General features: G+C 38.1%; 8 protein-coding genes across 18 annotated transcripts; 4 read left to right on the forward strand and 4 right to left on the reverse strand.

The window, feature by feature from the left end:
- The first annotated feature begins 12,516 nt into the window (after positions 1 to 12,516).
- Positions 12,517 to 17,617, forward strand: LOC144703133 (alpha/beta-Hydrolases superfamily protein). Its single transcript, XM_078575226.1, has 8 exons — positions 12,517 to 12,895; positions 13,371 to 13,415; positions 13,554 to 13,677; positions 13,850 to 13,916; positions 14,708 to 14,756; positions 16,161 to 16,258; positions 16,754 to 16,892; positions 17,353 to 17,617. Exons 1-8 carry the CDS (start codon positions 12,551 to 12,553, stop codon positions 17,503 to 17,505), a joined length of 1,020 nt encoding a protein of 339 aa, XP_078431352.1. The 5' UTR covers positions 12,517 to 12,550; the 3' UTR covers positions 17,506 to 17,617.
- Positions 17,618 to 19,411: 1,794 nt separating this feature from the next.
- LOC144703037 (zinc transporter) lies at positions 19,412 to 28,825 on the reverse strand. Of its 2 annotated transcripts, XM_078575111.1 has the most exons (10): positions 28,685 to 28,825; positions 25,711 to 25,903; positions 25,514 to 25,599; positions 24,467 to 24,551; positions 24,215 to 24,293; positions 23,915 to 24,042; positions 23,653 to 23,739; positions 21,302 to 21,411; positions 20,482 to 20,612; positions 19,412 to 19,654 (listed from the first exon to the last, which is right to left on the reverse strand). In XM_078575111.1, exons 1-10 carry the CDS (start codon positions 28,741 to 28,743, stop codon positions 19,545 to 19,547), a joined length of 1,068 nt encoding a protein of 355 aa, XP_078431237.1. In that variant the 5' UTR covers positions 28,744 to 28,825; the 3' UTR covers positions 19,412 to 19,544. The 2 variants fall into 2 exon arrangements, with proteins under 2 accessions (XP_078431237.1, XP_078431239.1); XM_078575113.1 differs by lacking the exon at positions 23,653 to 23,739.
- Positions 28,826 to 32,024: 3,199 nt separating this feature from the next.
- LOC144703038 (transcription factor BEE 1-like) lies at positions 32,025 to 37,219 on the reverse strand. Its single transcript, XM_078575114.1, has 5 exons — positions 35,187 to 37,219; positions 34,879 to 35,013; positions 33,902 to 33,967; positions 32,425 to 32,493; positions 32,025 to 32,337 (listed from the first exon to the last, which is right to left on the reverse strand). The coding sequence occupies exons 1-5, from the start codon at positions 35,370 to 35,372 to the stop codon at positions 32,125 to 32,127; spliced, it is 669 nt and encodes a 222-aa protein (XP_078431240.1). The 5' UTR covers positions 35,373 to 37,219; the 3' UTR covers positions 32,025 to 32,124.
- A 10,997-nt stretch (positions 37,220 to 48,216) lies between these two features.
- SRD2 (snRNA activating complex family protein) lies at positions 48,217 to 56,455 on the forward strand. 3 transcript variants are annotated; one of them, XM_078575834.1, is made up of 11 exons: positions 48,217 to 48,382; positions 48,457 to 48,506; positions 49,636 to 49,699; positions 49,780 to 49,835; positions 50,324 to 50,486; positions 52,037 to 52,125; positions 52,395 to 52,488; positions 52,663 to 52,758; positions 54,686 to 54,811; positions 54,907 to 55,164; positions 56,088 to 56,455. In XM_078575834.1, the coding sequence occupies exons 1-11, from the start codon at positions 48,230 to 48,232 to the stop codon at positions 56,400 to 56,402; spliced, it is 1,464 nt and encodes a 487-aa protein (XP_078431960.1). In that variant the 5' UTR covers positions 48,217 to 48,229; the 3' UTR covers positions 56,403 to 56,455. The 3 variants fall into 3 exon arrangements, with proteins under 3 accessions (XP_078431960.1, XP_078431961.1, XP_078431962.1); XM_078575835.1 differs by having other exon boundaries at positions 56,099 to 56,273; XM_078575836.1 differs by having other exon boundaries at positions 56,021 to 56,155.
- Positions 56,456 to 59,293: 2,838 nt separating this feature from the next.
- LOC144702992 (uncharacterized) lies at positions 59,294 to 71,589 on the reverse strand. 7 transcript variants are annotated; one of them, XR_013581445.1, is made up of 11 exons: positions 70,996 to 71,589; positions 69,401 to 69,635; positions 66,489 to 66,658; positions 64,608 to 64,750; positions 64,219 to 64,396; positions 63,564 to 64,128; positions 63,029 to 63,141; positions 62,119 to 62,359; positions 60,108 to 60,196; positions 59,909 to 60,020; positions 59,542 to 59,681 (listed from the first exon to the last, which is right to left on the reverse strand). XR_013581445.1 is itself a non-coding variant. In XM_078575042.1 (9 exons), exons 1-9 carry the CDS (start codon positions 71,217 to 71,219, stop codon positions 59,454 to 59,456), a joined length of 2,091 nt encoding a protein of 696 aa, XP_078431168.1. In that variant the 5' UTR covers positions 71,220 to 71,589; the 3' UTR covers positions 59,294 to 59,453. The 7 variants fall into 7 exon arrangements, 4 of the variants coding, with proteins under 4 accessions (XP_078431168.1, XP_078431167.1, XP_078431169.1 ...); XR_013581447.1 differs by having other exon boundaries at positions 60,108 to 60,208; XR_013581446.1 differs by lacking the exon at positions 60,108 to 60,196.
- A 5,180-nt stretch (positions 71,590 to 76,769) lies between these two features.
- Positions 76,770 to 83,721, forward strand: LOC144702864 (uncharacterized). Its single transcript, XM_078574855.1, has 10 exons — positions 76,770 to 77,338; positions 77,926 to 78,063; positions 79,305 to 79,493; positions 80,056 to 80,193; positions 80,266 to 80,387; positions 80,942 to 81,074; positions 81,146 to 81,275; positions 81,476 to 81,555; positions 82,256 to 82,393; positions 83,215 to 83,721. Exons 1-10 carry the CDS (start codon positions 76,856 to 76,858, stop codon positions 83,455 to 83,457), a joined length of 1,794 nt encoding a protein of 597 aa, XP_078430981.1. The 5' UTR covers positions 76,770 to 76,855; the 3' UTR covers positions 83,458 to 83,721.
- A 7,692-nt stretch (positions 83,722 to 91,413) lies between these two features.
- On the forward strand, positions 91,414 to 100,918 carry FAS4 (RNA helicase family protein). 2 transcript variants are annotated; one of them, XM_078574961.1, is made up of 13 exons: positions 91,414 to 91,585; positions 91,730 to 91,865; positions 92,370 to 92,428; positions 93,447 to 93,519; positions 93,612 to 93,680; positions 93,760 to 93,809; positions 93,993 to 94,053; positions 94,125 to 94,460; positions 95,894 to 96,121; positions 96,967 to 97,182; positions 97,771 to 97,884; positions 98,018 to 99,082; positions 99,245 to 100,918. In XM_078574961.1, exons 3-13 carry the CDS (start codon positions 92,379 to 92,381, stop codon positions 100,691 to 100,693), a joined length of 3,711 nt encoding a protein of 1,236 aa, XP_078431087.1. In that variant the 5' UTR covers positions 91,414 to 91,585; positions 91,730 to 91,865; positions 92,370 to 92,378; the 3' UTR covers positions 100,694 to 100,918. The 2 variants fall into 2 exon arrangements, with proteins under 2 accessions (XP_078431087.1, XP_078431086.1); XM_078574960.1 differs by lacking the exon at positions 91,730 to 91,865.
- A 5,945-nt stretch (positions 100,919 to 106,863) lies between these two features.
- On the reverse strand, positions 106,864 to 121,292 carry LOC144703535 (delta(7)-sterol-C5(6)-desaturase-like). Its single transcript, XM_078575719.1, has 3 exons — positions 121,026 to 121,292; positions 119,318 to 119,623; positions 106,864 to 107,267 (listed from the first exon to the last, which is right to left on the reverse strand). The coding sequence occupies exons 1-3, from the start codon at positions 121,255 to 121,257 to the stop codon at positions 106,975 to 106,977; spliced, it is 831 nt and encodes a 276-aa protein (XP_078431845.1). The 5' UTR covers positions 121,258 to 121,292; the 3' UTR covers positions 106,864 to 106,974.
- Positions 121,293 to 127,456: the final 6,164 nt, after the last annotated feature.

Raw genomic sequence — 127,456 nt, forward strand, 5'->3', positions numbered from 1 at the left:
AATATTATTTACTAAATATGTATTTCTTATTATCTTATCTCTTTTCTCATCTCGATTTGTCATCACCTCTTCACGTCTTCCTCCATTCTATTATCTTGTTTTCACTCACTTCATTCATGATCCACTATCTACTACTCATGTCACTCTCGTGTTAATCTTTTGAAATAGTTATTATTCCAATATCTGATTACCATTTGCATCCTATCACTGCCTTTTATGATTTATGGATCCCTTCTCATCCTCTTAAATTCACCATATGGAGAAAATTACTTTCCTAGGATCCATTCCTTGTGGAGATGATCCTTGATCATCACTCAATAGTCAAATTATTTTCTTAATAAAGCTTCATAAATTTTATTTATTAAACTCAAATCCACAAAAAGGAAATTAATGAATAGATTTTAAAAAGGATTTATGGACAAGAAGTAAAGAAAGGGAAAAGGGAGAACAGAGAGAGAGACACACAAGAAAGATAATTAGGATCGTTATTGTTTCTCAATGAAAAAATATTGCATTGATTCAAATTTATTGGATGCTTTACTGTTGTTAAAAAAAAACTTAGTACTATATTTAATCATAGAAGTTATAAGGCACTACCTACAGTTAATCCCAACAAACACATTACTTGATCCTACGTTTCATCCTATCCAATATTATTTAATTGAGTACATGGTTAGATGTTCAATTATGCATATTGGCTAAAGTTTTTTGATGTGGCCAAGCCTCTAAACAGAAATCCGTTGCAATAAAAACTAGTTAACTATAGTTTACTTAACAATGTGATATTTTTTTTGTTCTCTTATAAGTGTAAACTATGGTTATGCTAGGGTATTCAAGGAAGTAGTTGGAACATGAAATATGACATGGTATCAGAGTTGTTCTCAAAGTGATGTTGGATGCATGCTGCTCCCCTACAACATCTGTTGGAATATCTACGAGCTATCTTTGTCTCCTTCTATTATGTCAGTGTCTTGGCAGATTACGGTGCTTGGAATTTTAGGCATCAATTGACGTGATCTGAATGTGATTACATTGTCAAATATGAAAAAAGATGGATCTGAAAACCAAAAACATCATAATTTCATGGATAAAATACGATTTCTTGGTTCCTTAACGGAACATCTTCAAGTCATTTAGATGTCTCGCCTATAAACCAATCAAGCCAATCTCCAAAATTCTAGATCTCTTTTTTTCCACAAACTGAGCTAACAGAAATCTAATCTATCCTCCATCTAGCCTCCACTAGAAACATCACTCAAGTAAGAAGAGAGAAGAAAGATGGAGACACTAAAACTGACTTGCGTGGGTATTAAATGAAGGTACCCATCTAATTATAATAATTGTGAAATTTTGATAGAAGCCCCTAGGAAAGTTTCACAAAAGTTCTAATCCTTGGAATAATTTATATAAACCCTTGAGCTTAGAATATATCCATCAATGTCCAAAACATTATGCACGTGATTCCTAGGCCCGTGTATCAGTCTTGTTAATAGCTTCAATGGCCTAATAACCTTTATTTGAAAAATATCATTAATTAAATATATCACACATAAATTAATTAATCAAGGAGAAATTTAACACAATTGATTATTTGAGTTGTCAGTTCGCAGGGTATCAAGATACACCTCATACCCTAGAAGATATAATGGACTTTAAACTCTCTCATCAACCTTTACCCTCTTTGGATATAATGTACAAATCATCCCTCATATGTGTGAGACTCTCTAACAACTTAGGGTATGGTTAACCTTCAAACCTAACCGGTCATTCTGATTAGTATTGATGCATGGAAAAATCATCAAATAATACATTCTCTAATATTTCCATTGCCTCTGATAGGTATTTTAATGACATAAGCTTCCTTGAGTAAATTTCCTCTAATATTGAGGGCATACAATCCCATATTGACCATACAATCACCATCGTGGACTTGTTGTTGCACCTGAGCTTGGACAGTTTGGAGTCCCCTATGTAGAGACTCATAGGCCATTGTTAAAATACAAATGTACGTCCACAAGGCCTCTTTAGTGTCTCAAGTCTAAGGAACACTTCCAAAACCATGAACTGAAACAACTTGATTGATGCTAGGTATAATACTATTTAGTGATTCGTGCGGATCAATTTAGTGAACTCCTTCTCCAAGGCATCCACCATTGTCCTTAATGTCCACTAATGGCTATAAGATAAGCCATATCATATGATTGATACAATGCAATGTTACTATTTTAGGATATTTTTATGTCGTTCTCAAGTATCCTTTGAATAAACATATTTAGAACACATGTTCAAAGCCTAGTAATTATCGTATTATGATATAATCATAATTCCCTTTGTCATTTTGCATATTCATGGAATTCAATTGTAAGCATTACGTGTGCATTATAATAAATATGTTGTACCAATGGATATCACATGAGATGTGGAATGTGTGATTGACTTGCACACCACAAATTATTTCACGCATAGGGTATACCATAGGGAATAGTGCAAGACCAACATGTAAATATCTCATGGATGACTAAGAAATTTGAGTCAAAACTAGGAGTACTCAGAAGACGAAAAGAAACCAAGAACATCTTCAATAATATGATTGGTTAACTTGATTGATGCTAGGTATAATACTATTCAGGCATTCATATAGATCATTCTAATATATATATATATATATATATATATATATATATATATATATATGTATAAGTATATTTAACTTGTCATGGAAGGCATTTGACCACTCTAAAAACAGAAATGTCACTCTGTATTTCAAGAACAGGGTGCATCATCCAAAAATGGGAAGATTTACTGATCTATTTTTGGATCTAATGAAGCATGATCAGGGATGAATTCAAAATTTTCCTTCCCCTGAAGACAACAGTTTTTTATGGGATGATGCTAGATAACATGATAACTGCATGTATATTTTCATTTTTTAGATTTTAGATATTTTTGGTATTATTAATTTAGAGTTTTTCATGTTATCACTATAATTAACTAAATATTTATGTACTAGCTATAAATTCTAATTTTTGCACATTATGATTATTTTTTTCTAAAATCCTTGCCTTCTTTGAAGTCAGGAAATTGTAGTACTGTAGAGTATCATATCATTTCACATGTGCAGAAAGATACAGGAATGAGAAGATGGTAACTCTTAAAGGGGTGAATTTGTGTGAGCTTAGTGATTCTACAAAGAGGCTTGAAAGGATCAAGTGGAGTTGTGGACCTTCAAAAGAGAAATTTGAGGAATACGGGCCACTACCTAACCTTTCTATTGGGCTCTCAAAAGCTTATAAAGAAAGAAGCTAAAGATTACAAGGGGAAGCTTCCAACCAATGGAGAAAAAAGGGCAAAATGACAAGAAAAGATAATAAAAAAATGCCCAAAGGGTATTTTAGTAATTATACCAATGTATACATAGAATTTTTCTCCCTCAATTCCCCTCATTTTAGACGTGCTCTAGCAAGTGGCTGGCTAGCAGGACAAGGCATTCTGGATGTGCTCTAGCAACCTGCTTAATGTAAGTTTATTGAAGTTTTCTCTTAATCCCGTCTCTTGTTTGCATTGAAAAATGCCTGATCCTGGAAAAATATAAGGATCCATAATTGAGAGGAAGCATTGAGGGCTCATTGAACTTGAATTTAGGCTTTAGGATCTTAGATTTCTACTTTCTCCATCATTTCCCATCCATTTACCCTTAAAATCCATCACTTTCCCACTCTTAACACTCATTTTCTTTACTTTCTCTCTCTAGAATGGGCTTTCTTTCTCTATAAACCTTTATCTATATCCCTAGTTACTCCCCTAAATTTTCAGAAAACACTCCATTTAGACCTTCGAATTCCCTCTCAAACTCTCTCTACATTATCTCTTCATTTTCTCTCTCTATCTCCTCATTTTGGTATTTTATCTCTCTAGAATTGTTTATTTATCTCTCTAGACCTTCACGTATCCACAGTTTATCCCCTAAATTTTTCATTAAAAACTCCTTCACTTACACCTTCGAATTCCCTCTCAAACTCTCTCTACATCATCTCTTCATTTTCTCTCTCTATCCTCTCATTTAGACCTTTTCTCTCTCTAAAAATGTTTATTTATCCCTCTGAAATATCTCCCTATCTCTCTCCAGATCCTCAACCACTCCCTACTTCGAATCCCAAAAAAAGTTGTAGTTAAATATCACTTTTTATCATCTCAAAATTCAAAATTTCCCTCTTCTAGGCGCCACCATGCGCTGCCGTGTAGTGCTTGTGCAGCAGGGACAGCCCTCTGCCCTCCATTCCATGCGTGACTTGAACGCAGGGCACAAGGTAGCCCTGTGCAGGACTTAACCTAATCGGCTAAGTCTTGACCATTGGGTTAAGCCCAATAAGGTTTAAGCCCATTTGGCGAAGTCTTTACTTAACCAAATTGGGCTGAACCTTCGTGGGCTGACCCACTAAGGCCAGCCCTACACGGGCCACACCAGGCCCGCCGGCCCATCTGGTCTGCCGCCGTTGCTGCCGCCACCGCCGCCACTCACCGCTGCCCGTTGCCGCCAACGATCGCTGGAGTATGTAAATTGCATATTTTTAGTATTTAAAAAATTATTACAAAATCAATAAAAATCAGAAAAAAGAAAACAAATTATTTTCTGCATTTAAAAATTCCAAAAAAATTAGGAAAAACTCAGGAAGTTCATATCTGTCTCTCGTTTATAATATTTCTAGTGGTTTTTCATGTAAATTGAATTCCAGATAATTCTAAAAATATTTATTTTCAATTAGTTTTGTTAAGAAAAATTAGGAAAATTAGTGTAAAAATATTTTTGTGTTTTTCTTTGTATTTTGGCTTTAACTTAAATCATATGAAATTATAGAAACTACTAAAAATATAGAAAAATACCAGAAATTATATTTCTCACTTTTAAAATCATTGTCTTCACTCCAATATTGAGAAAAAATTCTGAAATTAAATTTGTGCCTCTCTATGGATCGACCCCTTACTTTCCCTATATTAATTATATAGTATTTAAGTGGAAAATTTTCATAAATATTATTGGTTAAGTATGAATCAAAACAACGATATAAAAACCCTTAATTTGGACTTATCAATTCCCATAAGGATATACAATGGAGAATTTACCACTTTGAAACTAGGGCGATTGACATGGTCCAAGGTGAGAAGACTACGCCATCGTATATCAATGGGTTGCAATCAATATGGAGAGTGAACGATCACGATCACCCTATACAAGTCGAAACTCTTTGGAGTGGGTGCATTCTTATTGTAAAAGTTCAAAGGCAATATTCATAAAATTTCTTGTGGGTCTGAATTTGGAGTATGATGCCTTCAAGAACCATATTATAATAGGGAGAAATTCCTTGATCTAACAGAACAAAGATACTAAAAATAAAATTTATCTTTCATAAACATCAACTACCTCTCATCTCTTTGAAAGAATAATACTAATAACAGAAGATGAAATTCTGTAATAACACTCCGCGCCTTCTGAATCTGAATCTGACTTCGTAACATGAAGATGAATTGACTTCGTAACCTAAGGAACCTGATAAGCTATGACCCTCTTTGGATCGTTCTGTAATATTCATGTGGTTGCCGCAAGGAATGACGTCATAGCTCCTGCAAAAGTTATAGCAATCAAAGCTGTAGGTGGGTATTCAAATAAAGGGGAGCACCTTCCTTCAACTTGAGGATCAAGAAATTACAAAATCACAAATCGAGTTTTCCTTGCTGTTGCTTAACCCCAAGCTCGAGAACTTCTGCCTAAGGGTCAAGCTACAACCCTGAGATTCTTATTTGATAAGCACTGGAAGAAATCTAAAAGCCAACATTTTGTTCATTTCTTTACTTCTGATAAATGATTTACTTTACTTTTCATCGTTGATTTCTTTTTTTCTACAATTAATTTCTCTTATTATCCATATTATCATTTTATTTTCCCATTCTTAACTCAAGCATTAGATCTATCTATATGTACCTGTACCTATGGAGACAACCTCACCTACCACATACCTGAATTTGTTTAAACATGTATGAAATTTATTTGACCATAGAAAATTTAATTTACAATGACAAAAAATATACACCTATTTGGCCTCCTTCCATCTCCACATGTCTAGACTTAGTGGTTGCAGCTAGAGAAACTGATCACATCACTCAAAGTCCACATATGTTCTCTTATTATTACTTATGTCATACAATGAGGAAGATGATAATTGATCAAATCAATTTTTGCTATTTAATTGTTTATGGTATTTGAGTAAATCAATAAAAAAATTACAAAACATTGGCACATGAAATAATTTAGCTAGTGACTAATGAGAAATGGTCGCCTTCACAGAAGTGTATGATATTAAATACCTTTTATGGTAATTAAAAGGTGCGAGGAGATACGTATGATATAAAAAATGATGAGATGAGGAAGATGACAAGGTAATATAATACTATATGGAATAAGGTAGATATGTGTAAAATGATGATGGATGGATAGAGATGGATCAGTGAATGAAGATGGATGGACATGAATCGATAAATAATGAATGGATGGATGGATGTTGAGAAGATGACAACGATGTAAGCGCAAGGACACTTACCTCTCCTTTGACTGGGCTTAAGCCCTTTTTGCGATTCGGATTGGGCCTGCTCCATGATGGGCTTCATTGTGCCTTAGGTCCCTCTCTTCTCCACTATTAATATTCTAATTACCTAAGCCCTTTTACAAATGAAGCTCCAAGGAAATCATGAGGGAAAAAACCACTTGATTCAAGGGAATAAAGTGGGGTTAGTTCATAAATTGTTATACCCTATTAGTAGGGAAGGTCCAAATGTGCGACCGAATATTTTTTGTGCGTTTGTGCGGTGCGGTGCAAATTTTGCACGCCGTAGCGCACAACATATTTGCACACGGCACCGCACACAGCACACCGCACAGAGGTCTGTGCGGTGCGAAAATGTGCGAGTGTGCAGTTTTTTTGAAGCCTCCGCCCTCTCTCCATCTCGCTGACTCGTTCTGCTTTCTGCTCGTCTTCCTCTCTCTGTTCTGCTTTCCCTCTTGTCTTCCTCTCCCCTCTTCCTGTCTCTCTTGCTCTTTGTCTTTCCCTCCCTTTGAAGAAGACACAGTACTGTGCATTTGTGTGGTGTCTACCGATTACTCTCATTTGAAGAAGATGCTGCCAAGTATAAAGGCAAAGGTAATTAGCGATACACATTGTTTATTGATAAATGGAACTTTTCTCTCTAACATCATTGATTGATAAATGTGAGATATTCATCAGTGAAATCTTCTTTTTATTCTTTGTCTCCTTCCTCTATTTCTTCTTTTTCTTCTTCTCCGTTTGCCTGATACTTGACTATGAATGCAGTTCTATCATAATTTGAATTCGTTTGAAATGTTCGATCGCTTTTATCTCAGTTTTTTTTCCTCTCTGTTATTCTTGATTACGTGATTATTTATTTCAACTACGTCTACTCATCCCTTTTCTCATCTTAGGGTTACATTATGGGAGCTAATTGGGGGATTTGTGATCTTGCGAGTTTTGTTTCCAGGTCAGGCTCATCATCACTGATGGGTTACTTCATTTAAATGTAGAATTTTGCTAACCCTAGTCAGAAAAATAATGATCAAATCAATGGAATTTTTTAGCTCAAATTTTTCTTCCCTTCTAGATGTAGGCAAAGTTTTTCAACTGCCATAGTTTGTTCCACTTCTTTTCTGCTTCTTCTTCTTTGTTTTCTTCTTTTTCATCATCATAATCATCATCTCCTTCTTCTTCTTCTTCTTCCTCTTCTTCTTATTCTTCTTCCTCTTCTTTGGATGCATCCGTCGCATGGGCCCTGTTCTCCACTGCTGATCTTATATTTAAAAGTTTTAACTTACAACAATTTAAAATCCTTTTAAAAATTTTGACAAATAGTTTTAACTTAGGAAGATTATACATACCATACAGGGTGAATCAAAGTATGACAGTAATATATATTATACGACTATACTATACATGGTTCAATAAATATAATTTATACAGATATAGGTTACACAAATTAGAAAGGTTATATATAGATTTTAACTCATTCTCACTCGACAAAATTGGTGGGTGCATCAAATTATGACAGTAAATATAGATTATACAAATTATACAAGGTTTAATAAATATAGGATATACAGATATATATCATACATATTAGAAACATTATATATAGATTTTAAACTATCAGAGCTCATTCTCACTAGCCAAAATGGGTGGGTGCATCAGATTATGACAGTAAACATAGATTATACATATTATACAGGTTTTACTTAATATAGTATATTTACATTCCATTTATTATTCCAAGTGAATGCCTGATTTTTCACTATTTCATGTTAATTCACCTATTACATGATGTTATTTGACCCTGGAATAACTATGTTTAGAAGAAATGGGCAGGTTTAAATACTTAATTTAATAATAATAATTAATATGGAGATGAAGTTAAGAATTTTCTGGAATTTTATCAATTTTTTTGGAATTTATCGGAGGAAGAAATGATTTTTTAAGTAGAAAAATAAAATAAAACGGTAAAATATAAGTAAAATAGGATTTTCACGCCATTTCAAAATTCAGAGTGACATTTATTAAAATTTCCTCACATATATTCCCTAAAAAAGCTATCGTCAGGCGTTGCAGCGGTAAAAATGCAATAAGAAATTCTCTAGGGCATTGAAGGCTTATTTCCAAAATTTTGTGAATTCATGTGACGTGTGGTGCAAATTTCTGCACGAATTTGCACCACACATCGCACGGATCTTTTTGTGAGATCAAAAATTTGCACGGTCAGTGCAAATTTTTGCTCCGCACCACACGCCCTTCCCTACCTATTAGTTAGGACCAATTACAAAGCTTAGTGTTCATTTATTTTTCAACATGAATAAAGGTTCATTTTTGTGCATATTATTGATATAAATAGAAATATAATTCATGAAACACATATTTGATGCCAGGCACCAATAAAACTTGATGGATCTAAAAATCACTTCTTTCACTTCATTTACTAAAAAAAAAGAGCAATTCTAATATTATTTTTCATGAATCAAAGAGTCTATGTAAAGATCCAACCTAATAAATTAGAGTGCTTTTGTTATGATAACGAAGATGAAACTGGATGTGAGATTTGGATATCAGTTACAGTTTTGTTCCGCTATCGTTCATAATTGGCGAATCCACTATCATTATCTATTATGCATTATCATCACTCATAATGGATAACAGTAAGATTCCATATGGTATTCATAATCAGATTGCTTATTCGTTAGTGTCCCATGATTTATATTAAAATTCATGTTTTAATATCCAATATCAGAAAATTATATCGAATAATGATTATAGTACCATCTTTTAAAGTATTTAGTATTTGGATCATCCCAAGAGCTTGAGAACGAGTGAGAGACAAGAGATATAGAGAGGGAGAATGAGCAAGAAATAAAAAAGAGAGAGGAGAGAGAGAGGAAGAGAGCGGGAAAGGATGTGAGAGCAAGCAAGAGAGATAGCCATAGAGGGAGGGAAGGGATAGTGAGAGAGAGAAATGAGGGGAAGAGATAATGAGAGAGAGAGAGAGAGAAATAAAGAGTGAAAGGCAAAATAAAAAATAAAGACAGAGAGAGGGAGACACATGCTGAGAGATTGAGGGAGATGAAGTGTGTGTGTGTGAGAGAGAGAGAGGGACAAACAGATAGAGTGGAGAGAAAATGAGAGAGATCAGGGGAGAGTGGGACAACGGGTGAGAGAGAGATTGAGCAAGCGAGTGAGAGAGCAGATAGGGTCGGACATTTAGGACCAACGACCGATAGGACCAGACCAAAATGGGACCATAGGTCAAACATTTTTAAGGAAAGACTGGTTGGTTGGTTAGGATTAGTTCTAGAGGTCAAAATAGAGTGGGACTGGAAGTAAATTATGAAATATTTTATTATATATTTCTAGTAAATCTCTAAAAGTCATCCCAGCTTACACTTCCCAGCTTACTCTAGCTTCCATCCTGCACTCAATGGTTCCCCTTCCCTTTATGTTTTTCCCCCCATTGGCCACTCTAGCCCCCTGATCCCTTTCAAAACTCCAGTTTCCCATCCTGCTTAGCTTCTCTATATCCCCACTCCCCATGCCCACAAGAGGATCCAACTTGGTGTTGCTCGTGCCAAAGGTATCTCAGGACTTGAAGAGCTAGAATGCATGGTCAAAGTTTTATGGTCTAGTTACAGTGGAGCATCAACCAATCTGGCTGGATAACAGAAGTGCGATCGGTTTGGGCTGGACATCGGTGGTGAGCGGATTATTGGGGGGTAGGTGCAATGAAGATGTTGTTACTGGTCTTGTAGGTTGCACCATGAATCGCTAGACAGGCTCATCAAGCTTATTATAGCTGGAACAAATTTTATCATTGACGGGCACCAGTTTAATGAAGAATAACTCTTTAAAGGTGGGTTGTGAGAACCCATCACAAGCTCTTCCCCTCGAGGATGTCTCTTCCTACTCTAATCACCCCAATGGTTCTCCATGACGAAAAAGATGTGTGGAGGGAAAAGACCTACAGAGATAGATAGAAAGAGAGGGGGAAAGGAAGGCACATTCGTTACCATCAGTTTTAAAGCTAGGCATGTTGATAGTCAACATAACCATCAACATGAATTTTCACATTGACTAGTAAAGCTGACTGGACCAGGACCAAAAAAGACCGAATAGTAAAACGACTGAACTCCAGGTAAGGTTTAGGTTTTTGCCAAAAACCAGGGCCATATCATTGTTTAGTTATGTGGCTATAGTTTTAATGAATGAAAACTCATTTTTACCCTCGAAAGCATTAGATCATTTCATAAATGATCTATAAAACATTAATAGAACAATTACCTTGTGGGTAACTTTTCCACCATTGACTTTCTTCCAGAGAAAGTTTCTTCAAGCCAATCAATTGCTCGGCCTTCTGCAGTATCCACACAACTAGGGGGTTGTTGGAACTCCTCTCCTTTTTCACCACTCCTTCCTAATGATTTTTTGATTCTTCTCATCATCAAAGATGCTTGAGGAATGAGCGGAAAAAATAGAGAAAGAAGAATTGGGGCAAATCCAGCTTGCCTAGGCACCTAAAAATAGGTGCCCCTTTATTTATACTTATTTAAGATTTTTCATAAAAACCCTTGAAAATAAAGTATATCTTCCAACATCCTTTTTAGTCTTATGTGTGTGACCTTCGAGGGCCATGTATCATTATAGTAAATAACTTTATTTGCCCAATAATAAAAATTATTGACCAATCTTATCAATTAACGATATCAACATATATATTAATTAACTAAGAATTAATTTAACCCAATCGTTAAGTTAAGTTTCCAGCCCATGGGATGCCAAGCTACAACTCGTGCTATAGAAGATATTAAGTAACCATTTAACTCTCTTATGTAACCTTGTCTATCATTGGTTATTGTATCTGTATAATCCATCATCCACGTGAGACTCTAGAATGAATTAGGGTATGGTTGATCGTTAAACCCTAATTCATCATTTGATTAGTACTGATGTGTAACAGAGATCATTAAAGAATGCCCTCTCCAATATCCTCACTACCCTGGCCATGGATTTGTTGCATTGTCTTCATTGAATCAATCCCCTCTTGACTGCTCAATCATCTCTGTGAGCTTCTTGCTATATTCGAGCTAAACTTATTTGAATCCCATGATTAGAGGCTCATAAGTCGTACTCAAAATGTAGTTGTCCATACACGAGATGTCTTTGGTGTCTCAGGTCAGTGGATCATTTATACAACCGTGACATGAATCAACTATATTGAGGTTTAGGTATAATACCATTCAGGGATTCATATGGATCAATTCAATGAACTATTTCTCTAAAGAGCACCAACTATCTGTCCTTAGTGTCGCCACACTAATAGCCACAAGATAAGCTATACCTATTGTATAACTAGGCTCAGTTAGTGATATTCTATCCAGATAATTCGATATCCATCTCGACTATCCATAGGATAGGAATATTTAGAATACATGTTTAAAGACTAGTGATCTATGTATAATGATCTCATCATTATTTAACTATGTCATTGCACGTATTCATGAACTTCATTATAAACATCACACTGGAATAATAATGAACGTAATATTGTTTTCAACAAACTTAAAATAAACTTGGTGGTGTGATTTGGCTTGACGGGCACATAATATCCATCCTACGAATCATAAAACATAGTTTCTTTCTGGTGCATTAGTGACCAAAAACCAGATCAATTGAAGGATGATCTTACCATTATTTGGAAACATCAACAAAATACCAAATTCAGTATTATACCTAGTTACCAATGACCTGACCAATTAAGGGATGATCAAACCTTCATTATTGGTTGGTACCCAACATTTTAATGCTTCATGTTTATCAATGTTAGATGTTAAAAACATCAACCCAAGTCAAGAAGGATTTCCCAGAAAGTGTTATCAACTGGATAAGCGTAATTTCTTGGTGGGTATATAACCCTGTTGACCCAGAAGGATTTCCCAGTCGAAGAAGGAGAAAGGATGGCCATGGCCATGGCCATGCTCCAATCTCCTCGTCTTTGGCCTTCCAAGCCGCCCAAGAGAGGCCAAATTCGAGCAATGGCGGCTTTGGATCAAGCCCGAGAGCTTCGTCTTGGCTACGATCTCAAGAAGGGGCAGACCCGTTTCTTCCACGATCTTCCTTCAGGATTGGGCATGGAGGTTATCACCCAGAAGGCTGATCTGGTTGCATCTAGAGAGAGAAACAATCCTCCATTGGTGTTCGTTCATGGAAGCTTCCACGCTGCCTGGTGCTGGGCAGAGCAATGGATGCCCTTCTTCTCAGAGGCTAGCTATGATTGCTATGCCGTTAGTCTTCTGGGTCAGGTCGGTTTTCAAATGGGTTTTTCGTTTGCTTTCTTCTGCTCTGCTGAATTGTTTCCATTCTTCTTCTCTTTGTATCTATCATTGAAGTTTGAACATTGCGGTGACTTTTTAATCCTCCGCCATTTTTGGTTTAAATTGAACGTTAGAGTTTATGTAGAGGATCATCGTCTGTTATTTCATAGCTGTATTGTCTTTTGAGATGTTAGATCCGATTTCCTCAGAGCAGCAGTTATTCAGTCTTGACTCGGTATTTCTTTTTTTAAAAATTTTGTTCATGAAAAATCTCATATTGAACCCATAAAGTTTTTGGTGTTTTTATTTAGAATTAAATCATTAGATCTTCCAATTGAATCATCTGACCAGAGTATTTTTTAGATTATTTCTTAATTTTATGTTCTACAGGCATCCATAGATAGATATCAAGAAAAATGTAAAACTCGTTTCCGGGTTAATTTATTGCTTTTTATATGCGCAGGGTGAGAGTGATTCTCCAGAGGGTAAAGTTGCTGGGACTCTTCAGGTATTCCTGTCAAGAGGGTTCCTCAGACCTTATACATGGAGGAAATTACGAATTTTGAATTTCTCTGTAATTTTTTTTAAGAAAGAATTTCTCTGTTATTTTATAAGCATTTTAATGAAATCTTGCATCTTGTAGTAGACCCATACAAGCGACTTGGCTGATTTCATCAGGAACGAACTCGAGTCGCCGCCTGTGCTGATTGGTCATTCCTTTGGAGGGCTAATTGCCCAGTCTTACATATCAAATGCCCAATCTAGCAGTCGTAAGTCAACATTGGTTTTGTGCAGAGCTTCTGGAATCTTCTCGTAAATTGGAAAAAGAATGACATGATTGATGAGAGATTCTTGTTAATCCTCACCATTTATTTTTATTTTTCTCTCAATGCCTGGTAAATATTTACATATTTTAATAATGTATATAAATTATTTATGCAGCTGGGAAAGATTCACTACCCATTGCTGGAGCTGTGCTTCTGTGCTCTGTGCCTCCTGCAGGAAACAGGTGAATGATTGAAATAAGGGTTCGCAGACGATGACGAATTTATCATCTCATTTATTTCCAGTGCCAGAAAATGAGTAGACAAAAATGAGATTATTATTTCTTATGAAAATTCATCATTATCATCACAGTTCTGAATTCATCATCATCTCGTATAGTCCAAAAAAAAAAAAACATCATCTTGTCATCATCTGTGTCCAGCATAAGGCTTATGATGAAACATTGGGAAGACAATGATGGGATGATTCAAGTGAATGTCAGTGATGATGATGATTCATCATTGTCCTGAATTTTTCACCATCATCTGTTTCCTGTAAGAAACCGATGACGAGAGGAGATGATGATGAGGTGATTTTTATGGATGACGAGAGGAGATGATAAAGAAGATTCATCATCATTGTGCGTCATTATCTTCTTAAATCTGTTATTTGCATATTTCTCCAATTATTCAAAAAAAATTGACATCTGTCTCAAGTATGAAACGAATATGAGATGAGGATGAGACGATGGTGAGATGATTATCATGGATGACAATGATGATGAGAATGCGTGAGACTTGTGATGAGATGAGGCAGAAATGATGACGAGACAATGATAAAATGATCCATTCAAATAAGATCACCCTCATTGCCATCTTCATGGTCCTCATCATCATCATTGCCCTTGACAAATCTAACCCTCATTGAAATTACCACTTTGGCCCCGTCACGAGGAATACTTTTTTCTTCGAAGTTAGGCCTGAACAACTTTTTTTGATTCAAGTTAAGTCTGAGTCAAATATCTCCTTCTTGTAGCGGTCTAGTCTTGCGGTATCTGTTGAAGAAGCCAATGGCAGCCATTAAGGTACACAAAACATCCTTCCCTTTGATAATTTTTTTTTGAATTAATCCTTCCCTTTGATATTTGTAATTCTTGAGAGAGATGAGGAAATGATGAGATGAAGAGGAGGATGGACAGAGAGGAACACCAGAAAATAGGGCACAAAAGGTTGGAATTTTCCATTACTAATCCTTTGCCCTTTTATACAAATATGCACTGAGGAGAGAGAGAAAAACAGTCCCTCCAATGGTCATATTTTTGAAAAATATGACCGTTGGGACCTATCACATCCAGCTGCCCTTTTTTGCAACTGGATGTCCAACGACTAGTTTTCTAGCCGTTGGAGTCTGGACCTGATGTAAATCAGGCCCCGTATATATTAGGTCCTTAATGGACCTAATATATGGCCCTGATGGGCCCTTAATGGGCCCTTAGTGGGCTCTTAATGGGCCCTTAACGGGCCCTTATTTAGATTGATTTTAGTTAGGTTTTTTATTCATTTTCCTAGGGTTATTCTATTACATGTACATGGCCTTTGGCCCATAAGTCAGTCCAATCTGCCCTAAATGGGCCTTGATGATCTAACAATATTGATAGGAACCCCTACCCCTATCTGGGTATTTGTGTCATTTCAGGCCTCCAGGGGCATTTTAGTCCCTTAGAACTTTAATTGGGTACCCCTTCAATCTGTTGTCATGACAAGGGAATGAATGTGGTGCAGTGGAGAGAGATATATATGGTTGGGGAGGGGGATGTAGGGAGATAGAAAGAGATAATGAACACTAGAACACAACACGAACAGAACGTGATAATGCAACGAACATTCGAGAGTAGGCCTATACTACCGAACAGACCATGATAGGATAGACGACTATGAGTCTGACTTGTTGGTTGGGAAGTTTCTCTTAAAACATATGTAGTCCTATACTTTAAAAGAAAAGATATATGTAGTCTTTCCCAATGAACGTGATAAGGAGGGGGGGGAAAGAAGTTGTAGACACTTAGCCGATTCAGCAAAGGAGATCTTCCCCACAAAGTACCGACGCCGATCGGGCCAATGAACTACTGTTTCTTACTGTCTTCTGCATACCTCTAATCTTGATCAAACACCTTCTCTTTCTGTGTCCCTTCCTCTCCCCCTTTCTCTTTGAAAATTCCCTGTTATAAACCTACATCATGTTCTATTTTAAGTTCCCTAACACTCATTGATCTCTTCTTTCTATTTTAAGTTATTTATGAATTTCAATCCTAATGAATTCATTTATCTCAATCTTTAAGGAAAAACAAACCGCGCATCCTCACCCAAATTTCTGGGAACGACACACCGAGATTTTATTTATCCATTGTTTATTTTTTGATTTCTTTAGTAACAATGAAGCCAATTATTTATTTATTTTTCTGTGGTAATTTCTGAACGAGAAAAAACAGGTCACTCTGAGCTTGGCAGCTAAGGCTTTTGCGACTTCTTTGTCTCTCTGTAAAGAGACATTCTTCTCCCCATCAATGGAGGATAGTGAAGTCGAACGGTCTGTTAGTGAATGCTTTTTAAAAAAAATTCCTAATTTTACTTCTAAACTTTGGCGTGGAAATAAATATGAAAATTTATCTATAAAATGTATATTGCCAATGTAAAAGACTAGGGAACCGTGTCTTCAAATTTTCTCTTATTAAATGTGTCAAAACAGTCTTTAATGATTCGAAATAGATAATGTAGAGCTGATAACTTCTTAGTAGATCGATTCCGTGTTCTTATTTTCAAGGCTTTGGAGATGGGGAATTCTAGAAATTCTTCTTTTCTTTTACAGAAAATTAATCTGTAGAGATTTGACTCTAGAATCTTTCGGGTGAAAAAGTAAAACTATCATTTTGAAAGCATGTAAAATGAATTTTGAGCATGCATGATAAACAATTCATCCAAATCATAAAATCATCTTGCAACTTTAACCCTAGGAAACTTTTTCTCGCATATTCACTCCCAAATTTCCAATATGCTTCCTTATGTTCCCTTCATCCCATCACAGTTACCAGAGTCTCATGAAGCAAAGTTCAAGGCTCCCTCTTTTTGACTTAAGAAAGCTGAATGCTTCTCTGCCCGTACCTTCTGTACATCGTGGTTTCTTGGAAATCCTTGTTCTTGGTGCCGGAAATGATTTCATTGTGGTGAGTTCATATATTCTCCCTTCCGTTTCACTCTCTCTTGATACTTGCTTAACATAAGATCTTTAAATATAAAGTATTTATTTTTATGTTATATTTCCTTTCCCATATCACTTACCTTATGCGCATCATTTAAACAAGGGTTATAGCAGTAATTTACCATAATTGTTGCTGTTTAGATGAATCTCATTTTCTTTTTTCAATTCCTAGCCATCTTTTATGCCATTTAGGATTTCTCCATCATCGGTGAAGTACAGCAAACATGTTTTAAGACACTGGAGTGATGGAAGAGAAATGAGAGAGGAGAGAGATATGAAAATGACACCACAGAGTTGGCAGTGGATGAAGTATAACCAAACTTAATTAAACCAGAGATTCACTACCCTTGTATTGGGTAGGAATCTTAAGACATTAATTATAATAATACCCATAATTATATTGGTCTTACTGCATTTTATTGTAGGATGCTGAAGGGCTCCAGGAGACAGCTAAGTTTTATGGTGTGGAGCCTTTGTGCTTGGATGGGGTTGCCCATGATATGATGCTGGATTCATCTTGGGAAGTAGGGGCAGAAGCCATTCTCTCATGGTTGAAGAACCTAAAAGCAGTTAAGTAAATTATAGTTAAAACATTGAGGACTTTTGTTTTTCTTTGGTGACCAGGGACTCTTTGATGTTCCCATCTCTTATTCTTTCCTATTCTCTCTGTATGTTTTTAATTAATTTTCACTTGTTTCTTCATTAAACAAAATCTAAAAGGGATAACCTGGGCTTGTAAGCAGTGTCATTCCACTGCACATGCCACCCACAAGCATCATTAAGTAGGTTTCCCTAGGTAATCTTAGGGTTGTTAAGCCTTTGATCTCACTCCTGTTTCCTTATGCACATTATTATGTGTCTGGCGCATAAGTGACAAATAGAAAAATAATGGAACACAATCATCATGAAAGTAATGGAAGACTTTTGGTATTAAATGGTAAATAAAAGTTAGTCTCAAGCACTTTAATCTTCTTCATGACCATTGGAGTCTAAGTTAAACTCTATCACTACTTGATGTATTATTAAGTTCTTACAGATGACAAATTGGTTTGGTTCCAGCCCTGCTCGTCTGTCAGATGACTTTGGGATGTTGACAAATTGGAAGATACAGTAAATATAGTGAATTAGCTACACTAGAAAGTTGAAATTAGTTCATTTAGTCCTTAGGATGTGAGTCAAAGTTGAAGTTTGCTAGATTTCTGAACTATGAACAATTTTTCTTAACATAGTTGACCTGTTTCTCAATTCCATTAAAGAATACCAACTGCAAGAGTTAAAAACAAGTTATATTACATAAAAGTTTCTTTTACTTATGATGACATAAGCAAGACTAAAATACTAATATATCCTATAGAAAAGTTATTACACTGCAAACTCAGATTCCAACACTTACATCTTTCCAGCTGTGAGTGAAGTTTCTTACTTTTTGAATGGTTCCCCTTACTATCTCATTAACCCAATGGTTCAATGGGGCCCCAATCTTGTATCAATCTCAATGTAAAAATTACTACTCACCTCTTTGAGAAACAGCACACTTGTCTATATCTACTTCTTATACTTACCTTAAAATTTAATTGTATAATAGATATCCATTCTTTCCAATGTAACTTTCCCCATGCTTTGCATCACAAGTATGATATCAACTAGAATAAATGGGAATAAACCAGGTTCACCTGCTGCTAGTACATCGCCCTTTTATTGCTAATTCACCTCTATGCCTTTGAATTATGTGACCTTCTGTACTCCTCTATGCCTTTGACTTGGGGTTAGCCCTTGCTTGAACCTTGGTCTGATTCATGTTGACCCTGCCTCCTCGTCTCCGAGTCTCAATTCGACGCCTTTTCTTGCGGCAGTAACAGATTAGAACCCACATTTTGTTTCCATACTAAGTTGATGTCATTTTTGTTTCATGCAATGGGATGGAATTCAGCCACCATTATGATGATTTGTCTTTCACTGAAATCACTGTTGTATATATTATTTTGTGACTCATTACTATAAAGTCCAGTCATTGTTGCAAAATTATTCATATAACATATTTACAAACTTTTTTTGTGAAAATTAAATATTTTAAAATTCATTATGTCACTTTTTCTCCATCCATGAAGTTTGAAGTCACAACCATGTAACATTTGTTAGTTTGGTTATAACTATATCATCAATATTTTTAATTAAAATATAATAATTTACTTAAATTCATGTGATTGGACATGTATATATAAAATAACATTGAATGAAAAAAAAATCTAACTCTGAATGTGTCCAATATGAAACCCTTTAAACACTAATCTCACCCTTCAAAAAGTAGGTCTTTTTACAGACATTGCTTACTCTTATTTTCTCACCATTTTTTGCCATGGTTTGTAAATATCATTCATCAGATCATGGAAGTATCTCAGAGATTTCTGATGGTACAGAGTGTTAAATTATTTGCTTTTATAACATTTTTCATAATTAGATGAACAAATTAATAACAAACCTACATAAGATGAATCAATATTACTTTGATCAATCATATCAAAATAAAGAGTTTCAATCATGTAACCCAGATGCCAACTGCTTCAGAGCACACTGATAAAAAAGAAAACCAAAAAAAGAAGAGGTTATTCTGGTCATTTCATGTTGGAAGTGGTGATCCCTGCTGCTGATAATGCAAGGCCATCTCAGATAGGTCAATAGCAAGAGGTGATTTCCTTATTCTTTCCAAAGATGTTGCTTCAAAAATGCCTAAAATATTATTCAAAAATTTCAAACTACTTAGTGACAGCATTGGAAAAATTCAAGTAAAAAGCTGCAGGAATAATTGAGAATAAAAAGGGAAAAAGTAACAGTGGGATAGATGATAATAAACATCCATGGTTTCTGCCTCAGGCATCCAAAATAATTAACAAAAAAGCTACAAGAAAGTAACAGTTGCATAGATCATAATAAACAGCGATGATTTCCACATTAGGCATTCAAAAGAATTCACAAAAAGCTACAAGAAAAATTAAAAGTAAAAATGGACAGATTAACAGTTGCATATATCATAATAAACATCAATAATTTCCACATAAGGCATTCAAAAAAAATCACAAAAAAATCTTAAAAAATAATAAAAAGTAAAACGGGACACATTAACAGTTGCAAATATGATAATGAACAGCAATAATTTCCACATTAGGGATTCAAAAGAATGCACAAAACATTAGGCAAGAATTCATCGTGGATCAAAACACTATTCAAGATCTGATAAACAGAAATTATTAATTTATTTTTTGAAGAAAGATAGGAGAGATAAAAAATAACAATGGTTTTAGGCATTCAAAAGAACTCACAAAAAAGCTACAATAATAATTGGAAATAAAGAGGGAAAATTAACGTTTGTGATGATTTCCACATTTGTGATAGGAATTGCATAAATCATAATAAACAACAATGATTTCCACATTAGGCATCTAAACGAATTCATAAAAAAGCTAAAAGAATAATTGGGCACAAAAAAGGGAAAAAATTCAGTTGCATAGATAATGATAAGCAGCAATGATTCAACATTAGATGCTGGAATAACATACCAAGAGCAAGGACGATGGAGCAGATGAGAAAACCAACAAGAGAAAAATCCATTTTGTAGGTGACCTCCATAAGAATAACGCATCCTCCAGCTCCAATCAAATGCCTCGGAGAGGAGAAAACAAGATGTAATCTGCAGATAAATGCAATAAACAGAAGTATTGGATTTCAATTTAATTCGCTTCCAAACCATATTGCTCAAAAAGGAAACATGAATGACAAAAAAATTGTCAAAATAGAGATGGGGCTGCATTTTTCTATTGTCGTTAAAGTTTTGAAGAAAAGTCAGCGTAAATGGCATTAAATGCTAGAAAAATAAAAAAGAAAGCAATCGGACTAGAAGTTGGTGATGTTTTCAAGTAGCTGTAGAGACTCTGACCAGATCGTGATTCTCAATCATCTTAATCAGATTTTGACAACTTTAGGCTTCTACTACGGTTCATGATTCTCTTCATCCTCTATTCGTCGTTGATGATAGTGCAATGAAAAGTTTGTCATCGTCCATGAGCCGATGATAATGTTTTGTCATTGTCATTGTCAGCCAGTTTCCAAGATTCGTCATTATCATGCTACTGTCGAACATAATTTTGTTTATCCATTTGTCCAAACCATCCATGGATGACGACTATAATGGAAAATTTTAGGGATGATGATGGAGATGACAATGAAAATGATGACGACAAATTCATCACATTCCCTACTTTATCTATTTATCCAAACACTGAAAAATGATCACCATTTTACCAAGAAACACTAAGACCATGGGAGAAAACAGGATAAGCCGACAGAAACAATGGATTGTAAGATATTCAAGCGGCATACCTCTCCTCTGCAAGATTATCAACATAGAAGATGAGAACAATTCCAAAAATAACGGTGCTGAGGTATGCCCAAGTGGGAAACGCAGCACTTGTAATGCTATCATAAGAACCCTGGAGTTGATTTAACCAAAGACAAAGTATTAGGAGAGAGCAATTTATAAGACAAGTGACGGTGAAAAATGTAAATGTTGAGCATTATTTGGCCCTCTCTATGTTTGGCCCTCTCTATATTTGGCCCCTTCTATCTTTGGCCCATTAGGGCCCCCTATATAAACCCTTGTAATCACTATTCTCAGATTAAGAGAATCATTTTCTTGTTTACATGGTATCAGAGCCCTAACCCTAACCCTAATCTGGGTTCTTGGGACTCTCCTCCTCCTGCGCTCAGATCGCAGGCAGCTCTCCGGCCAGCCTGATCTCGCGCACCGCCGTTGCCCTCTGCGCTCAGCCGTCGCCCTCGCACAGCCGCAGCTGCCGCACACCGCGCTCCGCATTCTTCGGCCGCGCGCAGAGCTTTTACGGCCGCGCACAGCCGCGACAGCCCCGCACGCAGCCGCGCACAGCCGCGCGCAGCCGCACACGGCCGCGCACAACCGCAACAGCCGCGCACGACCGCGCTCCGCCACGCACGGCCGCCCACCGCCGCGCACGGTTGTCTTTGCTTGTCTTTGGCTGTCCTTAGCCTCCTGCACGCTTGTCCGGCCTGCCGTCCGTGAGCTTTGCTTCGACTGTGGGCGTTGCTTTGACTGGGCCTTCATCTGCCGTTTGTGCTGTCCAAGCCATCTCAGCACCTCTCCTTTGGCCAAATCTCAGCAATGACGAATCCTATTGCTGCTGCTGAGTCACCTGAAGCTCCGACCTCCTCGGTTACGCCAAACTCGACGCCGGCTTCGACGCCACATGCACCTGCGGCGCCTATTGAGTCGGGAAACTGGTCTTCCTCCCCAGGACCTTTCTCTTTGCCTCGGATGCCGCCAGATGGCATGTTCACTGGCTTTAATCTGTTGCAATGGCGCCAGTACGTCCAAATTACCCTAAAGGCGCCTCATGCGCCACCTTCTGAAGACGGACCTCCTCGGACCGATCCGGTACTACGATTGGCTGGATGTCGAGGATTGTTCATCGCTGGCTCTTGGACAGCATTTCACCCAGCGTTATGGGTGAATTTCTGTCCCTGGAGTCGGCTAAGGCAGTCTGGGAAGCGGCGCTGAGAGTCACCCAAGAAGCATAATATCGCCACTTTGTATGAGTTGGTGCATCGGGCCTCCAATCTGCGGCAAGGGGACCGGACCATTATGGAGTACAGTACGGAGCTCATCTCCTTGTGGAATGAGATCGACCACTACATGCCACCGGATCCTCACTCGGTGGATCGCAAGTACACTCTTCAACTTCGGGTGTTCCAGTTCCTCATGGGACTGAACCCGGAGTATGAGTCGCTACGGGCTCAGCTAATCCATCGGGAGAAGGAGCTTACCTTCAAGGATGCTCTTCGCAGTGCCAGAATTGAAGAATCTCGCTTCCAGCAGGTGCAGACCCCGGTCACGGCACTTGTAGCTCAGTCCTCTCCGCGCGCCCATCGACGGCATACACCACCCGGTTCTTTGCCGCGTGATCCGACTACTCGGTCTGAGGAGTCTCCAAAGGGTGATCCCTCTCTCTTTTGCAATTATTGCAAGAAGCGGGGCCACTCCAAGGAGACGTGCTACAAGCTTCAACGGAAGCGCGTGCAACAGAGCAACATCGGGCTATTGCACCTTCTTGGGCGGCAACTTGATTACGTGGAGGAGTAAGAAGCAGAAGGTGGTCTCCCGCTCGAGTGCTGAAGCGGAGTTCCGTGCTCTGGCGCATGGTCTTTGCGAAGCACTTTGGATTACCGAGCTCCTCCGGGAACTACGGTGTCCAGTTAGCTCTCCTGTCCAGCTGTTCTGCGACAACAAATCGGCGATTAGCATTGCTCATGATCCCGTTCAGCATGACCGTACAAAGCACATCGAGATTGATCGTCATTTCATCAAAGAGAAGCTTGAATCGGGAAATTTTTGCACGCCATATGTTCCGTCCGCTGAACAGCTAGCAGATATCTTCACCAAAGGGCTTCATGCTCCTCGGTTTGAAGAGCTCTGTTCCAAGCTGGGTGTGGAAAACATCCACGCTCCAGCTTGAGGGGGAGTGTTGAGCATTATTTGGCCCTCTCTATGTTTGGCCCTCTCTATATTTGGCCCCTTCTATCTTTGGCCCATTAGGGCCCCCTATATAAACCCTTGTAATCACTATTCTCAGATTAAGAGAATCATTTTCTTGTTTACAGTAAATGATATATCTCACATCAGAATACTAATGGGACTATACCGAGATTGAATCCCATACGGCGAAGGGGAATAGAAAGCAAGCAGCAGAAACCATGGTTATCGCATGCAACCGCCTCTTCAGTTGATTCTGAAATTAAAATTTTGAGTCATTAATTATCCCGGAATGTTAGTTCTTGATCTCTTAGGGAAAAACGGATTTTATTTTATTTTTATCAAATATCACAAAAAATTCGAAATTCGGATGTCTAAACTTCTGAAATATCCTGAGAATTTATCTGCGGATGTTTCTGTAGAGGCATTGCCTTTAGTGATAAGCGCCGCGCGATCACTCTTCGTAAAGCAGACAAGATTCCAGCGGCTAACGGAAATATCATCTCACGGACTCCAAATGTCTCTGTGGTCTGAACTAAAGGCGTGGGACCAATTGTATCTGAAATCGGTCAAGTTGATCAAGCAGAATAAACTTAAAAAATTATCCCATAAAATGAAAAATAACAAGATCAGGTTTAGAGTTTAGGGTTTTCAGGTCTAGGGAGTAGGAATATTTTTCAATAAATTATATGAAAATTCTAATAAGAAGCAGATTAAGTTTTGAAGGATACAAAAGGGTGAGTATGTCCTTGTAGCCCATCCCTGCGATAGGAAATAGAATGATGCCAGCATCGCCAATAGTCCAGCGACCTGATAAATTCAAATTCAAATTGGAAACTTCACGGAAAGAATGATGTTGATGATTATAAGCATTTACCTGGTTTACTTCGAAATATTTTTTTTGACGAAATTCGAAATAATATGTAGGTGTATTGTGCGGATTATGATCAAACAATAGGCTCAAGTAAATTTCAGATATTCACCTTTCTCCATAATTGGCTTCTCCAACCATACATTACTGCAGAGAGGACTCCAAGCGAAGCACCGGAATATTCGGCTAGAACAGCTCTGAGGATGCAAGAGAAGCTTTGTCAATTGTTAAACCTTGTCTTAGGAAAAAAAACCACTAGCAACTGGCCGTTGACTAAAACTTAAAAACTATAAAATTAGTGGAGGAAATTATTGGTCTTCTTAATTTAAAACATGCCACGTATAGGATCCTCAATCCCTATCAGGGTAGTTTATTTAAGGGTAGTCTCCATTCAAATAGAAGTAGCCCTCCCCTGAGGAGGTCAGTCAAGAACTTGCTGAATTAGTGGGGAGATCCTTCTCAAGGAGATTCAAGTGCTGATCCAGGCATGTAATGTTTCTTACTTCTATATTTCTCTCTCTCTCACACACACACTCTCTTTCTATCCTTCCAACATCATTCCCTCATGGAGACCTACCAGAGGTCTCTATCACAATGCTATGTGTTGAAGTTAACTAAAATTACCTCGAGAGCTAGGTGTACTGAATCCTCTTGCGTGTGACGTGAATATGCTGCATGATAACTTTATTTCCTTACATTACTGTTAGAGTTGAGAAGTTTTGATATTGCCTAAAGCAAAAAAGGTTTCCATTCCTATGACGAACTGAGCCCATAAATGTAACTGACATGAAAGATTCAAGATAAATAAAATAATGAACAGAAGATCAAACTATATTCGCAAGAACTATGTCATAACGAGTCCACATTACACAAAAACTTAAAGTCAATGAAGACGCAAGTTATACAGAATTAAGATATGCAAAGCAAGATGATTGATTTATTCATCTCAAATTTGACTAAATATATTATAAATGAGTAAAACCAGCCAAATCTGCATAATATGGACAGAACCTAGAACCACATAATAGAAATGACGCCATGACAAAGGAGTATTATTTGGGTGAGATAGATGGCTCCGAGCAAGAAATACAAAGAAAAAATGTTAAAAAGCTGTAGAGAGATGAAGCTTAAAAAGGTTCCACACTTAACCAGAACTCACATCAAAGGCCCACATGTTTGGAGCCCTTTAGCCCACAAGATGTAGTAAAATGCAACTATCCCGCCATTGATAATAGAAGGCATAACCTGAAAAACTAGACATCATCACAATAACTGGAAATTTGTATATTAAATATAATAATGCAAGGGTGAAAGCATAAATAACGATGCAAATTCGGAGTAAGGAGGTGCATTAACCTGTGAATTAGACATGGACTTTCCTCTCCAAGGCTTCTGCAGAGCTAAAAATATTATGGATGCTGGAACGAGCGAACAATAGAGGAAAAGGACCGCCGAGACCTTCGAACTTGAAAGATAATGGTACAGCGAGTAAATTGACCATATTCTCAAAAATATGCCTAGGAGGTGAATTATCTGCAAGGGCCTCTGGCTGTAATGAAATTAAAGAGAGAAAATTCAGAACTGAAGTAATCAAAATATATTTACTATTATTTTCAGAGGGAACATAAGGGGAAAGCTGGTGGGATAATATAATAGAAGAAACCGTAGAAATTTTCTACAGCAGGGCGATTGTTAAATTAATCCATAACCATGCTTCAATCATGATCCGATTGAAGAAATTTAAAGTTTGAATAGTTATTAAGGAAAGAAAGTGGAAAAAGCTTTCTAGAAAGAGTGATTGAAGCGATCCAATTTTTTTTATCCCACAGGATCTCATCATTACTCCAAGTCAAATCCAAGATTGTAAATAAGGTACAAGAAGGATTGCCACTTGATTTGGTCGTCAAAATACTGTACTTTACACCACATTAGGTCCAAACATCTGCTCACCCTGAGAGTTGAAATACATTGTATGTGATATTCAAATGACCAAACTGTTAACTAGATAGCAAGATTGACCGGGAATTTGATATTTTCCATCAGAACAGTCTGCAACACTAGGGTGTTACGAAGAAATGCTTGAGTTTAGAGTTATTTTAAAATGAAGATCAATAGGATGGAGGTAGGGAAGAAGCTCTCAAAGTGGTTTTCTCAGCCAACCCTCTATCATCTTTCATTCTCTGTGACGAGGGAACTTGATTATGAAGAAAAACAGTAGTTATCTGATGTAGACTCAAGCTACATTATCTCGAAGGTGGCTCAAGGCGCTAGACAGTCCCCACTGGAGTCTGAGATGAAGACCTTCTGTAAGAACCAGCTAGATTTTCTTGGACGTAGGCAAGAGTTAGGGTCAAGAACCCTTAACCTGCCTCTGCCAGTATGATAGAAACCTTGTTTTAGTTCCAAACTAAGAAGGGATACCCTTTTTTAAACAAACAAACACAAAGGGAGAAAAGACTAATGCACCTAAATGACAGAAATACCCCACAGAGGTGTTGGGGTTTGTATCATAGAACCAATGTAGACAATACAGGAAGCACCATTGTTATTTTCGTTTGCAATCTTAGTAAGAGTCAGCCCAAAACTCCAGGATGGATAACAGATAAATATAGAAGACTAAAATTTTCATTCTTTTTTTTGCCTTTTTTGGTATTTTTATATTATATTCATTACGGATGAATCATCACCTCTTAATACAAAACAGGGTAGAAATTTTCTAAAGGAGAAACAAATGTTTAATTTTTATTCAAATATGAATTTGAAAGGAGATTCCTTTAACATCAAATATTTAGGAGGTATGATCAGAAAAAACTGGAAGTGTTTCTGTAATTCTGATTCATTAATATGCAAGAAAAATAATTGCTATGATTTCCATCTCATCGGTATGGAAGAGGGCCATTCTCATCCAACTTTTCGGGCAAGAAGAGCGATTTCCACTTTTTCAGAGTAGGATAGATTTCAAGATTTCAGAATCTCGAATTATTTTTATGTAAAAGATGAATTCATCCCTATTCTCATATCAGAATTTCAAAAGTCGGAGCATATATACCACAAGTAATGGAGAAATACTGCAGAAAAAATGTGTCAAGGGAATAAAATAAGAAACATATTCAGATTTGCAACGGTCCAGCCACCCTTATTTTGAGAGTCAGAGCTCTAGAAGTCATGGTGAAGAATGCAATCTACTCGTTCATTCCATGATTTACCATTTTACAGTAACTGAAACCAAAGAAATTGCCAACTGTAAAGTATTCTTCCTATCTTTCTCTTTCTCTCTCTTTATCCCTCTCTACACTTTCAAGATCATCCCTGAGGCGACCTACCTAAGGTCTCTATCTCAACCTCCCTTGGCAATTAAATAATCTACGACCAACTTGTACTCTACAAAAAACGTGAATCCATCTCTCAGAATAAACCCGGCTGGAGAAGAAGACCTGCCATTCATAATAACAGAACCTCATCCGTTCAATACACAAAACAAGAAACAAGACGGCACCCGAGGATAAGATTATATAGATAAAAGCGGATACATAAGACCTAAAGAACACAGTACTCTTCGAGAAAATGATACAAATAAAACCAAATACAGAATTTCATCGGGCATTCTCCCAAGTGGAAGGGATTCTCATCCCAATGGAACATTGGGAAGTTCAATCATATCATAAATTTATTCTAGTCCTTTTATATTTATATTTATACAAAGGTTCACCGATTCATCGGGTGTTCACCCTTTTATATTTCAAAAAAATTTATATGCTAGGCCATATTCCAACACTCAGAGATAATAGATTTAAACATGATTGGTAATTTGAGCATAGATCGAACAGAATTTGGATATCATCTCAAACCCTTTAATATCAATGTCTAGAGAGTTTATAAGCCGTCCACGGCACTATTCTACCAATTAAAACGCCTTTAATATCAATGTCGAGAGTCCCTGGCCAATGATTAAGATTATGCAAATGTTAATATCTCCATTTCAAAAATATCGCAAATCCGCAGCACACAAGTTTACCTAAGAACACAAAACACAGCAAACACGATCCGAAGACGCTTACAACGTTTCAATTGAAGTGAAAAAAAAAATCACACCAAGCTTACAGCGCGTGACGGAAAACATGAATAAACATGGAAATAAAATTTTCTGTTGACCTCGTTTCCAGAAATAAGATGAAAATAGACAAGAAATTCACGTACATTATTCTCATAAGGAAATTTGAAGCCCCGGACCGAAATCATTCAAGAAAAATCACACCGAGAGGACTAAGTAGACCAAAACCTTTCAAATAAAAGAGGAAATCGATCCGGCGAGGATTGGGAGGGATGAAACCTGATCGAGGAGGACGAATCAGACGCCCGCCGTTCCGAATTGGAACTCGAGGCCATCATTTTGATACAAGTAATCGTCTCTCTTCTCTTCTTTCTTCTTCCTCTGCTCTACTGCTCTTCTTCAACTTCTACAAGCCTGCCAACGAAGACGAAGAAGAAGAAAAATAAAATAAATAAACAATTAACAATGCTAAAAATCAAAATTTGACATGAATAAAATTAGGTAAATTTTTAATTTTTAAAAAATTTAAAATAAAATTTAAAATTAATAATATTAGAAAATTTGATGAATAAAATTATAAAAATTAAAAACTTGAAACGAATAAAACTTGAGAATTAAATGGATAAATTTTGGAAAATTTTGGAAAATTTTGGAAAAACATTACACATAAAAATCTTCAATAAATAAAACTTGAGAATTAAATAGATACATTTTGGAAAAATGGAAAAATCAAATATGTAAAAAACATCAAATGAATAAAATTAAAAACATTAAAAAATGTAAAATAAAAAGTTAGCTGAATGAAACTTGACAAATTAAAAACGTTAAATATAAAAACTTTAAAAGAATGAAACTAGAATATTAAATGAATAAAATTTGGGAAAGTTGAAAAATTAAAAATGAGAAAAAAAATGAATGAATAAAGTAAAAAATTAAATTTCAAAAAGTTGAAAATTTAAATGAATAAAGTAGATTATTAAATGAATTAAATTTGGAAACCTTGAAAGATATAAAAAACAATTGATATAATCTTTTAAAATAAGAAAATCCAAACAATAAAAAAAATAAAAGAAAAAAATTTATAACAAAAAAGTTAAGAAGAAAGATTAAAAAAATAAAATAAAATAAAATTTGAAAATAAAAACTAATAAAATAGTAAAAAGTACTTTTAAAAGATTGAAGTAAAAATTGGTAAAAATATTTCCGAAAAATAAACTTTGAAAAAAAAGAAATAAACAATAAATAACAAATTAAAACCGTAAAAAGTGAAATGGGTCTAGTTAAATATCATCTAATTTGCCCTTTTTTGAATATCAAAATAGATTTCTCAGAAACCATTCTCAGAAAGCATTCCACAAAATCCATTCCAAGGCTTTGACTCGCGATAACGGTCGAAGGACATGACCTTTAGAACGTCATAAATAGAGAGATAAAGGTAGAGAGAGATGGACATGATGAGATAGAAAAGAGGAGAGAGACATGAACAGAGCTCATGTTGACATCTAGTGATGTCAGAGCAAAAGTAGTTTGAAAAATAGGCGCAAAGGGCCATACATAATTATAGAGAGAGAAACAGAGGAGATAGACATGCAAATGAATCTACCGTTTGGCGCATTGGGAGTGTAAACTTATAGTACTTGGGACTGATGGAAAAAGATAAAGAGGACTGAGAAATGAAGAAAAAACTGAAGATTGATGAGAGAGAGATATGTGTATGAAATGGAGACTTGTAGAAGAACTTGTGACCTATGGAAGGAGATAAAGAGGAGAGAGAAATGAAGAACGGTGAGAGACATGCATTTGAAAGCAAGACGTATAGAAGGACTTGGGACAGATGAAAGGAGATAAAGAGGAGAGAGAAATGAAGAATGGTGAGAGAGACATGCATATGAAAGAAAGCAAGACTTATCGCTTTCCATCTGTCCTCTTTATCTCCATCATATCTCTCTCCTCTTTATCTCCTTCCATCTGTCCCAATACTTATTTAAGGACTTGGGACAGATGGAAGGAGATAAAGAGGAGAGAGAAATGAAGGAATACTTAAGAAGGATGAGAGATATATACAGATGAAATTGAGACTTATACTTGTGACAGGGGGGAAGTAGATAATGAGGAGAGAAATGAAGGAAAAACTGAAGACTGATGAGAGAGACATGTACATGAAAAGCAAACTGAGAGAAGTACTTGGGACAGATGGAAGGAGATAAAGAGGAAAGAGAAATGAAGGAAAAACGGAAGATTGATGAGAGAGACATATACATGAAAAGCAAACTGAGAGAAGTACTTGGGACAGATGGAAGGAGATAAAGAGGAGAGAGAAATGAAGGAAAAACGGAAGATTGATGAGAGAGACATGTACATGAAAAGGAAACTTAGAGAAGTACTTGTGACACATGGAAGGAGATAAAGAGGAGGGAGAAATGAAGGAAAAATAGAAGATAGATGAGAGAGACATGTATAGGAAAGGGAGACTTAGAGAAGTACATGTGACACTTGGAAGGAGATAAAGAGGAGAGAGAAATGAATGAAAAACTGTAGATTGATGAGAGAGACATGTAAATGAATCAACTGCTAGGTGCATATGAAAGTGAGACTTATAGAAGTACTTGGGACAGATGAATCAGAAATGAATAAAGAGGAGAGAGAAATAAAGGGGATAAAGAGGAAAGAGAAATGAAGCAGAAACTGAAGACTGATGAGAGAGACATGTAGATTAATGAACCGTTGGGACAGATGGAAGAAGATAAAGAGGAGAGAGAAATGATGGAGAAACTGAAGATTGGTGTCTTGGTGAGGAGATCAAGAGAGAGAGATGGGAGATGCAGAAGACACGTTCCTCTTGCTGGATGAAGACCCAGCATATGTCAAATCATTCATTATCCACATGAGAAAAGAGAGATAAAGTGGAGAGAGGAGGGAAAGAAGAGAGAGAAAATCATCAGTCAACGACATTATGACTATGGATGGGACGATTTACCCCTTCACCTCAGAATTCATTCAAAGGGTTACTGGTAAAATTTTAATTTTTTACTCCTAGATTAGAAGTCATGTTATGTTTTAATATTAGAAGTTATGTTGTGATATTATATTAGGCTTGGAGTTTCTTCTTGTAGTTGAATATATAGAATGATATCATACTCCAAATGTCCACTTCATTGAAAGGAAAAAAGGATACATTTGTAATTTTAAGGTATTGGGCGTGTCACCAATTTGGTTAGTATAATGTTGCAATAAACAGTTGATTTATTGTATCATGTAGAAGTATATTTCTCCATAATAAGATGACGTTCAATGTCTGCCGACACATTATGATCTAATTATCTTTTAAAACTATGCATGTCAATTACGATGAATTAAATAACTTCCCAAGAAACATGTTCAACTATGATTAACTCACCAAATGAAATTTTACTCTCCTAGAACCAAAAAGAAAACATTTTATGTAGATACCAGTTCTACATCTAAATAAATTCGTATTTTATCCTAGAATAAATTAAAAGTTGTATTTATTGAGATTATCATAAAACGACTGAAAAGAGGAGAACACAACTTTGGACTAAAGTTGTATTTGAGGTGAGTTTCTTCCCAAAAGTTGAAAATTTTTAAGAACCCACTTACAGAAACGACTCATAATTATCTGTGTTTATATATCAAGCAAAAAAAGAACATTTTTGAGATGTTATGATGCAAAATATATTAGAATTTGAGAAGTTAATGAATCACTCGCTGTACCATTGTGGCAGCTGATGAACGTTAATGGAGAGGGGGGAGTTCTCGTTGACGATGATCTCTGAGTGGGGGGCTGGGGGCAAGGGCAGATCCCAGCCGTCCAATCTAGAAGAAGGGCAGCGGAGGGCTGCCATCGACGGCCATTGTGCCGCCACGTCTCCCTCGGCCACCGCACTGGCTGCAGAGAGTTTCATGGAGAGGAACTGCAGGAAATAGAGAGAGAAAGGGGATGAGAGAGAAAGAGGGGATGAGAAAGAAAGACAAGGGTGGGGATGACTGAGGAGTGTCACCTCGATTTGGTTTTGTAGAGACTGAACGTAGTTGATTATCTCGTCCAGAAGAACTGCCGTTCCCATCGCCTGTAAATTTATTACGAGAGAAAGAGTGTTGGGTTAGAAGAAAACCCATCTCTCTCTCTAGCACACAATCTCTCTCCCTTTCTCTCTCTGTTTCTCTTTCTCTCTCTTAGTCGCGCTCACTGTATCTCCTTTTCCTCTCTCTGTGTCTCCCTGCCTCTCTCTTTCTCTCTCTCTCTCTCTGACTCTCTTTTTCTCTCACTCTCTCTCTTTCTCTCTATCACTATTTCTTTCTCTCGTTGTCTCTCTTTTTTATCTCTTTAACTTTTTTTCTCCCTCTCTTTCTCTTTTCATCCCTCTCTCTCTCTCTTTCTCTATCTGGCTCTCTCTGGCTTTTTTCCTCCAACTCTCTCTCTCTCTTTCTCTCATTCTGTCTCTCTGTATCTCTCCCTTCCTGTCTCTGTCTCTCCCTCTCGCTCAATCTCCCTATCTCTTTCTCCCTCTCTCTCCCTTTCTCTCTCTCCATTTCTCTCTCTGTCCCTCCTCTCTCTCTCTCTCTCTTTCTCTCTCTGGCTCTCTCTGGCTTTTTTCCTCCAACTCTCTCTCTCTCTCTTTCTCTCATTCTGTCTCTCTATATCTCTCCCTTCCTGTCTCTGTCTCTCCCTCTCGCTCAATCTCCCTATCTCTTTCTCCCTCTCTCTCCCTTTCTCTCTCTCCATTTCTCTCTCTGTCCCTCCTCTCTCTCTCATCCCTCCCCTCCTCTCTCTCTCTACCTCTCTCTCATATCTCTCCCTCTTTCCCTCTCCTTCTCTCTACCTCTCTTCCTCTCCTTATCTCTCTCTACCTCTCTCTCCCTCTCCTTATCTCTCTCTACCTCTTTATCTCTCTCTCTACCTCTCTCTCTCTTCCTCTCCTCATCTCTCTCTACCTCTCTCTCCCTCTCCTTATCTCTCTCTACCTCTCTCTCTCCCTCTCTCTACGTCACTCTCTCTCCATATCTCCCTCTACCTCTCCTTATCTTTCTCCCTCTCTCTACCCATCTCTCTCCCTCTCCTTATCTCTCTCTTCTCTATCTCGCCCTCTGAATTTATTACTATTTCTCTCAGTCGGTGCCCTTGTGTTCTCTTTTCTTACTCTTAATCTTATCCCTACCTTAATTTACATCTCTATCCTTTTGTTTTTTCCTCTCGCTACCTATACAAGTATCTCTTTGTTTTTCTCTCTCTGTCTTTCTCCCACTCACTCTCTCTCCTCTTCTCACCATATGTTGCTCTTTCTCTCATTCTCCTCTTCACTGTTTCCCTAAATAGTTCATCACTGTTTCCCTCTAACTTCCTCTATAACACGCATCTTTCTCTCTCCTCATCCACTCTCTCTCTCTTTTCAGTCTCTCCCTCTTCCATGATCGATCGTACATAGCAATGACAATCAGAGTGGAAGATTAAAGACAGATTAGATAGGGTTTATCTACCTTGTAACAGCCAGGGACAAGGTCTTGCAAGCATCTCATCTTCTCATTTATCTTCTCTCTTCTCATCTAATGCATACAAAGCACAGTATCATCAAAATTTTCTTTCAATGTACGGTTAGTAGTCTTCAACTAATCTAGATTCTAACCTTTAGGAATCATTAAATTTCATTGAAATATTAAAGCAAGTTTAGTGAGTTCCCACTTGGAGAAACAATAAGTAAAAGAAAGCAAATATATCAAAGTGTGTTCTTTCATTAATGTTGCTTCAAATATCCCACTTGAATAAGATCTATAAAGTATGTGTCAACGCATGTGGGTTAATTTTCAATGCCCACACATGCTAAGTTTTGTATGCGCTATATAAGTTACTATCACCATCTTATTCATATGAATGAATGCATGCTAATTAGGTTTACCATACTATATAAAATATTTAGTCAACCACACACTCGGAATATTTATTTTTGCTATACAACAATCAAATATTAATGTTTTTACATCACACCGACAGGAGATTCTAAGCTACTCTAAAATGCAGCCCTAAATTAAGAAACAACTGAAATTAATTCAAAATGTATTTTGGGTAGTTGATTGGCCAATACAAAACAAAATATTTATAAGCGTCTGTGATAATTTAGAAGTCTTTTTTGCTGAATTTCTCACATCTCCTAGAATTTAACCTTTTAAATAGTCTGGTATAAACTCAGCATTGAAAGAATAAGAACATCATCACAAGTAAGATATATGGGTTTCTTGTGATTGATCCTCCTTACCAGAGTCCCATGGAGCTTTTATCTAAAACAAAGTCATCAAAAAAGAAAATATAAAAAATTTTGAGTCCTCCACAAACCCTGCAATCTCTAGAATTCTAGAATTTTGAGAAAAGTTTATATCAGTCAAATAAACGATATACCATTGTTTCAACTTGGGCCACATTGTATTTATTACTTTCATACCAGGACAGTGAAGAAGCATACCCTTTCAGCTAGACTGTGGCTGTCAGTGGCTTGACCTCTCTTTGCTCTGACATGAACAACCTCTTTGGATTTCATCTCCACCACCTCAGCCTCATCCTCCTCTCTCTTCCCCCTCCTCACTCCTTTCCTTGAGCTCTGAGAGTTTCCCAAACCAACACCCAAAACATGAAATTCTTTCAATATTCAGTGACAAACTAGAATTCGTTGAATTGGTGAATTCCCATGATTCTATTTTCTGAATAATTTAATTGAATTAAATAAAAAAAACACTACAAGAAGAAGAAGAATGATAGAGAAGAAAGACCCACATCTTTTTTCCTTGTTTTTGCGGAGATAGTTGTGTTTGAGGCCACCATCTTCCTCCTCTCTGCTGGTTTAGGGCATTGTAGACGTGTCATAATCGGTAGATCGCTTGAGAGGGGAGCTGGTAAATTGCCGTCCGAGCAGACAAAGAACCCCATTTCGCTGAAGTCTTCAGAGAATTCTCCGGCCATTCGCTGCTAGAATAGGAAGCTATAGAGAGATAGAGAGAGAGAGAGATATAGGGGTAGAGAGAGAGAGAGAGAGCTGGGAAAGAAACCCAGTTACTCTTATCTTCTGTATATCCTTTGTAGGGAAGCTATGTCACACAGAGAGATGAGCGACGTAGGAAGGAGAGAGAGAAAGAGAGAGAGAGAGAGAGAGAGAGAAGAGAGAAAAAGAGAGCTGGGAAAGAAACCCAGGAATGCCTATCTTATTTCTATCCTTCGTAGAGGGGCTATGTCACACAGAGAGATGAGCGGAAGAGGGAGGAAGAGAGAGAGAGAGAGACAGCTGGGAAAGAAACCCAGTAACGATTAAATTCTGTGTACCCTTTGCTAGGGAGAAGTAGAGAGAGAAAGACACAGAGAGAGAGAGAGAGAGAGACCAAGGAAGCAAACCCAACTCCAGTTATCTTCCTTACACCGTTCTTAGCGAGCTGCGACACAGAGAGATGAAAGGTAGAAGAAGAGGAAGAGAGAGTGAGAGTTAGAGAGAGAGAGACTTAGGAAGCTAACCCAACTCCAGTTATCTTCTATATAGCGTTTGTTAGGGAGCTATGACAAGAAGAAAAGAGCTATAGAAGGAGAGGAGAGAGAGGGAGAGAGAGAGACACCTAGGAAGCTAACCCAACTCCAGTCATTTTCTTTATATCCTTCGCTTGGGAACTATGGTACAAACGGAAACGAACGAGGAGATAGATAGAGTTAGAGAGAGAGAGGAAGCTAACCCAAGTCAGGTTATCTTCTTTGTGCTCTTTGTTGGGGAACTATGACACAAAGAGAAATGTGGGGTAGAGAGAGAAAGAGAGAGAGAGACATAGGAAGCTAACCCAACTCAAGTTATCTTCTATATAGCGTTTGTTAGGGATCTATGACACAGAGAGAGATGAGGGGTAGAGAGAGAGAGAAGAAGAAGAGAGAGATGTTGAAGATCAAGGTTGTAGGCCCATGTCCTGCCCCCTACTGTCGTTGATTAACGGAGTATAACTCCTTGATCTTCAACAAGAGAGAGAGAGAGAGAGAGCAAGAGGGAGAGGGGGAAAGGGGTAGGAAGAGATAGGGAGAGAGGGAATGGAAGAGGGAGAGATAAGAGAGAGAGAGAAGGAAGAGGGACAGAGGGGAAAGAGAGAGAGAGAGAGAGGGAATGGAAGAGGGAGAGACAAGGAGAGAGAGACAGAGAGGGAATGGAAGAGGGAGAGACAAGGAGAGAGAGAGAGAGAGAGAGAGGGAAAGGAAGAGGGAGAGATAACGAGAGAGGGAGAGAGGGAAAGGAAGAGGGAGAGATAGGGAGATAGGGGAAAGAGAAAGAGAGAGGAAATGGAAGAGGGAGAGATAGCGAGAGAGAGAGAGAGGGAAAGGAAGAGGGAGAGATAAGGACAGAGAGAGAGGGAAAGGAAAAGGGAGAGATAAGGACAGAGAGAGAGGGAAAGGAAGAGGGAGATATAAGGACAGAGAGAGAGAAAGAAAGAGGCAGAGAAAAGAGGAGGGAGAGAGGGGGAAGGAAGAGGGAGAGATAAGGACAGAGAGAGAGGGGGAAAGGAAGAGGGAGAGATGAGAGAGAGAAAGAGAAAGAGAGAGAGAGGGGGAAAGGAAGAGAGTGAGATGAGAGAAAGAGAGAGAGAAAGACCGAAAGGGAGAGAGAGGGAGACAGAGAGAGATATAGATAGAGAGGGAGAAAGAGAGGATGAAGGAGAGAGATAAAGAGGGAGAAAGAGAGACGGAAGGAGAGAGAGAGAGATAACTAGGAAGCTAACCCAATTCCTCTTATTTTCTTTATACTTACCGTCAGTGGCCGACGGGGAGGAGTAAATATTATTGCAGGCATTGTCCTCTCGAGACCAATACCCACCACGTTTACAAAGAAGAGAAACAAAGAAATGAAAAATAGAACGAAATGGGTAGGACCTACACCTCGCCATGACAAAAGAGAATTATTTTTTAATAGATTAGGAAGAAGAGATTGGACTTGTCGCTGGTCTCAAAGTGATTACATTCATGTCTTCAAAGAGAAGAAGGTTGCAGATGGCAATAGAAGCAAAGGAGAAATAGATGTGACCTCTCTGGAAATTCATAAGAAAGTTTAGAAAAAATATCCACGTAAAGACGAATTGATACAAATCCATTAGTATAAAATTCTGCGACAGTTAAACCATGAACTTGGAACTCAGAGAAAAATACTTTTAAAAGACAGATGGATAGACAGATGGGTTTATATATAGATATATAATTCTGCGACAGTCAAACATGAACTAGGAATTCGGAAAAAAATATTTGTAAAGATAGATGGACAGATAGGTATATAGATATGTATAGATGGATTTATAGATGGACAGCCAGAAAGATGGCTGTTGGATAGAAAGTTGGCTAGCATAGTATCTTGGGTTGATCATGGAAGGGATACGTCTACAACGGAGGGCGAAATAAGGGGAATATTGGAGAGAGAGAGAGAGAGAGAGAAAGGGATAGAGATGGAAAAAAAGACAGAGAGAGAAAGGGAAAAGAGAGAGAGAGAGAGAGAAACAGTGAGAGAGAGAGAGAGAAAGAAAGGGATTAAAATAGAAAGAGAGACAGAGAGAGGGAGAGAAAAGGGAGAGAGAGGGAGAGAGAGAGAGAGAGAGAGAAACGGAGAGAGACAGATAGATAGAAATAAAGGGATTGCGATAGAAAAAGAGACAGAGAGAGAAAGATAAAAGGGAGAGAGAGAGAGAGAGAGAGAAACGGAGAAAGATAGATAGAAAGGGATTAAGATGGAAAGAGAGACAGAGAGAGAGAGAGATAAAAGGGAGAGAGAGAAACGGAGAGAGAGAGAGAGATAGAGAGAAAGAAAAGGAGAGAGTGAGAGAAAGAGAAAGAACGGGGGAGAGAGAGAGAAAGAACCGGAGTGGGAGATAAAGAGAAAAAGGGTGAGAAATATCTAGAAAGAGAGAAAGACAGAGAGAATGAGAGAGAGAGAGAGAAAGGGGGAGAGAGATACATATAGAGAGTGAAAGGGAGAGAAAAAGAGAGGCAAAGAGACAGACAGAGAAAGTGAGAGAGAGAAACGGAGAGAGAGAAACAGAGAGAGGGAGAGAGAGAAACGGATAAAGAGGGAGAGAGAGAGGAAGAGAGAGGGAGAGAGAGAGAAACGGATAGAGAGGGAGAGAGAGAGAAACGAAGAAAGAGGGAGAGAGAAAGACAGAGAGAGAGAAATGAAGAAAGAGGGAAATAGAAAGAGAGAGAGAGAGAGAGAGACGGAGGGCGAGAGAGAGGGAGAGAGAGAGAGAGAGAAATGAAGAAAGAGGGAGAGAGAAACGAAGAGAGAGGGAGAGAGAGAAACGGAGGGCGAGGGAGAGGGGGAGAGAGAGAGAAATGAAGAAAGAGGGAGAGAGAAACGAAGAGAGAGGGAGAGAGAGAAACGGAGGGCGAGGGAGAGGGGGAGAGAGAGAGAGAGGGAGAGAGAGGGAGAGAGAGAGGAAGAGAGAGGGAGAGAGAGAAAGGGAGGGCGAGGGAGAGGGGGAGAGAGAGAGAAATGAAGAAAGAGGGAGAGAGAAACGAAGAGAGAGGGAGAGAGAGTAACGGACGGAGAGGGAGAGGGAGAGGGAGAGGGAGAGAGAGAGAAATGAAGAAAGAGGGAGGGAGAAAGACAGAGGGAGAGAGAAAAACAAAGTGAGAGGGAGAGAGAGAAACGGAGAGACAGAGAGAGAAAGAGAGAGAGAGACTAAGTGAGATATAGAGAGAGAGAGAGAGAAAGTGAGAGAGAATGATGGGCTGATAAGGCAACAGTCTCATATTCTCCGCACCTGTGTGAGGTCAAAGACCCAGATGGGAAAACCTACGGACCGCTATTGACAATAGGCTTGGACTTCCCTGCTATTCACTCCTCTTGTCCTCTTCCACCACCCTCAAATGGGGCCAACTCGACAGCCCTTCTTCAATCAGCCGCAAAGGCACCAAGGCTACAAGCCTGCATTCCTACCACTAGCTTCCAACTAGCACCCACTAACATTCAAATAGACAACTATAGGAAGAAAATGACTCTAACTTTAACTTTCCTATTTCCCACGTCTTCTTCTCAGGCCTACCTCTCCATTCAGACATGTACGAGGACCAGCAGGCTTTTCTTTTCAAATCCCTACCCAGATCTTTACATGGTAACTGTTGATGGCAAAGCTTTCTCATCAATTCTAATTGTTCTCTCTTTGGCAATCATTTGTGTTAGGGGGTAGACCCAAATGGCTCAATTGCCCCCTAAATAGCTAACCTAGGAGATGGGCCTCTCTTTTAATTTTAAGCCACAGAAAAAAAAAAAAAAATTTAATCTGATGTTACAGTTTTGTTGGCGTTTAGTTGGCCAGTGTCCAGTAATGTCTCAGTATACTCAGCCATCCAAGAATTATGATCTTATTAATGTCCTTGGTGAACAAAAACCATGATGATGGTAATGGTAAAATCTTTCATCTTTGTGATGTTACAGCTTTGCTAACACCCACTAATTACATTTAGTCATCCAAGATTTTATGACCTTATTAATGTCCTTGGTGAAAAAAAACTATGATGATGGTGGTGGTAAAATCTTTCATTTTTTGATGTTACAGTTTAGTTGGCCAACACCCACTAATTACATTCAGCCGTCCAAGATTTATGAGCTTATTTATGTCCTTGGTAAACAAAACCATGATAATGGTGATGGTAAAATCTTCCATTTTCTGATGTTACAGTTTAGTTGGCCAACACCCACTAATATCTCAGGACATGCAGCCATCCAAGATTTATGATAAGTAAAAACCAATAATGATGGTGATGGTAAAATCTTTTTTTTGTATTTTCCACGTCACAGTTTAGCTGGCAGATATCCACTCACAGCAACCATCAAAAATTTATGATCTTGTCTATATCCTTGTTAGGTAAAAACCATGATGATGATAATGATGTGCAAATGTCATCAAGGTTAAACTATACTTAATACCTTCTCAGCCCTATAGCGTCAGTAGAAAATCCAGCAACTACCATTTATTCTAGTGCACAAGGAAATGAGCGTAGTCAAATGTATGAATGTTTCTGAGCTGGAGAAGAATAAATGGCAGTCTTTTCAATAGGTCCATGTGAAGACTATGCTTAGCTTGAGCCTCTATTCCCACCTAAGAAAGAAAAAGATTGCATTGCTCTCATATGATAGTCTTAGGGTTTTTTGCTTTACTACTTGAGGCTGCAAATCTTTTAGATACTTAGTAGAGGAGGTTAAATCCAGTAATGTCAAAGGTAGGTATTTGATTTAAATACCCATAGTTGGCAAATAAAAGGGCCTTCCTTAACTGATTTCAGTGAGAGTCAGCCAACCAACAACAACCACATGCAAACAATTGAAAATCATAATGGAAGGTTAACTTTGATGTTATCCTTGTTCTCTCCTCAGTTGATCACCTTTGGTCAGAAACAGAAGGGTGATTTCTTGCAAGATTTGGTCAAACAGAGGCCAACCATACATTTTCTTTTAAGTTTTCGAATACTATAGCCTTCATTTGGCCAACTTTGAGTTCATTCAACTAGATAGAACATTAATTTCTCGTGAAAAATTGTTAAAATTTTAGAATTTTTTTCCACAAAGCTTGCTATTCTGCTCATTTCTCGTTCTTTAAAGTTTCAAATTGATTATTTGCTTGATGCATGACCTCGCAAATGTTATTTTATAAAGAAGACATCCATATTTTTCCGTTTCGTCTATGATTATAAATTTACAAGATAAAAAGATGTAAATTGTAGATCTGTTTTCCCAAAAAAAATGAAAATGGTTTCAAGAATGAATAATTCTATTTGAGGCGGTAGTTAATGTTGCCTTCATCTTAATATCCAATAAACGAGTACTACAGATAAGTTACTCTCATTCATTAAAAATATTACCATGGTTTGACTTTAAAACTTCATCGAATAATTTTTCCACTTCCTCTCATATTCAGGGCTCGTGGAATGTAAAGATTTTGCAAATAACTTAATGCGCTTTCCAGGTTTTAAAAGATAATATTTGACAGAAAATGAGTTATTTAATGAACGATTGACCCGGAAACTGCAGTGTAAGAACATTTGTAAGATTTCACAACTTAGATATAAGATGAGATAATTGAGGGATGCAGATTAAATTTGAAGGACTAAGATCTAATATATTTGTTCCTGTAGCTGGAAAGATTTAAAGAGTGTACGAATGTGTGTTTTTACTAGTTACTTCTAATTCTTCTTGATATCATCAGGTGATTTGAAACACAAAAAAATAAATAAATACAACTTAGAAAGCTTATGTTATTTCAGAAATTCAAATGAAGTGAAAGGAAAGAAAGATCTGGCAATGTTACTGTTAACGGGGAAGCACACTTGCTGGGCTGCAGAAGAACGAGAGAGATGGGAAAAAGAAGATGTAGACTGATCTAATAAAAAGTCGGAATCTAATGGATAATGTTCTACATGTATAAAATCTTTGTGAAATACGTTTTTATTCATTTTCAACAACTCTAAAGGTCAAATTTAAACCAAATATAATAATCCTAGTAAAGTTTTTAACAAAAATTCATTTTCAATATCCAGTGGATTGGACCTGTACAGAAACTGTGAAAAGAAAAAATAAAACTAAGTTTTCAAAAATAACAAATAAAAAATTTAATCAAGTTTTCTAAATTAATATTTTAGATTGATATATATGTAGGTTGATAAATTTAATAAATTTTACAATTACTTCGAAAATTGTAATATTTTACAACTACTGTGAGTAGTGTAAAAAAAATGTTTGATTTAATATTTTATTTGATTAACCTGTTTCTCAATCAACATTCTCATACATATATTTTTCATAAAAATATTTATTTATTAAAACATAAATTAGATAAAATATGTAGTTTGATACTATTTATCATTTGTTACTACCACAACAAATAAACTAAAATTTATCATCAAAAGAAAACTAAAGGTACATCTTTGCAATCTCAACCACCACGGCTTATACAGTCAGGTTTCTTCAAATTTTTATTATTCTTCAAGAACGCATCCATCAAATAATCAATACTCCATAAAAATGTCAAAAAGTTTAGTTCAATATGATTAATATATCATTTTATGAAAAAATTTCAATATTCTTTTATGTCCAATCTAAAATGCGTCAAAAAAATGTCATAAATCTTAACTTATTTTCAAGTTAACAATTTTGAATTATCTCAGGTCAATCAAATATGTATTCAAACTGATTCTCAAAGTTAGAAAAATCTCCAAGACCTCTATTCTATTAAAGTAGCTTTTGTCATCTATCAATGTTTCTCAATCTTTTACGATTTTCTCAATTCTCAATTTTTTAGCCCAATCCATTATCACTTTAGTTTTAAATATCTCATTGAAAAATTAAAATTAATTCTCTTATTTCTCATTTTTTTGAAGTGCATTTTAAAGTCTTCCTCCCCTGGAAATTATTAAATCCCCAATCCTCCAATATATCACTTCACTCTCTCAAGTTTTCTCAGTATCAGTCGAGCTCTAATAAATGATATAATTTTAAAACTCATCTATCTAAATCCAGTACCATGTATCATTTTCAAAATAAAAAATCTGAATTCACTAGTCTCACGAATCCTTAAAAATTTACCCACTTTATAAAAAGAAGAATTTAAATAGTGAAATTTAATAACACTTAATTACATGATTTATTTTTTCCTTATTTTATCTTTTAGAGTTTATCTTATTTTATCTATACGTTTGATTTATCATATTTCTTCTAGAAGTACTTATAGTTATATATGCATCGATTTATTCCTTGGATCTCAATTTCTTTATAAATATATCTAATCTGTAAGTTCTGATATTAAAGTTTCTCTTCCTTTAATTTATCTATTTGTTGCTTCTTAAAATGGTTCTTAAAAACAAAGGAATGTAAAATCTTGATAAGATATAATCAAATGAATATAAAAATGAAGCATTCCGAAAATATCAATCAGTTAGTTTACTGTTCAATAGAGTTGTTATTTTTTTAATTCTTGTCAATGGCTCCTGAACCCAATACAAATCGATAGATCAGACGTTTTTCTAAATGCTGAGGGTTAAATATATCCTAAGAGCTACAATTTAATCAACATCTATTTTTATCCTGGATAACTCATTACATGGTCATTGACAGCTCAAGATCTTGAAGATGGAAGAATATTATTCTCGATGATGCAAGGATTGAGATATAAAGAGCTATAAGTTGCTCCAATAGTTTTATTCAAAAGGCATTTTGGTCAGTCATCTACCAAATCACCATAAGACAACTGATGTTTTGCCGTTCTTGGCCATGTGATCAGAATACTAAGATGATTACCAAGTGTAGGGTCAGCTTTTTTATTATTTACTTTGTTTAAATAAAAATTAGTTATTTTTGAATCGGTGTCTAACTTGAATAATATTCGAGTAGGACAATAAAATAGCTGATGATGTTGTGGTCATTATTTTTTTATTCAATTTTGTAAATGTCCCTTTAGAACCATGGAAATATTAAATAACCTATAATTTGACTTCAAAAATACTAAGTATCATTGATAAACTAAGCACGGTATCCTCCACTTTAAAACCAAGAAATATTTTCAGAATATTTTTAATAAAGTATTTTAATAGTTCTGTCAAAATGGACTGATTCATGCATAAGAAGGTTGATCCTTTTAATTTTTTGGCCAAATGAAAATATATGTATACAAATATGACATTACATACAAAAAATCTCCATATCCAGACAATTTTACATCCAAACAAAAAGTTTTTACCATTGAGTGCAATATCGAAAGTTCGCTCTACTCATAAAATGATGATGTTCATTTTTATGGTCATAAGAAGTATGTATAATGATCATTTAATTTATGTATCTTTAACTATTTAGATCATAGGAATTTCCCTTCTAATACCAGTGATTTAAATATGATTATTATGTAGAAAAAAATTTTGTGGGAAACAATAACCTATAAAATAATTAATCTAAGATTAATGGAATCAAAACAATCATGGGCCATAATTTGATTATAAATCACCAGTCGATGACATAAGATAGCGATACATGATTTTAAGAAATTCTAGAGCACCAATTATGTATTTCTAGAATAACATGTTGTCAAAATTTTCAGTTAAATTATTATATTATCCAGCTTAAGATGATGGAAATTTGGATTGAAGTGCGTACCAATATCATATGTCATGGTATTATATCCGATGAAAGAATTATATTATTTTATGCAATGAACTATGATGAATAACTTGGCGTATAACTATGATGAATATTTTGCTAAACCATAGAAGAATGTAATCCAAAATTTTAAATTTAATATTCTTTCAGTAGTAAAGTTTTATTATCACCTTTTCAAACTCAACATAGTTCAAGTACAATGTTCTAAGATGTATGGAATTTTACATATTCAAAGAGTGGGGAACAGTAGTATGTATTGATTAGTTTATTTATAATCATATTTAAATTACGGGGTATTTTCATTTCATTGATGTTCCTTGGTGGGTATGCGGGTGTATGTTCATAAGTTTTACAATGAAATGTATTGAAGGGAACAACATAGTCATTGTTACAGAAATTATGTTTCGATTAAAAATAAAAGGAGTGTGATGGAGGGTTTCTTATTGAAAAATCGAGAATTAAATTTCAAAGGCATATGCCTTCCCAATTTCAAAGGAACTCTACTAAGATGATTCATTATACTATAGGTGCCTCAATATGAGACTCAGATAACCATTTACTTTATGGTTGAGAAAGAGGCAAAGGAGACAGTTTATATAAGCATGTCGAGCTTAAAATGGTTGTCCATTATGTGAATTAGCAGCTATTTTTTGAACTTGGACACATTATGCTTCCAGATTATTTATTGAGATCATATTTATAACATTTGTTTTTTCATCCTTATAAAGATGGCACAAACTCTACAAAAATATTTTTTGCATTTATATATATTTCAAACTAGAATGGAGTTTCTTAGTTCCTTGTTTTCTAGCTACATACTTTGGCCCATCATTGATGCAATGGAATCATTCATATAAAATAGTAAGAGATAGATTTGTTTTATGTTTACAGTATTTTCTATGATCCCATTTTCTTGGGTTACTCATTTTTGTAAAGAGAAGATCGATTTTTTTTTGTTTTGGAAGGAAACATGAAAAAAATGATATTTGCTATGATCCCGTTTTCTGGGGTTCCTCATTTTGGCAGAAAAAATAACATTTTTTTTTAATTTTGGAAGGAACATCATGTGTGATGATCCCCTTTTTTCTTTGTTCCTCGTTTTGGCAAAACAAATAACAAAACTTTAATTTTTGGAAGAATAATTATACAAGATAATACACTATACTACGATCCCCTTTTACAGGGGTCCCCACCTAGGCAAAACTAAAAACAAAATATTAAAAGTTGGATGGATAATTATGCAAGATCGTATAATATTTTTTATGATCCCCTCTTCCTAGATTCCACATGTTGGAAAAATGAATAACACAATTTGAAATTATGGAATGAGAGTTATGAAAGAGTGTACAATATTCACGATGGCCACTTTTTCCTGGGTTCCCTATTTTTGCTAAATTATAACAAAGTTAAAAATTTTATTTATCCAACAGTATGGAATATTTTGTATGACACCCAATTTTGGCAAAAATAATAAATAAATTATTGTTTTTTATGTGGAATTAGCACAAATGTATGCGATAGTTACTAAAATTTCCTTTTCCTAGGTTTCCCATTTCAGGAAAAAATAATAACAAGATTATTCATATTGGAAGTAGAATTAATGCAAAAGCATATAATACTAACTATGATATCATTTTCCTTGATTATCCATTTTGGAAAAAACTAATAATTTTTTTATCAATATCTGAAATAGAATCAACACAAAAGTATACATCATTTACAATGACCTCCTTTTCATTGATTATCCGTTTTTGAAAACTAATTTAAAAAATATCAATGTTGGAAGTAGAATTAATTCAAAAGGATATAGTATTAAATATGATCCCCGTTTCTTTGATTATGCATTTTGGAAATACTAATAAAAACCATCAATATCCGGAAGTAGAATTGATGCAAAAACATATATTGTTTTTCTTTAATTACCCATTTTGGAATGATTAATAAAAACCATCAATATGAGAAGTAGAATTTTATGCAAAAGCACAATGTATTTACTATGAATTCCTTTTCCTTTATTATCCGGAAGTACTAACTATTATATTGTTTTCCTTAATTATCCATTTTGGAACAACTAATAAAAAACCATCAATATGAGAAGTAGAATTTTATGCAAAAGCACAATGTACTTACTATGAATTCCTTTTCCTTTATTATCCGGAAGTACTAACTATTATATTGTTATCCTTAATTATCCATTTTGGAACAACTAATAAAAAACCATCAATATGAGAAGTAGAATTTTATGCAAAAGCACAATGTACTTACTATGAATTCCTTTTCCTTTATTATCCAGAAGTACTAACTATTATATTGTTATCCTTAATTATCCATTTTGGAACAACTAATAAAAAACCATCAATATGAGAAGTAGAATTTTATGCAAAAGTTCAATGTATTTACTATGATATCCTTTTCCTTTATTATCCATTTTGGAAAAACTAATAAAAAAGTTTAAATATTCTAAATAGAACTAATGAAGAAGTATACAGTTTTTAATACTGATAAGGACACAATTATTAATATTTGAAGTGGAATTAATGAAACGGCATACAGTATTAACTTCGATCCCCTTCTACTTGATTATCCATTTGTCGAATAACTAATTAAAATCATCACTATTGGAATTACAATAAATGCAAACAAAAATTTACCATGATCTTCTTTTCCTGGGTTCCCCATTTCACATTCAAAGTAGAATGTATGCAAAATCATACTGTATTAACTATGATTTCCTTTTCCTTGATTATCCATTTTGGAAAAAAAACTAAAAATAAACTTGTCACTGATGCAAAAGAACATATAATATTTACCATGGTCTCATTTCCTGGGTTCCCCATTTCCTCAAAACTACTTACAAAATTATTCACATTGGAAGTAGAATTAATGCCAAAAGCATACTGCATTAACTATGATCTCCTTTTCCTTGATTCTCCATTTTTGAAAACTCAATAAAAAACTTGTCGATATTGGAAGTAGAACTAATGCAAAAGTATAAGGTATTTACCATGGTCTCAATTCTTGGGTTCCCCATTTCGTCAAAACTACTCAAAAAAATATTAATATTGGAAGTAGAATAATGCAAAAGCATACAATATTAAATATGATCTCCTTTTCCTTGATTATCCATTTTGGAAAAAAAATTAATAATAAACTTATACCAATTCTCAAGTATATAGTATTACCACAGTCTCATTTTTCTAGGTTCCCCATTTCGTCAAAATTATTAACAAAAATATTAAAAGTGGAAGTGTTAAATGCAAAAGCACATATCATTAACTATGATCTCCTTTTCCTAGATCCCCCAAATGGGCAAAACTAGTAGCAAATTAACAAATTATGAGAGAGTATACATTTTTTTCATCTGATCCCGTTTTCCTTAAGCAACAAAATGATTAATATTGGGAGTAGAATTAATGCAAAATCATACAGTATTAACTATGTTCTCTCCTTTTCCTAGATCCCCCAAATGGCCAAAACTACTAAAAAGTTAACAAATTTTAAAGTAGAATTATGCAAGAGTATACTATCTTTCCTCTGATCCCATTTCCCAAAGTTCCTCAGTTAATCAAAACTAATATTAATTTTAAAAAAACTTTGAATGTTGAATTATGGAAAAGTATAAATATTAGAGAGGCAGCAGAGATTGCCATGGCGGCAAGAGCTTGTAGCAATGGAGAGAGAGGAGACGACGGAGAAGGCAAAACGATCAGCAGCGGGCGACGGAGTTCACTTCGCGCTTGGCGGCCCAGTCTACTTCACCGACTATATTAGCCAAATCACCAATCCGAGCTCATTCCAAATCGCCGTTGTCCAAGAAATTCAGGTATGATCTCCTTCGTAGCGTCTCATACAAGTAAATAAATTTCTGGGTTTTTGATTTTATTGTCTTTCTCGCAGGGTTTAATGTCGGAGCTTTCCACGACGGCTGTGTTCGATGATCAGCTCTCGTGAGTTCTTGATAGATGGATGGATAGATAGATAATCGGTAGAATGGTAAATAGATGGATTGGCGGAAAAATAGATAGATAGTTGTGTAGCCTGAGAAACGGAAAAATATATCGATTGAAACATTGATAAATTGACATGTTGAGGAATATATACGAGTGGCAGATAGATTGGTGGATTGATTGATAGATAAATGTATAGAAAGGCAGATAGATAGGTAAGAAAGATAGATATGTAATGGGCAGAGATATATACAGAAAGATAGGTTGATACATTGATAGACTGACAGATGGATGGATAGATGGACAGATAGATGGATGGATGTATAGATTTTGATTAGTAGAATTACAACTTACAGATAGATGGATAGGCAGATAGATAGGTATGTAGACTGAGAGACGGACAAATAGATTGATTGATAAATTGATAGATTGACTCATAGATGAATGGGTAGAGTGACAGAGAGACGGAGGGATAGATAGTTAGATAGACAGAGACAGATAAATGGGTGGATTGGTACATAAATAAATAACTATATAGATTGGTAGAAAGATAAATAGTTAGATAGGTAGAGAGGCAGATAGATAGGTATATAGATTGAGTTACAGACAAATAGATTGATTGATAAATTGATATATTGACTTATGGATGAATGGAAAGAGTGACAGATAGATGGATGGATAGATAGTTAGACTGTGACAGACAGATAGATAGATAGATATGTAGATAAATAGATGGATGGATGGATGGATGGATAGTTAGACTATGACAGACAGATAGATAGATATGTAGATAAATAGATGGATGGATAGATAGTTAGACTGTGACAGACACATAGATAGATATGTAGATAAATAGATGGATGGAGAGAGGGATAGGATTATTGAGGAGATGAGGGAGATGGGTCCGATATAATCTCAAGGGTTTTAGCCTTCTATACCTCTCCCGCCTAGTTTTTCCATTCCTTACGTTGTATATCTTTTATCTTATGTCTGTGGATTTTTTTCTTCAGCTTTTTCGTCTTTAAAATGTATTATTGCTAGATTATGTTTACGTTTCCTTTCCTTTCTTAACTTCGGATCCCAAACTTGGTTTGCTGGTCTTATATATTATGCCTTTGTTGCATTTCAGAGTAGATGAACTCAGGGTTTTTACGGAGGAGGAGCTTGTGGAGAAGGCCTTGGAGGCGTTGAAGGTAGTTGAAAATGATTTGAACCTCACCTTCTGCGAATTTGAAAGCCTAATTTGAGAGAACATTGGGTTTTATGTTTGCAGGAATCTGAGGACGGATTGTTATCCAGGAGGATACAAGTGGAGAACAATGTGGAAATGTTTGTGGCTGTTTGTTTTCATTTTTTAGCTTTCAGATGGATTATCGCTAGAATTTAGTTAATCTATCCTTCCTCTCATTGTCCTAATAGGATTCTTTAATGAAAAGCGCTGGAAAATTTTTAGGTTGGATTTAAGCCTACAAAATCTGAAACTTAATTAAATGGTTGACAGACATGGTCTGCGAGAACCTTTAGATTATTTGTGCAAATTTAGTTTCATGGCCTACTTTTTGCTTACCTTGCGTCTTAAATTGAAGAAAAAAGACTCTATTGAGGCATCCTAGAAAAAGATTCCAAGCCAGAACCTTCAAATATGTCTCGGAAAGTTTTGGGTATCAACATCAAAGCTTAAGAATCTGGTAGTTGTCAAGTAGGATATACTTTATTCCTGCTCTTGCTTTTTTCCTATGAAATTTCTTAAATTTTACTACAGTTTTGAGTTCATCCATTTAGTGAAATCTTACATGTGATTTGTTTTCTTTCTGTAGGGAGACTGCTTGTTCGACGAGCATGTCAGTCAGCTTAGAGGGGTCGAATGTTGTTCCTATGCCACGTGGAGAGACTCCAGCAGAAGAGAAAGCCCTACGAATTTTTACGAGGAAAAAAAGAGGAAAACTCTTTGATAGGGATACTAGGGCCCGAGAGCTGGAGGCAATGATTCTTACTCCACGATCATTGAGCTGGTTATTTTATTTTTTTGAAATTCAAAGAAAAGTTTCTGGGGCATATTTTACTTTTACATCTTTTTGCATTCCTGTACGATTGGGGTAGCCTGACTCAGATGCATGTGATGTGCTTTAATTTTCAAATCTAATGTGACAGATTTATCCCTTTTAAACTGGGGTCTGTCAAAAGTATTTCCATCTTTTCCCTAAAGAGTAGGTCCTATTAAATTCATGTCGCTGTCCCCTAAGGAAAACAAAAAATTTTTTGCTGAATCTGGGCCTGTAGCCATTGCCATCCTTCTGGATGTCTTCTATAATCGTTTTCTCGATTTTTTGGAATCATTCCCTTGTAGCGTCCGTCATCCTCAATGGCGTTGACAAGTTATCACTGTCCTGTGATTCATCCTCACCAGAATGATGATGACAATGATATATCATCACCTCTTGGCACTCTCCCTCTGTAATCTCGCTCAAATGATGATACGACCCTGGAGACGACGAGAAAAAAACTGATAGAATCCTGCAGGGGAACCTTACCAGAGAGAGATACAAGAGAGGAATGAAAATAATGGCAGTCTTCACCCTGCCAGATGCAGCAGGGTGTCCCTAGCTGGATGCAGCTTGGAATAACCAAAATACTTCTTAGCCAAACTCTAATGATCTGTACAAGGTGTTTATGTTCAAAATATAAAAATAGGGAGATAAATAGGGTTCATTGGCCTTTAAGCTAAGGTCGGCCCTATAGTCATCTGGGTCCAATCCGGTAGACCTGGATAAGCTTCTTTCCAATAAGTCCTACAACGGATTTTATCATACTCATAGTCATCATCATTCATCTGCCACCAGAATGATAATTACCATGAAGAAAATGTCGTCACTCATGCTGCAGACGATGACTAGTTTTGGGTGATCATGATGCTTAACAGTTGGTCATAAATTTGAGTCGCCAATCAGTTTATAAATAGTGTAGCATTTCTACGTTTATCAATGAAGTAAACCTTTTCATTAGTCACTCTAAATTAACCATTGTTTTTTTGAACCAGTCTGGCTTAATCAGCATCTGTAGAGTAGACATCATTAGTTTGTTGTATTGATTTTCGGTGGCAATGAGATTGACCCATTGGCTGTGTAGTCTCATGATGAAAGATTTTATGAACTTAGATGAAAGTAACTTCGGCTCAGAATTCCTCTCAGTTCTTTCCATTCTATCTACTTAAATTGGCCGGTCGGTGGGTTCGATTTTATAGAAAAAACCTACTAGGGCTAATCAACCAATCTCACCCTATTGCCTGACCAGTCTGAATGTGGTACTCGACCCATCTTCATTCCGCTAGTGAACGGTTTGAAATCCTACATCAATTAAAGAACAAATTAATTCCACAAGATTATTCGTAAGATTCCCTCATTTAGTTGTTTTTTTATCCTTTGCCTGATTAATGTAATTTACGTTTGACATTCTAACTTATTCTTATTTTGAATCCTGATTTTTTCCTTTTATCTTATTTCTGTTCTTATTAAATTGTTTGCCATTGTTAGAATGCTAATTTCAAAAGCGTGGAACAATTTGCAAGAATCAAGCAGATTCAAGATGCAGACAAAGCAGCTGCCAGATTACACTCGTTCCGGTTAGCCCTACGCCTGAACCTGATGGATAAAGATGGAACTAATGGAGCAATAGGGATTTTCTATTTATGAAAAAACCAAACATTTTCCATTCTCCTCAACGTAGCCCATAAACACTTTTGCCAAATTCCTGAGAACACATGCATTGATGTTTCTGCAAGACATTCGAGCAATTTAATTATTCTTTACTGCAATATGGAGTTCCAGGTTCTTATTTTTACATCCAGAGTGATTTTTTTATTCTATATCTTATCCTATTTACTTTTCATAGTGGAACTTCGATACCAGCATCTAGGTCAGAGACCTCAAAAGCAGACTCATTGTGGAGATTGCACACTCTCAGGTCGACTAAGTCCTTCCCCAAGGTCAGTGTTTCTTTACTTAATTTAATTTTAGTTCCTGAATTGGGCGATCTCATACTCTTTTGTATTAATCCCACCAGCCAACAATTTATGCGTGAAACTAACCTACATTTTTTATTGTTTTAGTTGAGAGTAAAACATTATTTAGCTCTGCTTTCTCGTTTTTGTGCTACCTAGGTCAGATCATCAAACAAGGATCAACATGATCCAGTGGCCCAGCCAGAAGTCCTCCTCTGCGTGGAGGTGTATGATAGCCGATTTTCAATGCAGAAGGCATGTAACGCGTTCTTTATGTTTTTGTTATCGTTTACTTTCTCTTCTATTTAGAAGTTTTCCTTATACTGCTCCTATTGTTACATAGGCTGGAGATGCGATCTGTTACACTCCTGAATCTTGTAGCAAAGTATTGACTGAACAAGAACTTGATTCCACCATTCAAAGATAGAAATGGAAATCCTGTCCAATAATGTAATCCATTAGGGATTTCACATGCAAAGGAAGAAGAGAGAATGGAGAGTAAAGGGAGAACAGAACCATTTTTTTTTTTGAAGAAAAGGAGAACAGAACGATAGTGGAGGATCTTGCCGGATCGGCCCCTCCTCTGGACGAGAGGATCTCTTGAGCACCAGCCCTTGCCGCAATTGGCAAACCTTGAAAAAGGTAGATGACCCTCATCTTGGTTCTGTTCCTCTTTTATTGATAGGCGAGTGTTCCTGTCACCCATGCAACTCGAAGTGCCACACGTGAATCTAAGTGGCACGTGGTTGGTTGTGCTTCCTTCTTTTCTTCATATGCTAATTCCTACGGAGGACCTTATCACAGTCCTTACCCCAAGTGTTATTTTGGCACTTTTGCCAATTAGGGGCATTATGGTCAATTTTATGTGCTGTAATTTCCTTCAAGTCAATGAAGCCCATTCTTTGGGAAGCAGTCAATAATCAAGAATTATATTGCAGTTTGTCTCAACAACTCTGTCTCTCTCTCTATCAGCCTCCTTTTCATTTTCTCTCTCTCCCTGTCTCTCTCTTTCACTTATCTCTGTCTCTCTCCATCTCTCTCTGTCACTCTCTTTCTCTATCTGTCTCTCTCTTTCTCTTATCTCTCTCTTCTCTCTTTCTCTATCTGTCTCTCTCTTTCACTTGCCTCTCTCTTTCTCTCTCCATCTCTCTCTGTCACTCTCTTTCTCTATCTGTCTCTCTCTTTCTCTTATCTCTCTCTTCTCTCTTTCTCTATCTGTCTCTCTCTTTCACTTGCCTCTCTCTTTCTCTATCTGTCTCTCTTTCACTTATCTCTCTTTCTCTGTCTCTCTCTTTCGCTTATCTCTCTTTCTCTCTCTTTGTCTCTCTCTTTCACTTATCTCTCTCTTTCTCTATCTGTCTCTCTCTTTCACTTATCTCTCTCTTCTCTCTTTCTCTATCTGTCTCTCGTTTTTACTTTTCTCTCTCTTCTCTCTTTCTGTCTCTCTCTTTCATTTATCTCTCTTTCTCTGTCTCTCTCTTTCACTTATTTCTCTTTCTCTGTCTCTCTCTTTCACTTATTTCTCTTTCTCTGTCTCTCTCTTTCACTTATTTCTCTTTGTCTGTCTCTCTTTCTCTCTGCCTCTCTCTTTCACACGTCTCTCTCTATCTGTCTCTCTTTCACTTATCTCTTTTTCTCTGTTTCTCTCTTTCACTTATCTCTCTCTATTTATCTCTCACTTATCTTTCTCATTTAATCTCTTTCTCTCTCTTATCTCCTTTCATTTTTTCTAGCCTTTTGCTTCATAGGAACCTACATCAAGGTTCTTATCAGAGAGTTGGGGTGTGAAATAATAACTTGGCCGTTGAAGAGAGGATGAAACTTATACTCTGATAGAGACCTTGATGTAGGTCTCTATCAAGTGGAAGAAATCCGGCGGGTCCTCCTTATTTCTCCACTCCCGCTGAATTGGCCCTAGCAACTATATCTTATTGTCTGTCTTCTCTTGGGGGGATACACCTATTGATAGAGTACTTATCCAGGGACAAAAGACAAAAGTGCACCTTGGGGGGGGCGGGAATTGCATTATACTCTGTTTGGGAATTCACTGATAACAATATGGCGTGTGTTCCGTTTACCAATTTTCAATTTATTGTTATTATAATGTGCTGAAAATTAATCATCACATGAATTGATTTTATAAAATCTGTCAAATTACAATTTCACTTCCATTATATCTCAGACCCAGGAGCTCTTTGTCCTCGGTTCTCAAAAACTGACGGCATTGAGAGACAACATCTACTGTTCAACTGATCGCTTGATGCAAAAATCTGGTCAATCTGACCCCTCAGGGTATTTTCTCATTGAGGTGATCTATTTATAACTCTTCCAATCTCTTCTTCTTCCTTAGATCTCTATGTATATTTGTGTGTGTTAATTGTAGATTTTTTATTCATCAATCAGGGTCTATTCTTGAACGATCTAAGGGACCCACATGCCGTAGATTACAGCAAACCGATATTGGAGTGGCTTGTCAACAGTCGGAATGAGGCCAAAGAGAAGTGGGAATTCATTGTGGCCAGTGAAGTTAAAAGACGTAAGAAGTTGCTGGAAGATTTGACCATCTCTGAAGTTCCTTCATTCAGCGCCATGGACATGGACAAGATCTACTTCCGTGATCTTCATTTCAGACTTGGTTCCGGGTATCTCTATTGTCATCAGGTACGGTTCTCATTTAGATCCATACTTTTCACTATATGGAATTTCACTTCTATCAAATAAGTCTCATTCTCCTTTGAAGTTGAGTCTCATTTTATTTTCCAGTTTGAGTTAGAAATGAATTTGGATTTTTGATGATATTTTATCGTACAGTATATTAGATTGATTTTCAACACACTAGGACCAGCTCCGTTCTCCTTTGTTTTTCATCTTTGTTGTTCGTTTCATCGTTTTCAAGAAAGCAACTTTCTTCATAATTAACATCTCTAACGTATTTATTGTTCCCAAAATTACATTTTCTGTCAAAATTAGCCCATAGGTTAAAACCCTGGACCGGTTTTTAAAACCCTTGAGGACTCCACTTCGCCGTGAACAAATCCTCAAATTCCATAAAAAATAAGAGACCATAAAATAAAAATTATCTAACCCAGCAGTCTGAAATCTCTTGAAATATCATCTTCCCTCAGTCGCTTATTCTTTTGAATATTTAATCCGGGGCGGTAAACATCAAGGGACTTAAAAAGTGTTTCTTAAAGAACTCATTTTGTACTGGAAAACAGAAATTAACTAACTGACCGTCTGAAACCTCTATAACTCAATCTTTCCTTATTCACTTAGTCTCTTGAAAATTTATCCAGGCTGGTAAATATTAAAGTACTTTTGAATTACTTTCTAAAACGATACATTTTCAGCTGGAAAAAAGGATCATATTAAACATTAAGAGACTTTAAAGGTACTTCTAAAAGAACAAGATAAAGCATTCATTTTCTGCTGAAACATATAACCCTAAAATCTACTGTTCAACCATGGATCTTCAACTTATCTGATTTTCCTCCACTTTTTCTTATGTTGCCTGTAGTTCTTTCATCAATATCTATACATGGACCTTTGATATGCATCCAAATCATTAAACAATGGATATCCAGGGGAACTGCAGGCATGTTATTGTGATCAGGGATATGCGGCTAGTTCATCCTGATGATGATCAGGACAAGCTATCCTACCCACTGTTAACATTCACCATTCGAAAGCAGCATCCCAAGTGCTCTATCTGCAACATTAAGCGGTCAACGATGGCTACGATCGATGATCGATGGGCGGCGAAGAACCCCTGTTTCTTCTGCAAGGACTGCTACTACCTCCTCCATTACAAGGAGGATGGTTCATTGCTCTATGACAACTTTAGTGTCTTTGATCTGGAGGGGATCTGGCCAAATCCCCTGACTGCAACATCAAGATGATTTTGTTTTTCTACAATTTGTGGTTATTCTTGAGTTAAGTTTTTTTTTTTAAATCTTGCCAAAATAACAGTAAAAAGTGATGTCAAAGTGATGAGGGGTAGGTGGAAGAGAAAAATGATAAGGATCCAGCTCAGTGAAATAAAAGCCTTGGTGTCAGATATAAGAGAGCTTCATAGTAAGTCTATATTCAGCAAGTTTTTGAGAATTGATTTTTCTATTATTCATGGGGCCAAGAGCTTTGAGCTTTAGAGTATTGGTATTTAATAATGTGCGGCTTTGGGTAAAATATAATATCCATGAAAAGATTATTATTAAAAAACCAATAAAATATAGTATCCATGATAAGATTAGGGAATAGTCCACACTTTTGTTGGTTTTTTAATAATACATTATGTCTACTTAATTCTTTGGAAATATGTACAGTTCTAGCTGTTAGCAAGTTAGTAACTGTCCTTGATTCTTAAGAAATATTCAAAAAATTAAATTTCAACCCGCATGTCTTTGGCTTTATTTTTCTTGTAAAAGTGGCAATCTCATCTTTCTCTTTTGGATATCACATTGTATTTATTTGAATCCATGTTCAAATGACATCCCCTTTCATTAAAATAACGTAGTCCAGTTCTGATACTTTTGTTTCACAAGATCTGACTTAACGTAAACAATTTCAAGATTTATCAATTGGACATTTAATTTACTATCTTAATTAAGATTATTAGATATCTTTTGATGGTGTGGACTATACCTGAAAGAAGATATAATCAAAACATTATTTGGATCTACAAAAAAAATCAACGATTCATGAAAAAAACAATACGAGATGGTAAAACTGCCTTTTATATCCATTTTTGTATTAGGCATTATTCGTTTGATGTGATATAGATTTGAACCCTCATCTAACAGGAATAAAACAAGTAATCACTATCCGGAAAGGTTCAAGTCTTGATGTGTTCATACTATGATTAGTTTATCATCGTAATATCAAATATTCACTCAATCAGCTTTATGCTCAGATAATAGAATTTTTTATTAATCTTTATTTCCATGAATTTACTTCTTGATTTCCCAGTTTTATTTGACTTTATTTCTCCCTTGGAAGATTTGACCATTCCATGACATGGAGCAGAGCTCGTGGGAATTGACTTTAGGTCCATCAATCTTAGTAACTATATCATATTTTTACTGATTCTAACCTAAGATGGGGCTCATATTTTTGTATGAGATAACAAATATAAGAAATGATAATTTATCGCAAGATCCAGCTGTAAAAGTTGTTGACATTAAAAGGATATACAAAAGTGAGAAGAGCGCATCAGTGAGTATTTTCCAATGAGAGATAATTTTTAAGGAATTTATCCTTTCATTTATATGTGGCTAGATTATGTAAAGATCCAACGTACAGAAGAAAATGAATTATCTCATTTACCCCCAGTAAATGTCAACAGTTATTTACGCCCCAGTAGTTTTCACAATAGCAAGAGCTTTCCCTTTTAATCCAAAGATAATAAATTTTTAATTTATAAAACCCTAGTTTAAACAATAATAAATACATGATGATCAATATTTATCCTTTGACAAAAGTATTTGGCCGACCATTTGAGACAATTATTCACAAATATAATTCCATAAACATGTCTTCACGTTTGTATATAATATTTTATTTATTTTTATTATTATTTAATATTTAATATTTCATATTTAATATTTGAATATTTAATCATTTAAAATTTTAATTAGTATTCATTCAGCTTAAGCTCTACCTCATTGACTCATTTAAATTTTGCATAATATTTTCCTGTGCAAATATGTCATTTATTAGGCTACTACTTTATTAAACAAAAATAATATGAAGTAACATAGAACATTTTCTTTCCCTTCACCATCTGTTCTTACAGCCCAACCCTGTTAAAAAACAATGGCACTTTATTTATAGTTTTTATTAAGCTCAATGTGGCACTAGGGAGGCATCAAGAAACTATCAAAGGTAATATTCTCCCAAACCAAATTGGCGTAACATGTACTAAGGATTTATTATGCAAAATACTTGGGAAATAGGTACCGAGGATTTGTGAAGTTTTCCCCTTCATCTCAATTTCTTGCTGTTATCTACTCCCTAACCTAGCAGACAAATGGAAGCATACATAGCGCAATCCTGATCAGAAATGAAGATTCTTTACTTAGATAAAATTTTATTATTATATATTCATCCATACTGTTATATTTGATTTGCAACAAATGGGCACTGGGGGCAATGAACTTAAAATGTAATATTCCTGAAGTAAAATGGCTCTTATGGGATTATCACGCAAAAGTCTATAGAAATGGGCACTATGGAATCATGATTTTTTTTTTCCCACAACCATTCATTGTCTCCATCTGTGACCAAACAAAGCTGACTCATGGAAAGCCTTTTGGTCCAACACTGTACAGACTCAGATATATATTCCTTTAATAGAATCAGTCTTCTCATTTATCCATATTATTATATGTACAAGATGTAGAAAATGGGCACCAGGGAATGATCACAATTTTTGCCTTCATCTCCTTTTTCTTCTCTCGATCTATGATGAAAATCAGCTGACACATGGAAAGCCTAAAGCCTAACCCTGCCCAGAGACAATGATACTTTCCTTGAACGGAAATTATCTTGTTAATTACTTATGTATATTATTAACCCCAAGATGCAGAAGATGGGCACTATCCACCTTCACCTTCATTTGTTGTCTCCATCTGAACTGAAATTCAGCAGGCACATGGAAAGCCAGAAGGTCCAACCCTGTACAGAGAAAGTGATACTTTCCTTAAAAGGACATTATTCTTGTTAACTACTTATGCTTTTAATTAACCCCAAGATGCCGAAGACAGCCTTCACCTTCATTTGTTGCCTCCATCTATACTGAAATTTAGCTGACACATGGAAAACCTGAAGGCCCAACCCTGTACAGAGACAGTGATACTTTTCCTAAATGGAAATTATTCTTATTATTTATTTATACTTACTCTTAACCTGAAGATGCAGAAGATGGGAATTAGGGGGGGCATCATTATCTGCCTTCACCTCCTCTTCTTGTCCCCATCTTCCCCACAAAGGGCAACAGGAGCTGCTGGGATGCTGACCCACCATTCTCGCAGCCGCCTCATCCAACGCTCTGTGCTGGGTTTCCTTGGTGGAGACTGCCTGGTGAAGAGTTCCAGGAAGGCAGCAAAGAGGGTGAACTTGCTGGGCAGCAGAAGCATGGCCAGAGCCCCTAGAACTAGCCCAACTATGACCTGGTTTGTTGCCTGAAAAAGTAGTAAAGCTGTTTTAAGTTCCAGAGAAAGTAATTGGTCATATGTTGGTTAAACTGACTCATGCTAACAGTAATTATGGAACTAGATAAAAACAAGGAATTAACAAAAGGGAATGAATCTGGTTGTAGAATTTTTGTGAAGGTGAATAAAGTAAATTGGGCTGTATTTGAGGAAAAATAAAAAAGAAGTACAGCATTAAGAAATAGATGATAACTCACTGAGACGATATCCATCGTATATGATATATTCCTCTCAGGATTTATCAGAATTGGTACGTTCATCTGGAGACGTATTGTCTTCAATGTAATTTGGATGATGCTAGAGAGTTCCCTGGATGAAGAGGAGTTAGATATTAGCAAAGAGGGTAAACTTAAGAGCCACCGTTCCGTCCCTCCCTCCCTTTGCATTGCTTCATACCATTCTCCTGGCCTCCTATCCCTCTCATTCCAGTGACGATCTTAGCACCAGCATCTCTTCTACCTCTTAGTCTCCCTTCTTGAGCAGTCCTAAATCAGGGACTGTTTCCTCATTTCACAAGCTTAGAGTACATTTTGATAGGAACCCAATAAGGGTGTTATCACTCACCTTTTAAAGGGAGATGAGTAATTTAACTATTTTCTTTTTGTCGACACGATATAAAAAATAATCATAATTAAGAACTCATCTCAATTACTACAGGAGATATGCTTTTGTGGAGTCAAAATTCTACATGTGTTAATGATAGTCGACATCGTTGATGATCAGCTGATTAGAAAGATAATAGGAAACAGTTTGAGCACTGATGAGAGTAATTGACCTCATAAATTTTACAGGGAAGTTATACATATATTTGCATCAGTTTCAACGATCATGCGGGGATAATACTTCTTTTGGTTGCATTAACGACATAGAAATAATAGTTCAATAATCGACCTTGATTAGATAGGGAGATGAGTGTGCAGGGTGGGAATTTGATCTTTTTTCTTATTCTGCCGGAAAATTTCTGCACGTCCAATGTGGTGGTGAGTAGGATTCCCGGTAAGATGATGATGATGATGATGATGGATTGTCACAATGAAAGCTATTATCATCCATCTGGAGAAGAGGGAAGAATTTTTGGAGTGAGTTTCTCACAACAACAGAGACGATGACAAACTTGTCTCATCATCCACATGTCAATGATGAACTCATCATCGTCATTGTCAACAAAGATGACAACGAATTATATTCACACGTCATGTATTGCCACTGTCATGATAGAAGATAAAGTCATTCTCCACTTGGAGAAGAGGAGTGATTTTTTAGATTAAAGATGATGAGTGGAAGATTTTTCTGAATGGTGTTCGCACATTCAGAAAAAAATCATCATGGATGACAAATTCATCATTGTTGGCTAACCCTTGTAGTGCAATTCGACATCTTAATCAGCTTTGAGCAATGATGAGTGAAATTCGACATCTTAATTTATACTGAAGAATTATGATCAAATAAGTAATAAAGGATTCATGAACTTATCGGTCAGCAAATATCACAATGACTGATGCAACTAACAAGATATGTAAAACTAGCTGGATAACTAAGGCATTCGCATTATTATGGACATGATACAAAACAGATACTCTATTAAGAATTAGTCAAGATAAATGCATAGCAAACATAAGTTATGAAAACGGTTCCACAACGTACGAGGGCTGAATTCATTCTCTCCCTAGCTATGAGATAGGGATCATTTACAAAAGTCAAAATCATACTACTAAATGATAGCTAAACAAGTAATAAAACAATATCTGAAAAATATTAGGGGAGAAAATATCTCTCAAAAACTGAAATCTCTTGAAGACTGGAGAATGGAAATATAATCATTAAACATACCCTAACATATTCAAAAACATGAAAATGGATCACGTATGGAAGATGAAGAAGAATATGAATTATCAAGATCAAACGATAAAAATATTCAGATAATTCTGGAATCTACATATCTGAGTGGAAATTGCTGGTCAATGGGATAATGACAAAAAAAAACAATTTGGAATGCCTCTAGAATGATTTTGTTTACCTATGTCAGATATGTAGATTCCAAGAAACATGCATCAAGTATAATAATGAGAAAAAAAATCGAATAACTATATGATAAGATAGCTAAGTAAGTAATGAATGAAAAATATACTCGGGGAGAAAAGTGCCAAAAAATTACAGGAAATGAATCTTTTAAAGGCCAGATAATAGCCTAAAAAATAAATAATATCCTAAAAATATTCAAAAAAATGAAATTGGAGAACATATGGAAGACAAAAAAGCAGACGGATGAACTCAGTATCCATATCATAAAATCACGAAGACGTTTAGATCTCAACATAAAACATTAAATAAAATAATTTCATGTGATTCTGGTTTCTAAATAGATGATAAAATAATTCTGGAACACTTCTAACATGATTTTGTTTACCTGAGGAGGGACAGCAAGCAGTAGAGACCGAAACTTGAGCAGAATTATATTTCCATCTTGGGCAAGTTCCTCAACGAAGGAGACAGCGTTTTGGACGGCAAGAAGGTTCTCCATGGTGTTCATTGGCGGAGGTGTCTTCACTCTAATTTCTTCCACCCTGCCTTGCCCAAATAGGTGGCTAGCAGACATGAATATGGCCATAAATAAGAGAAATATGGCTATCACCCTTGTGATCCATCCCCTGCCCATCGATCAAGTAAGAAAACTTGACTAAAAAAAGGTTAGAAAAAATGATGAATCATATCGATAGATCTATTGATAATTGTGTTCAAAAAGATTTTTGATAATTTTTATGGATGATTAGTTAATTCATAAGTTTTTTGGATAAATTTGGTATTTATTGATCTTTAAATATGAATTTATAGATGTTTTCAAAAAAATATATGAATTTATAGATAAGTTTGATATTTTTAATACCTTTAATAGATAAATTTATAGGAAGTTTATATATCAATTTACAGACAAATTTCAAAAGCTTGAGTAGATAAAAGAGATAAAAAAATTCCAAAAAAATGATCCCAGGATTCATCCATGGTATGATTCTTTTGGAAGTGCATGAATATAATATTTTTCAAGGAATAAGATTCTGATCTGATCCCAGATGGGGAACATATGAGAATAGCAGGAGTGAAAAAGGGAGAGGTGAAAAGGAAGTAACAATGAGTGATTCCCAATCCAGTAAAATAGGGTTATTTAGACCCTTAATCAACCTGGGAAAAGGTTATTCTGTTTCCCACTTAATTCAATAAAATGGATATGTATCAGATTTGCGGGAATCTGACAAGTCAGTACGAAGAAAAGATGTGGCAGAGTTTTCATGCATTTACTCACAAGAAAATCAGATTTCTACCTGTAAATAATGTATGAGCCGACGAAGCAGAAAACCAATGTTTTAAGAGAATCATCCCAGTGGTAGACTGACGCCAGAAACCTTCCAAACTCCGTGACAGGATAAAGCAGCTCCTATAAAATTTCAGAACGCTAAGTTTGAAACTTGAGAAATTATTATTAAAAGGAGATGATATTTTTAAATATATTCCTACTTAAAGATATGAAACATATAAATCTACAGGACCTTTGCTCTTGCAAACATGAAAAATAGTATCTTGTAAAAAAGGATAATGGAACACATCAAATCGAATAAGAGAAGCCAGTCAATCAAGCATAGACGGATTTACCTTCTTAACAGACCGTGATGCAGAAATTAGACAACTGTTGAACTCTGTAAGGGGGAGTAAATGTGTGGAAAAGAGAAGGAAGAGAGGAATGAAGAGAAGAGAGCAGGAATAGAAATCAATAACAATAGGGATAGGAAAATTCCATGAAGAAATATCCTGCTTCCAACAAGGCCCGTAAAAGCAATGACAATTAAGACTATAAGGTACCTTCATGAGAGCCACATTGTTGTTAATGCCCTCAACTTTGACTCCATCCACCGATTCTTGAGCCGACTTGACTGCTTTGAAGTTCTTCTTTGAGTCGCGCACAGCTTTCTCAAGAGGAGACAGTTCTCCAACAACAGTTTCACCCACAAGCAATCCATCTCTGCTCACCCGAGGCGAGAGGACAAGGTCCGAAAAGAATGAAAGCGCTGACATGGAGCTCGTTCCACCTTGTGGTAAAAGTTTTTTTGCTCGGTCCGCCTCTCTCAAGACTGCCATTTCAGCCAGTGTCTCAAGGATTGAATCGCCTCCGGGAAGCTGGTATGTGAGATTGAACATGAGAACAGACTCATTCTTTAGAGATATCGTAGGATACAGTTCTTCTAAGACTTGCAGCCTAAGAATGCCTAGCACAGCGCGCAAGAGGGTCTCCTCCCTCTCCAGCCCTCTAAGCTGGTATTTTCTTATAAACTTATGAGTATAAAGGATTTCGTGCAAAATTGCCACCCAGTAATCTCGCCGAGAATTCCCACTAAGTTCTGGGAATTCTATAACAACTGCCTCTGATCTGCAGAAGAAAAAGATTACACAAATTAATTCTACCCGTCTGCTTATGAATCAAGGAATTCCAAAAAGTTTTCAATTCTTTCGGACTTACAAGTTTACTGATCTATACATCACGCCTTTGTCAAAAAGGCGCGCACCCCATGGCCCCGTCAACTCAGGCTTTATGACTTGCTTGAGATCGTCAGCCAAATCATAGACCTTTGGTTTATCATAGTTCAACACCCGAAGAGGCTCGAAATAGAGTGCATGATCAGTTAGAGTCAATCTTCCTGCATTAGACAAAAATCTACCCAAAAATCAGAAATTCCCATTAAAAAAAGTATCCATAGTAAAGGTAACATCGCTCGAACAAATGAGAGAGGAGACAATGGGGCAAATAGACCCAAACTTATCAACAACAAGGTTTCCTACCTTTATACAGAGTAGGACCCCATTGTGAAGGAGATATCACAAAACCTTAATTCCAACAAAACTTCTTACCCGGCCAGGCAGACATCCCAATGTGTTCAAGCACTGGTTGTGTAGTCAATGTCCCCTCCATGGCAAGAACTCTCTCTCCTCTGGAAGCTCTCTGTCTGGACAGGTGGGATGATTCTGACTGAACCTTCATTCTTTTAATTATCCTGAAAAGAGAAAGAAACTGCCAAATCAAAACGTATTATGGGTTCAGTATGATCGTCTTAAAAAACAGATTTAAGATGATCCAAAACCCCAGGCCCGTAGCTGAAAATTATCTCTTTGACGAGAAAAAAATATGGAAATCAGAGAAAAAGGAGGAAGTCCAAGGAAATTCCATTCATCACCTCGTTGGGGAATGTTAGAAGTGGGGGTAATGATTGTAATTCTCTTCCTTAAGGCTCCAATAGTTTAATTGAGTTTAATTGTAACTGGATAGACTCTTCATCTTCCGTGCTTTATATTCTCCACTATAGATCAACAGTCATGGACATGATCTTAAAATTGAATTTTTTTTCTTTGAAGATAAGAAAATTGAGGGTATTTTTCTTTTTTTGAAATTTTGAACTGTGATCACATGCCCATGCTGTGGTCACCAATGAGGACTTCCCAGGTGGTCACCCATCCTGATACTGCTCTTGCCGAAGCACGCTAAACATCGGAGTTCTAATGGTATCTGGTACACTGGTGTGCTGATACTAGTGCAAGAAAATTGAGGGTATAAGCAAAATAAGAGGCAACAGAATGGAACTCCATCAATGTGAGGGGGAGAGTTAGAAATATGGGTATTATTGCGACTTCACCTTCATAAGTTTACTGTCCCTGTGCAGGGGTATTGAATCATCTAGTTAAATTCAGTTGACTTTATTTTCCCAACTCTATCATCCCGTCTTACTCGTTTATAGCTTCTACACTCTATCTTCTTCCTGATAGTTCAATAACCTCGAACAAGAAATTGAAGATGGCCCATAAACCAGGTCACCAAATGCGATAACAAAAGGGTCATCATTTATGAGGACTGAAGGGTCGATGCTCTCAAAGGGAATGCCAACCTGATAAATCATCAACCAATAATGTCATTGTTATCAGAATCCAATTTTTATATCATTACACCATAGTGATTTCTTCGATAAAAATGTGGGTTATGAATGCCCTCTCCCACGGGGCTACTCAGCGGCCCTCACCACCATTCATACGGCTTCCATAGTTAACCTTCCCTGCTCCACCACTCTACAGGGGGGACTGTTATCAGTAGGGGTGTCATTTTATTTTCCCTTTCTCAAGATGCCTCACACCATATTTCTTCAGAAAAAATCTCTTATTTGCTTGTCTCTTGTTTCTTATTCAATCTTCTCTGATTTAGTTCAACAACCTGTTCAGGTACCAAATGGTGGCCTAGTGGGAGAGACGGTGAAGGAAGAGAGAGAGGTAGGAACTAGTCTGCGTGAAGCCTCCGGGCATCACCGCAACAGCCACCCTGCCTCACACTGCCTGAATACGATGCAAATTGCACCTCAGCGAAACCAACAGGTTCATATGACAAAAGACGACACGCCCGAATGTGCTATGAAAGGTTATGTATGAACAATGAAGACAACTAAAACAGCTAAGCTCCCACCAAAGGCTCAGCCGAGAGCTGAGCCACGTGCTGTCCTAGCTTCTAGGATAGGTCTTGAAGAGGTTCCCATCACAAAATTAAACAAAACATTTGAGATGATCCAAAACTCGTCTATCTTTTTATCATCTGATCATGGAGATAGGAAGGAAGGGAACGAGGGAGGCTACCATCCCTGTACGTCCTCCCTGATCACAACATATCTTAAAGTAGAAATGTTTGTGTCCTTATAGGAAAGAAATATGGGTACCGTAAAAATAGGAGGCATTAAATGAGAGAAGGCAAAAAACCTGTCCAGAGCCAGCAGATATTTTTCATAGATGTTGAATGGGAGTCGTCCCCCAGTGGATGAGGCAAGAACTTCAAATAGATTTGCCCCTGTAATGACGTCAGCAATGACAGCCACTGCAGGCGCAATCCGGGAGAATGCTTCTACGCCGACTGTGCTCTCTCCATCTACCTGCCGCATGAAAATCAGCTGAGATTCACAAAGAATGATGTTTAAAAACATCATCATGATAATTTGTATCATTCTCATTATAATAACAATCATATGTCTTCACCATGGAACATCTTCAGATGCATTTTTAAGATAACAATCATCATCATTCCAGAATTATAACGCAAGGCGTGTTTGATTTCACCAAGAAAGATCATCATTTTCATCACAAGCATATTGTTCTGCACCAGGAATCATCTTCATATACATAATTATGGTTATCATCTTCATCATTCCCAAAACAATACCTTAAATAATGTTTGTAAGTACCAAGGAAGATCTTCAAATATATCATCAGAATCATTCTTGTAGATGAAATGATGAGCAGTCACGGGCTAGGTTACTGAGAGCTATTTTGGTACTAGCTGTAAGGCTAGCCATTATACAATTGAATTGGGCTGTGTAATTCGGCCCACGTGTGAAGAGATTTCTGAGCAACGATTTACCAATAAATAGAAAGGGACCCCAAAACAGAAGGGAACAGGTCTTTTCTTTGAATGATCTACCACGTGTCTTTGTCGGGAGATCCTCTCGCCACCAGAGAGGGACATGGCCAATCCAGCTTGTCCTAGCCACTACCTCCATTTACTTCTCTCCCTGCTGATCCCTTCTCATACAACACAATGTTAAGACCCCGTTTCCCTCTTTTGTAGGAGTAGAGAGTTCAGGGCTGATTCAACTAAAAACAGTTCGTTGCCACCAGCAAGGTTCAGAACAAAGGGGATGAGAGAAAGAGATGTTCGGAGAAGGGAGGAAGGAGTGAAGCCGGTGGTTCAGAGAGCCCTTCTCCTGCGTAGCTAGTCCGTCGGGCGCTAAGGTAGATTAGGGCACTGAGGATCAGTTCATGAGGAGAAGGGGAAATGAAAGAGTACCGATTCTTTGTTAACGCTTTCCTCTTCGATCCCTCCTCTTAAGGTGGGTCTCGCTCCCCTGACCTCCACCCTGATGGGCTCTGTTACAGGTCGCGGGCCAAGATGTGGCCCATGCGGCTTCCTCTTGTAGACTCGTAGTGGAGTCATAACACACTACAGTTGATCTCTCTCTCAGACTCTTGAATCTTCTGGCGTATTCTTGGACTATTACTATTCTTGGAAATATTGAATTCAAGAAACCGATCCACGTCGTTTCACATTTTCTCGGCAGCTGCTGCGATATCTCCCCCAAGGGAATCGTAACATCCTCCACCCTCTGTGATCCTAACTAGAAATCTCCAACATGAAAATTTACCTAGTAATAATCACATTTATATTAATCTTCACCATGGAAGATCTTCCAATACATCATGGTGATCATCACCATCATCATTCTCATAATAATTATCACAATTATATGCTCATGCATCAAGAATGCACAAGTTTCATCAAATACATAATAATAATCACAATCGTATTCCTATGCATCAAGGAATATCTTCATGTATACCATCATCACCATTCTCATAACTCCTCGGCCTTCATTCCTTCAAAAAAAATCTGATATGATCCCAGTACTAGTTTATGAAAGTAGGAAGGAGATTGGACATTAAAGAGGGTCCATAACCAGGAAAGGGAAGACAATGGTCCACGTAGCCCAAGTGCCGCTGACCTTGGAAAGTAACTTCCAGTTTTTTGACCGGTAAGGCAGATAGGAAATAAAGGAAGGCTAAAAATTTGAGGAGGGACCTCCAAAGGAGTTATCTTTGGCATTTGGACTGAATAGAAGGCGTAGACATAAAGGAGAGATAGTGGTTGCATTCGGTCTGGGACTTCGACAGAGTGCTTGGGCTATTGGGAAGTTTGGAAGATAAGGATCATAACACTTTAAAAATTGAGTAGAATCAAAACTTGACATGATCCTCTCAGGACCTATCAAGAACTTTACAATATACTGAGGGATCCGCTAAAACTGCTCAGGTCAGGGATATGATCTCGCTGGATGAGATCTCGCCCCTCAAAAAGAAGAATTACCGAATAATTTCAAGACAACAACTCCCATTCTCAAGAAATGTCTGGTGAAAGAACTTGAATGGAGACAAGAAGAAAGCTTGAAGAGCGAGCAAGAAACAAGAAGAAGAGCAGATCGGCTCTTCTCCCTTCCGGATCGGGAAAGATATCCCGGTGTCCAGCCCTGTGAAACAGTAACTTGATTACTTTGACCCGCCCTCTCTGCTTTATATAGTGCTCGAGAATTGGTCAAAGCTCCTTGACCAGCTTCGTCAATACCGAGTCAAAGCTGTAATAGTCATGATCCAATTTGTCTTGCACCAAGCAAGAATTTTCGAATGAATCATCAGTAGCTTACTCGCAGTAATAATCACAACCATTTTTGGCTGCACCGATTAAAGATTCCATATACATCATCATGATGATCATCATCACCAGAGGCATACTAATTATCACGTTCATATTTGTATGCATCAAGCATGATATTCATAAACATCACCATGCTCACAATTGTCATCATATCATTCACATGACAATATTCACAATCATATTGTTATCCACCAAGGAAGATCTTCATGAACATCATCATCATCACTATCATAATTCCTGAACCTTTTTTTCATCACCATTATCTTCTATGTACATCGTCATGATTCTCAGCACCATTATCGTAATTCTTCAGCCTTTTTCCATCACCATTATCTTCAATGAATATCATCATAACCATCAACATCAAGAAAGGCAATAAAAACCCAAAATTAGAACGGCAAGAAAGGCAAACCTTGACCTCTGACTGGCTCGCGGCAGAATGAACTTCCCAAGCCAGCATCATATCAAATGTGAGCCGGCGAAAGTTCTTGTCAGAGAGATAATCTTGCGTCTGAACAGAAATCATGATCGCCCTGAAGCAACAGTATTCCAACAAGTTCCTCGCATAGCAATCCTTGCCCTTGATCATCTCTGACGCCTCCATATCGAAATTCAACTCTAACTCGTCCATCGAAACATTGAGAATCCTGCCCATGAGCTATTATACATTAGAACCTACCATTCTGTATATATGGTTGTATTGTGTCATAACTGTAAAGAAACATCAATGTTTAAAGTTTCAACATCATTAGATACGTTAGAAAGTTTTGTACAAGTACAAGCTGATCTTACAAAGATTAAATTATCGTACATATCACCGACTAGAATTAATAATAAATCATGAATAAGATCAAGGGAACAATCAAAACAGAGAATTCCTGATCAGAGGGGAGACGGGTCGATCTAAAAAAGAAGATTACTAGAAGCATCAAGAACCCTAATCACAAGCTATTATTCTGTATATTATTGGGTATATTATGACATAAGCGTAAAGAAACGTCAATGTTTAGAGTTTCAACATCGTTAGATAGGTTAGAAAGTTCCGTAAAAGTACAACCTTATCTTACAAATATTAAATTACCGAATATTTAAGAGACAAAAGTTTATAATAAATCATGAAATCAGAATAAGAGAACAGTCAAAACAGATAATTCGTGATCAGACGTGAAACTGTCGATCCAAAACGAGAAGATTACTTGAAGCATCAACAATCCTACGCACGAGCTATTATTCTGTATATATTGGGTATTTTATGTTATAACTCTAAAGAAATGAAACATCAATGATTAGAAGATAGGTTAGAAAGTTCTGTGGAAGTGCACACTGATCTACAAATATTGAACTATGGTAAAAAAAAATGAAAATTAGGAATAAATTATGAAATCATTAAATCGGGTTTGAGAAGAATCAAAACAGATAATTCGTGATCTGAGGCGGGATCGTCAATCTAGACGAGAAAATTACATGGAGCATTAAGAATCCCACACACGAACTATTATTCTGTATATATTGGTTATATTATGTTATAACTGTAAATAAAAATCAATTATGAAACATCAATGATTTTTTTTTTTTGAAAGAATATGAAACATCAATGATTAGATAGTACACGTCGATCTTGCAAACATTGAATTATCGTGAATGTAAAATATTAAAATTACTAAAATTATGAAATCAGATTAAGAGTGCAATCAAAACAGATAATTCGCGATCAGAGGGGTGAAGTGTCAATCTAAACGAGGAGATTACTTGGAGCGTCAAGAATCCTACCAGGGAGCTATTATTCTGTATATATTGGGTATTTTCTGTTCTAACTGTAAAGAAATATCAACGATTAGATAATTCAGAAAGTTCTGTGGAAGAACGCGTTGATCTTACAAACATTGAATTATCGTAAATACAAAAGATTAATATCTCTAGTAAATTATGAAATCAGATTAAAAGAACAATCCAAACAGATAATTCGTGATTAAAGTGGAGAAGTGACGATCTAAACGAGAAGATTACTTGGAACAGCGGGCGACGATTACGTTGGCGAAGGGGGAGAGCTGAGAAATCCACTTGTTCTGGGAACGGCGCAACTCTTCGAGCTCTTCGTCTATAGAACTACGGCGAGAGAGCATCCATTTCATAGTTCCTTGGCCCACGAGATCTCCTAGAAGATCTCTCGTCTTCCCCATCATCGTCATTTCTCCAAGCCCAGATTGACCCAATTGAAATCGAGCCTTCATATGGGATTATATTCAAAATCAAAGCGCCCCCCCGTGGAAGAAATCGATCGGAATCCAAGTTCCATCGTCTTCTGGGCAATTCCCTCTAGTAAAAATTGAAATTTTCGCCGACCGACCTTGAAATTGAACGAACCCACAAATTCCCTCTAGTAAAAATTGAAATTTTCGCCGACCCACCTTGAAATTGAACGAACCCACGAGCCCAATTCAACTGAGATAGAGAAAGGAGATGGGTAGTGATGGGGAGAGAGCAGAAGAGAACACGTGCACTTATCAACCTTGTCACTGAACCGCAACGCCGTTTGGAGAAGATTGATGCCGACTTTGGGATGAACAGTGCATTGGAATTGTAAATCTTGGAATTGGGTTGTTCATCTCTTTCCAGCGCTTGCCAATATTGAATAAATACACTTAAGAGAAGAGAATTATAGTTTTTTTATTGTTTGTTGTCTGTTTTTTTAGTTGAATGTGACTACGATTCGATCCATGGACATTTATTTGTGGAACATTAATTAAAATAATAGTGTCTGGCATGAAAATTTTACTTGTACAATGTTTTGGAAGGTTCAATCTGGGATGCAGATTATGAGTGCAGCATTATAGTCTGTTGATCAAGGATTTTAATCATTTCAATAGAAGTAACTTAATAGTTTTTTTAAGTTGATCATGACGATTCAATCCATTGACATATATTTTTGCCACATGAATAAATATAATAGTGCTTGGTATAGAAAAATTATACTTTTACAGTGTTTTGGAAGGTTCAATCTGGGATGCAGATTATGAGTGCAGCATTTCAGTCTGTTGAGCATGGATTTTGATCATTTCAGTTGAAGTAACTTATAGTTTTTTTTTTGAAGTTGAACATGATGATAATTCAATCGATTGACATATATTTATGCCAAATTAATAAAAATAATTGTATTTTGCATGAAAAGCATACATTTTCAGCGTTTTGGAAGGTCCAATCTGGGATACAAATTATGAGTGCAGCAATATAGTCTGTTGATCATGGATTTTAATCATTTAAATAGATGTAACTTATAAATTTTTTTAAGTTGAACATGACAATGATTTGATCCACTGACATATGTTTATGCCAAATGAGCAAAATACCAGTGTTTGTCATGAAAATTATACTTTTACTATGTTTTGGAATGTTCAAAACTGGGATGCAGATTACGAGTCCACCATTACTATCTGTTGATAAAATATTTTAAATATTTCAAAAGAATTGCATCTTCTTTCCTGTCATGGATTAAGGTGTGTCCATCTGCATCGTAGGGATTTTTTTAAGGGCAACATGAGGAGATAATTGAAATTGAATCATAGATATTAATATGATTGCACTTGAGTGGTGTTGAGGTTTAATGCCTACTAATGCAAAATTTAAGACATGAACCATTCGTGATTAAAAAGTAATCAAATGGTTTTTTGAAATTTTGGGTCTACTTAGTGATAGAGTAATGTGAAAATAAACTATATATTTTGGATTGGATAATTAAAAGCAACCTGCGTATCTCATTATGTTTTAATGGACCAAACTTGAGGTTTAATGTCCACGGATATTTCTAATGCAAACTATAAGATGGGAACTATTTAGGATTGAGCAGTAACAAGATGGTATTTCTTAACTGGGTCTATTTAGTGAGTGATAGATTAATCTTAAAATATGATGCATTTTATTGGATTAGATATTTGAATTCGAATCACAGATACTAATATGTGTGTAATTGACCAATATTGAGGTTGAATGTCTACATTATTCTCTTATGCAAGCCATAAGACATTAGCTATTCACCATTCAGCAGTAACAATATGGTTTTTCTAAAACTTCGGGGTCTACTCAGTGAGTAACAGCCAAACGATAAAATTATAATATATACTACGGGATTGATGCATTTAACAATTGGTTGATGGAAATTAAATGCTTAGTTTGAAGAACTGGAAATTCATTCCTTTGACCTTAACAAATTATACACTAGGATACATTAGCAATTGGTTGATGGAAATCGGTCCACGATTCTTTGACATACTCTGGAATGACCACATTTATCTCGCTATGTCATTGCACTGGGATCAATTTTTTCAACAAACTGTGATCATTTATCATTTGCATGCATCAAATGTAAAGTTGAAATTTCAGCAAAATGTTTGAATAAGTACACGAACTATGCATATGTTTTATGATCTAGATTGCATAAAAATTTAAAGATGATTACAACTTTTTTATTAATATTTGAATATCTTATGAAATATCCATTCCTCTACATGGCAGCCTACTTCTAGTCCATGTTCATGGGTTTTAAGGAACATTATATTTGAAAATTTCAGCAGGATAGATCATTAACAAGAAAATATAGCCTTTATTGATGTAATTTTTATTTTAAAGTACAGATTAAAAATGATTCTAGAAAATTATATTATCCTTATTTGTGATTTGACTTGATTGTATCCAATGTGCACCACCATCATCCGACATGTCAGTAGAACATTTGTTTATATGGCATGCATATAGGCGCATCACCCTTGCAACATCAATATATTTGTCACTGTTGTGCAATCATGTTTTACTAATACGATATAACTTGGTAAAGTGATAAATTAAACTCTAAAATAGCATGACACAGCGTACTATCAATCGAGAAATATTATATAGAATCTTGATAGCCTATGCATGCAAATATCTGGACATGCATTGCACCAATCTGATGTATTGAAATTATTCATTGCACTGATTTCTAATCTACTAGTTTCATACTCCCACTACTGCACCCTTATTACTTGATCTTAGTGTCTTAAGATCATAGCAAGGGGTATTCTAGCTTTTTATTTATAATATTGTCATATTTTATTTTTAAAGTCCATAATCTACGATATTATAAAATATGTTTATTTTGTTTACAAAATTGAGTATTTTAATCATTGCAAGTCTATGTTATTATGTATTTCTCGATTTTGACATTAATATTTTCTTTGGTCATGTAATTGACCTGTAATACCAAGGTTATGGATTGGGGTGGAATGAACCGGTTGACTTTACATGACCATAAAATACCATACCTAGATTTGCACTGTCATTCCTAGGCCCGCATAACCTCTTTGCATACTGGCACTTTGAGTTATCTTATTAATTATACATTAATGGGGCCAATTAATTTTTGACTTGTTTTGGACTAAAATATATTAAGATAGTTGTTCAGGTGAATAGTTTGATTTTTGAATTAGGCTTCTACGAGACTGTGTATTTTTATGCTTAAACAATCATGGGAAAATATACATATAACTACATAGGTACAAAATGGATACAAAACATCACAACCAAGAGGAAGACAGATAATAGAAACTTTAATATTAAGAAATCAATCACCGAGCTATTGTAACTCCTCAACTGTCAACAACATTAGGAAGAAAAAGTTTTGACTCCACCGTAATTTCACTCATTTACCTAAAGATAAATTATAATTTACATCTAAGAATAAATATATATTAGTTTGGAAGCTTATTTATTTATTTGAAGATTTTGGAGGCTGCACTGAAAGTTAAAAATTAGGTACCTTGATTGTTTAATGAATAATCCAAAAGTTTGGTGGAGACCGGTCGATCCATTTTATGGACACCACCTTTAATTGCAGTCCGAGCATAGTTTCAGTTATATATTATAATTTATTTAGATATAAAATAAGTACATCGAATATAGTTTATTCAGTTACATATTAAAATAGATATGTTTGTTTTATATATAATAAATGCGTCGAATATAGTTATACAGTTCACATTAAAAAACACATTTAGATCTAGATCCGCCAATCAGAAGCCACCAGCTGTCATTTCAACGATTTTTTTAGAAAGCAATTCCGGGGCGTTAGGAGTTGGTACGTGGAAACTATATTTTTATTTCCGCCAATCATGGCTTGCCATCTGGTATTTTGATTTATTTTTTACAATGGATCAAAACTCTTTTTTGGCGCTGTTCCCAACCAGCCACAGACCGCCATCTGGCATTTTCTCCGCAGAAATAAAAATTCAATTTAAATAATTTTTTAATACACGCTCGAATTATAACAATTTCCTTATTATTGCCTGATTTCTCGGTGCGTAGGAAATCGCACCTTTATCGATCCGACCACCTGGCATCTACCAATCATAGATCGCCATCTGGCATCAGTGGAATAATTTTTTTAACGATTTATAAGAAATTTCTTATAACACGCGGAATACGATCTTGATCGATCTCGCCACCTGGCATCCACCAATCACAGGCCGCGATCTGGCAAAATCCTTTAGATTTAATTAATTTTTGGAATACAGGACAGATTTATAACAATTTTCGTAGAAATAACAATTTCCTGTTTTCTCGCTGGGTATCTCCAATCATAGATCGACGTGGCGTTATTATAATACTTAAATTTAATATTTTTTTAGTTTGACCGATTTATAAAACACTTCTAACAACCGCGTGAAATTCGGCCTCGATCGACCCGCAAGCTGTTATCCACCAATCACAGGCCGCCATTCGGCAAAATCCAAATATTTAAGTTTAATTAAGTTTTCGAATGCAGGACTGGTTAATAACAATTTTCTTATATCTAAGAATTTCCTGGTTTCTCGTTGGGTATGAAATTCCATCTCCAATCATAGACGGCCATCTGTCATTTTCCTAAAACATTTAAATTTACTAAAATTTTTCCTTCTGGACTGATTTACAACAAACTTCTAACAACAGGTTTCTCGCCACGCAATCTAGCATTTTAATTAAGTTAAATAATTTTCGAAAATTAAGTTTAATTAATTTTCGGAATGCAGGACCGATTTATAACAATTTTCTTATAAATAACAATTTACTGGTTTCTCGCTCGGCAGCTCCAATCACAGTCCGCCATCTGGAATTTTTATAAAGATATTTAAATTCACTAATTTTTTTAACAGACTTCTAACAATTCCCTGGTTTTTCGCCACGCGGCAAATTCGGCCTCTATTCACCAATCATAGTCCGCCATCTGGCATTTCCTAAAAATATTTAAACTTACTAATATTTATACTTCTGGAGCGAGTTATAACAGACTTCTAAGAATTCCCTGGTTTCTCGCCACGCGACAAATTCGGCATCAATCCACCAATCGCAATCCGCCATCTGGCATTTTCATAATATTTAAATTTACTAATATTTTTACTTCCGGAGTGAGTTATGACAAACTTCTAACAATTCCCGGCCTCGATCCGCCAATCCTAGTCTGCCATCTGGCATTTCATAAAAATATTTAAATTTACTAATATTTTTACTTCCGGATTGATTTAAAACAGACTTCTAAAAATTCCCTGGTTTCTCTCAAGCATGAAATTCGGCCCCACCAGCTGGCAACCGCCAGTCAGACACCGCCACCTGGCATTTCGGCGGCGAAAAACCCAACAAAATCGCCAACAAAACGCGTTTTTTTCCTCGAAAAAGAAAGTCAATGGCCCGAAAAAACAAATTAAAAACAAATTCTAATTTTCTCTCTCCCCCTCCCTCCCCCGGACGAGGGTATAAATACATCCCCCGATCGCCGAGTCCGCCAGATCTCTCCCATCGTCTTGTTGCCATCTCCAGTTCGCTCGCTTTCCTCGGAGAAATTCGATCTCGATTTGATCCCGCCATGGCCGCGCTCGAAGGCTTCCTAGGTCAAGAAGTAGAAGAAGAGATCCTCACCGCCTCCTCTTCGTCGTCTTCTTCCTCAGATCACGGCTGGCAGAAGGTTACATACCCCAAGCGGCAGCGCAAGGCGGTGGCGGCAGCGGCGGCGAAGCCGGAAACCTCGGATCTGCGCGGCGGTGCGTCGTCCGGCGCAGTATTCGCTACTGTGGAGAAGAAGGCGTTGGAAAGGCGGCGAGCGATTGAAAGCGCGGCGAAGGTGGCGGCGGTGGCCGCCGATGCGGCGGCGAAGTCGAAATCGAAGCCGGTTGGACGGCGCTGGGGAGATTCTGATGAAGAGGAGAGTAGCGAGGCGGAGAAGGAGGAAGCGGCGCAGGGCGTGAAGAAGATAAAGGCGAAGAAGCCGAAGAAGCCGAAGATGACGGTGCAGGAGGCCGGATCGAAGATCGAATCGGATGATCTCGCCGCTTTTCTCGTGGAAATCGGGGTGCGTTTTTAGGATTTTTGATTGCATGAGTCCGGAAAGCGAATTTTTGGTTGTTTTTGCTTATCGCTTCGTTTTGTTTTTCTCGAGATAGTATGAATCTCGACGGGATATCAAGTTTGTCGGATTTTTTGTCGAATTTTTCGTCGTTTTTGCTTGTCGATTCGTTTTGTTTATCTCGAGATAGTATGAATCTCGAGGGGATATCAAGTTTGTCGGATTTTTTGTCGAATTTTTCGTTATTTTGCTTATCGCTTTGTTTTGTTTTTGTTGGGATAGGGATCGTGCGAATCTCAAAAGGATGTCCAGTTTGTAGGATTTTTGATCGAATTTTTCGTTAATTTAATTATCGCTTCGTTTTGTTTTTGTCGAGATAGGGATCCTATGAATCTGAACAGGATATCCATTTTGTCGGATTTTCTATCAATTTTTTCGTTTTTTTTGCTTATCGCTTCGTTTTGTTTTTGTTGGAATAGGGATCGTATGAATCTCAACTGGATATCCAGTGTTTAGGATTTTTGATAGCATGCATCCATTAATCGAATTTTCGTTATTTTGTTTATCGCTTCGTTTTGTTTTTGTCGAGACAGGGATCGTATGAATCTCAACAGGATATCCAGTTGATGCGGTTTGCGGACTACTATGCGAGAGCTTTTCGATATATCAGTGCTTCTCAGTTCCCGTGGACAAAAATATTCAAGGAAGACCCTCTCTCGAAGATCGTCGATGTAAGAACTTTTTTCAATTTACTGAAGCAGTTGGCTCCTTTCCTTAATCGTCCAGTTTCTTGAACAGATTACTCGGCACTTATAGAATATCGTGTGATTTGCTTTTATTTGGATTTCTTTTGAATTTCTGAATATCTAATGTGTAGTACCAAATGTATAAACTTGCATGCATGTGATTACTGATAGAATTTAAGACGTGTAATTGCCTGGATGCGCCTGTCTCCGATGTTTTAAGCGCCGATTTGTAATCATCAATCGAAAATGTGATTTCGAATGTGTGTATATTTAATATTTGGAGAGGAAATTTGTCCTGTTTCTGCAAAACCAGTTATGGAGGCGAAGTTTCAATATTAATGTTTGTTTCTCGTCAAAGAACAATTTGGAACTTCATTCAAACTTATCTTTTTTCAAGCCTTATCATAACCATACGATTTTGGCTCCTTAATCTAATTCCATTTCGACTCATATATATTTGGTCTTTTTGATTGATGTTTTAAAATGTTTAACGCATTTGTGAGTCGCTGTATCACTGAATGTTAGGAAATTTTGAAGTGAATAACATGCATTGGATAATTATAAACGGGAAGCAAATGATGAAGAATAATTATTTATTCATCTCCTATCCCTCATCTGCATTACATTTACTTCTTTCCTTGAGTTTCTGAATGATATTTTTTATTATACCGGTTCTTTCTCTACCACTCTCTCGTTAAGGAAACTTAAAAAGACAACAATCGTATTTCTCAGTCGACAGTCGGTTGATTTTTTATCGAATTTTTCGTTATTTTGCTCATCGCTTCGTTTTGTTTTTGTCGAGGTAGGGATCGTATTTCATTTTTTCAGGCATTTGTATTGCTTTCCAACAGAAAATATTGGAATAGGCCTTGTCCATTTGCATTTTCTAATTAAAAAACTACTTTGACACCGAAATTGATAATCAACAAAGACTATTAATTTGTTGGGCATGCAGTATCTTATTTGCATTCCTTTTTAGTATGTGAGATATGAAATTTACCTTTTCTTTCACTGGTGAGTTATATTTTGGGCTCACTAATCCACAGATTTTATGAACCTGAGAACATGCATCTTTGTGTTCTGGATTTAGACACGGTAGTATGCGATTATTTAATACTTCTTTGCAAGGGGGTGTCGTTGGAGTAATGCTTGTTTCAAAGAAAAATATTAATTTATTTGTCTTATGTGAAGGATCATGCTGAGTAACAACATTTTCTTTCAACCAGGTACCCATTTCTTACATCCCTGAGGCTGCTTACAAAGTTTCGGCAGACTGGATTGGTCATAGGTCAAATGAATCCCTAGCCACTTTTGTTCTCTGGTCGCTTGACAACCTTCTAATTGATCTAGCAAATCAACTTGGCACTCTCAAGGGCCCCAAGAAGAATGCCCAGTCACCATCGACTAAAGGACAGGTAATTCAATTCTAAATCCCTTCCACTGTTTATCCATTTCAAGTAATTTTATTTTCTATTTCTATTTTATTATTGGACGAATTATTTCTTTTCATTATTTTTCCCTATATCTGGCTAAAACATCAAGGTGTTATTCCCATATTCTTGTCATAATAATTTATGCATCATTTCTGGGTAATAATTTGTGATTCTGAGAAAGAAAATTCTTATTTACGTTCTGAGAAATCGTAGTATTTTGTTGATGTACTTCTAAAGACATGATAGAGGGGATAATGGTCCAAAGACGGAGATGAGAAGATCAGTATGTCATGTAAATTGCATAAACAAATAAAAAGGGGAATAAATCTGGATATAGTAACAAAATAGTTATGGTTTTATTCTTAACTTCACGCGGCGCTTTCTCACTTAACTTCAAATCTTTTGTTCAGATATTTTTCATGTAATTTATTCACAAAATAATCCTCTCATAGCATCTCAATAATTTCGAGGGATATTTGAAAGGAAATTTCATTAAATGTGTCTTTTAGACAAATCATTTCATGGTTTCATTCTTGAAATGCAGGTGGCAATGCTTGCTGTGATTGCCATCACCCTGCGGAAGAAGCCTGATGTACTGTCTAACATTGTACCCACATTAAGGGATGACCAAAAGTATCACGGAGCAGACAAGCTTCCAATTATCACATGGATAATTGCTCAGGTACCCAAAAAATAGAAATATCTTTCCGCGAAGAATAAAAATGGAAAATTCCTGATCCTCTCCTTTACACAGGCTGCTCAGGGCGACCTAGTCGTTGGCCTCAACACCTGGGTGAACTATCTTCTTCCTCTCCTCTCTGGAAAGCTCGGCAGCAACCCACAAGTCAGGGATCTTATCCTTCAACTAGCAGAGAGGTGAGAAATCGGATAAACTGCCGCTAAGGCTCGGAATCAAGAATCGTACAGACCATTGAAGAATGATGATGACTTATCAATTATTTGTCATCACCTAGTTATCATCTCATCACTGTCATGCCATCATCTCGTCATCCTCTCATCGTTGTCGCGTTGTTCATTGCGTACCAAGACTTGATGATCATTATGATGATGACGACGATGACGAATTCATCATAATTTGCCAACCCTATTTGCTGCCAAGGTTTGGAATTTAGAATCACACAGACCATTGAAGAATGACGATGACTTGTTCGTCCATTTTTTGTATTCATTTATCATCTCATCTATGTCATGCCATCATCTTGCCATCCTCTCGTTGTTATCTCGTTGTTCATTGGGTACCAAGACTTGATGATCATTATTATGATGATGATGATGATGATGCTGATGACTATGGCGGACTCATCATTTACAACCGTATTTGCTGTAGTTCTTTCTCTGCTACAATTGGTTTCCTTTCTGTTGCTCTGTAGATATATCATGATTATTCTCTCTCCCTTGCGTCCTTGCAGAATATTGTCAGCTCCAAAAGCTCGGTCAATCTTGCTTAATGGAGCTGCGAGAAAAAGGGACCGCCTCGTGCCGCCGTCAATGCTTGACCAGCTGATGCATCTCGTCTTCGTCCCTGCCTCATCTCGCGTCAAGGTCTGTGTCTCCTCCTCTTAGGACTGATAATATGGAGAAGGATGACGATTCAATTCATATGCTTCCCCCAGGCAACCGAGAGGTTCGAGGCGATCTACCCGATCCTCAAGGAGCTCGCTCTATCGGGCGCGCCGGGGTCGAAGTCGATGAAGCCGGTGCTGCTTCAGCTGCAGGCTGTCTGTGTCAAGGCAATCAAAGAAAGTAAGGACACCTTTGCTGTCGCATTATTTTGGTTTGTTCTAATAAATATTTCATTTATAAATAAAATAACCGCCTCGTAACAGCAGAGTCACGGCTGGATTGATCATTGGCACCGTAATTATGCTGATAAAAATAACTCAGGATTAATTTTAATCGGAAAATTTTGGCCTTCATTGACTGGGAAATTTTCTGCCTTGTAGACGTGCCAGAGTTGACTTTGGAGGCTACCGACCTCTTCATCTGGTGCTTGACCCAGAACAATGAGTGCCTCAAGCAGTGGGTGAGTATCTCTGTGAGTATAGTTCCAGATCGTCAAGGATGTGGACGATGGACGGGACAGGAAGAATTTCGTCCCGTCCGATGTCCGGATTCAGTGCAGGGACGAAGGACGGGACGACTTTTTCGTCTGACGGTATGAAAGCCGTCCCGTCCAGTCCTCCCGGGACAAATTTCATACCGGCTGAGGAAAAAACCGTCCCGTCCATCCTCCCGGACGAAAAAAACCCGTTTTATATTTTTAATATATTAATATAGATTTTCTAAGTTTTTAGGGAAATACAGTGGAGAGAGAATGCAAAGGGACATATGTGCAATTATTTCTGAGCGGCGTCAGTTTGCACGCGCGTAAAAATACAGGGACTTTGATGCAAATTATCATAGCGAGGCCACGTGGCTACATCTCAACCGCCGGATGTGAATCCAGCGGTTTTTCATCCAGATTCGTCCTTCCATTGTCCGAGACCTCAGGACGGACAGCTTTTCATCCCACAGGATGAAAACCGTCCCGTCCGGTGGTCGCCGGATGCAAAGGGACAATTTTTGCGCCCCAAATTTCGTCCATACCCTTGGATGGGACAATTTTTTCGTCCTGGGACGAAAAAATCGTCCCGTCTGCGTAGATTCACTATATCTGTGACCTTTTTCTCTCTCTCTCTCTATTTGTTTCTCTCTCTTAACACATTAGTTTTATTTGGGAGCAGGAGAAGATTCATCTTGAGAGTGTCGAGGCCAGTGTCGTCGTTCTTGGAAAGCTCTCTGCCGGGTGGAAGCAGCAGTATGCTGTGAAGTTCTCATCCATTGACATTCTCCGCAACTCTCTGAAGAGTCTGAGGGAAAAGGTACGGGAACTCGCATTCTTATCTATTCTCTCTCTCTCTCTCTCTATATGTATTCATTTCCCTATATGTTCCACGCATGAACTAATTTACTTTGCTCTCATCTCTCTTTCTTTGCATATCTTCATATATCCCTGGATCCCATCTCTTTCTTCTCTATGTTGTTTTCTTCTCCTGTCGAGGTCTTCATTTCTCTGTTTTTCCCAGTCTTTTTCTCTATCTCGCTCTCTCTTTATATATTTATTTATTTCCCCATTTATTCCAATCTTGTTCTACTTTACCTTCTTCTTTTTACTTTTAGAATCGTTTGATCTCTCTCTTCCCCGCATCTCTTCATTCATCCTCTGATCCCAATTCATCCTCTGATCCCAATTTATATTTTTAATGTATTAATATAGATTTTTTCAAGTTTTTTAAGGGAAATATGGAGGAAAGAGAATGCGAATGGACATATGTACAAATAATTCTGAGCGGCGTCAGTTTGCACGCCCGATAAAATACAGGGACCTTGATGCAAATTGTCATAGCAAGGCCATGTGGCGAGATCTCAACCGTCGGATGTGAATCCGGCGGTTTTTCGTCCACATCCGTCCGTCCATCGTCGGAGACCTCCGGACGGACGGTTTTTTCATCCCACGGGACGAAAACCATCCCATCCGGTGGTCCCCGGGACGAACTTTCGTCCCGAAATTCGTCCCCGTCCTCATCCCTGAACTTTACTCACCCCTCTTTCTTTCCATCTTTCTCTCTCTCCAAATTTTCTCTCTCTACACCGTTCTCTCTCAATTCCACGGCTGGTTGTCTAACTTTTAACATTGGAACAGAACCAAAAGGCCTTGGAAGAAGATCTCGACGCCGGCGCCAAGGCGGCCATCAAGGAGGCCGACAAGCACTGCAAGGCGGTGCTGAGCAATGTCACCCGCTGCTCGGCTTGCGGCATCGTCGGCGGCATCCTCGTCGCTGCCACTGGCATAGCCATCGCCGCCGCCATCGCCACCTCTCCCGCCGCTGACTCCTGGGACTGGCGGTCCCTCCAGTCCGCTTTCACCTCTGCCCAGTCCTTATAAAATCCCACAAACAAGGGTAAAAGAGGAAAAAAGGCATCTTTCGAGGTACGCAAAGCATAGGGAGGAGGGAGAATTATAATGCATTATTCTCCCTCTTCCCTTCCTCCCCTCTCTCTTTCTCTCTCTATCTCTATCTCTTTGTTTGCAAGGCATAACCAATAGATAGAGATGATAACCACTTATTTCTCTTAATAGATGGATAAGTAACTTGCAAGGCATAGTTTTTTTTGTATCCTCACAGACATATTCTAGCTTTTTTTTTCATCTGTTCCTTCATGTTTTTATTTCTTCTCAGTCCTAATAAAACACAAAAAAGAAGAATAATGAAATCCTTAAAACTATTCTGATTCTTTCCCTTTCTTTCTCTCTCTCTCTCTCTCTGTGTCTCTATTTTTCTTCTTTTTTTTTGTTCTGAGTTTTTGGCCTGGCCATCTAGATGCAAATATCAGTGTGGACTTTTCAGGTAGAATGTGTGTTGGTGGAGGAAATAATAATTAAAATTATTATTTAGAGGTCTAAATGCAATGTTTTATTGTTTAATCATAAGTAGAGGTGGATCATAAAAGAGGGATAAAACTGATCAATTGAACCATTTTGTTTCTCTTGTGATATGGTTTTCTGGGATGGGATTTTGACGTCACAAAATATATTTAACTACACAGTTTGTTCTGAATTTGATTAACATGCAAAAATTCCAGTAATTCTCTGATTGGGATTGAAGTGTTGAGTAATCTTGTTGGACCACACATAGGATTTGATGCTACAGATCAAATCTTATTTCTTACTGCAGAATATATGAAAACCAGGGAAGACATTTCCTTTTAAGGCATCATCAAAGACAGAATTAAAAGCTTGCTGATCTTGACCCTTCATCAGAGATAAACAGGGAGAATAAAAAAAATTGATCAACTATTTGGTCATTGGTTCTGTGTCTAACTTGATACTGTATCGTATTTATTTCATCCAATATTTTCTCACCAGGCTAAAAAACCAAGGCATGTAGGATAATAATCTTATATCCTTGAAGCTAGGGATCAGTTTTATAAACTTTCCCGAGGATCATGGCACAAAAAAGCAAGTAGAAATCTTTCTGTTTTTGCTACCATTTTTCAAAACATGAATATCCAAAACGATTATAAATTGATTGTTTATCACCTCCATTTAATCTTCATCCTCTCAATCCCCTTTTAAAGCACATGTAAACTGAAGGATGTAAGTTTCATTTTTAATAAACCTTATATAATCCAAAATTATAGTGCATTTTAGAGCGTATGAGAAGTGACAAGATGTACCCATAGGATTCCACCCCTTGTGAAGGGAGAGATATCCAGTATTCAATTTGTAGTACGAGGAAGGTAGTAAGCCATACATAAACGCTGTATGCTGCATGAATCAAATTGAGGGTACTTGATAATCATAATGTGCATGTACATTCACAGTTTAATTCTAATTTAAACACACATTCATATATTGCACATACATTTTACATAAATTATTTCAAAACTACGCACTAAACGAGATTCTTATCTGAGTGCTAAATTTTCATTTGAATTAGCGTGTTTATCAAATTAAGCCCCTTCACTTCGTCAAAGTCAAGTGTTATGCTTCTCAGACCTTTGAGTTGTTATTTTATGCAAGGGCTTACTTATATTTTTGAATCAATGGATGATAATTTTATTAGTCGAACCAAGGGGGTTGGGTGAAAAGCTATTGGGAATTAAAGATATATTTTGGAATTAAGAGGCACAAGACCTAGTCAAAGTTGCAATATAAATTGCTTTTTCAATTCAAATGCGGCATTCATTCTCCTCCTTTTTAGGGTGACTGAAAAATGGCAATGCTCCTGACCTCAAGTGGAAACCAAAAACCTTACTTTTAGGAGGAAATGATGCAGGTGGGGGGAAATAGTGATCCCAAAATCAAAGGAACTAGTTATATCTAGCTTACAAGCATTTCTTCTTGTTCTTTCCCTTGTAACAACTACCATTTTCCATGCCATACCTTTATTATCAGAATTTAACTGTGAGCTGAGGAGTTTATTGATTTTAAAGAGTGAGCTGGAGGAGATGGCAGTCATCATGTAAAAGGGAATCTGTTCTTGAAAATGAATCATTCAAAATATATTACTTGCATACTGATTTACTTCCATTTTTGTATCTAATTTCTCTTATGTCTATCTATTCTTGAAATATTGTGAATGCCCATTTATGATCAGGGTTAAATTTCTCAAAGCCATATATTCCAATTTTTATATTTCTTCAGGAACTCCTTTTTTTCCATGTATACTTCTTCAAGAACTAATCCGAAGAGAGATGACAATTTATCGTGCGACACTAATTTTATCTTCCACAGATTAGGTTAGGTACTTAATTTGATCCACTCTTGACTTAAAATTACATTGCCATATCCCCTCTGTATCATTATTCCATCCATCCCTATCATCATCATTATCATATTTTTACATATTTCTTCTATGCATTTATAAATCAATATATCTGTTGATAAAATTTATCTCCCACTGATGAGATTAGGTATGTAATTTAAAGATTTAGTGGTTCATACGTTCACATATGTGAAAGGATATGATCTTAGACCATATGTTACGTGAGTAAAGTTATCGATTACTAAATTTAAATGATAATTTTACTATTTTATTAGACTCAAGGTTAATTTTTTTAATGAACCAATTTCATTTTACCAGTCAAATCATGTGGTCATAGTGTCTATTGCTTGGTCAATACTGCCTAATATATTGAAATGTTTTATCAAAAACTGGACATGGAAATTTGAACTTTAACTTATCATTTTTTAATGCATTACATTACATATATCTTACCCATTTATCTTTCCTTTATGTTGGTATTTAGTGGTAAGTGAGCCATGTTTTATAACTGGGTCACATATTTGTTTTGTTTCGTTTAGGGAGAACCGTGTCCCGTTATTTGTTATTTTGGTATTTTAAATATAATTTTAAAAATTATTTTCCCTCAGTATTCAAATCACTTTTATTGAAATTTAAATCTCATCTTTTTTACTTTTGGTCCACGTTCTCCTGCGAATAAATATTTAAAAGTTGTTAGTCTATGATTGGGGCATTATGGCATCGTGGTTTGTGATGCCATAATTTCACCTGTTAGCAAAAATTAACACAATTAATCATTCTGGTTGTTTTTGATTGGTCACCATTCAATCAAATAATATGGCAACATATGGTGGCACAATTTTAAGGTTAAATGATGGAGGACTGATAAACTCAATTTTACGGGTTTTCATTTCATTGTTGGTAATTTAGATTATTCAATGAAAAATATATTTAACTGTACTTAAGAATATTTAGTTAATGATGAGTACTGATCGTCTCCACAGGGAGAACGATGATTAAGTATTTAATTTTCTCACTATAGTGATTATCAATATAAGAAGAGATACATACGAGAATAGTATAGGTGAGATAGTGATATCGAGGAAATATAAGTAGAATTACGAGAAATGTTACGGGAATAAGATGGATGGTGCGACAGATACTATAGTGATCGAATGCGCAAACGGTAAGATGAAAAAGATAGAGACGAGATAATGGGGACGTAAATGAGTGAAATGATAAATGAAAAGTTGATAAAAACTATAATTATGATAACAATAATGTTGGGACAGAAACAACGTAAGGCGAAGACACTTACCTTAGATCCTTACAGTTCGCCAGGATCATGATGATTTGCAATCGCCGGTAAGCTCCCCCTCTTCTATGATGCTTCTTCCCACATACCCAAGACACCAAGAACACACTTGATTGATCTCAAAACTCGCTATCTTTCAATCAGTCCACACAAGTAGGAAGCAAGTTCAAGCTGAATTTCACAATGATCCAAGCCTCTATATAGATCGAAGAGTATGAATGGAAAGAGGAGGGGAAGATGAACAAATGCTGAAAATTTCAGCTCAATTGGAGTTGTAGATCAAAAGTTATGGCAGTTTGAAGTTGAGCCAATCCTAGCGCTTAATTTACTTCTCTCCTCATTAACGTCCTCATTTTCTGTGTCCATTAAAAAGTCAAAGCACTTGAGATTCTGAGCTTTTCATGTTTCGTGTGGTTTTCGTTTTGCGTATTCCGCACCACGTGTACCTGAAAAAAGACAAAGAAAAACAAAAGAATTTTTTTTTTCTTGAGGCTGATGTGGCAGCGCATCAGTGTGCCATGTCACCCTCTTTCTTCGTTTTTCTTTTGTTTTAAATGAGTGGATGTGAGCACGCCACGTCATGTTGCACCAAAAAAGCCAAAATAGTTTAAAAATTCATTTAAATAAATAAAGCCTAAAAATACGTATGAATATATATTTTGACTTAGAAAATCATATCTTTCCAAATTTAATGTCAAAAATTCTAGAAAAATCATACTCTGCCTAAAAAATTAGTCTTTTAGAATCTATTTTCAGAAAAATTCTCCAAAAAATGCATAAAAATGCAGAAAAATATTTTCCTAAAAATAGATTTAATCATTTTAAGCTTGATAACATGCAAATATAAGTAGTTTAATGCGGATAAACATGTAAATGTGATCATATAATTTACTAAAAATGCATGTTATCAAGGACCATTGGGAGACCAAGCCCCAACGTGCCTGCAGTTGCGTCGCGGAACCCGAGCTGACGCGAAGAATACGAGTTTCAAATATACGGCTTGACGATTGGTCCCGACAGTTCGTTCACTTTTGCATTTTATATTTATGGATTTTATGGGCCCCCGTGTTTTGGGCTACGTTGTTTTTTCTTTTGTTTTTGAGTTCCATTTGGACCATTTGGGCAACCACCCTTACCTATTTAAGGGATTGTGTGCCCTAAGATCATTTTGGACCTCTTTTGATGAAAATTTGAGTTTCTTTCACATTTCATGGGGATGTGTGGGTGGGCTCGACAACTGGTGATGACGGAGAAGTCGTCAATGGCAACATGTGTGGGGCTGTTCTTCTGGCCACAGTATCATCTTTGCGTCAGTGAACTGGCGGCGGCGGTGGTGGTCGATCGGCGATTGTCTTCTTCTGGGTTACACTTTGAAAACAACAAAGATAATCCCAAAAGGGGAGGGTGGTTGTGAACATAAACTCAAATATCCCATCAGTAAGTATGTCTCAAAGGAGAGACTAAATCCACAATATAGAAGTTTCTTGAGATCCTAAAAAAGAGGCACTTGGCATCAAGGATTAGAAACATGCGAGGAATGAGAAGATGGATCCCCCAAAGTGAAATCAAACGGGGAGTTCACTCCTGTTAGGAAAAAAAGTTATTAGTTGTCGATGGGTGTGTCAAAAAATAAATGTTGATGACACGCTGGAGGTACAAGGCCAGGCTGGTTACTAAGGGATACAGTCTTATGGTGCTGACTACTTTGGGATGTTTACCTAAGTTGCTAATTTGAATATCACAAAGATTCTTATTGTTATTGAAGCAAAGTGCGGATGGAAAATTTTAGACTTTGATATCAAGAGTGAGTTCTTGCATGAAGATTTAGAGGAATATGTGTACATGTCACCTTCCATTGGGTATCATCTCAGTGGTTCGTCCATTATGGTGTGTACTCTAAAGAAGGCATTATAGGGTCTTAGTCTATTCCCGAGGGCCTAGTTTGGGCAATTCATTCTTGTTATGAGAAGCCTTGGATACATGCATTATAATGGGGACAGTACAATTCTTCAGGAATAGACCGAGATGTGTGTTGTGTGTCGTTATTGGCTACATTAGTGACATCCTAGAGACAATGAATGACGAGCTAGAGATAAAATATCTATGCAGTCAACTTTCACAAAAAGTTTGATATCAGATCACTTGGCAAACTGCCCATTTGATATCTTTGTACACGAGAATCAACAAAGTCGACTCCACATTGTTCACACAATTTTTTGGGTCTTCCTTTTCAGCTCCGATCACTCGATAATTTCCACAAGCACGTACTTTATAGGCATTGAAGTATGATACTCATTTGACATTGCATTCGTCTCGCAACATAAGTGTATTATGGATTTGTTGAAAGAAACCAGTATGTTGGGTTGCAAACTAATTGATACCCTAGTTGATGTAAATGTGAAGTTTAAAAGGGTGAAGGTGGTGACGTTGGAAGGAGCTCTTTTAGAGACTCATAGGACAATTAATATACTTAAAGTCACACACATCCAGACATCTCGTTTGTAGTGAGTACTGTGAGCCAATTCATGAGTGAGGCCTATGAGCATCATCTTCAAGGGGAATACATGGTCATGGCTTACTTGAAGCACAAAATTGGACAAGACCCCAAGTATACATGGAGTGTGGACTATCAGAAGAGGTACTTATTGATGCTGTTTATACCAGTTTTGTGGTGGGTAGGGAGTTTACATCTAGATATTGTACTTACATTGGAGACAGTTCAGTGCCTTGGAGAATTGAAACGCACAAGGTTGTTGCACTTTTGAGTGCCGATGCTGAATTCTAGTCATTTTTGGGGGGCATCTGTGAGATAACGTGGATTCAAGGGGTACTAGAGGATAATAATTTGTTTACTAATATAATCAGCCTGCGCTACCTTTGCTCATAATCCAATTCAACTTGAATGTATCAAGCAAGTTGCAGTCAGAGCTTTATTATGGAGAATATAGATAGTGGAGCCATTATTCCAGCGTCGATTTGTGGTATATGAGGAAAAAGACTGCAACATCTTCACAAAGGGACTCCGGTTTGAGAAATTGATGTTCAAACTGGGCATGGCTAACATCCACACCCAGATTTTAGGGGGAGTTAGCTAGCTTTCTTTATCATTAATTTTTTTCATTATTTCATTGTACATGAGACAGATTTTATAAGTGGCTCACCTCTCCATTCCAATCCGTTCCGTTCAGGGAGTGTCTCGTCTTGTTGTTTGTTATTTTGCTAGTCAGTTATTCTCACAGATGAGAAGTAATTAGTTTTAGTGGCTCACATGAGGGGTCACTTATCATTTCACACATGAGAATAGTTGGCTATTGGACCACCCAATGTAAGGATTGAGAGTACTTAAAACTGTTCAGTCCTCACTCGAGCATCATGTTTTTGTTTTGAAAACCCTAACTTTTTCTTAGACGATGACAATTGCAGGAGAGGTTCTTCTCATCACCTGTCTAGGTGATTTTTGCATAAATTATATTATTATGATTTATTAGATTCCTGTTTTCAAATTTTATAATCAACCGATTTCATTTTATCAGTTGAATCATGTGGCCACCGTGTCTCTTGGTTGCTCAATACCGTCTAATATATTGAAAATATTTAAATAAAACTAAACATGGAGAAGTGAATTTTATTTATCATTTTTAATTACACGACATTACATATTATTTACCCATATGTTTCAAGAATTTTTCAGAGGCAAATTCATGACAAATTTGCAGCTACTCATTCTATTTAATAATTTTTTTCAAATGAATTAAAAAAAATTAAAATTGGAATTTATATTTAAAGAGAATAACCATTTTATTAATTTATCTACACCTCACTTACTGAACTTTTCCTTTAACTATCTCTTTTTTCTTGAAATGTGTATCTTACTAGATAGAAAACAATTTTAATATTTTAAATCCTATCTCATCGCAAAAAGTATCCAAGAAAGAATACCTCCCACAGGACATGGAAACTATCTCGTCCCTCATCCAAGGCCCCAAAGCGGGACGGTTATTTCGTCCATGAACGAAACTTGCGTCCCGTCCAAGGCTCGAGTACGACACGGTTATTTCGTCCATGGACGAAGCAATCGTCCCGTCCAAGGCCCCAGAACGGGACGTTTATTTCGTCCATGTTCGAAGCAATCGTCCCGTACACGGCCCCAGAACGGGACGGTTATAGTTTGGTCTCTTAAGGGTCAGGGTCGAGTCGGGTCGGGTCGAATGGGTCGACTCGATCGGTTTTACCAATTAAAAAAAAATATAATAACTTAATTAGAGACTTCGCTTTCTCTGTCTCTCTCCGCCGCCGGCGAAGTATTTGGGCAAGTCTCATCTCTATCTCTCTCTCTATCTATAGATCGATCTATCTACCATCTCACTGTATCTCTCTCTCTATCTCTCTCTAAAGATTGAAGGGCAATCCTCCGCCGGTTATCTCCGCCTCGCCGCCGCGGCCGTCGTCGGGTAACTTTCTCTCTCTATATCTAACTTCTCGGTGTATCTATCTCTCTCTCCATCTCTCTCTCTATGTCTCTCTCTCTCTCTCTCTCTCTCTATCTGTATCTATCTCTCTCTATTTCTCACTCTTTCTCTCTCTAAAAATTGAAGGGCAATCCTCCGCCTCGCCGCCGCCTCATTTGGGTTACTCGCTACCTTCTCTCTCTCTCTCTCTATGTTTCTGTCTGTACCTATCTCTCTCTCTATCTCTTTGAACGTTTGAAGGCCAATTCTCCGCCGCATTTGGGTAACTCTCTTTCTCTCTCTATCTATCAATCTATCTTCTCTCTGTATGTCTCTCTCTCTATGTATATGCTTTTTCTATGTTTCTCTGTCTTTCTCTCTCTTTCCCATCCTCTCTCTCTCTCTATGTATATATCTCTTCTGTACCTCTCTATCTCTTCCCCTATTTCTTTCTGTCTTTCTCTTCTTCCTCTTCTCTCAAATGCTTCTTGTTGCCAGCAATCTAAATTACAAAATCAGAAACTTTTTAAATAAGATTTTACAGGCCACCTTGCCTTTAACTTCCTTGTTCTTATTATAAGCGAAAGATTATACATTTTAAATGCAAGAAAACGTTGGACTTGGTCAACAAAAGAGTAATAAAAAAAATTCAATGGCGAAACTTTTCCCCTGTTAATTTTGTGATGTTTGCTGTTACTTTATTCTCCAGTTTGATGATAGTTTTATTTTTTTCTCCTTTATTTTTTTTCTGGCTTCTGAATTCATGGGGTTTTGCTATTACATGCAGGCATATACTATGAAGAGAAAGGCCAAGTCGAAGGCCGAGGCATCCAATGCTGATTGCAGGTTTGTATGCTGTGATTTAAATAGTGTTTGCCCGTCCCGATGCTGTGAGTTAAATGCTGTGAGTTAATCCAAATTTTTTTTTTTAAATAGTGTTTGCCCGTCCGGATGCTGTGAGTTAATCCAAATTTTTTTTTTTAAATAGTGTTTGCCCGTCCGGACAAAGATATTGGGACAGGTGCTGAACAGGGTTATATCACAAGGGGAAATCCAATGTCCGCTTTGACCAATATCAGTATATTAGATGGAAATATCGGATTTTGATTGCTCCAGTACTGATATCTGATATCAATTTCAGTCCTGATGTCTGGCTGATCAAATATCCGATATTGTCATCTCATACCTTCATCACTTTCCCTGATATTGGATCATCGGAATGTCTGATATCAGACATTTGGACGGGTATATAAAGGGGAACATTAGTGAATTTTTAAGCAGAGGATCTGACTCACGGTTATTTTGGGTTTTATTTCTGTTTTATTCACCGTTTAAGTGACTTATTCATGCGGGTGTGAATTGAGTAACTTAAACTTGCCCCAGGGCCAGGCCTGCTCCTGGGCCCAAGTTCTCTTTTGTATCTCGTAGGTATTCAAAAAATTCAAAAAAAAATCTCATAGGTATTAAAACCCCAGACTCCTAGTATGAGGTAAGTCGTTCCTAATTCCTAAATCCTAAATTTGGAGGCTGGTGGCTGGTCTGTTCTGCTCCAACAGAACTGACAATGATCAATCCTGCTGAGATGTTGTAATTTTTTCAGCCTATGATTTTTAATGATTGGTAATTATCCGACGAGATTAATGCACTAGGAAATTTGACGTTCTTTCCATTTTTAGTAATGTTAATGTGGAATTCAGAACGTTAATTCAAACTGAGGAACAATCAAACCTGTACGAAAGAAGGAAATTCGTTGAGGCCCATAAACCTTAAAACAAAACCATATGAACCTTAAAACAAAACCATATGAACCGTAAAACAAAATCATGTTTATGATTGCTCTAAATGTGTTTTATTTTTTTTGCAGTTCACACGGACATGACACCAACATTTTTCTTTTGCCTGGAACAAAAAACAAGAAGAAAAAGGTCACGGAAAAGGTAGGGGATATCTTTAATTTCTTATTATGTTTTCATGATCAGCATACATGATCTAACCACTGCTGTTATTAAACTTCCTAATTATGTACCAGGAGTGTGTATTAAGAGGGAAAGCAGCCTCAAGCAAGAATGAAGATGAGAGGAAAATGAAACGGCTGCAAGTTTGTAATTTCTATGGTCTCGATTAGTTAGATAAATATTATTTATTCAATTTATTCATCTACTTCTTATTCTTTCTAGGAAAAGAGAAATAGAGCAGCACTAGAAGCAAAAAGCCTCTATCTACTGAAGTATGTTGATTGATCATATCTCTTCATTACATATCTCTCTTCATTACTGTTAGTTGAACCACTTTTTCATACATCTCTCCATGTATAAGGTCCTCTATTATTTCAAAAAAAAAATGTATAAGGTCCTCTATTTGGTATATTATATTAAAATTAATTTTAATTAATGATACATATTTCCCTCAGGAAACATGCGATTCGTGACGATGTATACCCTCTTTTATTTTCCTCAGGCACCATTGGTCAGGTCAGTGGACTCATTTATTCATTTTTTACACAAAAACCCTTAAATGATTTTTTTTGCATTGCTCTATTTAGAATGAGTCCCGGAGGAAGAGGTCTGTGAGAGCTGCAAACTTTTCAAAAGCTGGTTTGAAGCTGTATGAGGACGCGAAGGCTTGTAGTAATAAGATCAGCGATAAGTTGACAGATGATGAGAATGATGGTTTGCAGAAACAAACCTTAAAAAGCTCTTGCATGCTTCCGAATGAGGGGAATCAATCCAAAGATAATGGTGGCATAAGTATGATGTGTCAAAGGATTGAAGTTGTTGAATCAATTACATTGAAACCTATTCCAGAACTTCAAAACACGTGCGCCATTGATTGGATTGCTGAGATGCAACCAAGCAGTTCGTCAAAATCTTGCACTCAGGTTAAATATTTAATGAACTTTCCAAAATTATTTCTTTGATTCATATTTACTATGAGCTGGTCTAGATGAGGCTAGTTCAACATAGTTTGGGAAAAATGATATGATAAATACACTGATATTTTTATTGATCTGATAGCTGCTACAAACTGGTGATACCAAAAAAATACCATCTCTTTTCTATCATTCCTCATGCAACTGGGGTTGTTTATTTATTTGATCCAATTGAGAGTAATATCTTCTCATTGTCCTTTTTGAATCAGTTTTCTTTGTTCCCATGAATATTCATGTTACTGAATAATCATGGTCTTTTACTCGTTGGCGAGATAGTAACTTTTTTCTGACGTACTGAAATATTTGAGTTAATCACAAATCGGTGAGATTAACTGATTTTTCCCGGCAGAATCATTTACGTCTAGTCGTAGAATAATGTGTCCAATTGCTTAAACTACATGTACAAGAATACTTTTCCTGTATGTTGAAGTTTACTGGGTTGAACATTCATTCTCTACCTTTAGGGATTTGTGATATCTATTTTTTCTAAGAAAGGGATTTGTGGTTTACGTTGGAGCATAAGTCTCATCTCAAGTAATTGGAAACAATTTGTGATCGGGAAAGTTGAAGAATTATTATATCGACAACATTTTCCTTTCATTTGCCAAATCTCTATTTAAGAAACAAATATCTCGGAGAGTTTTTTACTTGAAGAATAAAAGCACATTCTTGTATCTTGAATGTGCAAGCTAACAAGACCAACTGGCTTCGTGCTTAAATATTATTCTTCTTATCAGACTTAAATATTGTTGAATTATCCACAGAGGACAACCAAAATGCAGTAACCCAATGACAAATTTATGTCTGAGTAATTTCGACTATTTTCTCTTTAAATTGGCTACTTTTAATTTTACGAACAATATTCCCATGCCCTCAAATCGCAGCTTTGGAGCATAATAATCTTAAAGCTTGGTGACAAAGAGGGCATGCTATTGTTTCTTGTGACACACTTTCCTTAATTTTTTGTTTTGCAGTTTACTGTAATTCTAATTTGGTGTAGAAGCCCGCCTCTTTTTCAGCCATTACTGATCCGTACTGCTTGTATTCTTATCTTTTACCGTCTTGTAATCAATGTTTGTTAGGATGAAGTTGTAGAGATTTGGCTGTGTTTGATGATCAGAGAAGAATAAAATTTCATTTTGAATCTGCCATGAGACTTCCGAACAACATTCTTATGATAGAAGACGCTTAAAGAATCCATTATTCCATAGAAAATGTTTTATATTAAGAATCAGGGTTTTAAATTCATGACGTTGACTTTTTTCCATTTTCTACTCAACGAATTTATATCATTCTTCAATCTGGTATTTCAGTACTCTGTACTGATGTTGGTAAAACATTGCGTTGAGCTGCAAGTTAAGTACTTTCTTGTTCTGGTGCAGAATGCGGAAGAAACTAGTTCAGTAGTTGGTCAGATGAACAGTATTGTTCATTCAAGCACTGGTGGGCCCACAGTTGTTCATGTGTCAAGACCCAGCAGTGTTGAAAAAGAGAGAGAAGGTCTTCCCATCGTAATGATGGAGCAGGAGATCATGGAAGCTATCAATGGAAACTCCACTGTAATCATCTGTGGAGAAACAGGATGCGGAAAAACTACTCAAGTTCCTCAGGTTTGTCTGATTGTGGACTAGCAAAATTTTTTCTTGCTTTTTGAAATTTTAATCAAGGGTGATACTGATTTCTGTCTCCTCCAATTCTTCTGGTAGAGAGCTATGGAAGGTCTTTATCGATGGTTAGATAGAGGGAGAGATTGAAGAAAAGAAATGACAAAAGGCCCAGATCTCCCTGCCAATCCTACAATCACTTCTTGTCTGTTTCCTAGGGAAGGGTGTTATGATCCCCATGGAGATCTAACAAAATCAAGAAACGGGACGAGGGATAGAGAGGAGAATAGGAGAGATGGAAGAGGTAAGAGAGAAAAAGAGAGAGAGATAGGTGAACAAACTCTCAAGAACCTCCGAATCGGGAGTTCTTGCCCTCACGAAAGCTGAATACAGCTTCTCGTGCCAAGAAACCACAGGGTAATCATTCATCAAAGTCCCTCTAATGACCTTACAAGGGGGTATATATAACCCTACGATTTCAAGAATCAGTTATCTCATCAGGGCTCTAACAAAGGGCCACATCTATTTAAAGGAAAAATAATCTAAATGCAATTGTGTAATGTACCCTTGACTGGGTTGGGGATTTAAACCTCCTTTGGGAGGATCTCCCAGCCAATCCTGCGACAAATTCTTGTCTGAGCTCCATAGGGTAGGGCTAAGTGTACTTAAAAGCAACAACTCTTAGGGAAAAGGGCTGAAGCACCCCTGATAAGAGTTAATTTGATTGTAGACTACAAAAACTTATTTTTTTTATTCTTCCAACGTGAACTTATTTTTTTATTAAAATTTAATCGTGTGATACTGATCTCACTCTTCTATTTCTCTTTTATTGCATTATTGTAATGGAGCAGTTCCTATATGAAGGTGGTTACGGATTAAGAGGGAAAAGAATAGGTGTTACTCTACCACGGCGCGTTGCTGTTCTTGCCACTGCAAAAAGAGTATCTCATGAACTGAGTCTCTCTGTTGGAAAAGAAGTTGGGTATCAAGTGAGGCATGAAAAAAGGATGAAAGAGGATTGCTCGATCAAGTTCATGACAGATGGGATTTTACTACGAGAGTTGCAGGTAGCGTTTATTTTTCGTTCCTTTTAAGTGGGTATAATTTTATTTGATTTGATGGATATTTCTTGGTATATTCTGTGATGACCATGTCATCACTTTGTTGCAGTCTCTAAGTTTTCTTCAAATTGTTTTCTACCACATGATTTAGCTTTTATCTTGTATTGATATCTTTGTGATCGGATTTGTGTATTAATTTTATGTGTTAATACATCATTAAACTAATATTAATTTTAAGTCTAAATATTAACTACATAAATCCGTGCTTAAATCACTCTGCCATTGGTTGGCGTCATTTCTTCAAAACATTTTTTACATAAATCCTTGCTTAAACTGCACAAGGCTGCAGGGCACATTATAATCTTCTTAATGTTACTATTTCAGAAAGTTGAAAGATCGATTAAGATATTTCCTGCGTTGATTTCTGCATTCATTTAGTGAAATAACGTTTCTTTATCTCTTTTAACATGAAAAGAATAGATTTATTTCTTGTTGGCTCGTTTATCTGTGCTCAAACATTTCGGTCAAGGATTGATACCTGTTCTTTAATCTCATTCCTTGCTTAGCGTTCTTAACTCTTTTTTCTTTATGCAGAGTGATTTATTACTGAAGCAATACTCCGTCATTATTCTAGATGAGGCTCACGAGAGAAGCCTGAACACCGATATTCTTGTTGGAATGCTCTCTAGAGTAGTATGGTTACGACAGGTGAGATTTCCCCCCCCCCCCAAAGTTTCTCTTCCCATAATGGTAGGGTATCCTATGCCGTCATTCATCTGCACCAGGATGACAATGCCAACGAGAATATTATTTTTATTTTTTTAATTGTCTGGTGATGCAGAAGATATTCATGGAGCAGCAAGAGAAAGTGTACAAAGGGATGGAAATAAATCCTGAGACTGCTGCCACTCCCCTGAAACTTATCCTGATGAGTGCTACTCTACGTGTTGAAGACTTTGTTTCGGATAGAAGATTATTTCACGAGCCGCCACTAGTGTTAGAGGTTCCGACAAGACAATATCCTGTTACTGTTCATTTCTCAAAGAAGGTAGACTATAGAGACTATCTCAAACAGGCTTCAAAGAAGGTACTGCGGATTCACAGGGCACTTCCACCCGGCGGAATTCTTGTCTTTGTCACTGGGAAGGCCGAAGTAGAGTACTTGTGTCGAAAGCTCCGGAGAGAAGCATCCCAAAGTGAGACTTCCACAGCGGCTGAAGATATCACTTCTATTCTAAATAATTCTATTGAAGAACCATCTGAGGTATCTGATTCGGCCCTTGATGAATTTGTCGTGGAAGACGATGAAGATTCCTATTCTTCGGACTCTGAGGAAGAAATGATTGAGGAACCCAACTCAGTGTTAGAATTACTTAATGAACCAGAGCGTCTGGCATCACTCAAGGCGAAGTTTGATGCCATTACCACTGGGGCGAATGTTCTACCGGAGCAGAATCTTAGTGTCACAAAGGAAACATCTGAAAAATCTCGTGATATGTACAGCGGGTTGTGGGTGTTACCTCTCTATGCCATGTTACCCTCTGATGATCAGCTCCGTGTTTTTGGAGCTGTGCCGGAGGGTCAAAGGCTTGTTGTGGTCGCCACTAATGTGGCTGAAACATCGTTGACGATTCCGGGTATAAAATATGTCGTTGACACGGGCAGAGAAAAAGTGAAGAACTATAACTATCGAAATGGGATGGCTTCCTATGAGGTCAAGTGGATAAGCAAAGCGTCTGCGGCTCAGAGAGCTGGGAGGGCTGGGAGGACTGGGCCTGGGCACTGTTACCGATTATATTCATCTGCAATTTTCAGTAATGTTTTTCCTGATTTCCCTTCTCCTGAAATTTCAAAGGTACCTGTTGCTGGTGTTGTTCTTCTCATGAAGTCCATGGGTATTAAAAAGGTAATTATTTTATTTCATATAAATTTTCTTTTTTCCCTTGATCGTTGCCAACAGAGGGCAGCAATCAGGTCAAATCAAGTCAAAATATTTGACCAGTGGATCAGCCTTGATTGAGTGGATTGCTGACTCCTATTTGCCTAACGAATAGCTTCTCAATTCCAGGTTGAAAATTTTCCTTTCCCTACTCCACCTCTGCCTGAGGCATTCACAGAGGCTGAACAATGCCTCAAAGCTCTTGAAGGAGTTGACAGTGAGGGAAGCTTGACTCCCATCGGAAGAGAAATGGCCCGCTATCCGATGAGTCCTCGTCACTCTCGCATGATTCTATCATTCATACGACTTCTGCGGCGGCATCCACGTTGCTCAAGAGCAAACTTGGTCCTCGGATATGCCGTTGCATCAGCAGCTGCGCTAAGCTTCCACAGTCCTTTCATCTATCCATCCAAAGAGAACGACGACAACTGTGGTCAGCATGACAAAAGAGCTTCAATAGTCAGAGAAATCAGAAAACAGAGGGAGGTTTCTGTAAGATTCCGAAGCCGTACCAGTGATTCACTTACAGTTTCATATTTGCTGCAGTTATTTGATTCGGAGGTTAAGAAGGTGAGAAAAGAAGATTTCTGCCAGAAGAACTCACTTCATTTCAAGACTATGGATGAGATGTCAAAGCTGAGAAGGCAACTGCTGGAGCTGATTTTCCATCTGGGTGGAGCAGAGGGAGAATTCTCATGGTGTTATGGGACTGTCGAAGACGTAGAATCCGCCTGGCATCTCCCTCCTGGGGACTATCCTCTGTTTCTAGAAGAAGAAGAGCTTCTCTGTCAAGCAATTCTAGCCGGGTGGGCTGACCGGGTTGCCAAACGAGCCCGATCAGGCCCAAAGCCCTCAGAAAAGGACCGTCGAGCCAAAGCCACTAGATACCAGTCTTGTGCACTCTCTGAGACTGTATTTCTTCATCCCAGCTCTTCTGTTTCTCATACTCCTCCAGACTTTCTAGTCTACACAGAAATGCTCTCTACTAAAAGGCCATATCTGCATGGAGTAACAGCAGTGAAGTCAGAGTGGCTTGTAGAGCATGCTAGGGCTCTATGTGACATGTCACCGCCTCTGCCACAGCCTGCAGCGTGTTATGACTCGTCGAAAGACCAAGTTTTTTGCTGGGTCAGCCCGGTTTTTGGGCCGCATCTTTGGCAGCTTCCATTGCATGGGATGCCGGCCAAGGATGAGATGGTTAGGGTTTCTGTCTTTGCATCAGCTTTGCTGGAGGGCCAGGTTCTGCCATGCTTGATGTCTGCTCAGAAGTACCTTGTCGCCTCGCCAGGAACTATTCTGAAGCCGGAGTGCTTGGGCCAGAGTAGGGTTTTCAATCTGCTTAAGAAACTTAAGGTGGGGGGTGTAGTGGTCGATTGCCGGGCAGGTTTATGCAGGGTTTGGAGGAAGAATCCTCTGTTTCTGAGGCCTGAGATCCTGTGCTGGTTTCATGAAGAGTTTTGGCATCTGTTTGACGAGCTCTGGCAAAAGATGCATGAGGAGATACTTTTAGATGGTGAGCAGCTATTTTTAGCAAAGAAAAAGAAGCGGAAAAGTGAGAAGAAAAGAACTAAACTGTGAGTAGAAGCTGTTCTTTTTAGAATAGATTTATGGCTGTATTTTTTAATAGTTATCTTGCACTATATTATTTTGTTCTGTTTTTTTTCTATCGATTTACTTTGTTTAAGGCAGTAGTTTCTGATTGGGGGAAAATGAAACGTGAGCTTGGTACTAGATGATGGTTGCTCATTTAAGACTTCTGGATCTTGTAAGATATTGATAAACAATGATTATACTTTTGCCCTCTATGTAGAGTTGGTTGTGACGAGAAGCTGCTCTTTGTATTTAATTATATAGTTTTAGTTCATTAATTGGTTTTATTCTCAGAAATGTCATTTAGGGATGGTGAACATCTATTTTTATCAAAGAGAAATATGAGGAAAATGAAAGGAAACTAAGCAGTGAGTAGAAGCTGTTCTTATTACCATAAAAATATATTTCCTTGGTCCATTAATGTCTTGGGAGGAAGAGAGAGGAGAGAGAGAGGAGAGATGAGGGAAGAAGATGGAGGAGAGAGGTAGGGAGAGGTAGAGAGAAGAGATGAGGGAAGAAGATGGAGGAGAGAGGTAGGGAGAGGTAGAGAGGAGAGATGAGGGAAGAAGAGAGAGGTAGGGAGAGGTAGAGAGAAGAGATGAGGGAAGAAGATGGAGGAGAGAGGTAGAGAGGAGAGATGAGGGAAGAAGAGAGAGGTAGGGAGAGGTAGAGAGGAGAGATGAGGGAAGAAGAGAGAGGAGAGAGAGGTAGAGAGGAGAGATGAGGGAAGAAGAGAGAGGAGAGAGAGGTAGAGAGGAGCGATGAGGGAAGAAGAGAGAGGAGAGAGAGGTAGAGAGGAGCGATGAGGGAAGAAGAGAGAGGAGAGAGAGGGAGAGAGGAGCGAGGAGGGAAGAAGAGAGAGGAGAGAGAGGGAGAGAGGGGAGAGGGGGGAAGAAGAGAGAGGAGAGAGAGGTAGAGAGGAGCGATGAGGGAAGAAGAGAGAGGAGAGAGAGGTAAAGAGGAGAGACGAGGGAAGAAGAGAGAGGAGAGAGAGAGGTAGGGAGGAGAGAGAGGTAGAGAGGAGAGAGAGAAGTAGGGAGAGGTAGGGAGGAGAGAGAGTAGGGAGAGGTAGGGACCAGAGAGAGTAGGGAGAGGAAGGGAGGAGAGAGAAGTAGGGATAGGTAGGGAGGAGAGAAAGGAGAGAGGAGAGAGAGTAGGTAGAGGTAGGGAGGAGTGAGGAGAGAGAAGTAGGGTTAGGTAGGGAGAGAGGAGAGAGATGTAGGGAGAGGTAAGGAAAGGTAGATAGGAGAGAGGAGAGAGGAGAGAGGAAAGACAGAGAGAAGTAGGGAGAGGTGGCGAGGAGAGAGAAGAGTAGGGAGAGGTGGAGAGGAGAGAGAAGAGTAGGGAGAGGTAGGGAGGAGAGAGAGAAGTATGGAGAGGTAAGGAAAGGTAGATAGGAGAGAGGAAAGAGAGAGAGTAGGGAAGAGAGGAGGGAAGAAGAGAGAGGTAGGGAAAGGTAGATAAGAGAGAGGAGAGAGGAAAGAGAGAGAGAGAAGAAGGGAGAGGTAGAGAGGAGAGAGAACAGTAGGGAGAGGTAGAGAAGAGAGAGAGTAATGAGAGATAGAGAAGAGAGAGAAGTAGGGAGAGGTAGAGGAGAGAGAGAGGTAGAGAGAAGAGAGAAGTTAAAGTTGAAGGGACAAGAGATCAGGGATGCTCAGCTGAACACAACGTTGTGACTTGTGAGCCTATTGCTCGAGAATGACATGTGTGTGAGAGAAATATATGTAAAGAGATTTAAAGAGAAGTATATAGAGAGAGATAGACAGATCAAGTTTGATGTTGAAGGAGTAGCAGATCAAGCATTCTCATCTGAACACTATGCTATGTGCCTTTAGGTAGAGAGAGAGACGTTAGAGAGTAAAACAGAAAAAGAGAAAGAAATACAGAGAGAGACACATGAGAGAGTATAACAGAGAAAGAGAGAAAGATAGAGAGACGTTGAGTATTAAAACTGAAAGAGAGAAATAGATTGATAGAGAGAGTATAATAGGCTTTTGGTTGACAATACGAGAGGGTACCGGAGGTTGTTCTGTTCTGTTCTTTTGAAACGTAAAAAAAAATTTGCACAAAAGAACTGCACAGGGCCTTGTTCTTTTTTCTGTTCTTTTTTTCTCTCAAAAAGAATTTGCACAAAAAATTTGCACGAATTTGCGCACAAAACTAGAACAAAATTTGCACAAAGCTAACAAAAGGACCGCACACGGGTCTGTGCGATGTTATCTTCAAATTCGTTTTTGTTCTGTTTGGAAAACCGAACAGAACGAACAGTTCGCACAAATTCGCACAAAAAGAACAGAATGACCACGTCTTGGAAAGAGAGAGAGAGAGAGAGAGAGGTAGAGAGAGAGGGAGAGAAAAAGAGACAGCAAGAGAGAGAGAGAGAGAGAGAGAGAGAGAGAGAGAGAGAGGGGGAGAGAGGGAGAGAGAGAGAGAGAGAGAGAGAGAGAGAGAGAGAGAGAGAGAGAGAGAGAGAGAGAGAGAGAGAGAGAGAGAGAGAGAGAGAGAGAGAAATGAGTTTGGAGAAGGGTCGGTGAAGGCTGTTCTGGGTGGAACAGGAAGAGAGAAGATCTAACAAACGCCCACCCACGTAAGGGACCAACCATTGCAAACCCACATGCTGCAGAGCTATCCCAAGTTTTTTTTTTACTCCTCTCCTGCAAAATCCTCCTCTTTCAGCTTCGACAAGAATAGAAAAGTGACAAGAGAAGAGGAAGAAAAGAAATAACTTATTTGACGAGCCAACACTCTGACATCTACAAATTAGATGTTTGAGATAGAGGGTAAGCTTATCATGTTACTAAAATAATAAAAAAACATCTCTTGCGCTTTTATCCATAAAAAACTGACAAAGTGTGATATATTTATATTCATCAGAGAGAGAGAGAGGAAGATAGATAGATGAAGTGAGAGAGAGAGAGAGGAAGATAGATAGATGAAGTGAGAGAGAGAGGAAGATAGATAGATGAAGTGAGAGAGAGAGGAAGATAGATAGATGAAGTGAGAGAGAGAGGAAGATAGATAGATGAAGTGAGAGAGAGAGGAAGATAGATAGATGAAGTGAGAGAGAGAGACAGACAGACAGAGAGGGGAGAGAGAGAAAAAAGATAGATGGAGAGATAGAGATAGAGACAGAGAGAGAGGAAGATAGGTAGATGGAGAGAGAGACAGAGAGGGATAGAGGCAGAGAGAGAGGAAGAAAGGTAGATGGAGAGGGAGGTACAGGGAGAGAGGAAGACAGGTAGATGGAGGGAGAGAGACGGAGAGATAGAGGCAGAGAGAGGAAGATAGTAAATGGAGAGACAGAGGTAAATGGAGAGAGAGAGACACGAAGAGATAGAGACAGAGGGAGAGAAAGATAGATAGATGGAGAGAGAGAAAGAGAGAGAGGAAGTTAGATAGATAGGAGAGAGAGACGAAGAGAGAGAGAAAGAGAGAGTGAAGGAGAGATAGAGACAAAGAGAGAGAGGAAGATAGATAGGAGAGAGAGAGTAGAGAGATAGAGACAGACAGAGAGAGAGGAAGATTGATAGATAGGAGAGAGAGACGGAGAGAGAGAAAGAGAGAGTGAAGGAGAGATAGAGACAAAGAGAGAGGAAGATAGATAGGAGAGAGAGTGAAGGAGAGATAGAGACAGAGAGAGAGGAAGATATATACAAAGGAGAGAGAGACAGAGAGAGGGAGAGATAGAGACAGAGAGAGGAAGATAGATAGAAAGGAGAGAGAGACAGAGAGAGGGAGAGATAGAGACAGAGAGAGAGGAAGATAGATAGGAAAGAGAGACAGAGAGAGGGAGAGATAGAGACAGAGAGAGAGGAAGATAGATATAAAAGAGAGAGAGACGGAGAGAGGGAGAGAAAGAGAGAGTGAAGGAGAGATAGAGACAAGGAAAGAGAGAGGAAGATATATAGAAAGGAGAGAGAGACAGAGAGAGGGAGAGATAGAGATAGAGAGAGAGGAAGATAGATAAGAAATAGAGAGAGAGAGAGGGAGAGACAAAGAAAGAGAGAGAGGAAGATAGATAGGAAAGAGAGACAGAGAGAGGGAGAGATAGAGACAGAGAGAGAGGAAGATACATAGAAAGGAGAGAGAGACAGAGAGAGAGGGAGAGATAGAGACAGAGAGAGAGGAAGATAGATAGAAAGGAGAGAGAGACAGAGAGAGAGGGAGAGATAGAGACAGAGAGAGAGGAAGATAGATAGAAAGGAGAGAGAGACAGAGAGAGGGAGAGATAGAGACAGAGAGAGAGGAAGATAGATAGAAAGGAGAGAGAGACAGAGAGAGAGGGAGAGATAGAGACAGAGAGAGAGGAAGATAGATAGAAAGGAGAGAGAGACAGAGAGAGAGGGAGAGATAAAGACAGAGAGAGGAAGATAGATAGATGGAGAGTGAGAGACAGACAGATAGGGAGAAAGAGAGACTACAATGGGAAAACCCTTAAGGGAGAGGGAGAAAAAAAGAGAGACTCTGTGATAGATAAAGAGGTCTCAGTAAAGAGAGAAGAGACAGAGATGATCATCATAAATTAATAAAGGAAGCTGATTATAAATGCAAAAAAAACTGTGGATAAGTGTATGCTTTATCCATCCAACTCAAACTGTTGTTGAATTCGTCCACTTTTGTTGTCTACAAAGATAAAGTGCTGCTAAACTAGTTTGGATTCTACTGAGGTCAGAAATCTTATCCAATTGAGCTTTCTTATTTTTTATTATGCGTTACATTTGTAAAAAGATCTTCCGTGTTGACTTATTAAATAACAGCGTTTTTTGTTTTGTTTTTCATTTGTCCTATTCTCTTTTAGTAACTTGATATTTAACTTTTTTAAAACTACTTCTCATGAAAACCTGTAATAAATACTCATATACGATGTGCTCTGTTCAGGTTCTTTCATAAAATTATTTATTTTAAGTGAAATTATAAATTAATTATTAAAAATTTACAGGCGTGATAACTTATCTATTGAATTTTAGCACCAGGAAAGATAGCTTAACATAATTTTAAATTTACTACCTTGAGGGATGGAAGAGATACTTTATTCATAATTTTGTATTTTTTATAAAATGTTAATACCTTAGGATAAAATATAGGCACTAACCAATACACGCCAGTTTAGTTTAGAAGAAATATTTTATTTATTTCGGTTAGATATTTTGTTGCTATCATTTGCTTCTTATATTTTTTTGAGTAATCGTCAATTTCTTCCGTGTGCACAAATAGGCGGTCATAAAAACTGAAAATAAGAGAATCTAAATGTGAAGCGAGAACTTAATTTTATCTAACCAAAAGAATGAATCACTAACATCTACAAACACAGTCCCAGAATGAAAATTGGGCTGATAAAAGAAAATTTTTACCAAACCTTTGTATATTTTATCCAATATCCAGTTAATTGCAGACTAATAGAACCTGACATCTACACACCTCAAATTAAAACTTCAAAAAAATTATCTGCAATTAAAGATCATTGTTCTTGAAAGAAAGAGAGAAGATCACCCAAGAACAGCAACCAACCTGTACAATTAAAGATCATGAAAACTGCTCACGGTTAGTGTTTTTTATTTTTTATTAAAAGATGAAGTGATGTTCTGATTTTATCCTGCAGATGGAAATAACAGGACATGAGCAGGACTTCTACATCAATTTTTCACCTTTCCTCTTTAAGGGGATACTAAACACTGAGTTGAGAATTTTGAAATCAAATTTTCACTAGTTCATTTCAAACTTTTCACACGTAATATATGCTCCAGCTATGAACTCACTCTATCACACCTCTCAAGACATTCATGATATTCTTTTTGTGCAAATTAAACAAAGCAACAGAAAATCGAGCTTGATGATTCATGGGTTTTAGTAAATCAGGATCTTCTTTGCATTTAAAACAAGGACCCAAAGACTAAATAAATGCTAGTATATACAGGAACTTCAGCCAGACCCATCACACCAACTGTTCAACTCAACAAGACAAACTTTAAAAACAAAATTGAGATTCGGGCAGTCAAACCTCTCAAGAGATCCATATGACACTCTTTTATTGCAAATTAAACAGAGCCAAAGAGAGAAAATTTTCTCTATCACTCCTAAAATATAGCTTTATGTTGAATTAAACCACGGGTTTCAGAAAATTGAAAACTTCTTCGCATTTAAAACAAAGACCCAAGGACTAAAGAAATGGGAATATAAACTCATTTACAGGAACTTCAGAGAGACCCATCACAGAAACTGTTCAACTCAACAAGACAAACTTCATAAAAAAAAATTGAGTTTTGGGCTTATCAATCGATCTTCTGCTCATCAGAAACAGGGTTACGGAGAGTGCCAAATAGCCAGTCCATGAGGACGGTATAGTGGCCATAGTTGTGGCGATAAGTGGTGTGGTGGATGGTGTGGTAACCAGCACCCATGACAGGCCATACTTTGCCATCTATGCAGTCATGGATGTTGGCTGTCCACACACCCTCACAAAAAAAGAGAAGCATATGGGTCATGAAATGTGTTGGCACTATGAAGATGGCAATCACATGGGGTACTGCCTGCAATATTCCATCCAGTGGATGGAATGCCAGCCCTGCAGATAAGTAGGATGAAAAATAAACGCTAAAGAAATGATGAAATAAATAAATTATAGAATGACATTCTACTTGGAGTATTGTAAAGAAGAAAAAGATAGTGAACTAACTTCGGAGACATGATAAACAAGAGAACAATAATATTTCAAAATATGTGAGAATAGGGGACATCAAACATCTATCTTTATGGATCAACTGTTATATCTACCCATTCTATCTATGAATCAATATATGTATCCATCAACCTATCAGTATACTCCAGCAGACAAGTGGGATTTGAAACAACCGTTCAAGACGTGCAAAAATAATTTTTTTTACAGAATGCCATTCTATCGGTAGGAGTATTCAAGAGAAGAAAATATATGGAAATGACCTCATATACATGATTACAAATGAAGAGAAAATATTTATGCCAAAAGTAGAGAGAAAAACGTGAATCAAAAAGGAGGGGATTGGGAAAGAGGGCGAATTATCCATCTTCATGGTAGTTACAATGAAGAGAAGAGGGAGGCGGACGAGGATTGGACAAAGCTGGTGTGATTCAGGTCTTCAGCCAGGAGGAGGACATCCTTGAGGCAAGAGGCTGCATTCTGCACACTCGCTCTAGGAGGCCGCTGCTAGTTGGTGATCGACATCGTCATTGGTGGAAGGATCTTCAATCTTATTGAGAGTTTGGGCATTATCAGCGAGGATAGCCCGAGAGGAATGCGAATCTAGTCAGTGATATTGGGTGAATCTTTGTGTCATGTTTGATCCCACATCAGATAGCTTGTAAATACTTATAAATGATCCCTCATATACGAGCAAGTCTTTGAAGTGCTGGTCGGCCTTCTCCTTCATGATCCATCGAGTTTGATGCATGCGTTGTCTTTGTGATGACAGGGCTTGGTTTCCCTCCAATAATTATATCAATATCTTAGATGGGGATCCATAACACACCAACTTCCGGGAATCCCTCTTGTTAAACCCTATAAAAGGTGGGGTTGGTCAATTTTTAGCAGAGAGAAGTGTTAGAAAATAATTGAACCCTTGGGACAGCAGTAATTTGATACAATCCTTTACCCCTTAAGTTATATTTGGCCTTTAGGCCATTAGGGGAAGTTTAGTCAATTGGTGTTTTAGGTCACACTTCTCCTTCCTCTTTCAATGCTTGTGGGCCTCCCTTTAGGAGCACAATCAAGAATCAAGGTAAAATTGGCCGCCTGGCTCACCGTCCCTCTCCGTCCTGGTCCCATCCCCTCGATGGTCCAGTGACCCCCTCCTTTGTGATTACCTTTGCAGGTCTCAGCCATCCCCCCAATCCAATTGCTACCCCTGCAAATCGGTTCTTCTTGAGTCTTCAATGGTCCTCATCTCCACGATCGTCAACCCTTCACTACGTTGTCAGACAACACTGGGCAATCCCTGACTCTTTTGTTCGACCCTTTTATTTTCCCTTCCCTGATGCAAACCTAAAATCAAGGTTCATTTCATATCCCTTCAATGAAATCCATAGACGCATATTTCCAAACATTCTTTGGTATTGGCAGGAGCTGTAATATCCTGATCGGTGCTGGTGAGGATATCTAATCTATTTGGCATAAATGATGTCATTGATGAATGCCTTTACATGTTATTGCCAGATTCTTTTATAAGTTTGGATATGCCCCTTATGATCTCCCACCGGTGAAGTGTCGTAAGTTGATAAAACTCCAGAATTAAGCTGGGATCAGATGGGACATCATTCTCTATCTCCATCTTCGATGTGTCTGCATTGAGGAATTGCACATCGGAAGTGGATAATGCTTGAAAGTCCGTAACACCAGGGATCCTTGATAGAGCAAATGGGACTGACTTATAGAACATGAGTTTAGATGCTCATTTGACATTTGGTTCTTGTACTTGCTTCTGAGACAAAAGGAACTTTAGACTCATTTGATCTGCCTGAATGGCGAATAACATATGTAAGAGGTAATGTTGCCTCTTTTATACCATGAGAAAAAATAGCCACGAGTTCCCCCCCTTTCATAAGCTGACATGAGTTGACTCAGTCTGGGTAACACATGGCTGAAATGTGCGATAGGCTTCCCTCCTTGCATGATTACCCGGCCTACTCCTAAATCCGAGGTGTCCATCTCCATGGCAAATGGCGTCTTGAAGTAAGGCAAGGCCAATATCGCAGTATCAGTCATAGATTTTTGAGAATACTGAAAACTATTCGTGCTTCCTGATTCCAGTGAAATGCAGGTTGAACAAACCTTCTATAGTACACTGTTAACAATAGAAATCCACTTAAGATTTTTAGCAGCAGGCCAGCTCATCATAGCTTTGATTTTAACAATGTCAGCCCTGACACACTGTTCTGGTATCTGATGGCCAAAGAATTCAAGCTGTGCTTTGACAAACTGGCATTTCTTGGTGTTGATTTGTATTGCACTTTGAGACAGTATCAGAAAAACTGTGTGAAAGTGATCTCTGTGATCTGCAGCAGACAAGAAGATCATAAAAAATACAAGCATAAAGCACCTCAAGAAAGGTCTGAACGGGTTGCTCATTAAGCATTAAAATGCGGCCAGAGCATTCATTAATCCGAATGACATAACTTTCAATTCGTAGTAGTCCTCATGCTTCATGAATGCTCTGTCGGCCATGTCCTATTCTTTTAGTCTGCTTTGATGATATCCCTACCTAAGGTCGAGTTTATAAAAGAAGGAAGACCTGCGTAGTTCATCTAATAGTTCTTCCACAACGGTGATGGAATACCTATTGGCCAACATCAACTTATTCAGGGCTCTATAATTCCTGCAAACCTCTGAGCTGATTTTGTCTTCTTAACCAGCAAGCCTGGGCGAACACATTTGATGAACGGAGGAGAGAGAGGAGGCAAGGTGACTGGAGAAGCCTTCTGCACTGGGTGCAAGGGTATAAACCCTAAATTTAGAAGAATTGCTCATTTTCAATCAAGTTCTACCTGCATTAAACAGGCTGATAGACTATTACAAGTTTACCTAGAAATCCCCAATAAAGAGGGAGTGACATTATTACTACGCAGTTCAGCACTGGGTTACAAATGGACTAAAAAGATTGTACCAGCTCTGAATCCAGTGGTTTCTGTATCACCTTCAGTCTCATCGTTCAGTATGAATGAGTACCTGTAGGGCCTTAGGTTCACAGGTTGGGCACTTGGCACTAGTTTAATCAGATGATCCACCACCCTGGCTGGTCGTAAGCCTACAGGATTAACAAAGACTTGAGGAAAAGTATCCTTCAGTTGCTCTACCCATATCGAGTCCATGGTGTTTCTGTGGAGTCAATAGCACTATGTGATATACCTCCACAACATCAGTTGTTCTATGGCACTATTGTTTCATGGCCTTGGGCGATAGATCTGAGCATGATGGTGATACGATCCCAGTAAGAGTATATGAAAGAAGAAAGAGAGGAGTCCAGAAAGGCAGCGGGCCAGCTGGCGCTGAGCTGGCCAAATAACCACCCTTCTTGAAAGGGTAGTTAGTTAGGAAATAAAAGACTATAAATAAGGAGCGAAGGGGGAGAAGAAGGGGGACGGAGCATTTCGGGTTTCTTGAGCAAGGGGGTCGGGAGGAGCAGAGCTGCATTCGGCGAGCTGCCTCTACGGTGATCTTGAGAAGAAGATTCGAAGGCGACGTGGACTTGTACCAGAGTACGAGGAGCGGAATCAAGATCCTTCTGTAAGTCTTAAATTCCAGCCGTTGCTTTTTCCATTTGGGACTGCATCGTATCATTGGTATCAGAGCCACGATCCTGGCCACAATGACGTTGAAAGAAGTGGAAGCGAGATTGGAAGAGAATGAGGCAGAGTTGGGCGAGCTGAAGGTGGAGCAGAAGAGGATAGCAGATGAAATGAAACTGATCCGCGAAGAGGCCAGAGAAAACGGTGAACTGCTACGACAAGTGCTGCGTACCCTGGCGACATTGAATCAGGGTAGCACATCTGAAGAACGAGGTCCGGAAGAGGAGATCCCGAGAAGCCATGGCAAGAACAAGAACCAAGTACCGGGGGAAGTCGAGACGAGGAACGACACACGATCTGGCAATCGGAATATGGAGCATATCCAACAAGTTAGAAGCAAGATGGAAGCGCCCAAGTTTCGAGGAGACGATGTAGAAGGCTGGGTGAGGGGTATGGAGAGGTTCTTCCAAGTCCAAGAAGTAGTATCGGAAGACCGGATCGATGTGGCAATGGCAAATTTGGAAGGCGAAGCTCTGCAGTGGTACCTCTGGACCACTGACAGGTACACCTTTCTCGGTTGGAACGATTTCAAGATCCAGATCGGGAAACGGTTCGATGAAACGCTAGCAGATAACATCAAACATCAGTTTATGGATATCAAGCAGACGGGGACAGTGAAGGAGTACCGGAAGGAGTTTGAAAGGCTATCCGTATATCTACCTCCGATGCCAGAAGACATAATGTACGACATATTTTTGAAGGGATTGAAGACAGAGATACAAACAGAGATGGATATCGAAGAATTTGTGGGACTAAGAAGACTTATGGATTTAGCGCTTAAAACAGAGAAACGACTCAAGGCCCTTTGGCAAGCCTGGGAGAACCATAGTCAAAAAGGGGGAAGACCACCAAATGCGGGAGTACGCTACCAGGAGAATCACATTCACTCAGTTCAGTCTACAGGAGCAGGAGGAGGAAGTTATCATCAGAACAAGACTAAAACACAAGAGAACACTCAAGGGACACCAGCGTATAGAAGGAAACTGATGTTAACAGGAGAAGAATTTCAAAAACGCAGAGAGAAGGGCCTCTGTTATAACTGCAACGAGAAATTCGGCCCGGGACATCGATGCAAGAAAACTCTACAAATCTTGATTGTGAGTGAAGAAGATCGGGATAAATCGGATCCAGATACGGATGCCATTGTGGATATAGAGGCTAACGACATACCACCAGAGGCCCAACTGCTATCCGCACACGTCTCATTGAACTCTATGTTGGGGTGGACCAACCCAAGGTCCATCAAGCTGAAAGGGGAACTACGAGGCAGGGAAATCACTGTATTAATTGACAGTGGAGCTTCCCATAATTTTCTGAGTACAGCCATTGTGGAGGAATTCCATTTCCGGAGTGATACGTCAGTGCTATTTGAAGTGACATTGGGAAATGGGGAGTCTAGCAAAGGTCAGGGATTATGTGTGGGAGTCCAGTATAACCTTCAAGGCATTGAAATGACTAGCGACTTCTTGCCATTCAAGTTGGGGGGAATTGACATGATCCTAGGCATGGCATGGTTAGCATCCTTGGGATGGACCCATATCCACTGGGAGAGGCATATTCTAAAATTCAGAAGAGGCGACAAGGTGGTGACTTTGAATGGGGACCAGAGCTTATCCAGAACCGATATTAAAAACCACTCTGTTGACAAGGAGCTGATGAGAAGCCAATTATTGATGATCGAATTGTATAAACTAGACACTAGTATCAAGTTGCCTCAAACATCACAAGATCGTGCTCTAGAAGAGAAGCTCAGGAAGCAATTTTCTAAGGTCTTTGAGCCACTGTCAGAATTACCACCTGCCAGGCCGATCGATCACGCCATACAACTTATACCCCAAGCTCAACCAACCAACCAGAGACCGTACAAATATTCATACTTACAAAAGGACGAGATAGAAAAGATAGTCAGTGAACTTCTAAAGGCGGAATTCATCAGACCATCGCATAGTCCCTTCGCAAGCCCAGTCTTACTGGTTAAGAAGAAAGATGCCGGATGGCGATTTTGTGTTGATTACCGTGCACTTAATAAAATAACTATACCAAATCGATATCCAATTCCTGTGGTGGAAGAATTATTGGATGAACTCCATGGCGCATTATTGTTTTCCAAGTTAGATCTGAAATCGGGGTATCATCAGATCAGGATGAAAGAAGAGGACGTTCATAAAACTGCATTTAAAACCCATGAAGGGCATTATGAATTCCGGGTTATGCCCTTTGGGCTTATGAACGCCCCAGCTACATTTCAATCTCTTATGAACCACCTGTTTCATCCGTACCTCAGAAAATTCTTACTGTTGTTTTTGATGATATATTGATTTACAGTAAGTCATTGGAAGACCATGAGTCACATTTGCAACAAGTCTTTACTGTCCTGGCTGATAATGATCTTCATGTGAATCCCAAAAGTGTCAATTGGCTTGCAATCAGTTGGAATTCCTGGGGCATTGGATTTCGTGATCAAGGAGATATGGCGGATAAGAGCAAGGTGGAGGCGATGGTGAGCTGGCCCTGCATCAAGAATCTCAAGCAACTGCGAGGATTCTTGGGTTTGACAGGGTATTATCGCAGGTTTGTCAAAGAGTACTCCTTGAAGGCCGCCCCTTTAACAGCATTGCTGAAGAAAGATGCATTTGGGTGGAATGTAGATGCGCAAGCTGCATTTGATCGACTTAAACTAGCAATGAGTTCTACTCCAGTGTTGGCCTTACCAAATTTTGAATTACCTTTTACCATCGAGACGGATGCATCAGGAGTAGGCATTGGTGCTGTCCTCATACAGAATGGACGACCCATCGCTTATTTTAGTCAGGTCCTTCCTGCCGGAGCCAAGTCAAATCTGCTTATGAACGTGAATTGATGGCTATTGTCCTGTCAGTGCAGAAATGGCGACACTATTTGACACATTTGCCTTTCATTATCCGCACCGATCAGTACAGTCTTAAATACTTATTGTGTCAGAAGCAGATTCAGGAGCCGTACAGCAAATGGGCTTACAAATTACTGGGGTTTAATTTCGAAATTGAATATAAACCAGGGAAGAGCAATGTTGTAGCTGATGCATTATCCAGGGCCCCATCATTAGTGGAAGTCAATGCATTGCAAGTGTCCAGGTTCCAGCTATTAGACCAAGCGATCATCCAACAGGAGGTGGGTCAGGATCTGAAATTTCAAAAAGTAATTCAGGAGTTGCGACTCAGTCCATTTTCCTATCCAAAGTTCAAATTATACAAGGATACCCTACTGTACAAGGGACGACTAGTGCTTACGGGGACTTCTTCATTACTACCAAAAGTGTTACAGACCTATCATGATTCAGCACCGGGGGGGCATACGGGATGCAAACGAACCTATAAGCGCATTGCTCAAGACTTATACTGGCCACGCATGAAAGATCACATAAAGAGATATGTGAATCAGTGTCATATTTGTCAAACTAACAAGATATCTTCCCTCTCACCTGCTGGGTTATTACAAGCTCTACCCATTCCTGAACGCATCTGGGAAGACATATCGTTAGATTTCATAGAAGGGCTGCCAACATCACACGGATTCAACTGCATTATGGTGACTGTGGACAGACTGAGCAAGTATAGTCACTTCCTACCACTGAAACACCCATTTACTGCCCGAGATGTAGCTGACATCTTCGTCCGAGAAATTGTACGCTTGCATGGGATACCCTCCTCAATTGTTTCAGACAGAGATAAAATCTTTACCAGTATGTTCTGGAAGGAGTTGTTCCGCTTGCAAGGCACCACATTATGCATGAGTTCCTCGTACCACCCCAAACAGATGGTCAAACAGAGGTGGTAAACAGATGTTTGGAATCATATTTACGCTGTTTTGCTGGTGAGAAACCGAAGTCTTGGTCCAAGTGGCTCCATTGGGCAGAGTTCTCTTATAATACAGCTTTCCATTCATCCATTCAGATGACACCTTTCAAAGCAGTGTATGGGAGGGACCCACCAAAACTTTTGTACTATGGGACCCCTTCATCTCCACTTGAGTCTGTCGACACTCTATTAAAAGAGAGAGATGATACTCTGAAAGTGATAAGAAACAACTTACTAGCGGCGCAATCCAGCATGAAACGCCTGCGGATAAGCACCGAAGAGACCTTGAGTTTCAGGTGGGGAACAAGTGTATCTTCGATTACGTCCCTACCGCATGAAGTCCTTAGCAAAAGGATCAATGAAAAGTTATCTCCAAAATATTTTGGTCCATTTCGATCTTACAAAAGGTGGGGCCTGTGGCCTACAAACTAGAACTGCCAGACAGTTGTTCCTACATCCGGTGTTCCACGATCTAAACTAAGGAAATCAGTGGGTCCAGGCAGGGTCACGCAATTACTGCCTCCTTCATTTACTGATGATTTTGAGTGGCAGCTATCTCCAGCAGAGGTGGTGTCGGCTAGGAGACGGAATGGACAAGTGGAAGTGTTGATTAAATGGAAAGGGCTTCCAGAAGAAGATGCATCATGGGAACCTCTATCAGTCATCCGAGGGCAATTCCCCGACATCCACCTTGGGGACAAGGTGATAGTCAATGAGGGGGGAAATGATACGATCCCAGTAAGAGTATATGAAAGAAGAAAGAGAGGAGGCCAGAAAGGCAGCGGGCCAGCTGGCGCTGAGCTGGCCAAATAACCACCCTTCTTGAAAGGGTAGTTAGTTAGGAAATAAAAGACTATAAATAAGGAGCGAAGGGGGAGAAGAAGGGGGACGGAGCATTTCGGGTTTCTTGAGCAAGGGGGTCGGGAGGAGCAGAGCTGCATTCAAGTAGCTGCCTCTACGGTGATCTTGAGAAGAAGATTCGAAGGCGACGTGGACTTGTACCAGAGTACGAGGAGCGGAATCAAGATCCTTCTGTAAGTCTTAAATTCCAGCCGTTGCTTTTTCCATTTGGGACTGCATCGTATCAGATGGATTTTGATTTCCTGTCAGGTTACCAACAGGACTCCAAGCTTAAATCTGAGCAATGATTGATCCCAGGGAATTTACTTCATTCCAGACATTTGGGCCATGCCATGCTAGGCATAATGTAAGTCCTCACAGTTTCAATAGTAAGAAAACATTCATCACTTTAATCACTCACAGCACATTCCCCGACCTTTGGTCTTCTGTACGTCCCCCAACATAACTTCAAGATGAATAGATGAATTTGATTGAATCTGCAGCTCTTCTATGATATCCTGATGCACAAAATGTGCGATGCTAATAATAGCTAACCCTGTAAGTACAAATGAAGACACGCACACGAACGTACAAGCGAATCAAACATGTGCTGCAGAAGTTCTCTGTGCACCTCTTTGGCTTGTTCTATCTCATCCTTCAAACCTTCCGCATTTTCTCATTCAAACACTGATGTTCCTCCTTGATCCCATCCAATTCTTACACTGTTCCATCCATCCAAGCTTCTAACTCCTACAGAGACCTGATGCCGAGCTTGATGAGCTCGGATTAAATGATGCATAAGGTGGATCCTCCACTGAAATTTCCTGCAGAATGTAATGCCTTTTGGCTACGTCTGATAAGCATTTAAATAGGGATATCCTTCCTTTAGGAGTGGAGCCAAGAAGAATGAAGGTCTCTTGTCTCCCCTCTCCATGTCTACAGTCCCTCTCTCCTCTACAATCCTCGTCTCTCGTGATTGTCTATACCTCACCGCATCTTCAGGCAGCTCGTCCCTGGTTGATCCCTACGTTATTAGTTCAACCTTTCCTCGAATTATTCCCACTTCTCCTCTCTACCCCAGGAACATCTCCTTCTCGTCTATTCACTTCCCCAATACGAGCCTATATCCAAGATTGTATCACCGTCCCGTTCTTTTCCTCGTCTTTGTCAAGATACAACAGCACAAGCACATCCTGAAGGGCCAAGGTCGAATGCTACCTATGCACCAGGAGGCCTCTTCCTCTCCTGCTTTTCCTTTCTTTTAAACTACTGTCTTTGGGTCTTCATCTTCTTGGATTGGGCCTGAAGTGGGTTCCTGCTAATTCATCAAGTGCTGGGTCAGGTGATGAGTAATAAACCTTCTTTCTAAAAGTGTCTCCGTCAGGGTTACTCCACTTTGCTCTTGGTCAGCTACTAGCTTCTTTGCATGTAATTTCTTTCACCAGTAGCCAATTAGCTGTAGGATTATATCAGGATTAAAGTCGGTGGAGTATGCAGTGGAAGCAACCATAACAGTTCTATTTTACTTTAATTCTTGTTCTGTACTTTCGGGCCCACTTATGTCTTAATGGCCCCTGTAATTTCCGGGCCCACTTGTAACCCCATAAATAGTGGAAAACACTATTCGCTAGTTAAGCTCTTATTCCAAAACCCTAGCCACCACAGCTCAACAGATGGAGTTCAACATGGTATCAGAGCAACCTGGGAGCCCAACGATCTGAATCTTCATCCGATCTGATTGGCATCTGTTAGAGCGTAGCACATGAGTACTCAAGTGATACGCAGTACTAGCCGTTATACGGCCATATGTATACATTCCCTTATTTTGAATGAAATAGATGAACGTTTTTGTGCTTCTTGTTCTTGTTGCCCTAAGGGCTTGCCCCCTCCCTTCTCCTCTATTCTCTTCATCGTATGAGAATCTTAACAGCATCCACTCAGGCTAGCAACGTATAGTGACGAGGCTAAGGTGAGCAGGTCTAGTGGCCTTGAAGAGTCCAGAGTTGACTCTACAAGGTTAGTGGAGAGGAGACAACCACTCGGCAGCATCTACCAACCAGGACAGGTCTAGCTTGGCTGGGCGACGTAGAAGCGACCGCGACCAGAGCCATAGAAGCTGACTGCAGAGAAGTGACAAGCCAGAGTAGACGGAGAAATCTGAGAATCCAAGAATGGATAGAGAGGAGCTGGTAACAGTCGGCCAAGTAGTCTTCCCTACTGTTCCTGAAGCTGTTAAATTTAATGGCTTCAATTTACTTGATTGAAGCTAGTCTATTGAGCTAATCCTTGAGAGTAAAGGATTATTCCACCATCTCAAGGAAGAGATAGATCCAAAGAATCCAAAGTATAAAGCCTGGAAGGAGGATGCAGGTGTACATGCATAGTTACTGGGCAGTATGGCTAGAGATAGGACCAGGAAATACCTGGACCTAAAGATAGCTAAAAGTATCTGGGATCATCTGCACAGGAGCAATGTAAGACAGAGTCATTCCTGGAGGATCTTAGAACTGGTGACCAGAGCAACTACACTGGTGCAAGGAGGAATGACAGTTACAGAGTTTGCTGAAGAACTTCAGGCAATCTGGCGAGAGATTGATCATCTCAGACCAATCAAGCATCCAGAGGAGTGGCAGGCTACACTACAGGATCGTATGTTTAGATTCCTTATGGGACTAAATAAGGAGTATGAAGGACTCCGGAATCAACCGAGAACATATTCCAGATTTAGAGGAAGCCAATCAACTTGTAATAGATGAGGAAAGGCGAAGGGCTTATGGAAATGACAAGGAGGAAACAGGAGCAGGATTCGTGGCAAAAACAAAGCAGCAGCATAAGGGCACATCAGATGGATGTAAAGGCAGAACTACAAAGTATCAAGGAGAGCAGGAGGCCTCTTCCTCTCCTGCTTTTCCTTTTTTTAAACTACTATTTTTTGGTCTTCATCTTCTTGGATTGGGCCCGAAGTGGGTTCCTGCATTCATCAAGTGCTGGGTCACGTGACGAGTAATAAACCTTCTTTCTAAAAGTGTCTCCTTCAGGGGTACTCCACTTTGCTGTTGTTCAGCTACTAGCTTCTTCGCATGTGATTGCTTTCCCCCGGTAGCCAATAGCTGTAGGATTATATCAGGATTAAAGTCGGTGGAGTATGATGTCTTAGCTTGCAAAAAGTACTAAATCTGAGTTCTTGATTGAGATTTTTTCTTTTGAAAAAAGTTCTTTATTGAGATTATCAGTGTAATAATTATTTATTTTTGGACAAAATAAAATGGCGTTCTTAACAGTGAGCCCCCCCAGTCCTGGCCAAGCATGAAGATGATAGATTTAGTTTAATAACAAAATATATGAAAATATTTGACTATTGTCATAGATTTAGTTTCAAAAGCGATACAAAGCTGCAGATAATCTGGAATTTTTACCGCACTGTGATAAATCCATGGAAAATATTTTTTGAAATATGCGAGCTCAAATTCTCCAAAGAGCTGAAAAGTAATTAGTGGATATTTGATAACATGCAAGTGGACTCTACTCGAATCAAAAGATCCAATGAACAGGTTAAATAACAAAAGTAAAAAATAAAAATAATAAATAATGTCTTTGAATAATGGTGGGTTGTGAACCTTACCAGCAAACGGAGAAAGGGTATTCTGTTTGTTGTATATGTGATGTGTTGCATGCAGATACTTATATAGCGGCTTAATATCATGCAACCCTCTATGCATCCAGTAGATGCCAAACTCGCAAATCAACAAATATATGGATAAATAGACAGAGTATTTAGGCCAGCCAATGTCACTTATGAGTGGAAAACAGCGGGTCCATCCTTTTTGAATCATGTACTCGGATAACACTGGTAGCGCACAATACAGAGGCATGGCTTTCATGGTAACCATCACTTGCAAGAGCATCGCCTTATTCGACGGGATAGCATCTACATGAAAGAATGATGATGGAAAGCGGTCATACCACTGCACTTCATGCCAAGGAGATAAGCAAAAAGAGGTAACTGGTAACACTCATTTCATCATCATGTGTAATTATCATGATTTTATGCATGAAATGAACAAAGATAACGTATGTCACTTTCAGCAGTACAGCATCATAATAGCATGTCAATTTTCTTATTTGATGGGATGGCATTTGCACAATTACATTCATCGAGGAGAACATATATTATTCCAATCATCGAGGGAAATCTGCAAGAGATGTAAGAAGGAGCCCATATTAGAGCACTTATGCTAAGGAGATGAGTGGTACCAGATAACACACATATCATCATTACTGCAATACATGATTAACGTGATTTTATCCATGAAATCAACGAATATAAAGCTACCAGCATCGGAATTGTCTAAAAGTCCAAAACTCCCTGCGCTAGATTTTCCTTTAAAATTAGAATTTACTCCGAGCAAAACTTTCAGGCTAGAAAACCGAACGGAAAGGATCTAGAGATAGTTTGGAAGTTAGCAAGAAATTAGGGAGGCACCCTCTAGAACGCTAAAGGAAAGTAGGACGATAGAATTATCAAATATCCAGATAGAAACGCATCAGAAGAAAGTTACTACAGGGAGGAAGCCTTTTCCGTAACCCCAAACATCAAATACAGCAAGCAAAAGCAGCAAATCACATTAAATCAGGAGAAAAAGAACTCGATCCGGGTATCATAAACTAGCCAAGATGTTGAAAGGAAGACGGATTCCAAACATTAATAACTACTATTATCAGATCTCACGATTTGGAACCCACGATTACGGACCTGAAACCAAGTATTCGAAATCAAACAATTTCTTTCCCAAATGAATTCCCCCTAGTCTAAGAAAGAACCAACAGGTGATTTCTTTGTTCCGGACCACGAATCTATTACGCAAGAGTACTCGAGCGCTGAGATTACTCTTTGGAAGATAAACTACCCAACGAAACAACTCTTCTCCCAAAAGAAATTCCCCGGTCTAAGAAACAACCAAAAGGTGATTTCTCTATTGCAGATTGAAAAAAACGTCGCATTACATCGCAAATGAAATTCCCATCGAGCTGTGAGATTAAACTTTGGAAGATAAACTGCCGTACGAAACAATTCCTCCCCAAATGAAATTCCCAGAGTCGAAGAAACAACCAAAAGGTGATAGCTTTATCGCAGAATTAAAACCCTTTGCATTACAACGTAAAACTATTCGGCCTGTGAGATTAACCTTGGGAAGATAAACTACCATACCAAACAATTCCTCCCCAAATGAAATTCCCAGAGTCTAAGAAACAACCAAAAGGTGATTTCTTCATCGCAGAATGAAAAACCTTCGGATTACAGCGCAAAATCATTCGAGCGGCGAGATTACCCTTCGGAAGATAAACATTGCGCTTCCAGTAGTAGATGTAGAAGCTCCAGAGGAGGCACGATCCAAAGTAAAGCAAAGTTCCACCGATGTAGTTTCGCAGCCAAGCCCGCGCCGGCCTCGGAAGCGACTCCCATCCCCATCCTGAAATCAAATTTCCGAGCACAATTCGATCGTAGAAATCCCCTTCATCCTCAAACATCTGCAGATTGCTCTTCCCCAACTCTCCTGCCATGCTCTTCTCTTCTCTTCTTCCACCAAGAACAAATCTACAACATGTAATTTTCTCCATTAATTATATTTATACTGTTCTGAGAATATCTGATGGGAAATGACGGTAATGCCCTTCTCGAGAAGTCACGTCGAAGAAAATATATTAATGAGTTTATTTTGTCGGAAACTAACTCGGGAGATTCGTTGACAGTCTGTAAGGATTGATGACGTGGACGATTCTGGACCGTCCGTTTCTGCGGAGGGGCTGAGATTTTTATTTATTTATTTATGGGGATTCTGACATTAAGAAAATATGTCATAGTGTGATTTTATTCATTATGACGATGATATTAATGCTCTGAAAGTATGATGTGTGGACCATTTTATTCCTTATCAAATGCATTGAAGTTTTGGATAAGACGGTACCATTTTTTCCACTAGATTTAGGGTTTACTTCTAGCGTAAAATCTAATGCATTAATCAGACTTAGATTTGAATCATAATATATATTGCCACAATTTTTGTTATTATTTCTTAAAAATCAAAAACATTTATTTTGTGTGGTACTGATTTTCTATTTGTTTTAGGCTTTGCATCTTTCTCAAAAATCAAAGCATTTAGAAGAGTTGAATTGAATCAAAGTATCAACGGGGCGTAATTCAAAATTTATGTTTTTAGTCTCCTTTTAAGTACTAAGGCTTATTTTATGAAAAAATGATATTCTGCTAGCTTTTGGTTTTACTTTGTAAGGTAAATCCAAAGCATTCAATAGAATTAAATTAAAATCAAAATATCTTTTGAAACTGCATGAACCATAATTCTGTTTTTATTTCTCTTTAAATGTCGAAAAAATTTAATGTAATATTTATTTTCTACTGGCTTCAGGGTTTGATGTAAAGCATGAAGGGAAAATAAATTCAAATAACAATATATTATGACAAGGTATTATAAAAAAATATGATGTCATTTCTTTTTAAGTATGAACCAGGGAATGCCACGTAGCAGATGATATTTAGAAAAATCTGTCACAAACTGGCATTGCCTTTTACTTGTTAATATTTACAAAAAATCCTTTTATTTTAATCTTTATTTTAGAACTTTTGATACAAAATTTCATAGGACTTGACACATAAGTTCAGGTTTGAGAATTTTTTCTGATACCTCTCAACATGAAATATTCCATCCGTCATGCATCAGACACAGTCATACCCTTTTAAAACGTCATCCGTCACCGTCACTCCCTCGCAATCTCCCCCTCCCTCTAATTCTCAATTCCTAGCCCTGTCTCAGTCTCTCTCTCTCTGTGCTTCTCCCCTGTGAACATGGAGGGAGGGAGAGAGAGAGAGAGATAGAGTGAGAATGAGAGGGACAGAGAGGAAGGAGACAGAGAAGGAGATTGAGAAGGAGAGAGAGAGAGAGAGAGAGAGAGAGACTGAGGAAAGGGAGGGGGAGGGAGAAAGAGAGTGAGAAGGAAAAAGAGGAAGAGAGAGAAAGAAACTGAGGAGAGGGAGGGGAGGGAGAAAGAGAGTGAGAAGGAAAAAGAGGAAGAGAGAGAAAGAAACTGAGGAGAGGGAGGGGGGGAGAAAGAGAGTGAGATGGAAAAAATGGAAGAGAGAGAAATAAAGTAAAAATGAGAGAGAGAAAGAGGGACAAGGAGAGAGGTAGAAAGAGAGAAGGAGAGAGAGGGAGAAAGAGAAAGAGGGACAAGGAGAGAGGTAGAAAGAGAGAAGGAGAGAGAGGGAGAGAGAGAAAGAGGGACAAGGAGAGAGGTAGAAAGAGAGAAGGAGAGAGAGGGAGAGAGAGAAAGAGGGTCAAGGAGAGAGGTAGAAAGAGAGAAGGAGAGAGAGGGAGAGAGAGAAAGAGGGACAAGGAGAGAGGTAGAAAGAGAGAAGGAGAGAGAGGGAGAGAGAGAAAGAGGGACAAGGAGAGAGGTAGGAAGAGAGAAGGAGAGAGAGGGAGAGAGAGAAAGAGGGACAAGAAGAGAGGTAGAAAGAGAGAAGGAGAGAGAGTAAGGAGCTAGAGAGAGGAACGAGAGAGAGAGACGGGGGAGAGGAAGAGAAAGAGAGAGAACCAAAGAGAATGAGAAGGAGATAGGGAGAGAGAGAGGGAGAGGTAGCAAGCCAGAGAGAGTAAGAAACTGGAGAGAGAGCGAGAGAGATGGAGAAAGAGTGAGCGCCAAAGAGAATGAGGAGAGACAAAGAGGGAGAAGGAGAGAGATAGAGAGAGAGGGAGAGAGAGATGGAGAAGGAGAGAGGTAGAGAGAGAGAGGTAGGGAGAAAGAGAGAGAGAGGCAGGAAGAGTGAGCGAGGGAGGGAGAGAGAGCAAGCTAGTGTTCGCCCGTCTTGATACCGGTACCGGATGCCGGTATCGGGACGGATGCTGTATCGGATACCGGAAAGGGGATTTCCGGTATCCATTTTTTTGGTATCCGGATATCAGATATCGGTATTGGATATCGGTTGCTACAGTGCCGATAACCAATACCGATATCCGGCTCGATGTCGGCATCCATTTCCGTCTCATGGGGAAGGATGACAGTACCGGATATCGGTTGTGGATATCGGTTTTCGATATCCACATCAAATCTCATTAAGTTACGAATTTTCGTGTATTTTTATTCGAAACTTTGAATAAAAAATACACAAAAGAGGGGAGGAGAGCTGAAGGCAGCGGACGGCGGAATAGGCAGACGGCGCACGGCGGACCGTGGATGGCGGTGTCAGCGGATGGCAGCAGCGGCGGAATCGGCGGACGACGGACTCGCGGGTGCATTCCAGCATTTTTGTCAGTTTTGTATTTTTTCGTACGTTTAATCATATTCTATGCCAATGAATAGTTCTAAATTTAACTTGTTTTCTGTTAATTCATCTCACTGCCGATTCTTCTTCGTTTTTTATATCTAATTCTTCACATTCTCTCTGATTCTTCTTCACTGTTGTACTTCTAAGTCTCCCTCTCTCTTCTCATTCTCTCGTACTCTCTAGTCTCCAATTCTCCCTCGCTCCTCCCTTACTGTATAATTCTCCCTTTCCTTCCCCCAGTCGCTCTTATAATCTAATTCTCCTTCTATCTCTCATTCTCTCTCACGCTCCGTAAATTTCTAATTTATAGTTCTAATTTCTAACTCTCCCTCTCTTTTCTCATTCCCTCTCTCTTCTCTCCAGTCTCCAATCTCCAATTCTCCCTTTCTCTTTTCTCATTCCCTCTCTCTTTTCTAATTTATAATTATCTCGTACTGTCCACTCTCCAGTCTCCAATTATCCCTCGCCCCTCTCTTCTCTCTCGATCATTCTCCCTTACTGTATAATTCTCCCTTTCCTTCCCCCAGTCGCTCTTACAATCTAATTCTCCCTCTATCTCTCATTCTCTCTCATACTCCGTAAACTCTCTCCTCTCGTCTCTCTCTCTCCAATTCTCCCTTACTCTATGATTCTCTCTTATCTCTCTCTCATTCTCCCTTTCTCCATAACTCTCCCTCTCCCTCTCTCAGTCCAACTTACATTCTAATTTATAGTTCTAACTTCTAACTCTCCCTCTCATTTCTCACCCTTTATAACTCTCTAGTTCTCCCTCTATCCTTTCTTCTCTCCCTCTCATTTTAACTTAGTCCGTGATTCTGACCCTCCCTCTCTCATTTTCACTTACAATATGACTCTATCTTCTCTCTCACTCTCTCTCACGCTCTGCTGACTTTTAATTTATTGTTCTATCTCTCCCTCTCTTCTCCCACCCTCTATTACTCCCTAATTCTCCTCCTCTCCTCTCTTCTCTCTCACTCATTCTCCCTTACTCTACAATTCTCACCCTCCCTCTCTCATTTTCTCTTACAATATGATTCTATCTCTCTCCCTCGCTCTCTCTCATGCTCTGCTGATTTTTAATTTACTGTTCTATCTCTGTGAACAAGAAAACACTACTTCTTGATTAAGAAATGAAAGAGATTACAGGGTTTTATAGGAAGCCCTAATGGGCTGACTAGAGATAGGGCCCTTAATGGGCTAACAAGAGAGAGAAAATACAAAAACGATAATAATCATATCAACACTCCCCCTCAAGCTGGAGCGTGGATGTTTTCCACACCCAGCTTGGAACAGAGCTCCTCAAACCTAGGGGCATGAAGCCCTTTGGTGAAGATATCTGCAAGTTGTTCAGCGGACTGAACATATGGCGTGCAAAAATCTCCCGATTCAAGCTTCTCTTTGATGAAATGGCGATCGATCTCAATGTGCTTTGTACGATCATGCTGAACGGGGTCATGAGCAATGCTAATCGCCGATTTGTTGTCGCAGAACAGCTGGACAGGGGAGATAACTGAACACCGTAGCTCACGAAGAAGCTGGGTAATCCAAAGTGCTTCACACAGACCATGCGCAAGGGCACGGAACTCCGCTTCAGCACTCGATCGGGAGACCACCTTCTGCTTCTTGCTCCTCCAAGTAATCAGATTGCGCCCAAGAAGGTGCAATACCCAGATGTGGACCGACGATCAACCACAGAACCGGCATAATCGGCGTCGGTGTAGACTTCAAGACGCAGGCCGGTATGGCGTTAAAGAATAGTCCACGGCCAATGGTGCCCTTCAGAAAACGGAGGAGACGATGAGCAGCATAGAGATGGCTCCTGCGAGGAGTCTGCATAAACTGACTCAGAACACCCACTGAATATGCAATGTCCGGACGAGTGTGGGTGAGATAAATCAGTTTGCCCACAAGTCTTCTATATGGTCCAGGCTCAGCAAGCTCATCATCCGCATCGGCACCAAGTCGATGATTCGCATCAATCGGTGTCGAAATAGGCTTGGAGTCCTCCTTTCCAAGCTCACAGAGAAGATCCACCGTATATTTTCTCTGACAAATGAAGATCCCGCCTGAAGAATAGGCCACCCCGATGCCAAGAAAATACCTCAACGGGCCAAGCTCTCTCTGCAACCAAGGCGGCCATAATAGAAAGACATGCGGCAATAGAAGACTACAACCTGCATGCGAAGTATGGATTGAGTTTTTTGTTGAACTTCCTTTATAGCCTCGATTTTCATTAAATATAAAAGTTTAAGCACGTATTGATCAATCATGCAGGGTTCACAGTCTTCTTCAAGAGGATTCAGCAAATTGTTGAAGAGCATGACCGAGTTCCAGGTTTGATTGTTTCTTCATTTTAATTAACTATGCCGCACTCGGTTAGTACTCGGTTATTAATCGGTCACCATATTTTATAGGTACCAAAAACAAAAAAACCTATGCCGCACGACTGATGCCCCAGAGGACCCACATAGATCAATTCACCTCATCTCAAGATAAAGAGCTACCAAGATAAATGGCACCCGTGTTTGTTTTCGTGCGTTATAAACTATAAGTTGTACACGGGAATATTCAGGATATCCAAAAATCGATATCAATATCCAAAAATTAATTTCCGGGAATATCGATGTCGATATCGAATATCATCTGCTTCATCACTGCTCGCGCAGACTCTCTCTTACCCTGATATCTCTTCTTCTTCTTCTTCTTCTTCTTCTTCTTCTTTTTCTTCTTCTTCTTCTTCTTCTTCTTCCTCTTCCTCTTCTTCTTCTTCTTCTTCTTCTTCTTCTTCTTCTTCTTCTTCTTCCTCTTCCTCTTCCTCTTCTTCTTCTTCTTCTTCTTCTTCTTCTTCTTCTTCTTCTTCTTCTTCTTCTTCTTCTTCTTCTTCCTCTTCCTCTTCTTCTTCTTCTTCTTCTTCTTCTTCTTCTTCTTCCTCTTCCTCTTCCTCTTCTTCTTCTTCTTCTTCTTCTTCTTCTTCTTCTTCTTCTTCTTCTCCTTCTCCTTCTTCTTCTTCTCCTTCTTCTTCTTCTTCTTCTTCTTCTTTTTCTTCTTCTTCTCCTTCTCCTTCTTCTTCTTCTTCCTCTTCTTCTTCTTCTTATTCCTCTTCTTCTTCTTCTTCTCCTTCTCCTTCTTCTTCCTCTTATTCTTCTCTCTCTGGCCCCTTCATCTCCGACGATACCCAGATGGATCCTGTGCACGCGCGACAATTGCCTCGTCGGAGGTAGCACAGCTCTTCCTCAGCTCCTCGTGGTTGTAGATCTCTCCGTTGACCTGCTCAAGAGGCGAAAAGACGTTTTCATGAATAAAAGCCTATATCATACGGTCGTCGCCGTCGTCCTGTCCCTTCTTCTCCAGGCGGCCGGAGACGTGCGGCGTCGGCGGCGGTCGGAGACGGGAGGCCGCCGCGGATGGAGACGGCCGGCG

The sequence above is a fragment of the Wolffia australiana genome, chromosome 5 (assembly GCF_029677425.1).
Source record: "Wolffia australiana isolate 7733 chromosome 5, ASM2967742v1".
Lineage (NCBI taxonomy): Eukaryota > Viridiplantae > Streptophyta > Magnoliopsida > Alismatales > Araceae > Wolffia > Wolffia australiana.

Coding starts and splice junctions, on each gene's coding strand:
- LOC144703038 (XM_078575114.1), bottom strand. CDS start 35,372: ATGGCCGGAGAATTCTCTGAAGACTTCAGCGAAATGGGGTTCTTTGTC. Junction 35,014..35,186: donor CAAAAACAAGGAAAAAAGAT/GTGGGTCTTTCT, acceptor GGAAACTCTCAG/AGCTCAAGGAAAGGAGTGAG. Junction 32,338..32,424: donor CTCTACAAAACCAAATCGAG/GTGACACTCCTC, acceptor TATTTCCTGCAG/TTCCTCTCCATGAAACTCTC.
- LOC144702864 (XM_078574855.1), top strand. CDS start 76,856: ATGGCCGCGCTCGAAGGCTTCCTAGGTCAAGAAGTAGAAGAAGAGATC. Junction 81,556..82,255: donor ATGAGTGCCTCAAGCAGTGG/GTGAGTATCTCT, acceptor ATTTGGGAGCAG/GAGAAGATTCATCTTGAGAG. Junction 82,394..83,214: donor TGAAGAGTCTGAGGGAAAAG/GTACGGGAACTC, acceptor ACATTGGAACAG/AACCAAAAGGCCTTGGAAGA.
- LOC144702992 (XM_078575041.1), bottom strand. CDS start 71,219: ATGAAGGCTCGATTTCAATTGGGTCAATCTGGGCTTGGAGAAATGACG. Junction 69,636..70,995: donor ATCGTCGCCCGCTGTTCCAA/GTAATCTTCTCG, acceptor GCTCATGGGCAG/GATTCTCAATGTTTCGATGG. Junction 64,129..64,218: donor ATGTATAGATCAGTAAACTT/GTAAGTCCGAAA, acceptor TTTCTTCTGCAG/ATCAGAGGCAGTTGTTATAG.
- LOC144703133 (XM_078575226.1), top strand. CDS start 12,551: ATGGCCATGGCCATGGCCATGCTCCAATCTCCTCGTCTTTGGCCTTCC. Junction 13,416..13,553: donor AAGTTGCTGGGACTCTTCAG/GTATTCCTGTCA, acceptor ATCTTGTAGTAG/ACCCATACAAGCGACTTGGC. Junction 13,678..13,849: donor AAATGCCCAATCTAGCAGTC/GTAAGTCAACAT, acceptor TTATTTATGCAG/CTGGGAAAGATTCACTACCC.
- LOC144703037 (XM_078575111.1), bottom strand. CDS start 28,743: ATGATGGCCTCGAGTTCCAATTCGGAACGGCGGGCGTCTGATTCGTCC. Junction 24,043..24,214: donor AAGGACATACTCACCCTTTT/GTATCCTTCAAA, acceptor GACCGATTTCAG/ATACAATTGGTCCCACGCCT. Junction 19,655..20,481: donor CTCCATCGTCCTTGCTCTTG/GTATGTTATTCC, acceptor ATAATATTTTAG/GCATTTTTGAAGCAACATCT.
- SRD2 (XM_078575834.1), top strand. CDS start 48,230: ATGGAGAGAGAGGAGACGACGGAGAAGGCAAAACGATCAGCAGCGGGC. Junction 49,700..49,779: donor AGGCCTTGGAGGCGTTGAAG/GTAGTTGAAAAT, acceptor TTATGTTTGCAG/GAATCTGAGGACGGATTGTT. Junction 55,165..56,087: donor GGTATCTCTATTGTCATCAG/GTACGGTTCTCA, acceptor ATGGATATCCAG/GGGAACTGCAGGCATGTTAT.
- LOC144703535 (XM_078575719.1), bottom strand. CDS start 121,257: ATGGCAGGAGAGTTGGGGAAGAGCAATCTGCAGATGTTTGAGGATGAA. Junction 119,624..121,025: donor CAATGTTTATCTTCCGAAGG/GTAATCTCGCCG, acceptor TCTTTCATGTAG/ATGCTATCCCGTCGAATAAG. Junction 107,268..119,317: donor TACCCTTTCTCCGTTTGCTG/GTAAGGTTCACA, acceptor ACTTATCTGCAG/GGCTGGCATTCCATCCACTG.
- FAS4 (XM_078574961.1), top strand. CDS start 92,379: ATGAAGAGAAAGGCCAAGTCGAAGGCCGAGGCATCCAATGCTGATTGC. Junction 93,520..93,611: donor AGAAAAAGGTCACGGAAAAG/GTAGGGGATATC, acceptor ATTATGTACCAG/GAGTGTGTATTAAGAGGGAA. Junction 94,054..94,124: donor CCTCAGGCACCATTGGTCAG/GTCAGTGGACTC, acceptor TGCTCTATTTAG/AATGAGTCCCGGAGGAAGAG.